The 144,179-nt window shown below is 41.1% G+C and overlaps 4 protein-coding genes, 2 long non-coding RNA genes and 1 pseudogene across 12 annotated transcripts; 4 read left to right on the plus strand and 3 right to left on the minus strand.

The window, feature by feature from the left end:
- Positions 1-41,340: 41,340 nt before the first annotated feature.
- On the minus strand, positions 41,341-69,682 carry CETN3 (centrin 3). 5 transcript variants are annotated; one of them, XR_006281303.1, is made up of 7 exons: positions 69,498-69,675; positions 63,136-63,271; positions 59,376-59,490; positions 55,803-55,994; positions 44,956-45,118; positions 43,178-43,240; positions 41,341-41,762 (listed from the first exon to the last, which is right to left on the minus strand). XR_006281303.1 is itself a non-coding variant. In XM_043514439.1 (6 exons), the coding sequence occupies exons 1-6, from the start codon at positions 69,512-69,514 to the stop codon at positions 41,719-41,721; spliced, it is 567 nt and encodes a 188-aa protein (XP_043370374.1). In that variant the 5' UTR covers positions 69,515-69,679; the 3' UTR covers positions 41,341-41,718. The 5 variants fall into 5 exon arrangements, 3 of the variants coding, with proteins under 3 accessions (XP_043370374.1, XP_038259638.1, XP_043370373.1); XR_006281302.1 differs by lacking the exon at positions 43,178-43,240; XM_043514439.1 differs by lacking the exon at positions 44,956-45,118 and having other exon boundaries at positions 69,498-69,679.
- A 117-nt stretch (positions 69,683-69,799) lies between these two features.
- LOC122460183 lies at positions 69,800-83,713 on the plus strand. The gene is made up of 2 exons (XR_006281304.1): positions 69,800-70,324; positions 79,970-83,713. It is a non-coding gene; the product is annotated as an uncharacterized LOC122460183 (long non-coding RNA).
- A 1,224-nt stretch (positions 83,714-84,937) lies between these two features.
- On the minus strand, positions 84,938-95,388 carry MBLAC2 (metallo-beta-lactamase domain containing 2). Its single transcript, XM_038402395.2, has 2 exons — positions 94,876-95,388; positions 84,938-87,678 (listed from the first exon to the last, which is right to left on the minus strand). The coding sequence occupies exons 1-2, from the start codon at positions 95,336-95,338 to the stop codon at positions 87,293-87,295; spliced, it is 849 nt and encodes a 282-aa protein (XP_038258323.1). The 5' UTR covers positions 95,339-95,388; the 3' UTR covers positions 84,938-87,292.
- A 235-nt stretch (positions 95,389-95,623) lies between these two features.
- On the plus strand, positions 95,624-114,709 carry POLR3G (RNA polymerase III subunit G). Of its 2 annotated transcripts, none has more exons than XM_038402397.2 (7): positions 95,624-96,044; positions 96,940-97,069; positions 102,612-102,674; positions 105,095-105,145; positions 109,256-109,323; positions 111,167-111,298; positions 112,098-114,709. In XM_038402397.2, exons 1-7 carry the CDS (start codon positions 95,925-95,927, stop codon positions 112,182-112,184), a joined length of 651 nt encoding a protein of 216 aa, XP_038258325.1. In that variant the 5' UTR covers positions 95,624-95,924; the 3' UTR covers positions 112,185-114,709. The 2 variants fall into 2 exon arrangements, with proteins under 2 accessions (XP_038258325.1, XP_038258324.1); XM_038402396.2 differs by having other exon boundaries at positions 95,626-96,044; positions 109,253-109,323.
- Positions 114,710-119,552: 4,843 nt separating this feature from the next.
- Positions 119,553-126,926, minus strand: LYSMD3 (LysM domain containing 3). Of its 2 annotated transcripts, XM_043514708.1 has the most exons (3): positions 126,378-126,926; positions 125,846-126,118; positions 119,553-123,300 (listed from the first exon to the last, which is right to left on the minus strand). In XM_043514708.1, exons 2-3 carry the CDS (start codon positions 126,101-126,103, stop codon positions 122,635-122,637), a joined length of 924 nt encoding a protein of 307 aa, XP_043370643.1. In that variant the 5' UTR covers positions 126,104-126,118; positions 126,378-126,926; the 3' UTR covers positions 119,553-122,634. The 2 variants fall into 2 exon arrangements, with proteins under 2 accessions (XP_043370643.1, XP_038258956.1); XM_038403028.2 differs by having other exon boundaries at positions 125,846-126,492.
- LOC119856004 lies at positions 126,535-133,625 on the plus strand. Its single transcript, XR_005293111.2, has 3 exons — positions 126,535-127,119; positions 129,677-129,861; positions 131,977-133,625. It is a non-coding gene; the product is annotated as an uncharacterized LOC119856004 (long non-coding RNA).
- LOC119856449 lies at positions 128,583-128,686 on the plus strand (annotated as a pseudogene).
- Positions 133,626-144,179: the final 10,554 nt, after the last annotated feature.

Genomic DNA, 144,179 nt, shown 5'->3' on the forward strand with positions numbered 1-144,179 from the left:
GCAGTGTGGGGGTGCAGGGATTTGCCCCATTCTGCACACCCAACATTCCAACTGGGAAGTAGGCAAGCTCCCGACGCTGCTCCCCAGCAGGAACGCCGGATGGGTGGAACAGGGTAAGCCCCCATGCCCTGACCCCACTCCCGGGCTGGAACATTGGGCGGGCAGAGCAGAACAAACCCCCTCCGCCCCAACCTGGCTACGCCCCACCTCAACAAACTTCACAATCATCATTGTTGAGCACAGTATTAAATTGTTTGTTTAAAATTATTTAAAACTTATACTGCATATGTACATAATGTCTTTTGTCTGGCAAAAAAAATTTCCCCAGATCCCTAACCCTCCTATTTACATTAATTCTTATGGGGAAATTGGATTCTACATCATTTTCCTCAAAGTAGCATTTTTCAGGAACATAACTACAACGTTAAGTGAGGAGATACTGAACCACAGAAGAAAACAAATGTTAATGCATGCGCATATAATTATTGAAACAATATCCCTCTTTTATTCTTTGTCTTTTTTCTTTTGAATAATTAAATTGTTTTTAACAAAAAATACAGATGGGCCCCAATGTGATATGGTGAAATGTATAGATGGCTAAATACAGTTCTGCCTATTTTATTATTTCTCAAATGGAAAAGGAACCTTTAAGAAAATACTTACTATTTTTACGATCTCTATTAAATGAGATATTAACCAATGCTATTTTAATTTAAAACATATTACAAGCATGCAGAGAAAACAATGGATAAATCAGCTAAAATCATTACATGTGCAATTACATTCGATGGATAAATGCTAATTACAAATGTAAAAACAGTACAAACATGGCACTATTCCACAGCTATGGGCCATGTAAGTGAAGACCTTTTTCTTGCAATTATCTTCACTCTTTGACTAACAAGACAAAGGGGTGTGAAGGGCTGAAATCATGCAGCTATTCTATTCTGTGCAGGTTCTGAGCACCTTCCATTAATGGTTTAAGTGATATGACTAATATCTATCATGTATCTTGCGTTCTCACCTCAACTAGCTCTCAGCAGTAAGAAAATATCTTAAATAATCTGACCACCCATTGGAGTATTTTGTTATGCATCAAACCTAAGAGGACTGAAAATCAGGCAGAACTAGATCTAGGAACTTTGCAGCATAAATTATTATTGTGTGAGGTAGAATTAAAACCTCAAATTCTATACAATGGATCTTAAACTATGGGCCACGGGCCAAGACTTATCGTTTCTAGTGGTCCACAGAATGAAACATTTGAGAAGCAGCTACTGGAGAACTGGAGAGGTTGGTGGGAGAAATGGTCTGTATTTGAATCAAAAGGTTACCATAGTAACTGGTTCTTTGAGAATTGCCCATATGGATGTCATAGTCAGGAGAGGTACACAGCTAGTGTGGGAGTCTAGGAGCTTACTGTAAATAAAGTATATTAGAGCCATTTGCCTCCCCCCATGCCCTGCCCCCAGCATTAAAAAGGAAACTGGCCCTAAATATCCTTCAGCTTCTTCTACAAACTCTAGAATCCTTAACATACCACTCTGAAAACATGGGAAAAGTGGAACTATCTCCTACATGCTGCAGAAAGGGAAACATTTCCATTACCTAATGGATGATATCATAGCTTTCAGAGCTGCAGCCCTGTTAAGGGGAGGAAGGAGGTGGCACAGGAAGTGCAGGGTAGAGCGGCAGTTCACAATGTCATCATGCTTACGGAGGGCAGAGGCAAACAGGAGCAGCTTGGGGTCTTGGGGAGCAAATCCTGGGGCAGCCCTCAGCACCAGCCTCCAACTGCTATTGACTCTACTCCCTGTAATGTCTAATGCTGCAGGCAGTACTCACACTCTGCATTTACACTCAGGGGCTACAAGCAGGATTCTAGCTGTGCAGGTGCACAAGGATCCAATGCACCATCTACCTGCTTTGTGCATCTGTTCCTGAGCAGCCAGGATCCAAACCTTAAGCAATAATGATTAAGGAGAACATCATACCTAACTGGCTGGAGGAGTTAAAGACTGGAGTTAACTGCCAGAAAATGCCTGACCCAGAGGTCTTTATTGCTGTTACTGTACAAATAGCAAAAATATGAAATTGTAGAAAAAAAAGTAATTGCCATTTGATGTGTTAAAAAATAATTTGAACTGAGCCTTGATAGAGATACAGCGTTTTGTTTACAATACTGATCATTGCCACCTGTTAACAACCAGTGTAATGATCGATATGGAAACAACACTTTTCTCTCAACATTCCAGCAGGTTTAGAATTATTGTAGTATTTTATTCCAGAAAACTGTCAAACTAGAATTTAGAGAAAAATATTGCTTTTGTATGTCTTGCCTAAAAGCACTGACCACACAGCTTTGCAGGCTGTTTAATAATTCCATCTTTACATAAGACATTGTTGTGCCTGGATTGATTCCAAGTTACCTTTCACGATGACAGTGATATCTAACTACCCGTTCTATGCATATTTGTCTTGCTCCTGCCTCAATCCTCAATGTGAATTGAAATACGCTGCCCTTAGGAACTATAAAGGTGATTTGCCTGTTTCAATACTGCTGCACATTAGTTGCTTCTCATGGGTGGTTTGTCTAATGGGAGAACAATGAAGCTGGCCCTCATGGCTCTACAACTGGAAAACTGCCATCCTCAGACTTAGACAAACTTGGTCCTACCTCCTACTTGCCTCAGATCACAAGATTGAATCTTTGCCTTCCTATTAGATTGAGTAAAACAAAACTTCTCATAGCTGAAAATGTATTTTGGTGGATACCCATACTATATATTTGTCATCAACACTGTCATTCTGCACGCAACAAATACTCAGTGTTTTTCAAATTTTGACTATCCATTGAAATTTATCTTTGGCTTTTCTACTAAAACCTCAAACAATTTAATCAAATTTCAGCAAATTTGGAAAAAAGTCTTTTTTATTTTTTACAAAAATTCCCTCTGTTTTACTATTTTTTAAACAGTTCTAATTCTCACCCCTAAAGGTGGTCACTTTAGAATATAGTTAATACATTTTGATGGAGAAGCTTTTGCTGTTACTGGCGTGATGTATATGTTCTGGCACCTTTCCCTAATGTTAATTCTTTACAAAAACAGGAAAGTAGAAGGATGGGTGGGAATGTGACTTGGTGAAAGAAGGAAACTTTTCACTGAAATCTGCACTTTGAACACCAGAATTCCCCGTGAAGATAAACGGTAGGTGCTACATGGTGGAAAAGCTTTGCTACAATCTCTGCAAACATCAGTAGAAATGACAACGATGGCTCTTCAGGAGAAGCAGAGGCAAAGTGTATTGCATATCTTTGAGACACGATCCTCTGCTATCATAGAATCATAGACTTTAAGGTCAGAAGGGACCATTATGATCGTCTAGTCTGACCTACTGCACAACACAGGCCACAGAATCTCACCCCCCACCTCCCACTCCTGTAACAAACATCTAACCTATGTCTGAGCTATTGAGGTCCTCGAGGTGCAGAGAATCCTCCAGCAAGTGACCCATGCCCCACGCTGCAGAGGAAGGCGAAAAACCCCCAGGGCCTCTGCCAATCTGCCCTGGAGAAAAATTCCTTCTCGACCCCAAATATAGCAATCAGCTAAACCCTGAACATGTGGGCAATATTTATACAATATTTCAGAGGATAATAGATGGAGAAACAACAGTTCTAAAATGTACCTAAATTAATCTCTTTCAAAATGTTCTATGGCTATAGGAATTGTAAGATGACAACAGTGACTTATCTCAGAAGCAAATTCTTTACTCCTATCCACAAGCCAAATTTAATGCAAAATTGTAGATTCTCCGCTGGACTAATGTTATATGAAAAAGTGTTGTTTTAAGATTCAGTGAAATATTCTGCTTCTCACCAAGTAGCTACATTCAGTTATTTAAAGACAGGAATCATTTCCAGGAGACTTGGGACTAAATTATCAAATGTTGTGTGATCAGTTGCACACACAACTCAGTGCACAAAAACTGTGTCTGCCTGTGCAAAATCAGTAACTGAATGCACAGATATCCATTTGCACAGGCAATTGCCTATTCATTCTTCATGTGCAAATTTGCATTTGTGAAAGCAGTGGATGCAAGCAAAACTTTTACAGGCATTAATTACAGCAACCTTTGAAAAATGTAGTCCTTAAAATGCACCCAGCTTTGTATTGTTTTTGTTACTTAATTGGGTCACACAAACAACCCACTGCTAACAACTAGGCAACTAATGCAAAGCTGTTTTTTTTAATTAATAAAAACACTGAGAGAAGATCATTTATCTTTCAAACTGTATATTTATGAGATTCAGGAAATCAATCTAAATTATTCCTGCATGCACTAGAACAATGCTTTGGATGATCAAATGCACAGCAAAATCAAAATCCAATAGTCCACAGGAAATTGGATGTGGTAGGCAAAAGGTATAGTGGTGAACCAGCTAGCTCATTACTGGGCATTGTTGCCACCCAGTTCAAAATCCAGCTAGTAGAGGGCTCCATAAACTCAAAATAACAGGAAAAAGAGGTAATATCCAGAGATGAGCATGCTCAGGAGGCAGCCAGAAACTGCATATGAGCAGGAACCTAGATGCAGGCACCTGCAAAAAGAGGACTGAATTGCAGGCAGCTGGGAGGTGGAACTGCAAGGCCAAAGAGATAGATTTGAACTGGAGAGCTTGGGAACTGGGACTTTATTCTTTTAAATCCCTGCACTGGACTGCCCTGGGGCTGAGTTAGGAAATGTCATTTTAATCTCTGTTTTGTAACTTAAATGCATTGTGCTTAGGGTAATTGTGACTTTTATTTCTGGCAGGGCTAGTAAAATAATCCTCTTATTTGAAGTCTTTATTTTGGGAAATCCACCAAGGGCTAGAGACTGGAGGGCCTAAGTGCTTGGAGTGCCTACAGTGCTTGCCTATGAGCTTATGGTACACCCGGCATGCTACCAGACATCTAGGGGGATTGCTGTACCACAGCATTCACAGCAATGCTCTGCAGTCAGTTACAGTATTTTGGTTCAGATTACTATCCAAATTTGGGTGCCCATCTAAACCTCTTACATCTGCAAATTGGAATGGAAATTGTATGGGAATAGACACCTTCAATTAGACCTGGATTGAAAATCAAGCTGTATGGAGGGAATCAAACTTTTTTGTTAAAAATGTGTAACTGAAAATTTTCCAACCAGTTTGACTCTCATGAGATTTCTAGCTGTTCCTGCTTAGGGTTGGAAACAACCTTTCTTGGGTTATTTTGTAATCTCCAGTTCCAAATGGAACCACAAAATGTCAAATGATGGGATGGGTGGAGGGATTGTTTGTTTGTGTTTAAAGCTTTCCAGTCTTTCAAACCTCCAAGAGGTTTATTTTGGGTTTTCAATGAAGATACAGGATAATGCTTCTTTTATTGTTGGCAGTATAGTTGTAGCCATATTGGTCCCAGACCTGAAGAAGAGTTCTGTAATAGCTTGAAACCTTGTCTCTTTCACCAACAGACGTTTGTCCAATAAAAGGTATTACCTCATCTACCTGGTCTCTCTAATGCTTCTTTTAGACAGTCCATCCTTAGTCCTGACAGGGGAAGAAGCCCAAAGCACCCATACATACAATTATTGTCTTACCAAAATGGTTATATTTTACATATGAAGAAAACCTAATAGTTTAAACCAGCTGGGGATTCTATAATGTGGGAGAGCTCTCGAGGACATGGAGGCAATATGCCAGGCTATTGTTCCATCTTCTCACCCAGCTATAAGGTGGGCACCACCTCCTCCAGCCGAGACAGGAGACTAATTCATTCTAACAAGAAACAACCTAGGTATTGAAGCTGCCTGGCGCCAGGAGATGGATTCCCAGCTGTGGATCATAAGCACAGTTGGGCACCTCCCGGCAGCCTGCACTTAGGTGCCTATCTCTGTGAGAAGTGTGGGGTTTAGGAGACACCTCTCTGGTCAGCATCTCCCATTGGCTAACTTAGGCAGCTCCCAGCCTATAGTGCTGGCTTTTGTGGAATGCACTGTAAGACATCTCTCTCTCCGCATTCATTGTACAGAGACCCTCAGGGCCCAACTCAAGCTTTGTGGATTGCAGTGTTGTTCCTGTGATTTTCTAGGCACCTAAAAGTTAAGTGTTGTGACAGTCAGCATCATAGCACCTAAGTCCCTTTATGATCTGTGCTTTAGCCTCGCTATGTCTCTGTTCTACATTTGTAGCATGCAGATAATAGTACTGCCCTACCTCAGAGGAATGTTGTGAGGATAAATAATTCATAAATAGTGAGATGCTCAGACACAATGGTAATCACAGAAATGTAAGGCTGGAAGGGACCTTGAGAGGTCATCAAGTCCAGCCCCCTATGCTGAGGCAGGACAAAGGAAACCTAGACCATCCTGACGGGTATTTGTCTAACCTGTTCTTAAAATCTTCCAGTGATGAAGATTCCATAGCTCCTTCCTTGGAAGCCTACTCCAGAGCTTAATTACCCTTATCGTTAGAAAACTTTCCCTAATATCTAACCTAAATCTCCTTTGCTATAGATTAAGTCCACTACTTCTTGTCCTATCTTCAGGGATAAGGAGAACAACTGATAACCATCCTCTTTATAACAGCTCTTAATCTACTTGAAAATGGTTATCAAGTCTCACCTTAGTCACCTTTTCTCAAAACTAAACATGCCTATTTTTTAAGCTTTCCTCATAGGTCAAATTTTCTAAATTTTTTACCATTTTTGATGCTCTCCTCTGGACTATCTCCAATTTGTCCACATTTTCTTAAAGGGTGGTGCCCAGAACAGGGCACAGTACTCCAGCTGTGGCTTCACCAGCACTGAGTAGAGTGAGACAATTAACTGCCTTGCCTTACATACCACCACTCTTGTTAATATACCCCAGAATGATATTAGTGTTTTTTCACAACTGCATTACACTCTTGACTCATATTCAAGTTGTGATCCACTATAACCCACAGATCCTTTTCAGGGGTACTACACATAGCCAGTTATTCCCCATTTTGTAATTGTGGATTTGATTTTTCCTTCCTAAGTGTAGTGTTTTGTTTAATATCATCTTGTTGATTTTAGAACAGTTCTCCAATTTGCCACAGATGTTTTGAATTCTAATCCCACAATCCAAAGCATTTGCATCCCTTCCCTGCTTGGTGTCATCTGCAAATTTTATGAGCATACTCTCCACTCCATTAGCTAAGTCATTCATGAAATTATTAAATAGTAATAGATCCAGGACTGACCCCTACAGGACCCCACAGGATACACCCTCTCAGTTTGACATCAGATAACTATGAGTACGGTCTTTCAACGAGCTGTACACCCACATTATAGTAATTTCATCTAGACCACATTTTCCTAGTTTGCTTATGACTATATCATGTGAGGCTGTATCAAAAGCCTTACTAAAATCAATATATATCACTTCCACTTATTCCCCTTAGCCACACGACCAGTAACCCCATCAAAGAAGGAAATTAGTTTGGTTTAGCATGATTAGTTTTTGACAAATCTATGCTGGCTATTCCTTGTAACCTTATTATTCTCTAAATGGTTAGAAATTCATTGTTTAATCATTTGTTTCAATATCTTTCCAGATATCAAAGTTAGGCTAAATGGTCTATCATTTCCTATGTCCTCTTTGTTCCCCTTTTTAAAGCTAGGTACTATGTTTGCCCTCCTTCAGTCCTATGGAACATGAGTTCTCAAAGATAATTGCTAACAGTTCAGCTAGGACTTAAGTACCTTAAGTATCCTATGATGAATTTCATGAGACCCTGCTGACTTGAATACATCTAATTTATCTAAATGTTCTTTATCCCGTTCTGTCCCTATTTTAGCTTGTGTTCCTTCTCCCCTGGTATTAATATTAATTGTGTTGAGTATGTGGTCACCATGAATCTTTTTAATGAAGACTGATGCAAAATGGACATTAAACACCTCACTCTTATTGATGTAATCAGTTATTAGCTCTCCTTCCCCACTCAGTAAAGGGCCTACACTTTTCTTCATTTTTCTCTTCCTCCTAATATATTTCAAGAACCTCTTCTTATTCCCTTTTACATCGCTTGCTAGGTGTAACTCATTTTGAGCCTTAGCCTTTCAGATTTTTCCTGTACATGCTTGTGTTATTCTTTTATACTTTTCCTTAGCAATTGGTCCATATGACAACTTTTTGTAGGATTTGTTTTTGATTTTCAGGTATTAAAGAGCTCCTCATAGAGCCATAATGGTGTCTTACTATTATTCTCTTTCCTTCCCACCAGAATAGTTTTCAGTTGTGTCTTTCATATTATCTCCTTGAGAAACTACCAGATCTCCTGATCTTCTTTTGTCCCTTTGTTTTTCTCCCCATGGGACCTTACCTACCAGTTCTGAGTCTGATAAAGTCTATTATTTGTTCTGGAAATGCCTCATCCACCTCCTCTCATGATTTGGTGGTCCATATTAGACCCCCTACCATGACGCCAACTCTATTTTTTACCCCTTTTATAGCCAGGGCTGGCCTAGAACATTTTGGCACCTGAGGCAGGGAGCTCAAATGACGCCCCCAGTCCCCTTGCTTGGGCCAAAACTTTGAAACTCTGTGTCCTAGTGGCACCCTCCCACAGTCTGGCACCTGAGGTAGCCGCCTCAGTTCGCCTCATGGTAAGGCCAGCCCTGCCCATAGTTCATTTTGATGTACTGCTGTTTGTATGTCAAAGTGCACTATGGAACTTTTTGTGCACTGTAGCAGGATCCACACAGACACTTAGTGTGTGGCAGACTAATGCACTATAGATTTATACCCCAGCTTGCCATCCACTAAGTCTCCACACAGACAAGCCCTATCTTAGTCTCTGCCTGAAACTGATTTTTTTAAAAGCATGAGTAAAAGTCCTTCAGCTGTTTTTGTCCTCCAGCTGTACCTTCATGGAGATAGGTGGGAAAAGTGTTCTAAAACCCAAACAAACCAAAAAACCAAACACTGAGAATTTGGGTTTAGACAAGGCTGCCCAGAACAAAAAATGCTTATGTCTGAGGCTTAGAATGGAGATAGCCCTGTTGTAAAGTGGTGTTTTTGATCAGATTACCGAAGATTTTTTTAAATATATGTAAGATTTGTAGCAGAGCCTACTAAAGCCACACTCCTTTTGTGACATCACTGCACAGTCTCTCTGAGGCTATGTCTACACTAACCAAATCCAAACCTGCAATTCACAACCTGTAATGCTCTGTTGATGGTAAAAATGGTGGAAGTGTTAGTGTAGAGAGGCCTCCAGAACTTTTACCATTGTGTCACCCAGCCCTGCTTAGAGATGCTATTTTTGATTGATGAGAGAATTTTCATTTGATTTTCATCATGATGGCTGCATCTGCACAGTGGAATATATGGATGTGTCTTTTTAGTAGAAGTTCCAGAAGTCAGTCAAAAGTGCAAAAATTCCAAAATCACAGGCTTAACTATTTCTACGTTCAAGATTCCTGTTCTAGAAATTAGGGCAGGTTGGTTGAGGGTTTTGCAGAATTCTGCTGAATGTGACTCATAGCAACTCCATAGTAACCAGTCCTTCACTCTGCCTGAATACCCTGGTCAGGCCAGTCAGGATTAATCTACATTAGAAAAAAATGGAACAGCAATTGGCCATTGGTACTAGCAATGATAGAAATGCTAACATAGACTGGGCCCAGGTGCTTCAACTATTGGGTTGTCTAACCCTTCTCTGAACATTTTTATTAAAAAATGTTTTTTGTTAATTCTGTTGTGAAGATACAGCCATCCCAATGAAATCTCCAGCCAAACAGAAAAGTAGCAGCAAAGATTGGACATCCCCTTCTTTCGCTCAATTCTCCTCAATGCAGTATGGGAGAACATCAAAGCCTGGCTGCAATGAATTAGTTATTCATATCATTAACTATAGGCCACTTCTTTTTCTTCTGTTTTGGTTTTTTTAAAACCAAGGAAATTAAATTCCAAACATTCTGTTAATTCACTACTAAAGCTGCAACAACACCAAAGCTTTTTAACTTGATGATGTTCCTCCATGCCTCATATTACAACAAATTTAAGATAATGGCAGTAGAGAAGGGTAGTTCTCCTTTCCTCCTTCCTCTTCTCACTACAAACCAGCAGGAATGAGGAGGGGGAGTCTAGCAATGGCAGCCTATGGCCTTGTACCAGCAAGGATCTCTCAGTCAGCAATGCAATTAACGTGGATGTAGTTGGGTTCAATAATCTACAACAACAATCTTTTTTTTTTTCATATAAATCCTCCAAAAGCTGCCTTTGACCAGGAAGCAAAGAATCTTTGGCAAAAACCACCACTCTTTTTTCCAGGGTGGATACTTCAGCCACAGTTCAAAGGATTTTTTTTGAGCAACTTTCTCCAATATGTAGTTTCATGATGATGTAACTTGCATCACTGTAAATTACATAGCACGTGTCAGAATCAAATGCTCTTAAAATACTCTCAAAGAGTGCTAAATATATTTTGTACGTTCTTTTCTAACTCTATGTTACAAAGTAACTGATACACAACCCACAAAACATCTAAAAATACCTTTGCAGCCTAAGAGATGCCTACAATTTCATCTGCTCTGTGTAGCTGTGGACCACAAAAACCAGTTTGAAAATCCAACTATGGTACCATTCAGGAAGTTACAGATAGGAAACCACTTTCCACAACTCAAACATTTGCCTTGTTTTTCACTAGCTACCAACATGTCCAGGCTGCTAAGGGATAGAATCAGCCTAGAATAAATATTTATTTTTCTATGTGTCTTAATGCTATTTTTCTACCTTCATTAAATAAGATGTCATTCAAAAATGTGTATCCAGCTAAGAAAAAAATGAGGGGTTTGCTATTTGTTTGTTGCAGAATGTGGTTTAAACAAAGCCAATTCATCTCAACCTGTATACCATGTATCAAGAAATGTTAACATTTATTTTTTAATTTGTGGTCTTGATTTGGTGCTTTTTTCTTTTTCTTCTCTGTGGTAGTAGAGACCATGTATTCATCTCTCTGAACCTGCCAAGTCTTGAATTTGTAGTGCAATATGGAGCAAAGACCTACAATGAAGGACTGTCATAGGATGGCTGGCCCCTATAAATGAAGCAGGTCCAGAGTACCTGTACTAGGACAGGTGTTCTCAGTTGGCCAGTTAAGAGGGCAGGGCAGCATATGGAAGCTATAAAGGACATGAGAGACTCCTAAGAGAAGGAAAACTAGGTGAGCTGTGGGAATCAGAAGATGGTGTCTGTAAGCTTTTCTTGAAAAGAGACAGGCATTATTGAGCAGCCAGCAAAGGGACTAGCCTGATGACCATCCTGAATCAAAACTAGTGATGGAAGACTAAAATTGGCTGAGGGCTTGGAAACTAGTAGAGAGGCTAGCCTACTGACCTTCCTAAGCCCGAGCTGGAGAGGGCTGAAGAATGAGAGAGGCAGAGGGACATGCCTGCTGGCTCTCTGAATCACAGAGAGCTGGATGCGTGGCATGGTGAGGGTCACTGGGGTTCTACTTCATCTACTGTCTGGACTATGGTTCTGGTGTGGGACTTGTTTTATTATGGTTTGTGTATGGGACTTTCTTGGGTAATTAACCCTGTAAGGGATATATACATTCAGATATATACTATTTAGGTGACTTCTGGGGACTCTAACAGTATGTCTCCACTGGAATAAAAGACCTATGGCATAGCTGAGGCTGGCTAAGGTCACTGACTTGAGCTCATTGGGCTCAGGCTATGGGACTAAAAATAGCTGTGTAGATGTTTGGGCCTAGGCTCCAGCCTGACCCTGAATGTCTACACAGCAATTTTACAGCCCCACAAGACCAAGTCTGAGTCAGCTGACCCTAGCCAGCCATGGCTGTCTAATTTCTCTGTTGATGTACCCTTAAGCAAACTGAAACAGGCACACCTATTTTGCTGTAGTCTGCCACAGGAAAACTCTCTAGGCAGCAGAGGGTACCTTATTACAGGGAAACACAAAATATATTCCTGCAGACTTAAAATTATGTGGGGTTCATTCCTTTAACAGAAGTGGTTCTTTCTATGACCTCAGTTTCATGATCTTTTATTTCTGTTGTGAATGATCTTCTTTTAAAAAAAAAAAATTAAGGTGATACAATCTGTGTGGAAAATGGGTGACTTTGGGATTAAGATGAATGATGTCCCTCAAGACTAGGGACAGTTGACAAATGTGTATTGAGCCAAATTCAGAAAAACAAACTCAACTGATACTCTACATCAGGGGCTCTTAAACTGGGGGTTGGGACCCCTCAAGGGGTTATTACATGGGGGAAGGGGGCATGAGCTGTCAGCCTCCATCCCTGACCCTGCTTTGCCTCCAGCATTTATAATGGAGTTAAATATATTTAAAAATGTTTTTAATTTATTAGGGGGGTCACTCTCAGAGGCTTGCTAAGGGGGCATAAGTACTAAAGTTTGAGAACCACTGCACTACATGGTATATTATTTAGGTAGGGTGAATGTAAGTTACTATCACTTATATACTAAGAAGGCAGATGGATGAGGTTGTAGTAGGAAAAATAACCAACATGAGAAGGTAGAAAGATAGTATTTCTTTATAGTATAATGCAATATTTGTGTAGAGCACCATAGTTATGCCTGATACTTTATGTAACCAGTAAAGATGTAGGCCCAGATCTTCACAGGTAACAACTGATTGAAATCAATGGGAGTCAGGTGCCTAAATAGCTTGGAGGATCTGGGCCATAGTTCCTAGCCCAAAATGTTGACAAATAAGGCCTCCATCTTGCAATTACTTCTTGCAAATAATTCTCTTAACACACATGAACTGTCCCATTGAAGTCTATGTATATAAATTTAGGTACATCATTAGGGTTTGCCAGATCTGGCCCTAAGTATGATATAGGAAAAATCAACATTAGGTAAGGGAGGGGAAAAAATGAAAGCAGAAATAGGTGCAAAAAGTTTTGGAGGTGCTAATGTGATGTGAATTCTAAGGGTGGTCTATCATTTTATTATATCTTGCATGTAAAGTTAAAATTCACTGCATGTGTAGTTTGGGGAGGGGAGAAAGAAGGATTGAGGAAAGATTTGAGAGAAGTAGCATGGCATAAGATAGATAAAGCAGGCCATTACCCCTCCCCCCACTTTATTTTATATCTGGTCACTTGATTCTCCTCCTACAACTCCATCCTTCCGTCCTTTCAGTTTGCAAATAACTCTAACTTACCCTTGTAATTTATGATGCCGCTGAATTTGATTCCCACTACTTAACACTATTTCACTAGTGTGACACCAGGGACAGTCTCACATTTTCTATGTTAAAGGTCACTAGTGACTGTAAATCTGTTGGGAAAACAGATCCCTCTGTGTCACCAACATTTTGAACCTAGAAGTTTGCCCCCTTTTATTATATCTAGCAAATACCAGAAGGGAAAAGTAGATGATACAAACAAGCCTCAAACAGAAACTTAATTTTCAACAACTCCAATAAAACAAATTGGATGAGACCTTAACAACCGAAGCCTTCATTAGCTCTGTATGGCAATAAGGGGCAGATTCTTATTTTTTCAAGAGAAGCCGGAGGTCCATTCACAATTATGTGGGTGTATTTGCAGACCTACATAATTTGTGCAATAGTGTGTGCAAATGGGACACTTGTAGATACAAGTAGGTATATTGACACCTAAATATGCAAGAAAGCAATTGCATAACTGGTAGATGTATAAAAATCCTATTGCACAAATATATAATTTTAGTACATTGTTGTAGGGGCTGGAGTTGCAAACACAGGACTGCAAAAGCACACAACTTTGTGTGCATAATTTGTACCCATTTTTCCCCAGATCTGGCTCTGGAAATTCCATGACATTAAATTTGCCCTAATGTGCTTGCCTGTCCCTGCACTGTTGTAAAGCATGCTTTGCAGCAGTTAGTTGGTTTCCCCCCTCCCTTACCCATTGCATGTTTGTGGTGCAGTGTGAATTCAGTTGTAAAGAGCTTTCAGATCTTTTGGTATGAAAAGAGCACTATAAATGTATTGTTAATAAAAGGTTTAAGGTCTCAAATATGGTAGCAAATTACAAGCTTTACAGTTTTGGTTTAATTCCAAATTCTGCTAACTCTAACAAATAAATGCTACCCAGCATTTCTTCTTTTGCCTGTAGGGCATGCAAAAAGCTGCTTTCACAAGCTGCTGTCTTGCTGTTTGTGACAGATATAGACTGCCTTGGCCTAGTAAATGAAAATCACAAGTCAACTAAATTTGCAATCCAGCCCATATGATTTAAACTTCCACTACCCTGATCTAGGGTAAAATCATAATTATACTACATAAACTTCTTGTTTACTTCTGAAGGGGGCTCATGACTGCTCATGCAAGTCCCTTGTTAAGAGAGCTGGCCTTTGTTCCTTTTAAAAGAGAATATCTGTTTTAATCTTTTTTGAAAAGTCTGTCTTGCCCTTTTCCTTCCAGAGAGAGCCTTCTGAACCTGTGCAAACCAATCACTAAGGTCGAGAGGAATATGCAGTTGGGCTCTTCAGACTAGGGAGGCTTAATGATCCTCTGTGACCCCCCCCCCCACACACACACACACTTTTTATACAGATAAATCAGTTACTTTTGAGGGTTGCACCCAGGAATGACACCCACATGAACTGATCCATGTCTGGGAGGAAGTGAATATTATAATTTACTCTTTTTAAATAAGTAAGGTAGAGGTACATAAGTGAGAATGAAAAATAATAAATGAATGGAGAACAAAATGCAAACATGATGAGGAAAGGAGTAAGAGTCCTATATTCTGAGTCCTGAAACAATATTTAAGGCCATATTAAATTATGGGTATGGAGGATGTTTCATGACAAGTGCCTCTAAACACATTCTGTAAATCAACAGGTGTGACCACTTGTCCAGAAGGGTTTTGTTACACATCTTTTTCTCAACCTTGTTGCTGCCAGGTTCAAATGATGATACAAGCTCACTGTTTGTTTAACGTAGCTAGGAAAAGGCTATAACTTCATTAGCTTATCTCTCAAGGAAATTTATCTAAACTCACTATAGACACCACTCGCCATCAGCTCAACTATCCTCCCCTACCCCTTTATCTTTCAACCAGCCATCCAGTCTGTTCTGGAGATTCAGGTTAAAAGATATAACAGCTGATGTCTGAACAATGGATGGCAGAGTCAGTCACACAAGATAACCTTATGCATAATGATCTGGCTACCATCTTGGATCATATTAAAGAAGTTCTGTATTAAAGTCACAAATGAGTTTGATTCCACATGGTTTGAATTCCAGGGTATTACTAGTTAAGAGGTCTCTTGGTCTTTGGTACTGTTTCTCTCCCTCTGTGTGAAACTTGCAAGCTGCTAATTGTGTTAGTACATTCTAAGACAGAGTCTGTTCTCAAAGCAATTCTTTGTAACAACAACTACCCACATAGAGAGAGACTCAAAGCAATACTCTGTAACAACAGAAACAGCACCCAGAGACTCCCCGCCCTTTTGTTGTATTCATCTCACTTTGTTAACAATTGTGATTAAAATAGAGGTAGAGCGTGTATATGGATGGATGCTTGGTGTGGATAATAACTGAATGATCTGGGAGGTGCCAGCCTAAGAATCCAGTGTCCATCGTCTGAAGAAGGCGTCAAGTGGAAATAACCAGAGGACCCCCGGAGGGCAGACTGGAATCCACCCAACAGACTCAAGAATGGGAGAATCAAAGAACAAGATAACATCTGGCAGCACGAAGCCGACAGGAATGTGCCATCTGCTGATTGATTCAGTAACAGCATGATGAAACAATTCCCATAGACTGGCATAGGAAGAAATTCCTATAAAAATGGACTCTAGAAAGTGAGAACTTTGGGGTCTGATTCTGCAAATCAACTTCCAGGAGCATCAGATGAGCATCTGACAAGGCCCTCCTCATATCCAGGCCACCTGGCCAGTGGCTTGGCATGAGCAACTCTAAGGCTGGTAACTACGATAACAACCTTGCAAAACCTGTGTGTGTGTGTGTGTGTGTGTGTGTGTGTGTGTGTGTGTGTGTGTGTGTGTGTGTGAATAAATATGAGTAAATAAATATGAATGGAATGTTATAGCTATAACTAACTGCTTAGTATGATTCTTTCTGTATTCACAATAAATGTGGTATTTTGCCTTTTCCCCTTTAATAAAATCCTGCTGGTTTTTATTTTATTGGTATAACAACCAAACCTCTCAATTCTCAGTTGACCGCTTTCCTGACCCTATGCCCCATGAGAGGTGATGACACACCTACCCAAATACACCTCAGCAGCAACTCCAACCATCTGGAAAATCTTTCTTGATTTCATTCCAGTTGTATTTCAAATGCTGGCTAAAGAGCAAAGCTGAATGATGATTGCATCTAGCCTAGTGCAGTGGACACTCAGTTCATGTATGAACAGGCCTTGAATCTTGCTATTATGCTTCCCCACACATGTATTCTCAGACTTGCAAACATTATTATCTAAATGTTATAGTGCCAAGAAGTCATTTTCAAATGAGAGCACCTAGCAACCCTAGATGCGTTTAAGGGTGATCAACACAATAATGCTGAGGCTTGAAAAATGTACAGGCCAAAATCTAAGTTCCTAGCCAGGCTGAACAGTACTACCCTGCTCTACAAAGACATTCTGACCACATTTTAAAGAAGTCAAACAGCTGTGTACTGATGTACACAGCATCTAGTGGTAATAAGAAACATTTCCTTGTCAATCATATTCATGTTTATCACATTTTAAAATCTTTAGCTTATTCCACTTTTCTCACTTTTATTATACCACTCTTCCTCTTCCTAACTTCACTCCTCTTTTTCTCTTTTCATCCTATCAGACATCAGAGTGCATCTTTTTCCTTTGTTGCCTTCAGCCTCAATTTCCAATTATCCTTCTCTCCCACTACTTCCAGGCTATCAGACCTGGGGACAAAGCTGATTCTGATAGCAACCCAAATGTGTTAGGCATTGTACAAAGTCATGGGCACTGCCCTGAAGAGCTTACACAGAGATTGCAAATACTGAGAGGATGATGCAACTACATGTGGTCTCATGACACCATATGCATTTAAAATAAAGAATTAAAATGTGATGTAACACAAATAACTGAAGAAATAAAGTAAACTTTTTGATTAAAATTACAATTCTTCCTGCTTTTCAATGTGATTTAAAATGATGTGGTGTAATAGTAACAATAAAAGCCCCGAAGAGCAGTTAGTTCCACAGCATGAAGTACTCTCTATTCAAAATTACAGAGTTAAAAGTATTCTGCTACTCCAGACACCTGATTGGCTGAATGTCCCTAAGTGCTTTATAATCATAAGAGTGCCTGTAAGTGCACATATAAATATATAAGATAAAAATGTTCCAGGTAGACCTTGACACAATAAACCTTAACAGCTCCGTTATGGGGTAATGTGTCAAGAATCCCTGTTTTAATAACTAATTGATTACATACTTACTCAATCTGGTGATCATTATGTGTTTGCTGGTAAGGAATATTGGGTAAATAATTAAAGAATTATTGAAATATTCACTCTAGGTAATTTTTTCAGCAACAACAAAATACTAATTTAAGAATGCAAAGGCCGTTCAGCTACAAAAGGCTACACTTAAACAAAGCTTTAAGTCTCACTTACACAGACAAAGGCCAAAAATGTAAAGCTAAGGCTGAGATATCCAAGCTGACACGTTGGCTGTTCTGCAAAAAAAAAAAGAAACAAACAAGCCACAGAGCGGGGGAAGGCACAACAGAGTGAATTAAGGCTAGAATGTCAGTCCAGATTTTTAACTTTAACTTTGAATTTCCTCACTTTTGTGAATTTAAGTGTGACTCTTATATTTTATAAATGTATTAATTTGTACTTCATACAATAGGTAAACAAAACAGGTGAAAATTTATTCTATTAATCCACAATGGAGAAACAGACTAAATGTTTCAATATGCCACTTATAGTACACATAGAACAAGGCACCGTAATCTGCCTCTATACATACTCTTCCATGGTGGGACTAATATAGTCACTTTACTTCAGTTTTGCACACTGATTCAGTGATAGAATAAAGTACTTCAGAGATTAGCTTAGTTTGCAGCACTTAAAGGTCAGAATTTATTGTAATGTAAATCACAAAGCAATTTTATCTTGACAGAGATTACATACTGTTACAATATTTCTCACTGAATCTAGTGATGCGTTTGCTTTTTCTTTGCAACTGCTGTGCAAATTGGACTTTAGCCCAGAAAAGAAAAAGAGATGGCAGCCTGCTTGGTTTTTCAGCAACAGCTTAATTTCTCTTTGTATTTTTCAAAGCTCCAAAAAAAGTATTAAAAAATCCTTCCATAAATGCAAGCTAACCTTTCACAATATGAAAGTAGTTTATATAGGCATTAGACGGAACTTTCACCAAGTTACTTTGTAGAATTACTGACACCTGACTCCTAGTGATCCAAGCCAAAAGATGCCATTTACACTATGCTGAGGTACCACGATTTCATATTATTAAATATACATTTATTTTAAAAATTCTAATGTTTATATCCAGATCAAAATTGCCAATAGCAAGAAAATTTAAAGTTGAGGCTGCCACTTTATTCTTACTCAACTCCACCTTACTTAAATATTGCCAGGATTTCAGAATAGTGTACCTCTTGCAAATTATTGTGCCACATTTTGCCCCAACATGTTTGGAGGACTCCTACAGGTGCACATATTAACTTGCAACCACATTCTTTTCAGGTTCTCATTTGGTACTCATCACTGTAGTATTTGAGCACTGTCTAGTAGTACATTAAGCAATGTGACTCATATCTGTCATGTTGTTTGTTCTCTTATCCTCTCTCCCAGGGGAGAAGTATGTGCAGAGGAGTGTCTTGTTTTAATAGGATTTTAGGTTTGGTTGGGGGTTCAGTACTCTGATGGGCAACAACCACATAAAAGTTAGTCATGGATGGAGGTGTCTGCACAAAGGCCATTGTCAAGTATGAGAAAGTACAGTCAGAGGGCTGACTCATAAACATGCCTTAAAGGATCCTGTTATGGACAACCTGTAGGATAGTGTCCCTATGGTAGCCAGAATTAGAGTGAGCAATTTCAACCCCTGCATCCCTTCTTTGAGAGACTCTGCACAAACCATATAACAATGTGGTCTAACACATATAATGGGCACATAGGCATGACATCGTGGGCTATCAATAAAGCAGACATCTAATTATTCACCTGTTGAGAAGCAGACTTTGACTAAACATTTCACAAAAAGTTGCAAAATAAAAGGCCAGATTCTTTCCTGGCATAAATCTATTGAAATTATGCTAGCAGAGAATTGGCTCTGTGCTTTCAATTATACTATACCAATTTTTTCCCCATGTTAATCTTTGGGACATGATTTTTGTATATATGTTACATAGGTGGTTAGATGTGTTCTGGTTTTACACCATCAAACCAGGGGTTCAGTTTAATCATAACCCCACCAAAATGTTTTGTAAATGGAAGACAATTAGATTGGACAACAGTTCCACATCCCTAATCAGAAGGCTATTTCCACATAGATAAGTAAGGGTGTAGAGCAGAAGTACCCAGGGAAGATATTTGTTTATATAGTGGGGTACAGGACATATTAGAAGATGCAGTTGTGTAGCCCAATACTATATGTAGGATCATTATTTTTATAGGAGTTATAGTCTCAGTTTCTGGCAAATTACTGTGAAGACTATTACTCTTTCTCAGTATATCATCAGACATCTCTCTTAGAGAGAAAAAAATGTGAGAAATTTTAAAGCTGTCACAGCTCCACTCTGAGATATTGATTTCTATCAAAATCCTTATTTTTTAAAAAATAAACAATTTTAATATTTGAGAAAGGTGTTAAACGAACAACTGGTTCTTCAGAGACCAGATGCCATGCAAGCAGTGGAATATGAGAATACTGAGTAACAATAGGGACATAATTCTTTTTTTGTATACTGCATTGGTTTAAATCACTGTTGGAATACTATGCCCCGTTTTGGTGACTATATTTTAAAAAAGATTATGGAAAATCTGGAGAGGGTTCAGAAAAGAGTTAAAAGAATGTTTTTGGTCTGGAAAGCATAACTTATTATAATAAATTTAAGGAGCTCAACCTTATTTAGAATATTGAAGAGAAAGTTAAGAGGTGACTTGATCACTGTCTATATATACCTCCAGAGAGAGAAGATATCTTATACTAGAGGGCTTTCTTATCTAGCAGGCAAAGGCAAAATAAGATCCAATGGCAGGAGGGAAATTTTAAACTGGAAATAAGATGCAAATGTTTAAGAGTTAGGGTAATTAACCATTGGAATAGATTACCAAAGGACGTGGTACATTCTTCACAACTTGAAGTCTTTTGAAATCAGGGTTGGATGTCTTTCTTAAAGAGGTGGTCTGATTCAATGACAAGTTACTGGACTCAATTCAGGAATCACTGGATGAAATTCTATGGCCTGTATTACGCAGGTCAATCCTCCTCCTTCTTTTAAAATCTGAGTCTTCTCAACTCCATCCCATTTTTTGGCCTAAAACTAATCTCAAGAGACTATCTCTTGGCATGAAATTATAGTTCATTTTCAGTGCCAATTCATTCCTTCACATTTCTACAGAGAATACCAAATAAGGATGCCAATTCTTAAAGTATCAGTCTTCACTTCAGAGCTGGAGCAGAAAAATCATTATAGACCTATAATAGCTCATACAGTCTTCTCTTGTATTTTAATTAGGGATGGAATAACTAGTTTGGCTATGGGAAGAATCAGCCTCTGTTCTGTTCAGCCTCTGTTCCAAACCCTCACCTTTCTAGGGACTAGACTGTAATATTCTTTATCATATTTAATTGTACTTTTCACATTGAGTCCTACTGGAGTGAGATACTACTCTTGAGGAGTAAAGTATTACTCACAGTGAGTAAATATATCACAATCTGGCCTCAAGTTTGTAGAGAACTACTCTTCCTTTTCTGGACTCCTTTGTTATTTTCCACTCTGTCTTTTCAAGGCTAGCAGTGTGAGAGCAGGCCAGGAATTTCAATGAACTCCTCTTTGTGGGAGAATACACAGAGCAAAGAAACAGAAGAGAGAAAAACTGGAAGACAAAATGGTGAGTTGAGAACCTTAGCAGAAGACAGTAGCATTTTCATGGATTTATGTACCACAAATATGGATTTAGGTGGAGATTTGATAAGAAGTTATATTATGCGACCATTTGCATAGTTGTATAATCACAGTAATTTCAGGACTCTAAACATAACTGGACTTTCCGAGCCCCGTTTTTGTGTGGGGGGTTTGCACTTAGAATAAGCAAATGTATCTACCAAACCAGAAGTCAATGTGCTGGTGATATGTGTGTAAATCAGGCCTGTAATTTGGCAGTCATTAAGAAAATGAACAAGATGCTGCATTCACAGATTCACTTTTCAAAGTACAATCGCACTTTACACTATTTTTTTAATTATGTTTCTATTCAAGATGCAGTGCAACACATATGTATACCATTGGTACAACTGCCATACATTCTCCCCCTGGCTCCAGCCAAGAGCGGGTCCAGCCATCCAGCTCTCCGAGGGAGCAGGTGCCAGCTGGGCTCTAGCTGTCCATCTTTCTTCTCAGTTTTACAGCTCCTGCCCTGAAATTGACAAGACAGCTAACAACAACAGATATAAGCCCTAACTACACTGACATAAGCCTTACGCCTCTTGTGGAGGTGAAGTTATTATGTCAGTGTAGTAGAGCACTTGTGCATGTAGTCGGCAGAGTGTGTCCACAGTACCGAGGCAACCGTCAACTTCCGGAATGTTGCCCTGTGGGTAGCTATCCCACAGTTCCCACAGTCTCCGCCGCCCATTTGAATTCTGGGTAGAAATCCCAGTGCCTGATGGGGCTAAAACATTGTCACGGGTGGTTCTGGGTACATATCGTCAGGCCCCCCTTCCCTCTCTCCCTCCATGAAAGCAAGGTCAGACAATCGTTTTGCGCCTTTTTTCTTGAGTTACCTGTGCAGACATCACACCACGGCAAGCATGGAGCCCGCTCAGCTAACAGTCACCGTATGTCTCCTGGGTTCTGGCAGACATGGTACTGCATTCCTACACAGCAACAGATTATTGCCTTTTGGCAGCAGACAGTGCAGTATGACTGGTAGCCGTCATCGACGTAGTCCAGGGTGCTCTTTTTACCGATGTTGATGAGGTCGGGGCGCCTGGGCAAACATGGGAGTGACTCAGCCAGGACATTTCCCTTTTAAGTTTCGTCTCATGGCAATTCAGTCCTACCAGCAGTGCACTGTCTTTTAATCTGCAGCCAGCAGAAGATGATGGCCAGCAGTCATTCTGCACCATCTTCTGCTGAGTACCCAGGAGAGGACGATGGCTAGCGGTCGTATTGCACAGTCTGCTGCCAGCAAGATGTATAAAGATAGATGAAGTGGATCAAAACAAGAAATAGACCAGATTTGTTTTGTATTCATTTTCTCCTCCCTCCCTCCTTGAAATCAATGGCCTGCTAAACCCAGTTTTGAGTTCTATCTTTGAGGTTTTGAGTTCTATCCTTGAGGGGGCCATTCTGTTTCTCGCAAAGCCATCCCCTTTGTTGATTTTAATTCCCTGTAAGCCAACCCTGTAAGCCATGTTGTCAGTTGCCCTTCCCTCTGCCAGAGCAACGGCAAACAATTGTTTCACTCCCTTTTCTCTGGATTGCCTGAGCAAGAGCAGACGCCATAGCACAGCAAGCATGGAGCCTGTTCAGCTCACCACAGCAGTTATAACCATTGTAAACACCTTGCGCATTATCATGCAGTGTATGCAGAGCCAGCACCTGAAAAACCAAGGAGGTGATGGCAGCGCAGTGATGAGGACATGAACACACTTTTCTCTAAAACCGCGTTCCCCTGCAATTTTGAGATCATGGTGTTAACGCCGATTCTGGGCCTGGGAAACAAGCACAGAGTGGTGGGACCGCATAGTGTTGCAGGTCTGGGATGATTCTCAGTGGCTCCAAAACTTTCGCATGCATAAGGGCACTTTCATGGAACTTTGTGACTTGCTTTCCCCTGCCCTGAAGCACAAGAATACCAAGATGAGAGCAACCCTCACAGTTCACAGTTCACAAGTGAGTGACAATAGCCCTGTGGAAGCTTGCAATGCCAGACAGCTACCAATCAGTCGGTAATCAATTTGGAGTGGGCAAATCTACTGTGGGGGTTGCTGTGATGCAAGTAGCCAATGCAATCATTGAGCTGCTGCTATCAAAGATAGTGACTCTTGGAAATGTGCAGGTCATACTAAATGGCTTTGCTGCAGTGGGATCCCCTAACTGTGGTGGGGCTATAGACGGAAAGTATATACCTATCTTGGGACCAAATCACCAGGGCAGCCAGTACATAAACTTCAAGGGTACTTTTCAATGGTGCTGCAAGCACTGGTGGATCACAAGGAATGTTTCACCAATATCAACATGGGATGGCCGGGAAAGGTTCATGATGCTTGTGTCTTCAGGAACTCTGGTCTGTTTAAATGGCTGCAGGAAGGGATTTACTTCCCAGACCAGAAAATAACTGTTGGGGATGTTGAAATGCCTATAGTTATCCTTGGGGACCCAGACTACCCCTTAATGCTCTGGCTCATGAAGCCATACACAGGAACCCTGGACAGTAGTCAGGAGCTGTTCAGGCTGAACAAGTGCAGAATGGTGGTAATGTGTGCATTTGGATGTTTAAAGGGTCGCTGGTGCAGTTTACTGACTCGCTCAGACCTCAGCAAAACCAATATTCCCATTGTTATTGCTGCTTCTTGTGGGCTCCACAATCTCTGTGAGAGTAAGGGGGAGATGTTTATGGCGGGGTGGGAGGTTGATGCAAATCGCCTGGCCGCTGAATACGCGCAGCCAGACACTAGGGCAGTTAGAAGAGCACAGCAGGAAGCGGTGCGCATCAGAGAAGCTTTGAAAACCAGTTTCATGACTGGCCAGGTTACTGTGTGACACTACTGTTTGTTTCTCCTTGATGAAAACCCGCCCCCTTGGTTGACTCTAATTCTCTGTAAGCCACCCGCCCTCCCACCTTCGATCACAGCTTGCTTGCAAAGGAAATAAAGTCACTATAATTTAAAAAACATGTATTCTTTATTAATTGATTATAAAAATAGGGAGAGAATTCACAAGGTATGGTGTGTGGGAGGAGTGTGGGGTGTGGGAGGAGAGTAGGAGGGAAAGAAAAGGCCACTTTAAAACTTGTTGAATGTCAGCCTTCTGTTGCTTGGGCTGTCACCTAGGGTGGAGTGGTTGCGTGCCCAGAGCCTCCCACCCTGTGTTCTTGGGCATCTGGGTGAGGAGGCTATGGAACTTGGGGAGGAGGGAGGGCAGTTAAACAGGGCCTGCAGCGGCAGTCTGTGATCCTGCTGCCATTCATGAACCTCCACCAGATGCCGGAGCATGTCCGTTTGATCCCGCAGTAGCCCCAGCATTTCCTCATGCCTCCTCTGATCTTCCTGCCGCCACCACTCCTCACGTTCATCGGCCACTGTCCTGTACTCTGCTATTGTGTCCCTCCACACAGCTGTCAGTGCCAGACGACTGCATGAGCTCAGAGAACATTTCATCGCTCGTGCGTTTTTTTTGCCACCTTATCTGAGATAGCCTTTGGGACGGAGGAGGGAGGCTTGAAACATTTGCAGCTGCTGGAGGAAAAAAAGGGAGTGAAGTATTTAAAAAGATACATTTTACAGAACAATGGCTATACTCTTTCACGGTGAACAACACTATTCACATTACATAGCACATGTGATTTGGTACAAGGTCGCATTTTGCATCTTATATTGAGTGCCTGAGGCTTTGGTGTTAGAGCTCACACATGAAGGGCCGGGCAAAAGAATTGGGCTTGCAGGCCGAATGGAAAGCCATAGTCTTTCGGCTCCTGCAACCTTCATAACAGCAGCCCCCTCCTTTCCCATACCAAGCAAAGCCCATTGAGTTGGCCATTTAGTGCTGCAGTTTTCCTGTTAATGTGCAGCAGCAGAAACCAAACTAACCCCCTCCCCAAATCCAATTCTCTGGTTTGATTGCTTTTCCCCTCCCCCCACCACTTGGCTGGTATCAGGGAAGATCCCTGCTAGCCAAACGTGAACAGCTCAGCGACAATGGCCACCCCCTCCCACCGCGTGGCTAACTGTGGAGAGGATTTCTTTTCAGCCATAGGCAAACAGCCCAGTAGGAACGGGCACCTCTGAATGTCCCCTTAATCAAATTCCCCTATTTCAACCAGGTTACCATGAACAATATCACTCTCCTGAGGATAACACAGAGAGATAAAGAACGGATGTTGCTTGAATGCCAGCAAACACTGGGACCATATGCTGCCAGGCTTTGTCATGCAATGATACCAGATTACTTGCTACTAGCATGGCGTGGTAAAGTGTCCTACCATGAAGGAAGGAATAAGGCTGTTCCCCCCAGAAGCCTTCTGCAAAGGCTTTTAGAGTACCTCCAGTAGAGCTTCATGGAGATGTCCCTGGAGGATTTCCGTTCCATCCCCAGACACATTAACAGACTTTTCCAGTAGCAGTACTGGCCACGAATGCATTCCAAGTCCTCAGGGCTACTTAATCATTAAAAAATACTTGCTTTTATAACCTGTATTATATTTAAAAAGGTACACTCACCAGCAGTCCCTTCTCTGGCTTCGTTGGGTTGAGAGGGTATTTCAGTCAGGGTGATAAAAAGATCCTGGCTGTCGGGGAAAACAGTGTGTTGTGTGCTCTCCCCAAGCTCCTCCTCCTCCTCCTAATCTTCCCCATCTGCAAAATCCTCAGCCATGGTGGAGAGTCCATGGACAGGGGTAGGGTAGTGATGGCGGCCCCCCCTAGAATTGCAGCTCAGCATAGAAGCAGCATGTCTGGGGCTCTGTCCTGGAGCATCCATTTGATTCTTTGGTTTTCTGGTACGCTTGTCTGAGCTTCTTAAATTTCACACGGCACTGTGTTGCGTCCCTGATGTAGCCTCTGTCCCTCTTGGCCTTGAGATTTTTTGAAATGTTTTGGCATTTCATCTTTTGAAATGTAGTTCTGATAGCACAGATTCCTCTCCCCATACAGTGATCAGATCCAGTACCTCCCATTCGGTCCATGCTGGAGCTCTTTTTCAATTCTGGGATTGCATGGTCACCTTGCTGATGTGCTTGCCTGGCCAAACAGGAAATGAGATTCAAAAGTTCCCAGGGCTTTTCCTGTACACCTGGCCAGTGCATCTGAGATCAGAGTGCTGTCCAGAGCGGTCACAATGGTGCACTTTGGGATAGCTCCTGGAGGCCAATACCTTCGAATTGCATCCACATTAACCCTAATTCAAAATGGTGATGTTGATTTCAGCGCTAATCCCCTCGTTGGGGAGGAGTACAGAAATTGGTTTTAAGAGCCCTTTATGTCAAAAAAATGGCTTCACTGCGTAGACGGGTGCAGGGTTAATTTGGATTTAACACTGCTAAATCTGACATAAACTCATAGTGTAGACCAGGCCTTAGAGCATTTGTGCGGGGACACACACAATCGACTGTATAAAAACGCTTTCTACAAAACCGACTTCTATAAATTCGACCTAATTTTGTAGTGTAGACAAGGCCTTACATTGGCGAGAGGAAGGCTGTAGTGTAGATACTGACATAATTAGGTCGACATAAACTGCTTTATGTCGACCTAACTGTGTAGTGTAGATGAGCCCTGAAATTGCAACTTAGAGTCTGGTGGATTTTGTGGATTCCTTTACTGATTTTCCACCTTTTAAATTAGTTTTTATTTTATGAGATAGATAGGCTTGGAAGGATTAGAGTTTTTTGGATAAATGTTGGTAAATGTCGATTTCACAGTACACACACAAACAGGCAAAAAAAAAAATTCCATTGATGATAATCTAAATTTATAGACAGCGAAATTAAGAAAACTGCTGCTTGAGAATTTATTAGAATTTGATTTGAGGATATTCACTTTCAATGTTTTGACATGCGATGTTGACAAATTTGTGTTTTACCGGTGTAAAGCTTTAATTTATTGAATCTCAATGTTGACTGTCATTAAATAATTATTGTCTGAGCCCATTATTGCCTGAACCTCCCATTATTTACCACCACATAAAAATTTAAATTAATAAAAATAACCATTTATACTATCTACTGAAATTGTTTTTAAAAAAATGGAATTCTGCAAATTGTAAAGAAAAGGTTTTAAAATGCAACTAAAAGAAAGAAGGATATATGTAGAATCCATCAAATACCACTGGACTGAGCCCCAGGTTTGAGAAAGTCACATGTACTCACCACACTGACTTCTAATGAGCATGAAAAGCAAGTGCTAGTGAACAAGCAAAATCCAATATGTACAATTTGTGAAACTTTGTATTGTTTAAAAATGTGGAGGATATTACAATAATTCATAAAGGATTTTTGAACCCCATTAATATACTTTTCAGCAATGAAGTGCTAGTGTAAAATACTGTCAAGCAGCAAGAATATTTTATATATAAAGAAGCAAGAGCACACAATAATTATTTTCTTGTTCTCTCTAGTCTTGTCTTTACATAGTTGCTTGAGCAAACATTAAAGCAGACCTGGCCATGCTTGAATTTAAGACATACTATTTATTTATGACTTTATGTATATTAAAAAAGCAAAAATAAGCAAACAAAAAATACTTCTGCATGAGTTTGCCACCGCTCTTTTTGCATGCTCTCAGTTCTACCCAGAGATAATGTTCGTATTACAGTTGATTTAAAGACGAGTATCCTGTGGTCCTTCTTGAACAAAGATTTCTAATTTATTAGTTTTAACGTCATTGTCCTTGCATGTAAACTCCCACTTTCCAAAGAAAAATAGCACAAAATCAGTAATAATTGTTAAAAGCACTCAAAGCAGGTTAACAATACATTTAAGTAAATTCTATTTATAAATCAGCCAATGCAAATAATAAACTTTTCAATTATTACAGCAGAAATTTGATATAAATGTCAATCAAGATGTACATTTTTAGATGGTCATGTAGAAATCAGGCTTAAATAAGTGGCTGAAATCTTACTACCTTGTGATGAATTAAAATAAGATCGTGTACATTTTTGCAGTTTACACATATATATTTAACTCTTATTGTTTATATCATCTTCATGGAAACTTAAATATGAACTATCCATGTTGTCAATTTCTCCTTTATCATATTTTTGATCCTTTTTTTTAACAGAGTTCAAAATATAACATTTTTGTTTGAATTTTCGTGTGCATTCCAACATCATTGATGATCTCAGTACAGCTGTGTAAAGTTAATTATAAGACTGCTGCTGAAGAAGCAGCAGAGGGAACACAAGACTACAATATTTATAAACAATGGCTATTTCATTTCCTGTTTTAGGGCCTGAGTAGCCTCTCTGCACTTGATCAGATGGATTTCTCTGTGGATACAGATGCAATAGATGGAGATGCAATAGATTATAGAATTCTCCAAATCCCATAGAAGATTGTCGTTTAAACTAAGACAGGTTTAAACCAACATGCACAAAGTTGTACCAGGTGGGACTATATTGGTTAACATCACTCCTTTAGTTAAACCAGTGCAACTTTGTGTGTACACTTGGGCTGTGTATCTGTACAGACCTGATCTTAGTTGAGGCCTCAGTGTACGGGAAAACTGTTACATTACGTATTCTAACTGTATATTGTGTTATGGTATCATTTTAAAAATGTGTTCGCAATTGCCATTTTGAATTCTGTAAAGTTGTTTGGGAGCCATGTTGGTCTCCCTTCTTGTTGGGCTTTTGGCGCCCTTTTTCTGTAAAGTGGGAAAAGATTGGTCACATGATTCTGCAATTCTGCCTGGAAACAAGAGAGTATATAAGCTTCTCTCACAGGCTATCAGATGCTGTCCATCATGGTGGCAGCCCGTCTCCACATCGGTCATCGTGACCAGTCTTTGAGAGGCAACACATCAACTCACTCCTACTTACCTGAGATTGAGGGATTTTGGTCCAGCAGCTGATTTGATCCATGTTCTTCCTGTGTGCATCACCATCACCAGGCACAGTAGAAGGTCCGGGTTGTCCATCACACAACCTGAGCTGAGGCAATCGGTCAGACACGACCTTCCCTCCATGACTGACGTCTCATCTGTAAAGTACAGATTTCTTGACTGTTAATCCATAACATCTGTAAGGGCTAGAGGGACTGGGCTTCACACCCTTGATTCCAAATCACCAAGTGTTCTTTACTTACCTGTACCGAATAAACTGTCTTTTCGTTCACCTTCATTTAATTTTAATTTCGTTTAATCTTGTCTTCCTGTTTCACTGAGACCATAGGTGACAGACCCTAAATCAGGGATAATCCGAACTTCCATCATTAGCAGGGGTCCTTCAATACACCCCCTTTAATTCTGTTTTCCCCTAACATCAAGGGCTACTGAAATGCAAAGAATAATTTAAAAAAGAAAACTTCCATTCTGTCTGCCAAATTTTACATCTTTTTCTATTTTATTTAGAGCAGTCTTTTTTTAACACCAAACTACTTTGAAATGAAAATTCTTATTATTTATTCCATGCAAAAAAATAAAATCTGTTCAGGGAACATGTAGGTGGCATGGTTAAGGAATCAAAATGCCAAAAAGGATCAAAATGCCAAAGTTAAGGTTGCATTTGCCTCATCGTATGGAGCCTTTGTCTCAGTTCATAGGCACCTACAGAACATGCATATGGAGTGTAGCATTTCTAAACGAGTGCTTTGAGCTTACTAAAATAAAAACCAAAGAACCCTCCATATGAAATGTGGTGGATGGGTGCATGCAAAGGCATTAATGGGGCAAAAGGAGACAAGAGAAGAGACATAGATTATGCAGAATTCTGAATACAAGGAATGAGATTTGGTGCTGTGCCTCTAAGGAGGGGCAAAGGCAGTTTTAATCAATCTTCCCGGTCCTGGACTGCGTTCAGTGCTTACTTTGTGCCAGAGCTTGCCAGGACTGAGCCGCTGCACCTCCGTGCTTGGCAGTTCATAGCCCCAGAACCTCTGGGCTTGATGCATCAGTTATGAAAGTGAAAAAACCAGCTTGAGTCCCAGCACCTCTTTCATTACAAATTAAGCACTGGTTGCTCTTGACAATCTAACCCCACCTCAGACTTCACGGACCTCCCTTTCAGGAGGCCCAGCCAACTCTACCCCACTCCTTATCCTCCCTGCTGACAATCCTTAGGTCCATCCCACTTCCCAGTCCCCCAGAGCTGAGAAAAGCCACAGTTTCAGCAGGTTGAGAGCCCCGCTTCCAGAGCAGGACCTGAGTGCTGGCCACGCTCCCAGCCCTTTGACATGTACAGTAGTTACTGGGCAGCCTCGCAAGTGTGCAGCTTACAGGGAACTTTGGTCCCAAGTGAAAAAAAATACAGCATATTAAATCTTTTCACTGGCAGTGCAAACACCAGCTAAGTGGCAAACATAGCTGCATTGCAGCCCCACCATAACTGAGACATCACTGGGGGATTTCTGCCCCCAATGCCTCCTCTATATCTGAGCTGGTAAGGGGGTCCTCAGAAATCAGCCGTATGGCTGGTGAGCCAGGGAGATTCTCTCACAGCCAGAACTTCAGCTTTTAGAGCCCCTCTGTGCATCTCTGACCTCTTACCCAGCGTAAAAGGGCAGAGCTGTGAGGAGAACCTTGCCCAAGGATCTAAATTTGATGTGGAAGGTGGAGTACAAAGGGATCCCACAAATAATCCAGCCTCTAATTAATCCATCTCTTAACTGCTCAAGTTCACATGGCTTGACTTTATTAGATAGGTCTGTAACATAATGATCAGTAAAAAGAAAAGGAGTACTTGTGGCACCATAGAGACTAATAAATTTATTTGAGCATAAGCTTTCGTGAGCTACAGCTCACTTCATCGGATGCATTTGGTGGAAAATAAAGTGGGGAGATTTATATACACACACAGAGAACATGAAACAATGGGTTTTATCATACACACTGTAAGGAGAGTGATCACTTAAGGTAAGCTATTACCAGCAGGAAAGCGGGGGTGGGGGGGATCCTTTTGTAGTGATAATCAAGGAGGGCCATTTCCAGCAGTTGACAAGAACGTCTGAGGAACAGTGGGGAGCGGGGGGGGGGGAGGAATAAATATGGGGAAATAGTTTTACTTTGTGTAATGACCCATCCACTCCAAGTCACTACAAAAGGTTCCCCCCCCCGCCCTCCTGCTGGTAATAGCTCACCTTAAGTGATCACTCTCGTTACAGTGTGCATGGTAACACCCATTGTTTCATGTTCTCTGTGTATATAAATCTCCCCACTGTATTTTCCACTGAATGCATCTGATGAAGTGAGCTGTAGCTCATGAAAGCTTATGCTTAAATAAATTTGTTAGTCTTTAAGGTGCCACAAGTACTCCTTTTCTTTTTGTGAATACAGACTAACACGGCTGCTACTCTGAAACCTGTCATAATGCTCATGCAGCTGATTTCTTGTACAGAAAATGCACCTTTTCCTGGTGACGTTCTTGCATGGGTTACAGTATTCTTGACATTTTGGAACGATTTTGTCTAGCAGTGCATAGTTTTCCTGGCGCTCCCACTGCAATGTATTATAAATCTTCAGTGCTTCTGGGCCAAATACATGCAGCAGTGTGCAGAATTTCATCCTCTCAGATTTCTGTGCTGTACCACTTGCTTCCAGAGAAATGTGAAGTGTTCAAACCACCTCCTCCAGTTCTCTGAAAGGTTCCCTTCCATTATTTAATCAAGAATTTATTACTGTGTTTCATCATTTCATTTCACCAAATTATAAGAACAATCCTGTATTCCTTCCACACCCACATCTGAGATTAATGCGAGATTGGGGCGCACATGAAACATAAAATTGAGCCCTGCCACAAATTCATTCTAGATTGCTGTTTAATTTTGTCATAGTGGAAGTAGATAGAAAGGTTACCTCTTGGCCAAATCATGGCCTTGTAAAAATGACTTCAGTTTCATTTTTTCACCTGTTTAAATACACGTAAATAATAAATACATTTTAAAAAGTGCTTTGAAGGCTGCCATATGAAACATATCCACATTCCAAGCACTAGATGTTGGGATAAAATTTTCAAAAAAAATTCCCAAGTGACTTAGAAGCCTAAATCCCAGGGGTCACTTTTGAAAATTGAGCATAGGCCCCTAGTTTGTACCTCTAAATTTGTACCTCTAATCTCTAAATTCACAAGTGAATTTAAAATTCTAAATTCACAAGTACATTGGAAGAGATCCAGCTAAAAGGAGCTAATATTTGGTTCACTACAGCATTCATATTACATGGTCAGATAATACAATAATTAATATTACATATTTTGGGAGAAAACTCTATTGACATACATGATTTAAACATGAATCTTTCAATTACCTTTTTAAATAATCTTAACTTTTACCCTGCACAGGTTATCCACTGCAAATTTTAAACAGTCCAAGTACATTATTTTAACATATTGAAATGTGTGAAATAAGAGGAATTGATCAAACCAATATTCTTTCTGAGGAAAGGCAAAATGTTCTCAGGGCTTACATATTTGTTGATAGCAATGGGAACAATAGTAAAAAGGATCCACTGTGAGCAAATAAGATTTAACTCATTATTTCTGAATGCTCAAAAGGGAATTAGATACATCACCAAAATAAGCAAAGACACAGCCTGTAAAGACTCTGCAAAGCATGCAATCTAAATGCAACAGGACACAAGTGGGCAGTATAAAAAGACAAAAAGGCAGAAAGAAAGAATGGGAGAGGGAGCAGCAGTGTGACAATAACAGTATAACACGGATATTAAGCAAGCAGAGGCATGTAAACTTTTAATGTTTTTTGCTGTGCTTTTTGGCTAACTTTACCTCCCCCTAACTTTTCATAGTGGAAATAATTTTTTGGATAATTTTGTGGCACCTTAGAGACTAACAAATTTATTTGAGCGTAAGCTTTCGTGAGCTACAGTTCACTTCATCGGATGCATTTGGTGGAAAATACAGTGGGGAGAATACAGACTAACATGGCTGCTACTCTGAAACCAGTTTTTTGGATGGATTTGAATGAATGAGGGATGTACCATGGTAAAGAAGTTGGAGCATGGGGGTGGTATTCCACACATGAGGAGCAGTATGGAAGAAGGCACAGAGATATTTATGAGAGAAGGAGATGAAAGGTATATCGAGATTGGCATAACTGGCAGAGCAGTCAGGTCACGGGGATATATAAAAGGGACTAGGGGTCAGAGAGATGAGCAAACGACTGAGTGTTATAAGGCCTTAAAAAGCAAGAAAAAGACATTTAAATTTAAGGCGCAGCACAATGGCAAGACAGTGAAATGACTGAAACTAGAGGCTGACATAGGCCATAAAGTTGATTTTGGCAGCAGCATCTTGAATAGACTGGTCTCAGGAGGAATTTGCTTACTTGAGACAGGAAATGATCAGGACAGGGGTAAAGCTATTTGGCTGTCGAGACAAAGAAGAAGGGATAGTTGTTTCTCTTTTCTTCCTCCACATCTATGAATCAGTACATATTTTCTAAGGAATTATTATAAATCACAAACAATGAATCTTTGTTTTCCTTTTCTTTTTATTTCTATTTGACAGTAATGCTGCCAAGATGATTCAACATAGAAATGTGAGCTATCCGTGCATTTAGAATGTTTAGATTTTATTGGTGCTGTATAGAAGTCAGATCTTAGTTGGAAACTAACTATTCCATGGTTGGAAGAGGCACATTAGGATTTAAGATGTGTGCAGACTTGGTTAGGGTTAAAAGATTCAGTTATAAAACTTCAGCCAGATATTTGATTTTGTTCTTATAACTTCAGATACCATTTTTTTAGTCATAACAATAGGTCCCCCTAGTGGATAAAGGAGATAGTAAATTTTGTCTTGCTTGAAAATTTCTTCTTGCCACTGCACCAGTCTTGATTATCAAGTCAAAGCCCTCTCTCTCCCACTTGCACAAATGAATGGAGGGAAATGTTTAATTAATACTTGCACAGCTCTTTGAAAGTGTAAAACATTTTGTAAGTGATATGTACGTTTTATTGAATTGGCCTATTAAGCAATCATGTCACCACCCCAGTGCAGTATCTAAGACAGTGATGAAACTACCTAGTAAACACATAACATCAATTACCAAAAAATATTTATCAAAAGATAAAATAATTTTAGTGGTGATTTGGTCCTGATTGGTGTAATAGATATGTAGGAAGGACAACATGTATTATGTTTTTGCAAAAATGAGTCAAGACTTCACAATTTAGTTTTGAATCGCACTTTTCAGTCATGATATTCAACGCACTTCATGTAGTAATGAATTACACACTGGTAATTCAGTGACTGCATTCGGCATATGTGGTGGCCACTATATATAGCTATAATTAATTCACACACATTAGACATTAGAACCTGTTTTATTAGGTGAGGAAATCTTGACCAAGAGATTGGGAGTTATCTTCAGCTTTTCTAAAAGGGGCTACTTGACTTCCACCAGCATAGGTACCAAGAAAGTGATCTCAGTTTAGTGCCTCATCTCATGGACTTCCATTCCTCACCTCGTGCATGGACAGCATTCAATATGAATCCAAGCTCTGGAGTGGAGCCTTATCCCACATCATTGTGGCCTACAGATGTGCCCTGTTTTCTCTGGTTTTTCAAATCTTCTGTAAACCAAATAAGGCTGAACTACATTCACTAGAAGTTTTTAACTAATTTGTGGGAATTTTCAAACCTAGCACCCACACATTTCTTCATTGCCTATATCCAGCAGGTGTTTTGTTCCATACTTTTCCTGTTCATTGATATGGCAGCTTTTTATATGGTTTCAACTTGTTTTGCTCCCTATATGCCTCAATAAACAGTAAAACAGTTTTAGCATTTTATCACCATGTTTCAAATAAAATTGTCACTACTTAGTCTATGATAACAAAGACACTTGGCACATCTACATTTTGGGGGCCTCTTAAATAACCTTCTTTCTCAACTCTGTTTACCTTCCCTAACACAATCATAGAATATCAGGGTTGGAAGGGACCTCAGGAGGTCATCTAGTCCAACCCCTTGCTCAAAGCAGGACCAATCCCCAACTAAATCATCCCAGCCAGGACTTTGTCAAGCCTGACCTTAAAAACTTCTAAGGAAGGAAATTCCACCACCTCCCTAGGTAATGTATTCCAGTGCTTCACCACCCTCCTAGTGAAAAAGTTTTTCCTAATATCCAACCTAAACCTCCCCCACTGCAACTTGAGACCATTAGTCCTCATTCTGTCATCTGCTACCACTGAGAACAGTCTAGAACAGTCAGAACATCCTTGAGCTGTGTGTTGCAGCAACCTTCCTTCCAGCAGAGGGCTAGAAATGACTTCTGTCAAGATCTGACAACACTACACCTAAACCAGAGAAAGCTGCGGAATGCAACATAAAGTGCTTGGAGTCCCTGCCTACCCAAGACTTACTCAAACTCAGATTGCTAAATGGTAATGCAGGCACTTTCTGCTCGTAGAGCTCATTTGGTTTTGTCACACAAACGTATAGAAATCAAGACCCTCTCAAAAACTAATTTTCTAAGTCCAATGCTGATTCGATAACTGAACACTGAAATAATGACCTTTACCCAAATGTCAGAACAAACACTTCTGGAATACAGAACAGTCAATCTTATTTTGAACTGTTTTTCTAGCTGCTAACAGAGAATTCATCACCCGTTAAGAGTAGTCCTTTCCCACTAAACCTATTCTCTAAATATTCCTATAAATAAAGCATGTCTGTGAGGAATAAACAGTGGCAGAACTAAGCTTCTGTCTACCAATAAGGCAGAGACTGCTGTACTGCTAGAATCACAGTAATTCTATGGCTTTCAGGATAATAGTTGTGTTCTACCATCTTGGCTTTGAATTTCTTGCAAACAAGAACATGAGAGTAGAGATGTGTAAGTTAGGAAGTATCTATTTCTAGGCTATGGCCCTTGCACCCCTACAGCAAAAGTGAGGGGAGGAGAGAGAAGTAGAAACAACATGTGGCATTCCAAATGAATGCATGTAAGATGGGTCTCTACTTACTGTTTGATATATGTTCTGAGAATTATCACTTCCTACAGCTGATTAATTGCCAATGTGATCAATTTGCTTTGCAACCTAGTTTCCCCACTGGTGACCTCTGGTGCTTTGGGTAAAAAAGTAAGACACTTTCTTATTCTTTAAGCATTTCTGAGGCTTCTAGTGCCTTCCTATTCGTCTACAATAGTGTAGTGAAATTCCAATGGAATCTGTACAGATTTCCCCTTGATATAACTTGGGGATGCTAGAAGAACTTGAAACATTGACCTCTCTTTTTTCTATGAGGGACCATTTCCCTTTTGTTACTCAATGATGAAAACCTTCTCAACATCCCTGCAGACTTACTTCAATGGCAATTATCTCCCAGCAAGAGTGGTACAGAACACGACCTCTGGAAAAATTTTGCTTGTGACAGCCATTAACTGTTAGAACTCCTGACCTAATGAACAAGTACAAAGGAAAAATGTAGCTCTTGCTTTAGATATGGCTGATTTTGGAGTAAGGGAAGTTGCATTTCCCTGCACAGCGGTCACCATTAAAAGTCTAATGTATGAGGAGATACCATGCTGTAGTACCGAACTACAAGAATTTCCCTATACTAAATAGAAATAAACACGGAAAATTATATAGATTATATTCATACCAGAATACCATTATATTCTGCACTTCACTCTTGCCAACTCTTGCGATTTTATCATGAGTCTCGTGATACTGGACATTTTTCTTGATGCCCCAGAAAACACAAGATGAGGGAAATGCCTGAAATCTGGAATTGTGGGCTTTATGGCAGCCTTACTGTGCCGCAGATTCACCTTTTCCTCTTTGATTTCAGTACACAGAAACAGCATAGGAAAATCTGGAGGCCTCTCTACAGTTAATGAAGGCAGGTGCTTTGACTAGTGTGTTGGGAAACTTTTGGATTTTTCTTCTGCACCCCATACCTAGGGTCTCTTGTACCAAGGTCCTGGATGCTCTGGGGAGCAGACATTTGGCAGAAGCGTTAGCTTTGATAGTGCTAGACACACCAGAGAGTCCCTGCTGGGCTCAACAGGGAGAATTTAGGTCTGTGCCAAAGTGGGCAATGCTGGCATTGATTCCCAGCACTGAAGCCCATTTCCACAAAGGGACTTAAGCACTAAGACACAGATTTTAAAAGATATTTAGGTGTTGTTGCACTCAGCATCATAATCCCTAACTGGTGTGGAGCCACAATCTCATTTTCAAAAGTGATTTAGGCACTTAGGAGTCTGAATTCCATCAATTGATGGGATTTAGACTGTGTACATTCCTTTTGAAAATGAGATTTAGGCTCCTAAACCCATAAGGTGGTGCAACACTGAGTGCAACAACACCTATATACCTTTAAAAATCTGGGCTCTAACGCCCAGATTTAGGTGTTACTGCAATCCACAAAATCCTCATTCAGTGGCCACCTAATCCTGTATGTGCCTAAATTTACACTGTACAAGTTGCCTAGGTGACTAAGATTCTGCCTCTGGGCATGCCCACTGCTGTCCCAGGCTGGTACCTGGATGCTTGTCACACCCCTAAGCCCTGCTCCCAGGCATGAACCTCAAACCAGGTGAAGCTGGGCAGGCCACTTTAGTAGGTGCATTCAGAGCTAACTTAACTGCACATAAAACATCCTGGCGGGGAGGGAAGAAGTTTCCCAACTGTCACAGTGCTAAAGGTTACTCAGCTGGGACGTGGGCAAGTCTAGTTCAATTCCCCGAGCTGATAAGGTGTGTGCCCTAGCCATTGGACTAACAGACCAGGCTCTGTGGTCCAATACAAATTTAATAATTTATGCACAGCTTCAAAAGGAGAGTTTGCAAGAGATCCACTTCAGAATCTCCCAAAGCCTAGAGGTTAGGGCTTATCCTCTACCCCTCAGGCCAGCTTTTGTGGAGTTAGGTGTGCACTGCCACTGTTCCTCCAAGAAATGGCTGGCTTAGGTACCTAAGATGCCTCCCCTCCAAGAGAGGGTTCCAAGCTGTGGATTGCAAGCACTCCCCCCAGCCCTGAGAGGCAGAGTTTAGGACACACCTCTCTTTTTGGCAAGTGGTACTGGCTAGGTGAGGTGGGTCCCCCCCCCATCTAGCTTGCTGGTTTATGTGGATCCCATTCTCATATGCCTCTCTCTCCCCAGGCATTGTATAGGGAACCTAGGTACCTAACTCAGGATTTATGAATTCCACTGGGTGGCTAGGTGCCTAAAAGTCAAGCTTTAGAACTCCAAAGTCCCTTTGTGGATCCAGGCGGGCACGGTTTTTGTTGACTTAGGCTTTTGCTTTGTAGGTTTATAATTTGAAACCTGATTAATGCCATGCTTACAAGAGTTTCTTAGGGTAACTAAAGAAGGGCTTAGAATTGCATCCTATTTCTTAGATGCTAGGTTTTACATTTGCAAGCATAACCGGCATTTCTGCACAATGTAGTAGACTTTCAGGCAGAAGTTACCATGATGCTGATCCATCTTTGATACTGTTCTGCCACACTGACTTGATTTGGACTTGCTAAGAAGTCTTTCTTCCTGTGTTGATATGAGGCAAAGGGGGAAAAAAGAATGCTAGTGTATTGAAACACTAGGCCAACAGACAAGCAAGGACGAAGGTGTCAGACCCCCAAAAAAGAAACAATACAGCAAACGTGGAAGTGCTAAAAACCTTTGGCACCAGTGTCAGCTGAGAGCAATGGTAGTACTAGAGCACCAAGAAAAACCAGCAAAAAATGAACCAGCAAAACTAAGGCACAGAGAAAAGATTTAAAGTGCTGAGAAAGACAGGTAGGGAAGCATTTAAATGATGGCAGGTAACAAACACTTGTGGTGCTGCAATGAAAGCACCAAAACCAGGTCCTGAAATATTAAAACAAAACAGGTACCAAAGTGTCATGATTCCACTGTATCATTTATTTTTTTGCACTCCCCCATCTATCAGCATCTAGCTGTTATCTCTTCTCTTATTCTTAGATTGTAAACTCTTTGGAACAGGGAGCATCTTTTTGTACCTAGCACAATGAGGTCCAGGTCAATGACCAGGGCTCATAGGTGCAACAGTAATAAAAATAATAACTACGGGGTCGTACACTTTGTAGCTTCTGTAGGCCAAGCCCACTACACACACTAGGGGCTCCTTGCATCCCTCCACTTGGCCCTATCACCCTAAGTCCCCTGTGTGTGTCACCCTTCCATCCTCCTCTATTTCAGGCACTCCGTGCAAATTCCCTCACCCCATCCCTCATGCTTGGGATTCTGTGTATCCCCAATTTCCTCCTCTGCCACATGCAAGGGCTCTATGTCCCTTTCCCCCATCTTCCCCCTCCATGCCAGTAGTTCCAGGTGGCTCCCCTTTCCCCCATATCGGGGCTGTGTGTGGGAGTACCCTGATTCTGATATCCCCATACCAGGGTCTCATTCTCTCTCCCAACCCAAAACCTCTGTGTGCCCCCCATTCCAGCATCCACCAATCTTTCCCTCTGCCCCCAATTTGCCCTTCTCCCATATCAGGCTACCCTATCCTCTCCAAAGCCAGGAACTGTGTGTACTCCTATTTCCCCTTACCAGGGTTCCCCAATCCCCCCCCCCCGAAATACCAGGGGCTCTGTTCCCTCTCATTCCTTCCTCCCCTGCTTCCTATGCCAAGAACTCTGTCTCTCACCCTTTTTCCTCACTAATGCCCAGTACCTTTCTTCCTCCCTGCATGGAAGGGACAGCAGACAACTGGTGTCCACCACCAAGGAGCAGATTTTGAGAAGGTTGTGTGGTAGGAGGGAGGAAGGAATGGCTGAAGCCTCCAGCCCTCCTCTCTTCCCTCCCTCTGGCTTCTCGTGCTGGCTAAACATTCCCTGCCACCCCATCTGCTAGGTGGCTACCAGAAGGAAAGCAATTATTTCCCTTCTGTCTGACTGGGAGATTGGCGTTTCTAACTCTGAGGATCTAGTCTGAGTTACAAACAGACCAGTCAATCACACACCTCATTTGGAACCAGAAGTACAGAACAGGCAGCAGCAAAGACAAAAAAAAAAAAAAAAAAAAAAAAAGCAAATACAGTACAGTACTGTGTTAAACAAACTAATAAAAATAAAGGGAAAGTTTAAATTTTTTTTTGACAAAGTAAGGAAACTGTTTCTGTGCTTGTTTCATTTTAATTAAGATGGTTAAAAACAGCATTTTTCTTCTGCAGAGTAAAGTATGAAAGCAAAGTCAATTAGCAGTTGTAAACTTTAAAAAGAACAATCAATGTTTTGTTTGGTGTTACGAACATGTCAGAGTTATGAACAACCTCCATTCCTGTGGTATTCATAACTGAAATTCTATTGTAAATCATTCAGGAGTGTCAGCATGTTAAACTCTATTGGGAGGATGGGCAGTGATGAGCTAGGGGTGTGATTATGCTGAAAGGTGTTCACTGGTGCCATTAACCAGGTGTTTGATTTATAGAAAATTGCAGAGGTGCTTCAAGCCCTGGCTCTGCTAAACATATCAGGGACATCATGTGTCCCCCATTTTTCCCCTTTTGGTTTTCTGATTTTTCCCAAAATCCATAGGGTTCTGCCTAGATCCTAGAATGTTGCCTGAAATTTTGGAATCGACACCAAAACACTGGCCTCTTACTAACTGTATCACCTTACAGTCAGAAGGAATAGAACTGATCACTGAGAATGCCTTACCAAGTGAGCACAAGTCATTTTTTGGTAAGATAGCTGAAACTTTTTCCTCATCTATTGCTGAAAAAGCACTGCACTATGCTGAGGCACTGGAGAACACTTCAATCTACCTAAAATTGGTATCTATACAGAACAAAAAATGAACCAGTTTCCAGAGGCCAAGAATTCCAAAGATTAAACAGGCTTAAAATTCCAGTGGTTATTTTAGCAGGCACTTTGTAGGAAAAAATGTGTGCCTCCTTAAGAGCACTTTAGTTCCTATTAAACAAAAACAGATATTGCAGTCTCACCCATAGAGCAGAAAAAAAAATAAGGGACTTCAGAATTACTCACATTTTCTGATACTGTTTACCATCACACAGAAAACCAGGGTATGTAGGTGATGCAAAACTAGTAGAATTCATCTATGTAACTGTGAAGAATGCTTGCTCATTTAATAAGTCATGACACACAACGGAGGTGCAACTATATATACCCAACAAAAGAATCCACCGTTACTTTTGAAAAATAAAGCATATTTAAGACTAACAATTTAAGTTACAGTACAATTCAGTTTTGGATTCAACACAAAAACACAACAAAACTTTCAAATACCAATAATAAAAGAACATTTTATTAAAAATGGAAATGTTAAAACTTTATATATCAAAACTAAGGCCACAGCTACTGCTAACAAAGTAAACTTCAAAAGATTTTTATAATATGATTTAATTTAGAAATCTCATACAAAGCTATTTTACAAATGAATACTCAAACATTTCAGAAACTTAACACTGCTTACTCTAAAAATTAATGTTACAAATTACTGAGTATCAGTACATAAAACATATGTTTATTTTGGTCCTTTGAGGAAAATAATTTTTTTGCATGGGTCCAACTACAGAAATAAACAGAACCATAAGATGGCAATTGCAATGTTAACAGCCAATAATCCTCCCTTTTTGTTGTTGAGTTCATTTTCTTGTAACTTTAAACATCTCCGGTCATAATAGCAATGAACTCCTCCTGGTTGACTGTGGTAAGAGAGACAAAGGTAATTAGACAAGCACAGTAGAGGTCTATAATTATGACAGGAAAATATTTTATGTACATGTTGCACATTTTATTTTAAAGCTTCCCCTTTTATATTCTTAGACATTGATCCAATGCACATTGAAGTTAATAAACACAGGTCTGGATTTTTTGCTTCCAATTTATAACAAGCTAATACATTTTATTTAATGAAGCGTATTCACAACACTGTTTTCACAATTTTTAAAAATGTAAGCCAAAAGTTCAGTATTTAGGTATTACTAAAGAAGTCACTGAAGCCAGAAGCTCAGGGCACACCAATATCATCTTGCCATAGCAATAGTTCTATTTACCTATTATAAGAAGTAATTTTAAAAGATAAACTATTAAAGAGAGACTGTAGAAGTGCAGTTTGGAATATTGTGCACAGTTCTGATCACTCTTATATAGAAAGAGAGACATTATAAGAAATGTTGAATACATTTAACATTTCCATCACTGGAAAAAAAATCCTTCATGGTGGAGGTGTTAGTGTCTCTCCATGATTATGGCTGAATTTCAGTTTGCATTTAAAACAGGGATTCAACTGTTTTGTTAGTGTATTTTTCATATATATCTTCCCCAAAATTATAGTACTTACAATGAATTTACAAGTACATTTGTTAATTAGTCTGAGTTAAAATTAAACTGGAGTCTTAAGAAATTTAGCTTCTGTTACAGTGTTTCCTTTGCCCCGAATCATTTTAATAATGGAACAACAACTGTGATGGGTTGCCCTCCTAAGGACATCACCTGATGTGCTGAGATACTGCTGAGCCTGCCTGCTATGCCAGCCTGGGCACCCTTTTTTCCCCGTCTTGCTGAGCCAGGCTACTAAGCCTCCTCCAGCACACACACAGGCAGGGCCACACACAATTGCAGAACGAAACAGACACTGAGATCAGTTCTGGGAAGGCTCAGCTTAAGGGACTTGCCCTAGCACTGAGGTATCCACCTCCCTTGGAGTGCAGATGCAAAGTTATATTATGAAATCCACCCCCATTTCTTTATCAGACTATAGCTGCCTCAGTTCCAGGGCTCTCTGATGTGCAGTCCTTTGCTCATCAATTTCCATCTGTTTTAATTCTAACTATCTCTTATGCATTTTTTTGCTTTCTTCTACTTCCAATCTGTAAAGCACCAACATTTTGGTAACTTCACTTTCAGTCATTTTTCTGCCTCTACTTCCCTTCCCGAAAATAACAAACCAGTAACCACTTTGTCTGCTCTCTAGTCACCACATTTAAAACTCACTTAAAATCACCACCAGTATTTCAGGGCAATAAGCTGTGCACACTATCCTGCCTACTAAGCACCACCTGATGTGCTGAGATACCACTGAGCCTGCCTGTTATGCTAGCCTGGGGACCCTTTGTACCTGTCTTGCTAAGCCAAGCTATTAAGCCTCCTCCAATACACACAGAGGCAGGGCCACACCCAACTGCAGAACGAAATAGACATGAATATCAGTTCTGGGAAGGCTCAGTTGAAGGGAGTTGCCCCCAGCAGGTGTCCACTTCCCTTGGAGTTCAGACCCAAAGGTATATTATGAAATCTGCCTCCTCCCTCAATGTGGAGGAAGGTATGCACAGCCTTTTACCACCAACCCCTCCACGCCCATTGTGAATTGTACAAATGGGTTTATATTATAGACAAGAAATAATTTCATTAACCATAAAAAGATAATTTTGAGTGAATATAAGAGAGAACAAAGATTACTGAGCAAATAAAACAAAATACACAAGCTAAGTTCAATGTACTTAAGAAGCAGGTTACAAAATACCCTAAATATTATTTTAGGCAAGTTGCAAAGTTTTTGTGATTTAGAGTTCCAGTTATATTTCTTTTCAGACTGGACTCCTGTCTCAGTCTGGACTCCCTTCCCTCCCCCGCAACCCCCTTGCCTTCCCTTCAGGTGTCTTTAGCAGTCTTTCTTCTTGGGCAGACAGGCCATGGAGAGGAGCAGTCCCGTTTGCCTCCTTCTCCACCCTTAAATAAGACATAAGGTGGGAATCCTTTGTTTCACAAACTTGACTCCCCTTCCCTTTCAGTGGAAAGTTACAAGTCGTCCCAGATAATGTTTAGTATCAGGTGACAAGACCACCTGACCTAGTAGTGTCACAGTTACATCCGGGATGCCTCCCAGGAAGGAGAGAGATTAGTATCTTCATGGTCTTGTTGTTCCTTCCTGATGACCCATCAAATCTGATGGCCTGTCATCTGGTGGGTGTCTTCCCAATACACACCCAGTTGTAATTGTTATAATCTATATTCCTAATTTTAGATACAGAAATGAAACATGCATACAAATGGGATAATCACATTCAGTAAATCATAACCTTTCCAACTACATCTTACAAGACCCATCTTGCATAAAGTATATCTGTTATGTCATATCCACATTAGAAGCATATTTTCATAAAGAATATGGAGTGAAACGTCAAAACAACCATGTTTCAAACTTTCCATATGGTTAAAATTAATTAAAATCTTATACACAAGCTAAATTTGAAGAAATTAAGCTGTAACTAAGTGAAGTTATTACTGATTGTTGTATCCAATCATTATGATTCTATAGGCTACATCAGTTCTCAAACATCAATGCACCGTGACCCCCTCTGACAACAAAAATTACTACACGACCCCAGGAGTGGGGGACCGAAGACTGAGCCCCATTGCCCCGGGCTGGGAGGAAGGGAGGGGCCAAAGCTGAAGTCCAAGGGCTTCTGCCCTGGGCAGGGGGCATGTAACCTTAGCCCTGGGCAGTGGGGCCCAGACTTGAGACTTGTTGGGGCCCAGGGCCAACACCAACCGTGGAGACCCCATTAAAATGGGGTCGTGACCCACAGTTTGAGAATCCCTGTGCTACATAAAGGTTCAGACCTAGAGCTGAAGTAATTCTTGAAGAGCCATTTTGACATCAGAGGTAACTCCACCAATCACTATACTTCCTCCTCTTAAGCTAATCTGCACACAAGTTGTTGAAGGCTGATATTACATATATTCAAATCTAATAAATATTACTTGGAAGCATTCTTTCTGGGTTTCTTGCTTAGTGTTTATGCAAACCTTGTTCTATTTGGAAGTTTTCAAAATCAAGAAAATTCCAAGACCAAAAAGAAAAAAACAACTTAAGGTAAGAGTTCATGTCATTACCTTAAGAGTGAAAGTTATAGGGATGTTGTACTTAATATCCCCAACTAAGCACTGCAAAAGTTAAATTTACATGTAAATTCCAGAGTTAAATTTACATGTAAATGAAAGCCAAACATGTTAAACAGTGGATATTCATATAGTTAAAGCACCCAAAAGTTCTAACCTGTCATGACAAGATAAAGGGAAAAATATCAATAAGTCTTTAACAATCACTTTAATATAATCTGTGAGCAAAACACTGAAATGTCTTGCTCATAATCGCACGCTACAGGACAGAGTTAAGGTTGAATGGATGACCTAACTGTGCATTTCCATAGATCAGTGTGTTTGGATTTCTTTTAAACCCTGTTATTCCCTCCCACCCTTAACTTACTGATATTTACTCTCCACATTAAATCCATTTTAATGTAGTTTTGTCTTAGAATGTAATAGTAAATGATGACTGAACAGAGACTGGTCAAAATTATAACTAGGATTAAGGTTAAAAAAAATGTATATGCTGATAAAGTGTTCAAGTACTAAAAGGATAATCCCACCAATTAGAAACTAGGAATAAATAGGCAACACAGACCAAAACATTTAATATTAAAGACAACAGACGTATGGAATACATTACTGGAGTAGATGTATACAATATATAGGGTATAAATGACTACAAGATAAAGTTTGTTGGTTTCTAGAAAAGGTGGAGGCTGAAGGATATAGGGAAAAGCAAAAAGACAGGTTTAAGAAACCAAAAGAGAGGATGCATGCCAATCCACTTGGTCTCGATTATAATATTAACATATAGTCAGTTACAGTTCAATATTTGGTGTATATCATGTAAAATCAGCTGCTGTGTAATGCACGCAAGCACAGAAGTTTATTTTCTAAGCTATGTAGTAATGTATTACATTTTAAGTAGTAAAACATGGATACACGTTTTTAAAATATGGATATGCTTCACGTTTACTAGTAGACATATGATAAACAAGTATCAATGTGCATCATGGCACACAGTTTTTTGTCCTGCTGAAAATTACAAGCTGACTAAGAAATGTATAAGTTACATTTTTAATATTGGGGGGAGGGGAGAGAGAAAAGGGAGATGCTGCCACAAATTAAAGTAAGTAAACTGCACGAAAAAATTTCTTAGAAACAATATTAATGCCTTTTTCACTTCTCTAGGTAAGCACTGGGATAAGAGAGACATTGTTCCTGCATACATGTTATTGCTTTACATCGGGTGGACAAACTTTTTGGCCCGAGGGCCAAAATGGGGAATAGAAATCGTATGGTGGGCCATGAATGCTCACAAAATTGGAGTTGGGGTAAATGAGGGGGTGCGGTCTCTGGGGATGAGGAATTTGGGGTGTACAAGGGTGCTCTGGGTTGGGACGAAGGGTTCGGAGGACAGGAGGGGGATCAGGGCTGTGGAAAGGGGTGTAGGTTCCAGCTGGGGGTGCAGGCTCTGGGGTGGGGATGAGAGGTTTGGGGTGCTGGAGGGTACTCCAGGCTGGGATCGAGGAGTTTGGAGAGCAGGATGGGGATCGGGGTGTGTGGAGAGGCTCAGGGGATGCAGGCTCCAAGTGGTGCTTACCTCAAGCGGCTCCTGGAAGCAATGGCATGTCCCTTCTCCAGCTCCTAGGCAGAGGCGCAGCCAGGCAGCTCTGAACGCTGCCCATCCGCAGGCATCCCCCTGCGGCTCCCATTGGAGTGCGTAGGAGCCCGAGTGGGGCCATGCTGCGGATTCCGGGAGCCGCATGGTGTGGCCCCCCACCCAGCGCTCCAGCTGGAGTGGGTCAGCCGCCAGCCCAGCTCCCTGGTTGCACCATGTGGCTCGGCTCTGGCACAACATCCTGGCTGGAGGAGGGCCGAGCCGTGTGGTGCGGCCCCCGACCCAGCACCCCGGCCGGAGGAGGGCCGAGCCGTGTGGTGCGGCCCCCGACCCAGCACCCCGGCCCGAGGAGGGCCGAGCCGTGTGGTGCGGCCCCCGACTCAGTGCCCCAGCTGGAGCGGGGCCAAACCGCATGGTGAAGCTCGCGGGCCAGATTCGGCTCGTGGGCTGAAGTTTGCACACCCCTTGTTTACAGAGTTAATTTTCGGATCCACTGAGAGTCCACAGTGGCTTTTTATCAAGCCACATGAAATGTACATTCAGGGATCAGAATTTGACTTTAAATCAATCAATTTTGTTCTCAGAAAAAAAGACAGTGGGTGTAGCCCTACACACCTAGCAAATTACCAAAGTGGCCTGCAAATTCTGCCCACAAATTCCTAAAATATAAACAGAATAATCTGCATGTACTTCAAATGTCTAGCATAAACATTAAGAATTAGAAGATGAAAAGTGGTAATGTCAGAGACAGTAGTATTACTTATTTGTTTTCTGTCTGACCATATTGGTTCCAATCAGGATTGGACCCCATTGTGCTAAGCATTGTACAAACACATAGGGACAGCATCAGTAACTCTGTTCAGAAAGCTTTATTCACCATCTGTCATAGAAATTTAATTGCATCTTCCATCCACTATTGTGAAGGAGAAAGTCAACTTGTGTGCCTTTAACAGTGCCCTCATTTGCAACCAGGTTGAAGGAGCTACAGGCAAGTATACACTACAAAATTAAGTTAACTTAAGTTACAACAATGTACAGCCACCACAGTAATTAAATCGCATTTGCGTTTCCACACTATGCTCCTTGTGTCAGTGGTGCATGTCCTCACTACCAGCGCCTGCATCGATGCAGAGAGCTGTGCACCATAGCTAGCTATCCCACTGTGCAACTTGCTACCTCTGAACACAGGGTGTTTTGGGAAGGGTTAGCAATGTCTCATGGAGGTAACTGAGTTGCACAGGGGCGATGGGAAACATGGTTTCAATGTCTCATGATGCCCTTTTCTCCATCCCATAATTTTATCTGCATCCCATAATGTTCCATGCCTCTTTTCAAAAGTCCCACAAACCCGCACATCCACTGCGTGTGAAAAGCATGAATCCTGCACACCTCTGCACTATTGTGATGAGAGTAGTGAGCACAGGGCATCTGATCCTGCAGTATTTGCAGAGCCATCAGACTTGCAGGGACCGTGACAATTCTTTAGAGCTTAGCTTGCTGTGGGACATAAAAAGAAACAATTCAAGGTTGTTGTTGGCATTCACAGAGCAGCTGCAGATGGTGGGATGCCAGTTCAGGGCCCGAGATACAAGCAACGATGGGTGAGATTGCAGTGTTATGCAGATATAGGATGATGCACAAGGCCACATTCCTGGATTTGTGTGCAGAGCTCGCCCCAGCTCTCCAGCACAGTGACACTAAAATAAGAGCTGCACTGACAGTGCAAAAGTGAGCGGCAATCACTGCATAGAAACTTGCAATGCCAGATTGCTACTGATCAATCGGGAATCAATTTGGAGTTGGGAAATCCACCGTGGGGATTGCTGTGATGCAAGCATGCAGGGCCATTAACTGCGACCTGCTGTGAAGAACTATGACTGAGCAATATGCAGGACATAGTGGATGGTTCTGCAGCAATGGGGTTCCAGAACTACAGTTGGGCAACAGATGGCACGCATATCCCTATTTTGGCACCAGACCACATTGCCACAGAGTACATCAACATAAAGGGCTACTTTCCCATGGTACTGCAAGCGGTGACGTTTTACTGACATCAGTGTGGGATGGTCGGGGAAGGCACATGACACTTGCATCTTTAAGAACACAGGCCTGTTCAGAAAGCTGCAAGCAGGGACTTTTCTTTCCAGACCAGAGAATTACCAAGCTGATCCTTAGAAACCCAGTCTACCCCTTTCTCCCGTAGCCCATGAAGCCATAAACTGACCCCCTCAACAGCAGCAAGGAGCACTTCAATTATAGGCTCAGCTGAATGTGCCTTTGGCCATTTGAAAGGCTGCTGGCACAGTCTACTCACGAGATTAGACCTCAGTGAAAAAAATATCCCAATGGTTATAGCTGCCTGCTGTGTGCTTCAAAATATCTGTAAAGCAAAGAAGGAAAAGTTTCTGCTGGGGTGAAGATTGAAAGGCAGTCAGCTATAAGAAGAGCTCAACAGGGAGCTATATTACACAGGGAGGCTTTGAAAGACCATTTCAATAGTGAGCCTCAGTAATGCGTGTTGCTGTAGTGTGCTCTGGCATTGTTTTTTGTACCCCAATATGAACCTTGTAACAAGTGCTCCGTGTGTGTAGTAATATCCTTGTCCACTCTGTCCGCCAAGGTGATCCTTCAAGACCTGTGCTGAGTATCTGAAACATCAGAGGTTTGCAGGCTCTTTTGGAACATGCCATCCTATGTCCTCTTCCTGCTCCTTATCCGGCTGAGTTGCTCTGCTGGCGTGGATGGAGAGACCCTCAAGGCCACATTTCCAGCAGCAATGTGCAGAGGTTCTATTGTGAATATATTCACAAAATAAATGGAAACTTGGAATAATGAACTCACTACCTTTGATCCACACAAGTTGCAAGCACTACATTCTCACTGGTCCTGGGGATTCACAGAGCACGGGAGAAGTCCCAGCCCTGAGTACAGACCAGGGACGGGATGCGTGTGGAGTTTGGACAATAAGTGGGATGTAGCTCACAGCCATGCAAATAGGGCAGTTGAACAGAATACAGGCACCGTTTTCCACAGGCGGTGGTGATTTCAGCAGAGATCTCTCACTCTGGAGGGTAACAGAGGCTGAAAGGGAACAGTTCTTGCACACTCCCAGCTGCAGACTGGGGCCATATGTTGTTACCCTGTGTGTTGCAACAATGCCTGCTGAAGTAACTGCTGAGTGGCATGGGAGAGTGTCCTACCGCGGCAGAAGAAATAAGGCAGCCCTCTCCAGAAACCTGCAGCAGAGGATTGCAGACTACTTTCAGGAAAGTTTCCTCAAGATCTCTATGGAAGATTCACGGGACATCCCGGTGCACATAAACAAACTGTTCTGCAGGGCTCCCTCTAACTGTACAGGGGAATGAGAAGCAAATAGCAACTCTACCTCTATTGGATATTTAATTCTCTCTTCTAGCATGATTAAAAAAAAAGAGTAAATGAATAGATATGTCACTGTAATATCAAAGCAAACTGCATACTTATCTGTGGTTCCTTCCGATGCATCAGGCTCGCCCATGCTGGACTGCAGGGACTCGCTCGACTGCTTTAGAGTCGAAAAACAGATCCTGGCTCGCTGAACCACTGGATCTCCCGATCGCTTATCTCCCATATTCCTCCTCCTCAGTGTTCACTCCAGGGACCTGTAACTCCAGCTCCTCCAAAGTATCCATGGGGCTCTTGGAGATGGTTGTGGGGTCTGGGGATCGCAGCTCTTTGTAAAAGTGGCACGTGTGCAGCTCTGCACTAAAGTGACTGTTAGACTCCTTTGCCTTCTGGTATGCTTGCCGCAGCTCCTTGTGTTTCACACTGCACTGCTGCGGGCCCCTCTTGTAGCCCTTCCCCCTACAATCCCTGAGCAATCTGTTCATAGATATCGATGTTTCTACAGCTGGATCAGAGCTGTGCCTGCACAGCTTCTTCTCCCCACAGATCCAGGAGTTCCACCACTCCTGTGTATTACAGGCAGGATCATGTCTCCAGCATGGAGCCAGCATAGTCAGCCAGGCAGTTGCTAAGTGAGCTCTCCACCCCAAGCAAACAGGAAATGGTATTTCAAAAATTCACAGGACTTTAGAGGGGACGGGTGTACACCTTTATACCTGGCCACTGGGCAGCAGAGTTCAAAACGATGACCAGAGTGGTCACCATAGAGCATTGTGGGACATCTCCTGGAGGCCACTAAAGTCAACATAAACAACACAGTGTCTACACTGACACTGTGTCGACTCAACTACATTGAACGAAGCGTTATGCTTCTCGTGGTGGTGGAGTTAAGTTGGCATAGAGGGTGAGTTACACTGGCAGGTGCAACATTTTAGTGTAGGTGCTTACTAAGTTAGGTCAACGTAAGCTGCCTTACACTGACCCAACTCTGTTGAATAGATCAGGTCTTCATCTTCATTAAAACAGATTCAAACAGAAAAGGGGCTTATTTAGCTGATTTCTGCTTAGCTTTCTCTCTAATTTTTCAGTACACACAGATATACAATATGCCCACTTGCACACCAGTCCCTATAACTTAATCAAGCTATTCCTCTTACAGGAAGCAAGAAAGATCCATTGTTATTTTTAATTTTAAATAATTGTAGTTGGTGCTCTGATATTATGGCAATGGAAGTCTCATAAATAGAGCAGAGAGATATAGGCTTTAGGATACTATTGCGTCATAACGCTTGCTATGTAGACCACCTGAAATTAGTTGCACAGAACTAGAACATAAAAATGCCAATACATTGATATGTCCCAAAGGAGACAAGATGTCAGAGTATCTAGAACAGGTGTTTGCTTGGGTAAGTCAATATTCCTTCTTACTGCAAAAACCCTGTTTTTCTATTACTTGCTTTTGGATTTTCCCCATCTTTACTAAAAATTAGGCTCTATCTAGCATTAATTGTGACTTTGCAATGAATATTGATAAGACTAGAGACTTGTTTTGAACATAAACATGGAAAATATAAGCCATTTAATACTATACTTAGAAAATGAGTTTCTTTTAATTTACTAACTAAATCTCTTTGAATGTGTCAAAAGCACTTTGCACTGAGTCACCATAGCAAATGTTAAGTTTGTTTTTTAAACATTTATCCAACCCTAAAAGTGTCTACAAAGAAATTAAGACACATTTTCCCCTACATGTTCACAAAACTCCAAAAGAACTCGCGTGATTGAGTTAAACCTTTTCCGAAACAATCATCAGGCTGAGGTTGCCAATCAAGGAGGTCTGGTCTCCCTTCACAGCCCAGCAATATTTATCCTGAATTTGACCAAAAGCTCACTGCAGAATAATGTAAAGTTCTCACACATGGGAAATACACTGCCTCTTCAGGAGCTCTCAACATCTGAGAGCCCAGGTCAAAAGACCAATTGAGTCTCAAATTGTGCTACTAGTGTACTGCATTACTGTTCTAGTGCATTTTTATTATTTTGTAGAAAGAAAAATACCATACCCAGAATATATCTACAGAATCCTTTGGACAACAAGAACTAGCCCATACTGGTACAGCATTATATTTTTTGTGCCATATGCTTACCCCTCAAGCTACAACTCTGCCGACATAGGACATAAGCCACTGAAATGTGTGAAAAGTTACTGAAAAAACATGACTTGTGTTTTGCCGTATGTTACCATGTAATGGCTAGATTACAATTTTAAGTGCATAATCTGTTTTTCAAGAGGTGTTCACACAGTGTGACTCAAATAAGCCAGTTTTCCAGTACATCACTCTTGACTCCCAGCAGAGTCCCAGCCTGGCACCCTTTGTCCTAGACAGGTTGTACATCACAGTCATGATTTTTAGTAGTAGACCCATAGATCAGGGTTCGGGAACTGCATCCAACCCATTACTTAATTTCATCTGGCCTGCGGCAAGTCTCCATGCCGTGGGCTGGAAGCCCCGAGCCTTGGTGCCGCCACATGGGGCTGGAGCCGCAAGTGCTGGCTCACCCTGCTGTGGGGGGAGCTAGGGTTGCCAGGCCATTAAAAGTGTGGTTGGCTTTGCGCAGCTTCCTGGAAGTGGCCGGCATGCCCGGCCCCTAGGTGCAGGAATGATCAGGAAAGCTCCGCATGCTGTCCCAGCCCCCAACTCCGCAGCTCACATTGGCCGGGAACCTCGGCCAATGGGAGCTGGGAGGGAGAGGGGAGCAGGGGAGGCAGTGCAACGCTCAGAGCCGCCTGGCCGCGTCTCCACCAAGGGGGCCAGACGTGGCAGCCGCTTCCTGGAGCGGTGCAGAGCCAGGGAACCTGCCTTAGCACCCCAAACTCCCTGCCCCAGGTTGGAATCCCTCCCGAACCCAAACACCCTCCCAGACTCTGCACCCCGAACCTCCTGCCCCAGGTTGGAACTCCCTCCCAGAGCCCACATCCACTCACGCACCCCAACCCCCATCCCAGCCCAGAGCCCCCTCCTGTACCCCAAACCCCTCATCCCTGGTCCCACCCCAAAGCCCACACCCCCAGCTGGAACCCACACCAGCCCTTAGCCCACTCCAGCACTCCAAACCCCTTGGCCACAGCCCAGAGCCCCCGCCTGAACCCCAAGCTCCTCATCCCACAGCCCACACCTCCAGTGGAGCCCGCATCCCCTCTGATACCCCAACCCCCTGCCCTATCCTGCACCCTGAACCCCTCTTTTCTGGCCCCACCCCAGAGCCTGCACCCACAGGTGGAGCCCTCACTCCTTCCCACACTCCAACCTCCTGCCCCAGCCCAGTGAAAGTGAGTGAGGGTAGGGGAGCAAGCAACTGAGGGAGTGGGGCTGGAGTGAATGCGGGGCGGGGCTTCAGAGAAGGGACCTAACCTCATGGAAGGGGCAGGGCAGGGCAGGGCAGGGGACAGGGTAAGGGTGTTCGGTTTTGTGCAATTAGAAAGTTAGCAACTCTAGGGGAAGCCCTGAGCCTCTGCGCCATCCTGCGGGGCTGGAGCCACGAGTTCTGGCTTGCCACGCCGCAGGGGGAAACCCTGACCCTCTGCACCCCGCTTTCACCCCCTGGGGACTGTGTGTGGCCCACAATTGATTTTTTTCTGTAAGTCAATGGCCTCTGATAGAAAAAAAGGTTCCCCACCTCTGCAGTAGATCATCAAATAGCTAGGACTTAGCCTTCTTTTCAGTCTTACCAGATTCTACCTCATTGCCTGATATCAAAGTGTATCCATGCAGCTCAGCCACTAGGGTAGCGGTTCTCAAACTGTGGGTTGAGACCCCAAAGTGGATTGCAACCCCATTTTAATGGGGTCACCATGGCTGGCTTACACTTGCTGGGGCCCAGGGCCAAAGCCCAAGCCCGAGGGCTTCAGCCCTGAGCAACGGGGCTAAAGTTACAGACCCCTTTCCTGGGGCTGAAGCAGATGCAGAGGCAAACGTATGGAGAATTTTCTCCTTTACTTCTCTGCTGGAGCTTATGCTCAGCACATTGCTATTAAACGTGTTTGTACACTAGAAGCCCCTGAGAGGCTGCAGGAGACTGAATGCTGCTTGAAGCAGTATTAAGTTGTGATTTAGTGTAGTTGGAACTTGTGGGTTTCATATGCTATTCCACTCCTGGTCCCAAAATACCACAGAAACCTGATCTCATGAAGCTCCAGCACAGAAGCTGTTAGAGAGGAGAGGATGATGCCCTGGAGCTGCACTTCAACTGCCATTTCTGCTTTCCAAGGACAGAACCAGTAAATTTGGGTAGCCTCCGCTAATGGACGGGAAAGGGGACAAACTAGCACTGGTTGTAAGTGGACCTTTGTCCTAGCACAAAACAATACCTTTTTTGCATAAGAAGTTATGTAAAAAAGGTATTGTTTTGTGCTAGAACAAGAGGTGTTATTTCTATATTTATAGTGCATTTTAAAAATGATATTAGTTGTCAGTTTTAGATATTTTTTTCAGCAGGGAGAGTTGCAGTAAAGAAGAAAGATTTTGTTATACAGCCCAGATGTTTGGAGCTAAACAATGATTCATAGATTTCTTTTTTTTTTAGAATGAATCTTTAAGTGCAAGAAACAGCATCAGTTTGCTTTAGAGAACTGGAAGAAACATAAAACCTTACAGATAAACAATGTCATAGATAAATATTATGCTGTCAATCTCCCACATATATTCCTGCACTTGAATATCTAATGAGAAGAATGAATGGTTCTGTGGATAATAGGAAATGGAGACTTTCACTGCTTGATCATCGTTTTGAATTCAGAAATGTCAGCAGTGACCCAAAGTAGTTGCAACTCAGTAATCTTTGTGAAATAAATTGGTGGTCTCTATTCAATTCCTACTTACAAGGTGTCCATATAACAAAAAGTTACCATCACAACTGGCACCTTTGTTGGCAATGTCAGCAAAGAGGCCAAGGACTTAATATGCTTGCAGACTGAACTACTCTCTCAACCTTAGAAAACCTCTTTTCAAAAGAGCATTGAGGTCAACTGTGAAGGTGCTGACGGGAGGAAGAAGGAGGCTTGCACCTACAGCTGTGTGTGCTGTACCTATTGAGGATTTCAGCCTACAGCCCTATTAATGTAGCAAATTTTGAATACCAAATTCACTTAAACTTGAAGGACCTCACAGGATTTTTTTAATTACAGTCACCCTGTTTAAAGATGAAGATATTCCCAAAAGAAAGTATCTGATTAGAGTACCAAGCATTCTAACTGATGATGAAAACTACCTACCATTATCATCACTTGTTTCCTAGCAGTGGTAGCCATGTGATATGTTCACATATGGCTTGTTTAGGCAGAGATACTTAACTAACAGTCCTTCACTAACTCCTTAGTTGCTAATAGATATAGCAATTAATCCTATGGATAGCCTCTTCAGGGACATCCTTTGTGGTTTTCCTTCGGGATTTATCAATTTCACCATATTAAATTAAGTATTTCTTGATTTGTGTGGAAATGACTGCAGTGTAGTTCAATTCTAGAAATGGCATAATGAAGTTCCATGTTTGACTCAATTACTTTCAGCTTCAGCTGCACCTTAACTAGACTCTAATATACCTCAGTTGTATTGTAGTTACCGGTAATCATATTAAAACAAGAAAGAACCCAACTTAACTTCCAGGCCCCGAAATGTGTTTGCTGAGTTAGAAATGATTAAATAAATAATAGTAATCAATCTCTTATTTTGTCAATTGAGCAAATTTGTTCTGAAAGTCATTAAAAGGCAAACAAAGAATTTAACACTGACCATTTTACAGTCACTTCTCAAACCAGACAAAAACAACAAGGCAAGATGAGATTTGTTTTGTTCAGTTCAATACTTACTTTCTCCATCTCCATCTTTATCAAATTCTTCAATCATAGCCCGTAGTTCTTCATCTGACATGTTTTCACCCAGTTCTCTAGCAACACGGCGCAGGTTTCTCAAGCTTATTTTACCTGAGTCATCATCATCAAATAATTTGAATGCTTTGAGTATCTCTTCTTGTGGATCTCTGTCCAATATCCAGTCTGTCACTAATATAGGAAAAATAAGATACCATTTATTTCAAATATGGCAATTTCACAGTGTCCCAGCTCTACTTTCTAAGTTCAGTTAGTCCTTTTTTCCTAAGCTTCTGGTTTCTAAAACTATTTCACCTGTTCAAATTTCTCTTAGCTTTCAATCAGGCATTTTTAATTGACTATTAAAGTCTTAAACATTGGTATTTCTAGTTAGTTATAACAGTTTTTGTGCTATTGCACAGTTCCTAAGTTAAGATCTATTGAATACCCCAGACTCATCTTTGTTTCATGTCTTCTACTCAGTTTTAGCGTCAACACTAAATTTAGGATTGGGCTAGAAAGGAAGGCTGTCTTCAAGCACCGTCTCCTGTGAAGACAAGATGTCTGATTTGGATGTTAAATGTTTGCTGTATTACAATCAAAGCACCAGTTGGGGTACTGCATGGCTAGTCCAGCATTATTTCAAAGCAAAAAAAGGATCAGTTTGGAAGAGGAAACTTAGCCAATAGTTTCAGAGGACAGCTAAGCCAAGTCTCTTAAGCATTGTGCACTTCAGATTTGACAGCAACTGACATGATACATTCTTAGAAAGGATGCTTCAGGGAACCACTCTGAATATGCCTCTTTCTACTTTTTCTAGCAAAAGTGGCTTAATCATTGTCACTTCCCAATATCTACATTTTCAGGACATATTTTATAGACTAGAGCAGGGCTTCTCAAACTTCATTGCACCGTGACCCCAATTGCACTTCTGACAATAAAAATTACTACATGACTCCAGGAGCGGGGACTGATGCTGGAGCTGCCCAAGCCCCACTGCCCCAGGTGGTGGTGGGACAAATCCCAAGCCCCACTGCTCCAGGTGGGGTGGCCTCTAACCGGAGCCCCACCGCCAAGGGCTTCAGCCCTGGGTCCCAGCATGTATAAGTCAGCCTTGCCGAACCCATGAGAATGGGGTCCCGACCCACAGTTTGAGAACTTCTGAACTAGAGGAAGCCCCTGACCTGGAAGTATCAACAGTTCAGGAAAAATTCAGCTATTAAGAAGGTGCTCAGACACCAACACAGGGAGCATGGTATAAATACCTAGCTTAGATAGACAAGAATGATTCACAGTGATTTTCTTATTTATATGTTTATAAATATTCAGGGAGTGAAGAAGAGTTGTAAACTCAGGAAGACAATAAAAATAGAAATATAAAAGTTGAAGGTGGAGAGTCATTGGACATATACTTTTTAATAGCATTTTACACTTTCACTCCTGCATTTTTCTAGTTCAGTTCAATATGCTTATGCCTCATTTATTTATTTATAAAATTATTTAATTTATTTATTTATTACTTGTTTATCTTATTTCCTTCTATTTCCCCTGTATCTCTCTCTCTTTGTGGCATGTCCAGCTACAATAGAGGTTGAAAAGCAGTTTACCTTATTTGTGCTTTTGATATGTAGACCTTTCCCATAGCACCAGTCTGTAGGAGGCTAAGTGTACACAGCCATAGTCTCTTTGAAATTGGTGCTCTGGGAAAAGCTCTGATATACAGGATGTATAGATGTGATTGTGTTGCTTCTAAATTTTGTGGACTCCTCTTGATACTGAGAGAGAAGCAGTTGGGCACTAAAAAGCATGGGTATCTAAAAGAGAGGTATGATACAAACTGCAACAAGAATAAAATGGTGAGGGTAATTAACCATTTGAATAAGTTACCACAGGTTAGGGCACTTCCATCACTGGAAATTTTTAAATCAAGATTTGATGTTTTTCTAAAAGATATGCTCTAGTTCAAACAGGAATAAAGTCAGGGAAGTCCTATGGCCTGTGTTATACATGAGGTCGGACCAGATGATCACAATCGTTCCTTATGGCTTTGTAATCTATGAAAAAAGCCCTGACCTCCTAGGGCATTGAGGAGGCTTTTACTATATAAAGCAAGACACTAATCCAGGAAGGCTTAATCAATCTTGATTATTCTCTTTATCACATCCATTTGTCAGTCCTATAGCAGAGAAAAGCAAGACAAAATAATCTGTTGCATCAAAATATTTTGCTAGTAATTGCTTCACCCATTTCTGGAACCAACAGAGAAAATATCTTCACACTCTTTGTACTTGCTAAGTCTTGTATTACAGGACTTGCTATTTACAACTTTCAACAAGCCATTATAAATACTTCCCCCCCTGCTGGGGCTTACAGAACCATTTAGAACTTGCTATTGTTTGTAGATGGAATGAACTGTCTGGTTTAGTGAACTTGACAGGAAAAAATTAGATCTAAGCTCACAAATTTATTGTGGCTCTGCTGCAAAATTTGAGTTTATTGATTTAGCTTTAAAATAATTATGTATGTATAGAGGCATTACATTATTTGAATCATCTTAGTTGTCTTTGACCATACCAAATTTAGATTTACTTATCCAAAGAGCACTCCAAAAAATTAATTGAAAAATATTATCCTAAAAGATGGAAGATACAAAATATATATAAATGTCAGAGGGTTCTTGACTTTATAAACCATAACAAAATATATAATAGTTTATTCATTTTGTTTTTATATGGTTCATTCCTATGTTTTAGCTAATAAACAACTTGCGGTATACTAGTGAAGATGATTAAAGTGCATTTCTTCCCTTCTAATTTATATCAAAGAAAACAAAATGTGGCTCAAGTAATTTTACTGTGCTGTATATTCCTGTACCTCACATTCCTTCAGTCATTCCAGTTGGTTCAGCTAGATGAAGTATCCCATACCAGTAAAGGAGAAAGAGCCAAGTCATTTTCACCAGAGCTGAAACTGACTCAAAGTTTGGAAATGAGTTCAGACAAGAGTATCACCTTCCTACTTTGTATGTGGTTCTGTCCAGCTGAGCTGCCTCATGGCCACTCAAAGCAGGAATAGGGACAGAAGAATAGAAATTGGTTGAACATAAAGGATAAGAGAGGAAAAACAGAAAGCATATACATAAGAAAAAAGAGAAATTCCATCTCACCAGAAGCAGCACCTGTCAATCAGACAAGAAGTACTTCCTCCAGAAAAATCACTTTTCATATGTAGATGCAGTACAAAGAGTACGGAGGCCTGAATCAATTTAGCTAAGTTAAGAAAAATGCAAAAAGTCCCAAAACCATAGCAGAGAGAGAAAGTACGCATGCGCACAATAAAGTGTTTTTTTAACATTTCCTTTTGGTAGATGGGGGAACCTAGGGTCAAAGTCTATTAAACCAAACATCTTCCATTAAGATCTCTTCCCACCCGTCTTAAATCAACTGCAATGATAGTACTGAACACGAGAGTTACAAACTGACTGGTCACCCACACACCTCATTTGGAACCAGAAGTATGCAATCAGGCAGCAGCAGAGGAAAAGAAAACCAACCTTTCAATATGTATACATACCAACTTCATTAAAATCTTCAAAGGTGATTTTGCCTGTTGCATCTCTATCATAATCTTTAAGTATTTTTAGCACATCAGCTTTTTTTACATCAAAACCCAAGGCTCTCATTGCCACCTTTTGGAATAAAACAGAAGTAAAACAATATACCACCTTCAAAATATAGATCAGATAGCTTCTCTTTTTACCTAAGTTAGTACCTTATTATCCAAGATAAAATGTTGGTAATTGGAGAAAGGAACACTTTAATACATACAATCATAAATAAACCATCTTTGGTTACAAAGAGGTATCTCAAAAGTAGTACAGTACTTATAAAAAGGCCACAAAGTGAAGTCAAGACATGTAAAATTTCATGCTTTCCAAGATTTTATAAGATGTGCCGAATACTTCTAGTAGGCAAGCAGATTTTTTCCCTTAATTTACAAAAAACAACTCTTAATCCTCTTAAGAGGGAAATGTTACATAAAGCTATAAATTTTACAGGGGAACTGTGCTCTTTATTTCAACTGTGAACATTTGTAGTTACCCGTCTACAGCTAAATTAAGAACCTTGGCATCACTCTAAAATCACACTTGTCAAATCCATTCCCACTATATACACATCCAAATTCCACTGCAGATAAGGTTATACAGGAAAGGGAGCTACTCTGTCTTATATGGCTCTGTTCTCCAACTGTCTCATCTTCAGGGAAATCTGAAGGGAAAAGCTCAGACTTACAGATGGAAGCAGGGCTGGGGAATTTTGAGGGGAGACTGGGTGAGGAAAGTGGTCAGTGGAAGCATGTGACTAAAAGAACCAGGCAGAGGAAAAGACGGGCTAGTGAAGGAGAAATAGAGCTTAGGAACAGGTTTGCAGAGTTGGCAAGGTAGTTGCTGAAGGTGGAAGGGCAAGGAAACTGCATGATCATGGGAGACTTTAATTTTCCAGATATAGAGTGGAGGACTAGTGCTAGTAATAATAATAGGGCTCAGATTTTCCTAGATGCAATAGCTGATGGATTCCTTCATCAAGTAGTTGCTGAACCGACTAGAGGGGATGCCATTTTAGATTTGGTTTTGGTGAGTACTGAGGACCTCATAGAAGAAATGGTTGTAGGGGATAATCTTGGTTTAAGTGATCATGAGCTAATTCAGTTCAAACGGAACGGAAGGATTAAACAAAAATAAATCTGCAACTAGGGTTTTTGATTTCAAAAGGGCTGACTTTCAAAAATTAAGGAAATTAGTTAGGGAAGTGGATTGGACTGAAGAACTTATGGATCTAAAGGTAGAGGAGGCCTGGGATTACTTTAAATCAAAGCTGCAGAAGTTATCGGAAGCCTGTATCCCAAGAAAGGGGAAAAAATTCATAGGCAGGAGTTGTACATCAAGCTGGATGAGCAAGCATCTTAGAGAGGTGATTAAGAAGAAGCAGAAAGCATACAGGGAGTGGAAGATGGGAGGGATCAGCAAGGAAAGCTACCTAATTGAGGTCAGAACATGTAGGGATCAAGTGAGAGAGGCTAAAAGTCGAGTAGAGTTGGAGCTTGCAAAGGGAATTAAAACCAATAGTAAAAGGTTCTATAGCCATATAAATAAGAAGAAAACTAAGAAGGAAGAAGTGGGGCCGCTAAACACTGAGGATGGAGTGGAGGTTAAAGATAATCTAGGCATGGCCCAATATCTAAACAAATACTTTGCCTCAGTCTTTAATAAGGCTAAAGAGGATCTTAGGAATAATGGTAGCATGACAAATGGGAATGAGGATATGGAGGTAGATATTACCATATCTGAGGTAGTAGCGAAACTCAAACAGCTTAATGGGACTAAATCGGGGGGCCCAGATAATCTTCATCCAAGAATATTAAAAAAATTGGCACCTGAAATTGCAAGCCCATTAGCACGAATTTTTAATGAATCTGTAAACTCAGGAGTTGTACCGAATGATTGGAGAATTGCTAATATAGTTCCTATTTTTAAGAAAGGAAAAAAAAGTGATCCGGGTAACTACAGGCCAGTTTGCATACTACAGATGTCAAGCTAGGTCCTGGAAAAAAACTTTGAAGGAGAAATTAGTTAATGACATTAAAGTCAATGGTAAATGGGACAAAATACAACATGGTTTTACAAAAGGTAGATTGTGCCAAACCAACCTGATCTCCTTCTTTGAGAAAGGAACAGATTTTTTAGACAAAGGAAATGCAGTGGATCTAATTTACCTAGATTTCAGTAAGGCATTTGATACCGTGCCACATGGGGAATTAATAGTTAAATTGGAAAAGATGGGGATCAATATGAACATCAAGAGGTGGATAAGGAATTGGTTAAAGGGGAGACTGCAACGAGTCCTAATGAAAGGCGAACTGTCAGGTTGGAGGGAGGTTACCAGTGGAGTTCCTCAGGGATCGGTTTTGGGACCAATCTTATTTAATCTTTTTGTTACTGACCTTGGCACAAAAAGTGGGAGTGTGCTAATAAATGTTTTGCAGATGATACAAAGCTGGGAGGTATTGCCAATTCAGAGAAGGATCGGGATATTATACAGGAGGATCTGGATGACTTTGTAAACTGGAGTAATAGTAATAGGATGAAATTTAATAGTGAGAAGTGTAAGGTTATGCATTTAGGGATTAATAACAAGAATTTTAGTTATAAGCTGGGGACGCATCAATTAGAAGTAACGGAAGAGGAGAAGGACCTTGGAGTATTGGTTGACCATAGGATGACTATGAGCCGCCAATGTGATATGGCTGTGAAAAAAGCTAATGCGGTTTTGGGATGCATCAGCAGAGGTATTTCCAGTAGGGATAAGGAGGTTTTAACAGCGTTATATAAGGCACTAGTGAGACCTCACCTGAAATACTGTGTGCAGTTCTGGTCTCCCATGTTTAAAAAGGATGAATTCAAACTGGAGCAGTTAAGGACTACTAGGATGATCCGAGGAATGAAAACTTGTCTTATGAAAGGAGACTTAAGGAGTTTGGCTTGTTTAGATATGGTTAGGGAGATATGATTGCTCTCTATAAATATATCAGAGGGATAAATACAGGAGAGGAAGAGGAATTATTTAAGCTCAGCACCAATGTGGACATAAGAACAAATGGGTATAAACTGGCCACCAGGAAGTTTAGACTTGAAATTAGACGAAGGTTTCTAACCATCAGAGGAGTGAAGTTTTGGAATAGCCTTTCAAGGGAAGCAGTGGGGGCAAAAGATCTATCTGGCTTTAAGATTCTACTCGATAAGTTTATGGAGGAGATGGTATGATCGGATAATGGGATTTTGGTAATTAATTGATCTTTAAATATTCAGGGTAAATAGGCCTAATCCCCTGAGATGGGATATTAGATGGATGGGATCTGAGTTACCCATGCTACAGAGGAAGGTTTTTCGCCTTCCTCTGTAGCATGGGGCACAGGTCACTTGTGGGAGGCTTCTCTGCTCGCTCCTTAAAGTCTTTATACCACGATTTGAGGACTTCAATAGCTCAGACATAGGTGAGGTTTTTCATAGGAGTGGGTGGGTGAGATTCTGTGGCCTGCGTTGTGCAGGAGGTCGGACTAGATGATCAGAATAGTCCCTTCTGACCTTAGTATCTATGAATCTATAAAATCCTGCCACTTTTGAAATATAACCACTCCTTCACCAGTGCAGGAGCTCTTGGATGCTGAACACTCCTGAAAATAAGGCCAATTTATTTACGTTTCTAAATGTGGGCTGAGCTCTTTCAGAAATATAGCCGATCAAAAATTAAGTGAAAAAAAACAAAACAAAAGTTACCTTTAATTCGTGATAATCTATTGCTTTATCTTTGTCTGTGTCAAACAACTCAAAAGCATCTTTAATTTCTTGCTTCTGTTCTTCAGTCAGTTCTCTTCTTTTCTTCCTTTTGGTTTTGTCTACTGCAAGATCATTCCTACAAGTTAAAAAAAATAAAGCTCATAATAATAATAATAAATAATAATAATAATAGGATTTATCATCTTCAAAGCACTTTACAAATGTAAACAATACAACAACATATCTGGGAGGTAGGTAGATATTCTACCTATTTTGCACAGAAGAAAAATGAGGAAGAGAGGTTCAAGTGACCAAACCCAAAGAGGGACTCCATGGCACAGCCAGGATTATTTATTTATACAGAGTTGTAATATAGTATATAGGACATACCTCTAGGCACGCTAACTTTAAATTAAATACATATAGTATCAAAATCCACACATTTAATGATTTACCTATACAGCTCCATATAACTTTTCCCACCAACACAATAATAATCATAATCACTCCACATCTGACTACCCCAAATCCCTCATTTTAACTCCTCCCAAATGCCCAAGAGAAATAAATCAGGAAGGTTTTACTAAGTGTCTGGAGTACTGATAAATCTGGCAAACCAAGTGGGACAGTGAACTCCAGATCGGAATACCCCTCATGGAAAATACCTAGTCGGTAGCCCCTCCCATTTAAACCAGGAATGCCTCACGTGATCATAGATGTGTGTTTTCACACAGCTAGAGGGGCAGTTTCTCGGGTAACAAGATCTCAGACCAATTCTTTAAATTTATTTAGATTTATAAAAGATACCTACTCTACATTCTGGGTGCCCTTACAGCTATTAAAATTACAACATCATTAATAAACAAACTGTCATAAAACTTCACTTGCACAATGCTCCAAACAGCAAATAATGCTCCAAAGAAACACAAATTCAGCAATTTACAGGTTAAAAACTTTAAAATCCTAAACTCCGCTAGAAAGGCAACAAGCAGATAGTGAAAATGGAAAAAGAAAAGGAGTACTTGTGGCACCTTAGAGACTAACAAATTTATTAGAGCATAAGCTTTCGTGAGCTACAGCATCCGATGAAGTGAGCTGTAGCTCACGAAAGCTTATGCTCTAATAAATTTGTTAGTCTCTAAGGTGCCACAAGTACTCCTTTTCTTTTTGCGAATACAGACTAACATGGCTGCTACTCTGAAACCAGTGAAAATGGAGCACGTTTCATAAGTGTAAGCTGAAAAACTGTATGCAGTTCAAACCCATTCTGCATTAGCTTCATCTTTGTAATGGTCTCAGTTTGTAGCACTAGTAGAGTGTATTACAGTAGTATAGTCTTGTGGTGACAAAGGCAGCCAACATGGAAAAAAAAAATCACGAGTCACAGTTACTCCCTAAATATCTAGGAGAAGGCCAGGAACTAAGATGCCTGAACTACAAATACATTACCAATGGCAGCCCATTCGCTCAAATAAGGATGCAGACCCCCCCCCCCCCAAATAAATTAGCTCTTTTTAACTCTTCTGGTTGTAACCCCCAACTTTCCAATGTTACTTCAAACTTTCCTGTTTTCAGCCAGTTAGGTCTTGTCAAAGCTTCACCTCAAGAAGAAAATGGGTCATTTGTTCCACTATACTGGCAGGGTCAGAAAGGGCATAAGGATACACAGAAGTGGATCTCATCAGCATAGCCCATCACTATTCACCAATCCTTGTAGTCTCAAAGCCACATGAAAAAAGGGATGACATTCTTATGTGCCCCTACAAGTAATTTCTCAAAACTATCAGCTGAGATGTTTCACAAGAAGAGACTCCATCCCTACTCCCTCCAGCTAGGGTTCACATACTGGTTAATATCTCATGGTCAATGGCATCAAAGGCAGCTGACAGAGTCCTTATGATACAGTACCACTCGGACACCTCAAAACAGAAAGCCAAAATGGCATTAAGCAATAACTGAAAACAAGACAATGCACCAAGAGCTGCTAACAGAGTACTAAGGGACCTCAAGTAAAGTTGCTGAAGGATAACATTTTTAAAGGTACCTTAACTTATGTAAAATCAATCAAAGCATAGAGGCAGCATTTGGTCTAGGTGATAGGGCAGTGGCCTGACGATCAGAAAACCCAGATTCAAATCCTGCCTCTAACTATTAACCTGCTGTGTAAGCTTAACAAGTCACTCTACCTTTGTGTACATTTTTTCCTCCCACCTTTTGTCTATCATTTCCCTCCAAGGCAGGGACGAGTGCTCTCTCTCTCTCTCTCTCTCCACAGTTGTACAGTGCCCAGCACAACGGGACTCCTATCTTCGCTGGAGCATCTAAGACCCTACTGCACTATAAATAATAATGCTAAAAGGATATCTTTAGGCACAGTGCTGAGGTGCCCCACAGCAATAGCTAAGGACATCCTAGAAAAAAAAAAAAATCAAGGCGGCCAAAGTCTCCAAGTAAATTAAGGTAGCTTCTAAGCACGATCAAAAAGGCACCCCTTTTTCTGAACATACAACATTCCCACAAACATCAGGAGAAAGCCACTACATGATGAAAATCACAGAAAGGAAAAAACAGAAATAAAAGGATTCCTGAAACAACACACAGATGAATTGAAGTGGAGAGATGGAGTAATGATGCAGACCATGAGGAAACTGAAATGATGCAGACCATGAGGAAAGCGTTTTTGCTAACTGTGGTCAAAAATGAAGTGATTGGAACATTTTGATGGGCTGCAAATGTAGGTTCAAACAGCATACAACCTCTGGCCACTACAGCTACCCTTAATGGCCAAAAGCCTTGTTTACACTAGAATACTGTTCCTAAATATTTTCCACTGTTGCTATCTTCTGTTCAGTTCCTTAAGAGGTAGCAATGATGGGAGCACAAGTTTAGACAGCAATGCACACAGCTATCAGCGCTTTGCCTACATGACTTCTCCCCAAATCACTACCACATACAGAGCTGAGATATCGGTGCCAGTACCAATGGTGGGAAATTTTAGGAAATATATCCTATTGTAAACAAGGCCTTGCACTAGCAAGCTGAGGTCCAGGGGTGAGAATGCTAGTAGTTAGTATCTATAAATTGAAATTTCTAATAGAGTTAGATAATTAGATTTAGATAATTTAGATAAACAGCATGTACAAAAGATTTATTTAAAAAAAATCCTTTAAAACACACACATTAAGGCTTTTTCTGCTCCCCTGCACATTTTTAAAGAAAATATTTGCAAATATTGTGCAAGCACATCTCTCTTTCTCTTGGCATGTGAGACAAGATGAAGTTCTTGAGAAATATGGATACAGTACATTGTATAGCATGCATGTAGGGAGTGAGAGCTGCGTGGATGTTGTGAACACGATAGTGGCTGGTGGCTATTGCTGAATCATCAATAGCGTGGAACTGGAAGCATGTGCACACACAAGATGTGCATAAAGGGTCAGCTGGTGCATGTGCAAGGAGTGGTTGTTGTATGCTGGGGATGCGTGTGCTAGAACAGTAAGGCTATTTGGATGATAAAGGATTATGGGAGTGTGTAGATAGATTCCCTAGTGATTACCGTATAGTGCGTTCACAAGAATATTTGTTAAAGGGAAAAGGTGTTGATTCAGAATAAGGGGTGCAGGTGCTGTTTAGATATAGAGGATTGTTTGCTAAGGTGAACCGAGTGCAGTTTGAAGATACTGATGGATAACCCCAGGGAAATTTGCTTGGAGGGTAATCTGTTTAGAATGGGAATGTCAGGTTGTGCACAGGGATGTTTGCTTTGGTAGTCTTCAAGCTATGAGGTATTGTTACTCTCTGTATATACACAAACTCACTGGGGTGTTATTGAAGACATGGATGTGCAAGGTGTTTGGTTAGAAAGTGTTTGTTCAGGATAAAGGTGTTAGTTTGCAGTAAGAATGCTGGATTGCAGATGAGGGTATTCACTCAGGTTGTTGCTGCATGTGAGGTGTTTCTTTGCAAGGGGAGTTGGCTGTGAGGACTGCTGGTGTTGGGATGCATGCGTGTGTATGCATTGGTGGTTGCTCAATGAGGGCTACTGACATTATGCTAGAGCAGTGGTTCTCAAACTTTTGTACTGGTGCCCCTTTCACATAGCAAGCCTCTGAGTGTGACCCCCCCGCCACGTTTATAAATTAAAAATACTTATTAATATATTTAACACCATTATAAATGCTGGATGCAAAGTGGGGTTTGGGTGGAGGCTGACAGCTCGTGACTCCCCATGTAATAACCTCACAGCCCCCTAAGGGGTCCTGACCCCCAGTTTGAGAACCCTTGTGCTAGAGGACTGTTACTGAATGAGTAGGTGGGACAGTTGTCTGTGACGGGTGTTTACTGGGTACTTGTTTACTGCATACTCTTACAGAAATTGCTTCTCTTCATCCCCTAGAAAAAGGGCAGAAAATTCTGATGGATGACAGAGTACCCTATCAGAAATTGCTTGCCTTCACCTTTCCTCACCCCAATTACTTTGTCAGTAACACCAGCCTAGACAACTCTTTGCTTCTCACACAAACATTTCCATGCTTTTTTCCATGGTGACCTTCTACTCTCACCGAAATGCTAGATCTCTTCTAATTATATATTACATATACTGCAGTAGTATCTAGGAGCCCATTATGCACCAGCATCCTATTGGGCTTGGCATTGTACAACAGCACAAAAAGTCCCTAGCTCAAAGCATTTATACTTGGGATTCAGTCATCAGCAACCAGCCAATGGTGTAGCTGTACCAGTGCAAACATAAAGCGTATAAAAGAAAAACTAAGGCTTGCACCAGCTGAACCCACCTTGCACTCTTGTTATCCCTAGCTGGTGAAGAGTTTATGTAGGGGACCATTCCAGCCATTGAAATTTTGTGCATTCCAGCCTCTGTAATTTATGAAAGGGCTAAAACAGCCCTCAGTTAGCTACAGAATGGGGACTTGGAAAAGTAGTTTAGATCCACCCTTCATAGAGTCTACTCTAAGACCAAAAGGGACCACTGTGATCATTTAGTCTGGCGTCTTGTATTATCACAAGCCATAGAACTTTCACAAAGTAATTCTTAGATCATCTATTTTATGGAAAAGATCCACACTTGATTTAAAGTTTGTCAGTGATGAAATATCCACCATGAGTCTTGAAAAATTGTTCCATCTTCACCCACTTCTTCAACTGTAGGGATGAAGTTCACATTTTTAAAAAATCTTAAATAAATTAGATACCTTTTAAGCTCTTTGGAGACAGTACTGTCTACCCAAGTGTTTGTTTAATGCTTAGCACAATAGAAATTTGATCCTGAAAAGGGCCTTAGTACAATACTGAAATGCAAATAAAATTACTAGAGCCACCTTCCCCTCCCATTCTGCAGGTGCACTGAGTACATACTCAGTACATCTGAAGATTGGAAACCAGGAGCATCCATGTATTGGTTTATACAGACAGAAAGCAGGATTTGGCCAGATATGTGCTTTATAAAGCTCTAATCACATGTATACCATTATTTACTGTACTGATAGTATGCGACATGCAACAGGAAAGATGATGTCTTAACGCTAGATTCTGAAATCTTATTTATTTTTGATGCTCTAGCTGCTCTCACAAGCAAAACAAACTTATTGAAAGCCACTGCAAAGTTATCATTATTTAAAACTAAAGGTCTGTTTTAATAAATGACATTTCTGAAGCAAAACTGATCCAAAAAAACCCTGAACTTTATGGGTCTCGCACATACACATGGCAACAGCCCTTACTAAAGAACAGTCAGTACAGATTAACCAAAGCGTTAAGGCCCCATCTGTGCAAGGGGTCCGCACTGATCCTGTGGAAGGATCACCCAGAGCCTACACAAGTCCTCCTTTTCTTTTTGCGAATACAGACTAACACGGCTGCTACTCTGAAACCTGTAAATACTTTAGCTAATCCTAATGACTATTGCTCGGTGAGGGCTCCCGTCACAGGCAGACCGGGGGGACGGACACAGTCAGCGTGCAGGAGAGCTGTAGGTCACCGAGGGGCTGCTGCGATGCTCTGTGCCAGACGCTCCCCACGGCCTCACGCCTCCGCTCGGCATCCAGCAGGACACCGGGCCTTTTTGCTTCCTCGAAACCGGCAGGAGTCCTGCTAAGCGCTAAACCCGTGTCCTGCCGGAGGGGAAGGGCCCCGACACAAGGGTAGGTTGCGGCAGGCAGCTACTGGCGGCAAAGCAAAGAGCTGGGATACATGGGCCCCAAGCTGCCTTGCTCCCCGCCCCGGGCCCGCGCCCGCCCATGGGGTAGTAGCCCTTGAAGGGAGCGGCCTCAGCAAGCGCGCTCGGTCCCCGCGGGGTCACAGCCTAGGTTCAGACCCCGGCGCCTCGCTCCATCCATACCGACCTCAAGGCCAAACTCATGGTCGCGTCCCCAACCCCCGGCTAGACCGGGCTGAGCCGCACTGAGCTTCCCCGCCGCCGCCGCCGCCGCTCCAGCTTCCCCTTGGAAACGCGATACAATGCAGGCACCAATAGCCAGGCTTCTCGCTTCCGCCAATCTAAGTGGTTGAGCAACAACCGCCTCCCACCCACCTGCCTGATTTACTCTCTTATTGGCTAAAATGCTTGTCAACCAAAGGGGAGTCCCCGCCTTCTACGTAGTTTGCTTGACGTGGGCGGCTGCTGATTTTACCCAAAATGCCTCAAGGCTCTGGCTTCACATTGGGGAACCGGCAGTTAGACTTCAAAAGCGGTGGGACGGTGGGTGAGACTGTCGGATGCGGCTTTGAGGCTCCTCCCTCCCGTTGGCGGCGGGCCGCCCCTGCCCGGGGTTTGGGGCGGGCCAGCCTGTGACGCTCAGGAGCCGGCCGGGAGAGGCGGAGTCTTCTCAGTCAGGAGGAGGAGGAACGCTGAGGTGGGCGGGGCCCTGTGGAGCCAGGAAGGGAGCTGGGGCACGGCGCTCAGGACCGTGACTGGATGGGAGCCCGTTAGGCTCCGTTTGAACTTCCCCGGCCCTGTTGCTCCGTCACCCGCCCCGAGAGATAGGCCCGGTGGCCGCGGGCAGAGATGGGCGCAGGACACTGCCCCAGCCACCGCTGCCGCTACTAGTAGGGGGTTGCATAGCCCACCGGCTCTCGCTGTCCTTTACTGGCTGGGGCCCGTGGAAGACAACGGCTAGAAAAAGTCTTGGGTTCAAACCCTGCTGAAGATCGATGTGGGACAATGTAGTAGGTGAGCATGTAATTAAAAATAGTGTCATAATGCTTATGTTTTGTACAAGGGGTTAGGCATGAAGGTTGCACAGCTAGCGTTAGTTATGCCATTTGCCAACTTTTGAGCACTTTATTTTTTGTAACCAGTATAGATTTAAAATTACTAAACGTTCTTTGTTTGTTTGTTTGTTTTTTGGATGCACCCACCTTTGGCGATTCATGCCCATATGGGCCCTCCTCTTTCTAAGAAAGAGTACTTTTGCATAGAACAAGAGAATTTTTGTACTTTGTCAACATAATGTATTGCTTATGACAGAAAGCAACATAAATAGCACAGTAGTAGAGTAGGACCACTCCACTATTGAATGAAATTGAACATAAAGAACACATATTGACTCACCTTTGTCTACGGGAGTAGGATGAGCCTATTTGCTAGCACACAATTTCTGGTTCCTTGGTTTGATCTCGGAGATTTTCAGCTGCAGATCAGTGTACAGTAATCAAGTCAAAAAAACCAAACCCCACAAACCACACAGATTAGAGATGTAAGAGTTTAACCAGTTAATGATTAAACTCCACCCAGGGTCCTGGCTGCCAGCCCTGCACCACCCTCCCGGCTGCCACCCAGCATCCTGGTGTGGCCTGGGATCTGTCCCAGCTTCTGACCTGCTGCTACCCGGTGTCCATCCTGGCTGCCTGCCCCAGCGGAGCTCTGCTGCTGCTGCACCTGGGCCTCTACTGCCGCCTGGCATACCAGTGCACCCAGCATCCTGGCTGCTGGCGTCACTCCCAGTTCCCTCCCAACTGCGAGCCCCATTGCCACCCGGGCCCCACACTCTGCTGCCTGCCCTACTGGATCCATTATATGTTATATATTTTGTCAATTCAGATATATTACTTATTGGTGAAGACTATGGGATCCTAATTTGCGGGGATTTTAGAGAAAACCAAGAAGCACAAATGACCAGAGTCTTCATCTTGTAATGGCAGGAAATTGATCTTGTGATCTCTGGTTACTCTTCTTTTAGATGGTGAAAATACTCCAAAGGTCATAGAATCATAGAATATCAGGGTTGGAAGGGACCCCAGAAGGTCATCTAGTCCAACCCCCTGCTCAAAGCAGGACCAAGTCCCAGTTAAATCATCCCAGCCAGGGCTTTGTCAAGCCTGACCTTAAAAACCTCTAAGGAAGGAGATTCTACCACCTCCCTAGGTAACGCATTCCAGTGTTTCACCACCCTCTTAGTGAAAAAGTTTTTCCTAATATCCAATCTAAACCTCCCCCATTGCAACTTGAGACCATTACTCCTCGTTCTGTCATCTGCTACCATTGAGAACAGTCTAGAGCCATCCTCTTTGAAACCCCCTTTCAGGTAGTTGAAAGCAGCTATCAAATCCCCCCTCATTCTTCTCTTCTGCAGACTAAACAATCCCAGCTCCCTCAGCCTCTCCTCATAAGTCATGTGCTCTAGACCCCTAATCATTTTCGTTGCCCTTCGTTGTACTCTTTCCAATTTATCCACATCCTTCCTGTAGTGTGGGGCCCAAAACTGGACACAGTACTCCAGATGAGGCCTCACCAGTGTCGAATAGAGGGGAACGATCACGTCCCTCGATCTGCTCGCTATGCCCCTACTTATACATCCCAAAATGCCATTGGCCTTCTTGGCAACAAGGGCACACTGCTGACTCATATCCAGCTTCTCGTCCACTGTCACCCCTAGGTCCTTTTCCGCAGAACTGCTGCCGAGCCATTCGGTCCCTAGTCTGTAGCGGTGCATTGGATTCTTCCATCCTAAGTGCAGGACCCTGCACTTATCCTTATTGAACCTCATTAGATTTCTTTTGGCCCAATCCTCCAATTTGTCTAGGTCCTTCTGTATCCTATCCCTCCCCTCCAGCGTATCTACCACTCCTCCCAGTTTAGTATCATCCGCAAATTTGCTGAGAGTGCAATCCACACCATCCTCCAGATCATTTATGAAGATATTGAACAAAACGGGCCCCAGGACCGACCCCTGGGGCACTCCACTTGACACCGGCTGCCAACTAGACATGGAGCCATTGATCACTACCCGTTGAGCCCGACAATCTAGCCAGCTTTCTACCCACCTTATAGTGCATTCATCCAGCCCATACTTCCTTAACTTGCTGACAAGAATGCTGTGGGAGACCGTGTCAAAAGCTTTGCTAAAGTCAAGAAACAATACATCCACTGCTTTCCCTTCATCCACAGAACCAGTAATCTCATCATAAAAGGCGATTAGATTAGTCAGGCATGACCTTCCCTTGGTGAATCCATGCTGACTGTTCCTGATCACTTTCCTCTCCTCTAAGTGCTTCAGGATTGATTCTTTGAGGACCTGCTCCATGATTTTTCCAGGGACTGAGGTGAGGCTGACCGGCCTGTAGTTCCCAGGATCCTACCAATATATCTTTGTTTTCCTGCTCCAAATACAGTAAGCAGTCAATACTATGGATGTAAGAATCACTGCAATTAGACATCTAAGTCTGCGCTCCTGGCCCCTGCCCGCTCCCAGCTTGGCCTCAGCCTCCACCCCCATACCCCGTCCATGTCTCCCCTCCCGGAAACATGACTCTGCTTCCAGGGGTGGAGGGTGGGCAGGGATAAAGAGGGAGCTGGCTTTCAGCACCCCCACTGTTAAAAAATGTTCCTGCGCCACTGGTTCACAATGAATCTACCGCACATACATATTATCTTTGTCAAGTGCTTTTATTAACAACAAAAACAGCCAGTCTTATGTGTAAAACTAAAACCCACTTTTTGGTTTAACTTTTTACATAATATCCGTAAGATGTTCAAAAACACAAAAAACGGATTAGAATTTCAACTCTATTTCTCATTTTTTTTGTTAAGAAAAATCATGTTTACATGCTCTGGTTTCAGTCTTGTGCACAGCCGATTAACAGTAAGGCCAGCAATGAAAAACACACATTCTGCAGGCACAGATGTTCCTGGAATGCACAGGTAACTGTTCACCAGTTTTCCAAGCCTTGGAAAACACTGTGCATTAGCCTTCCACCATTCCAATGGACTGCATTCCAATGAAGGACAAGGCTCCCTGAAGTAATTTTCCAGTTCATTTTCTATTGCATTCTCCTTTTTGGTGTAACCTTCACCTAAAAGCATCACTACAGCACTCTTCTGAGTTTCATGCATTTTTTTCGGCCCTGGCTCTGTTGGCTTATCCGGTTCATCAGTTCCCTGTTCAGCCCTAGCACTCGTAGGTTCTTTTATTTCTAACATTGATGCAAGTTGCAGAAGCTTTGATTTAGCAGCTATCTGGACAACAGGTAAAAGAAACCGCATGTGTTCATGTAGTGGATCTAACAAGGAGGCAATAAGTGCAGGTTTGGCAGTTAAGGCAGGATCATTGGCTTTCATGCGATGCTCCAGAGAGTGACGAACAGCAGCCTTGAAATCAGCAACTTTTCCATTTTCAACAGGAGCTTCGCTTCTGAGGTGAGTTTGGAGAAGACTGTTGCAAATTGGATAAATATTTGAAATTGACACTGACTGTTCAGCAGACATGGCAGGTGTAGTGCATTTTAAAGTAGAAAGTACTGGTAAGATATTCTCTATGAATTTCCAGTGCTCATCTTGCAGCTGAAGCGTTCAGGCATCAGATAGCTCTGCAACAAAACAATCTGAAAGCACAGCTGTTATAGTCCACCTTTGCTCACTGAGTCTTGAAAACATGTCATATACCGAATTTCAGCAAGTTTTACACAATTGGATCAGACGGTGTTGCTTAACCTGAAGCTGTGTTTGTTTTCTTTCGAGTGCTTTTGCAGCCACAGTGCTGTGGTGGAAATGTGCAACTAGTCTACTTGCAGCTGCAATAGCCGATCCACACTACCTGAAGAAAACCCATCATTAATGGCTAGCTGCAAAGTATAGGCAAAACAATTGACAGATTCCCATGTAACATACCTCGGTGAGTTGGCGAGCACAATGTTGCTTGCATTATTGTGTATGCACGCCAAGACACGGCCTGCCACATCTTTCCACTGTAATTTAATTTTTCAGCAAGGTTTTCTACTGTATCTGCCATACTTCGGTTTGTAGAACTGCAGATCAAAGCTCCCAATTTTCAATATAATGGCAAGTGACAGTCATGTAGCTTTCTGTAGTTAATGCTGTCTAGCAGTCAATGGTGAAAGCTATTTTAACAGTGTTTTCCAATTTTTCCTGGACAGACTTCAGTCTTCATAGCCGTTCTCTAGTCTTGAGGATATAGTCTGTCTCCCAGACACACGGTATTCAGGTACTAGAAAACTCATCAATGCACGAAAACCTGTACCTTCAATAGTACTTACGGGCAGCGTATCTGTAGTGATCATGGTTAAAGCTCTGTATTTGTCACAGAGTTCACGGGCAGTAGCAGAGCTTCAGGTGTGGCGGCAGCCGGGATGCCAGGTCGCAGCAGAGCCTCAGGCATAGGGTTGGCAGCTGGGATGAACCCCGGCTGCAAGAAGCCCTGCGTAAAACGTGGGGGTGCTGCAACACCTCTGCACCCATTGTTCCCTGGGTAAACGTTTAACCGTGTAACAGATAGTAATCGTGTAACCAATTCAAATTCTGTTTTTTACACGTTATTTCCATCCCTAATAGATATGTTGAGGCAAAGTGAACATGTATTTCAACAATTGTTTGGGACAATTCAGGGAACTCTTTTTTTTTTTTTTTTTCTAACTGAGAACCAGAACTGATCAAGAAGCATACCTTTAAACTTGTCTCTGAAAATGGAATCACCAATAAGGTCAAGCAAATTCTCTTATGCAATGGGTACACTACAGAACTTACAGTGGCACAGCTGCACTGGTGCTGTAGTGCAGACATACTCCGATGGGGGAGAGCTCTTGTATTGACTTAATTACTCCAGCCCCCATGAGCAGTGGTCAGTAGGAGAGTTTCTCCCGCTAGCTGACATAGCGCTGTTCATGCTGGCGCTTAGGTCAGTATAATTTACATTACACAATGGGGTGGCTTATTCACACCCCTGAGCGACATAAATTATACTGCAGTAAGTGGTAGTATGTACATAACCTAAACCTCATGGTAATCTTAGCCTTTGCTACAAAGTCCTCTGAAAAGAGATTTAGAACCCAGACAAATTCTTGCAATTCACTTGCCTCTTTTGGGAAAATATTTGGTGAATTACATGCAAAGCTAAGACAAATGATCCAGAAGGGCACAGTGCAAGGGGTGGAGAGGGTCTTGAAGTCACAGTAGCAAGGCTTGAAGACACCAGGGGCAATAGAGGCTCAAAAAAGCTGGGGTCCATGTGCTACTGTTCTCAGTGTCCTGAGCAGGAGTCTACGAGGGGAACTGCCTCTGGGAGCAATCCTGCAGGTACAGCAGGGAGGAGTTGTTGTTCCCAGTAGCCTGCATTGTCCAGGAGCTGGATAACGTGACTGGGTGTTGGTTTGCAGTACTGCATTGCCTTCTGCCCTAATAGTAACGTGTAGGGCATTTTGGCCTTTTGTATTGCCACCAGGAGTTGCCTCTGCATCTTCCTGTCTTTTCTCATACTGTTTTTGGCCTTGACAGTGCTTTCTCTGGCAACTGTCATGCTGTCCTTTTCCACTGCAATGATTTCCCGGGAAAGCTCTTTGTCAGATTACGTCTCTGTCCTCAGATACTGCCTCCACCTCTGCATTTTTTTTAATTTGTTTTGAGTGGACACTGTGTAATGATGGCTGTGAACATTTCATCATGACTTTTCTGTTTTCTCTCCAGCTACTCAGTCACTGACAAAGTCCCTGACCTCAATGGTCTGGCCAGTACAAGTGCCACAGTGATGGGGTATTAAGAAAAAGACAGTTATTATTCATATTTTGGGGGTGGCTTTGACAGCATATTTTTAAATGCATTTCTGGTTTTATGTCCCTGAGATTCTTCTCAGCCTGCGGGGGAACCTCAGAGATGGTAAGTGGTGTGTGAATTGGGATTTTTGTCCATTCAGTATGTGCTGTTTGGCTTTGTAGATTTGGGGGGAGGGGATATATGTTCCTGGTCTGCCTTTGCAGTTTTCCTGTGCCTTGGAGGTGCTTATACAGCAGGGGTGGGCAAACTTTTTGGCCCGAGGGCCACATCAGGATTGTGAAACTGTATGGAGGGCTGGTTAGGGAAGTCTGTGCCTCTCTGAACAGCCTGGGCCCTGCCCCTATCCACCCCTTCCCACTTCCTGCCCCGACTGCCCCCTCAGAACCCCAAACCCATCCAACCCCCTGCTCCTTGTCCGCTGACTGCCCCTTCCCAGTACCTCCTGTGCCTAACTGCACCAGGACCCCACCCCCTATCCAACCCCCCTGCTCCCCATCCCCTGACTTTCCAGCCCCAAAACTCCACCCCATCCAACTGCTCCCTATCCCCTAACTGCCCCCCCAAGACTTCCTGCCCCTTACCCAACTGCTCCCTGCTCTCCCCACCCCCCTTATCATGCTGCTCAGAGCAGCAGGACTAGCTTATTGCAAAGCCTGGGAGGTGGGCGGGTGCAAGCTGTGCTGCCCGCGCAGTGGCATGGCTGTGGGAGAGGGGGGACAGCAGGGGAGGGTCGGGAGGCTAGCCTTCCCGGCCAGGAGCTCAAGGGCCAGGCAGGACAGTCCCGTGGGCTGGATGTGGCCTGTGGGGTGTAGTTTGCAAACTTCTATTATATATTATCAGAAGAGTGAGTGGGCTGAATCTAGGGGTGAGTTCTATAGTAATCCCTTCAACATTTAGGCTGTCATTACCCTGAGGCAGGTGAGTAGGAGGCAAAGTGTGACCTTTTTAAAAAAGGCAAAGGACAGACCAGTGAGAGATGCTGTGAGGTTATTAACCAAGATGATTCCTCCAGAAGTGCTCAAGGAATGGAAGGAGGCGCTTCTGACTGCAAGCTTTCCCCGGAGAGGGGGGCCATGCAGCTCTTCCTCATAATCTCTGAACAATCTTTCAGCCTTACCTTTTGCTTTATCTCCCCAACAGACATGTTGAATGTGCAGAGAAAAATAGATAGGGTTCTGCAATGAGTGAATGCTTCAGGCAATGTTACCAGTCTGTTAGAATGAGCGTTACAGAGCATTTGTAGGGGGATCAGTACTCTTTGTCGCTTTTACAGGCATGCAATGTCAATATCTACCTTATGTAAAGTGAGAACACTAACCAAACTCTTTTTCTGTAACCACTGCCTCAGTAAACATTACACTTTTTTCACAAAAGAATGTTTTCCTTATTTGAATCCCCTCGGGGAGGGAGGGCATAAAAACTGCAACTGGGGTATGCTGCCAGCCACTATTTTGAGGTGGCAAATGGGGGAGGGAAGATATTTACCAAGCATAGGGAAGGGGAAATAAAAATAGATACATGGGCATGTGCCTTCTCGAGTGTGGTCCTGAAAATGGTCACTAACTGGGCTTCATCATGAGATAGAGGCCAATTACTTGTCCAAAGTATCCACCATTTTGAAAAGGTGTATGGAAGACTAAGGGACAAATAGATAGCATAGACTGATAAAGGGAGCAAGGCAGGGACCTGGGACTCAGAAAACCTTCTAGCTCTCAGCTGCCTAGAGTGGCTGCAGCCATAGGGCACCTCAAACAAAAGCTAATACAACCCTATAACAATACATTTTTATAATTTAACATTTATATTTTAAACACTTACATGCCAAGATTCCCTTCATAGAATCTTGGTCAGGGTCTTAACACAGCTCCAAGAAGCTGCTCAAGGCATATTGAAGGGCATCTGGAATATTTTCATAGCTATTGTGATAAAATGGAATCCAGGAGCAAATAGACAAAATCTGGCTGTGCTCCAACTTATAAACAGGGGAGGGAACATCTGATCAACTTGAACCCAGAACAGGGGAGGGCATGTAGGTAAACAGAAAGGCCAATAATGGTCACCTGAAAAGTAGGGTAGGATAAGAATTGGAAGACTGCCAAAGCAGTTTTCAGCAGCATTGTCTACACATGAACAATAGACTGAATTAACTTGATCTGTAGCAAAGCTAATACACTTCAAAAGAGGACTCCAGAATTTGTGATAAATGCAGGGTCAGTGCACTATAATGAATTGCAGCCTGTGTACACAGGTGTTTTCAAATCAGATTAACTCAATTTAGTCCTGTTTAAACTTCCCATGTAAATCAAGCCTGTCTCTTATTATGTGGCTGAAGAGTGCCTAGTATATGGGGCCTTGATTTTAGTTGGGTCCTCTAGCAAAAGCTCTGACAGTGGGGATCAAAATGGTCTTTGTCACAATAAAGAGACTTAGCAACACTGTAATCACTGTTGTCAACCTCAAAAGTTTAAAAATCATGAACCAGACTCCAAAAATCATGAATATAAAAGACCAGAATCATTTTTTATATTCATGATTTTTGGAGTCTGGTTCATGATTTTTAAACTTTTGAGGTCGGCAACAGTGAGGACCCTTTCTAAGTATTCACTTAAGGGCTCAATGCTTTCAAACACTGCTAATGTATTAGAGCCTTTCTCCTTGAGGTCACCCATCTGAATCGAGCCCAGCTCAGTAGAGAATGAAGTTTGTTTCCAGCTAATGGTAGACTCTATATGGGATATGCTTAGTGGATCTCCGTTCCAGCTCCAACATCACATACTCACCACAGACTGTGTTCCTAGAGCATCTGTTAGTAGTGCATGGGCATGGCCTCCCTTCCCTTTGGTAGGCAAATCCTGCTCCTGTCCCATTTCCATTTTGTGGTCTGTCACATTATTCCCCACTTTGCTTTTCTCTGCTTTGCCCTCAACTGCAGGCTTCCCTCCCTGCAGAGTATGGCCTTTTCTGTGCCCTCTCCTATTTTTTTCCCTCCTTTTCCTTACTCTCTACTACCTTGTTTAATATTTTCCCCCTTACTGATGAACTCTTATACAGAGTATGGAAGCTAACCTCTAAACTACTGGAATAACTCCTGCATGTTGTTGGCAGCCAATGAATAAGAGCAGCTTGAGGAACCATATATTCATTTTTCAGAACAAATGACTGAAAATGCTCTTGGATACCACAGTGATAAGATAGTTTGAAAATAGAGGCATTCTGCAGCTATTTAGCCAAATCTCAATTTTAACTTCACAGGTAGTTTCATTTTCGTGATATTTTGATACATTCTTCAGAGGGATCTGCTTGCTCCCTTTCAGCATCTTTTTAAATGTTATTGTTCTGCTAGTTATCAAAGCGACAACACTGGAAAAAGATTTCCTAAAATAAAGGAGCATGATGGTAGAACTCTAAACTGTACATATGCAGGTAAACCACCAGATGGCATGTATCTGTCACTTATTCAGTCACTTGTTATGAAAACTGGTGAATCTTAATGAGTGAACAAATAGGCTTATAGCTAATGACTAAACACTAAATGACTATTGTGTTTATATAGGAAGATATGCAAGGAATAGCAGTGACAAGATACTATAATTGGGTTGTATTTTCTTTAAAGCTGTATTAACTGATTTACATAAATATGAAAAAAGAAAAGGTGTACTTGTGGCACCTTAGAGACTAACAAATTTATTAGAGCATAAGCTTTCGTGAGCTACAGCTCACTTCATCGGATGCTGTAGCTCACAAAAGCTTACGCTCAAATAAATTTGTTAGTCTCTAAGGTGCCACAAGTACTCTTTCTTTTTGCGAATACAGACTAACACGGCTGCTACTCTGAAACCTGTCATAAAATATGAACCGACCAAACCATCACCATAACTTGAACCAAACATCAGTTGAAGTACAAATAAGGTATAGTTACTGTTTTCTAATTATTTTTCAGTTTTCCATGCTTCTGCACTTCCTGGTTCCATTTGGAAGTGAAATGCTGAAATACCACACAGGTCAATTGTTTTTGCATGATATTCAGTACAATTTTTCAAACAGGAGAGATATTACTAAAATCACTGTAGTACTTAAGTACAATAATTAAGAAACACACAAAACTAGTCCTTAATTTAACTTGGGAAAATTTTGTTTTATTTTCCTTCATCCACAATTCCCTGCCTATACCCTTTCCTTCTCTCCTGCATCTTGATTTTTCATTTCCTTTGATTGCAGCTATTTTTCTGTTCAAAGAGCAGTTGGACTTAAGTTTATTCTGATCTCTAGTAGTACATGTTCAGGACCCAGCACTGCAGATGCCTTGTTTCCTGCTCCTGAAAATTTCATCCTTAGCAATGAGATTTCCTCTGCAAGAGAATTGTGCTGGAAAAATAGGAAGAGATGTTCTCTGATGACAGTGTTTGAGATAAAGAGAAGCTAAGATACCAGAAGTAACTGAAAAGACTACATTTTATTTGCCAATTAAAAAAAAATATATTAGAGACACTCCATGGTCATTGACTGAGGCTTCTGCAACATAAGTTTCTGCTGTGAAATTACAGAACAGGATTTAGTTTGATATAACAATACAATATGAATGTAGAACACTGCTCATACAAGCATCTAAAATTTCTGTACATAAAAATGTACAAACCCAGAAAACAAATAAAACTGATTTTGAAAAATATGGGAAAAAAAATTGTTCCTGTTTTTGAGAGGTACTGTGCACCTGAAGTTGCTAACATTGGACCAAAACACTGACCACTGCTGTGAAGAGCTTTCCTCCTGCTTCACAAAAGAGATGAGATGAATGCACACAGGAAGGAAACTATATAGCAGCTCAGATGACATTACCAACCCTGCCATTTGTGTGTGTTTGCTACACAATGAAGCTGAAGAAATGCTGAGAAATATTTGACACATCACTTGTGAAACAGGTGCAACTCTCTGGGACGAGGAATGGCAATAAAGAAAACTGTTCCTACTCCTAATGGTAATTGTCAATGAAAATCCTACTAAAAATTGTGACAATGTTCATGATTCTCAGAAAGCCAGCTTTTGACTGAGAATCTCCAACGCTTATGCAAAACCATTCAGAAAGTACTGGTAGCCATGTTTCAACTAGGTATGACTTTTGCTGACATCTTGGATGCCCTACAATTCAACTTCAGACTAGGGTATGGCATGGACACAGTCCCAGTAATACTAAGGAATGAAGAGAGGCCAATCTCAAATCTCATAATACCGGACCTCTCCACAACTTTTGACTGTCCACTGTAAGGTATTGCTGACCACTTACAAGACATTGCTGAACCAGACGTCACAGCAATAGCGCTCCAACCTTTTCCAACAGGCTTAGAGAGTAATGATGGGAAACTGTTCATCTTCCAGAAAAGTCTTCACTTGTGGGCTCCCAGAAGGAACTATCCTGTTCCCCCTCCTCTTCAGAATCTAGGAGATCACCTGTAGAGGTGCTGAGACACATTGGTTTCATTGCCAAAAATACACAAGACACCAAGCTTTATTTCTGATTGTTTACAGATTCAACTGATATCCCCACTAACATGACACACTGGCTCCATGACAGACAGCTTGCTCAAACTTGTCTACATGGGGAATTATTCCAGACTAGCTCCATGGGTGGACACACTTATTCCAAAATAAGAATTTCTTATTCCAAATTAGGTTAATTTACTGGATTTATTTAATTTGGAATAAGGCACTCTTATTCTGGGATAAAAACCTCCACACATGGAATTAATCAGGAATAGTTAATCTTCTTTACATTCACACCCTCCTTCATTCTGGATTAATTTTCATATTTAGAGAAGCCCGAAGACTGAAATGTTGGTAGTTGAAAGAGGAAAATGTTTTCAAGACATTATAGGAGATGGAATGAGTTGAATTTTACCTCTAGAAATAAGAAACAATGTGGACATATGCCACTGAGGCTGAAAAAAACCCCTTTATTCTTGGTGGAAGATGGTAAACTTCACATACAATGCTCAGTTGAACCAAGCAACTGCATATATGATGTCTGATGCCCAAACTGAATGGATATCTCCTATTGTATCACTTGGGTTAAACGTCAACACCAGTGTGATGCAACCAACAGAACACAAACTCTGGGCAATTAAACAGAATCAGACATGGAAAATTGTTGAACTTGAGACTTGTATGGGAGAACAGGGAATTGGATACATTTGTCATAACGATGACATTCAACCTATGATATACATTTAAATAAAGACAGAGGAAAATGTCATCACCAGCTAGATCCTTTTGTCCAGGTACAGACATCTTCATCTTTTATATTGACAGAGCAGAAGGACCTCAGATGAGTCAGAGGGATTTTGGTGTGAGAGCGTAACATAATAACAAATAACATAACAAAATATAAATTATTTTCTTTGAGTGTCTGGGTGGGTGTGTTAATAAAGTTTGATGCCTGCTTCTGAATGAGGAGCTCTCCCCTGCCCACTGATCGCTTGGCCAGTGCTCACAGGATGTATGTTAAATATTAAGTGTTAGTATTAAGTAAATGTTTTCTTTTTAAATCTGTGAATATGATGACTGTTTCATATGTGTATATAGAGGCCATGTATACTACATTGCATTAAGTACAGGGTTAGACTAACATTAAGACTAAAAGCCTTTGTATGTGGGATCTTTATATGCATGTTACATTAAAACTACTGTATTCTCTATCAGTGGTTCTCAAAGGTGTTTTTTTTTTTTTTTTTTTGCGGACAACTTGAAAATTGCCGAGGGCGTCAACAGAACACTTATTGATCTTTCCAAATGTTGTTTGTACTGTTAGCTAACTATTGCAAACCGCTTTGGATAAAAGTGCTATATAAAAAAAACCCTTAATTTTTGTTCTACAAATAAAAGCACATAACTTAATCAGTAGTCTTACCTTTCTAATGCGATGGATGTGCTCTCTTCCCTGCTGTGGCAGCCCCCAAGTTGGGGCTGGGAAGGAGGGGGGGTCTCCCCTGCCACAGCAGTCACTAGGTTGAGAAGCCACTGTACTGCCGCAGTAGCCCCTGAGCTGGGGCTGGAAAGGAGGGCCGTCTCTCCCTGGCAGCCACAATCCTGGAGATGGGGAAAGTCACCTCTTTCTCTGGCCACTGCAGCCCTGCATGTCCCAAATTCCCACCACCCCCTCTTCTCACCCCACTGTCCCCTCCCATCTATCCCCTATTCCCCACAAGACTACCACCTCATCTTATATGTGAGTCTTCTCCAGGGTCCAGGCACCTAATTAGTGGAGTCACACCTGCACGGCTCCACTAATTAGGTGGGTGGCCCTTCGTTCTCTTTCGTGCGCCCAGGCATGCACCTTATTATCCGTAGACCACCTGAATGGAGCTCACGGACCACAGTTTGAGAACCTCTGCTCTATAGGTGTTAGATATTTTATGCAGTCTATGTCTTATTTTGCTGCACTGCTTTATTGTGTAATTGTTAAATATAATTATATTCTATTTTATTAAATCCTATGCATCTTTTCTTGTTTTGTTAAACTTTTTTTAAAAAAGTTTCTGTTAAATAAATAATTTAGATTTAAAAGAATTTCTGCTTGTGGCAATCCTTGAGCGGAAGGCTGTATCTGTGTCCTTTCAGGGGTTAGCAAAACTAGTTGCTCTGGGGAGCCCTCTGCAGGTTGGACACAAGCCCCCTGGTAACACGCTGGCAATTCCTTTCAGGCGGGCCACAAGGGCCCTTTTGTTAAATTAGAAGCCCTACTGTAGGCTAATTTAATTGGCACCTAAAATTTAGAGTAACACATCCTCCACATCCTTTTGTTTGTGCAAAATTGTACTTCCTATTTTTTGGGGATGCTTCCTGCCAGAAGTCTTTTTAATAAAACAAGGGAATTATATAATACAATGTTCATCTGTGTGGATTTTGCTGAAATAAATTTAAGATTTTTTTTTTTTTGGGTACAAACACTTTACTAAAGAAAGGACCAAAATCAGGTCTTGCAGCATCTGTGCATCATGAGTAAGTTTACAGTGCAGTTTACATTATTAGGATAGAAATGTGATTACAAAATTTACATTTCTAATATCCTCTTCCATTTAAACAAAGATCTTAATTTTTCTGTTATTAAAGAAAAATATTCCATTTAAAACATATAGAAAAATACATTAAGGCACAGGAGCTAGTTATTCTATTCTACTCTGCACAGGTAAGGCCTCAGCTGGAGTACTGTGTTCTGTTTTAGGTGAGACACTTTAGAAAAGATGTGGATAAACTGGAGAGACTCCAGAGAAGAACAACAAAAATGATAGTCAGTTTAGAAAACATGACTTATGAGAAAAGGTTAAAAATACTGGACATGTTTAGTTTTGAGAAACCTGTGTGTGTGTGTGTGTGTGTGTGTGTGTGTGTGTGTGTGTGTGTGTGTGTGTGTGTGTGTGTGTGTGTGTGTGTGTGTGTGTGTGTGTGTGTGTGTGTGTGTGTGTGTAACAGTCTTCAAACAGATTAAGGGCTGTTGTAAAGACAATGATCCTGTCCACTGAAGGTAGGACAAAAAGTAATTGGCTTAATCTACAGCAAGGGAGATTTAGACAAACACCTTAGATATATACTTGGTCCTGCCACAGTGTGGTGGGCTGGACTGGGTGACTTCTTGCGATCCCTTCCAGCCCTACATTTCTAGGATTCTAAGACATATGAAAATTATAAACTGGACACTTATGATATAACACTTTTATTATCAGTATCCATGGCAAAATAAGATGCAATACAGTTTTTCCTAGAAAACTGAGACAGCCAACATCAATAAAGTTTTGATAGAAGACAGACCAAGTTTAATTTTTCCGTAAAACCTCCACTATATTGAAAACAACAAGCTTAACACAGACAGTGCTTCAGACTTTTTACAAACTATTCTAAACACCCCAAATTTTGCAATACTTAAACTTAACCGATTTTAAATATATTTAATCAAGTAATATGAAAGGGACAGTGTCAAACTCTTAAGATCAAAATCTGACCAAAAAAAAAAAATACAGTCTGAGGGGGAAGGCCTCCAAATATTTTACAGAGAGGACATTACTTGCCTCACAAGTTATTTCTTATAATATAAAAATAGTTGCTATTTTAAGACTCACAACACTAGGATTTTCTGTGTATCTGGAGCAGCAGTATACTATTAAACACCATTCCAGGACTGTGTTTATACTGGGTCAACTACTGATTTAGGCAAAACTTAGTGGAGGAAAAAATCTGACAATTACTGATATTTACTGATATTATTGATAATTACGGCTCTTTGACGCTGGCAAAACACCCAGTGAAGTCAGAATTTAAGGACTCTGTAGTATGAAATAGTTGATGCTGGAACACAAATTCTGTGTTTAAAACAGTACAAAACATCCTTTCTTGGCAATTACTGAATCATGGGGTCCACAACAGCTGCTGCAAGTCATCCAGCCAATTCAATGTAAACCCAACCTTCTTTGGTAGCTACAATATTCTTCTTCAGGCATTCTGAATTTTCTACTTCCCACAACAGTTCTCAAACTGCCAACCTGCCTGCTTTTCAGAATATTATTTAGACTGCAATGAGCATATGCAGATAAGAACAAATGTCAGTCAACTGAAAAGAAGAGAGGCCATGATCTGAAGTTTGTTTTGTGGCCCTTCACTGAGTGACTCTTTTCAGGCCCATTTTTTTGCCTCTTATCTCTGGTATTAAAGAAAATAGCAACTGGGTTAAATAGTTCTTCCTGAACTAACCTCAACAATGAGGCTATCATTCCTTCACATAATCATATAAAGGAATTTAGATTTCTTCCTCAAACAAAAACCAAAACCAGAACATATAATTGCTAACGTGTCCTCTGACTAGCCACAGTCTGGTGGATCTGTCCTGCCCACTTACAGTTTTGCTCCAGCATACATTAAACAGGCACTGTTAAAATCTAAATAAATGTGTCACGCCTTTATTAAACTCTATTTGCAGTGCTGCTTTTGATGAAGAATATATGAAGTAAATAGCCATGAGAGGAGAGATGATTTACATAAGATCTTCACTTCCATAACTTCTGGGCAAGAGTGGTTATTAATTTGTGATTAGTTTCCATGGCAGACCATTCTTTCTCCCAAAATTTATGTTGTTAGGTCAGAAAAGCCATAGATATTTTCTTCTGAATAGAGCCCAAAATATAATTTGGTATGATCACATAAAACCATCTCTTTGTATAAAGTCAATTGCAAACAAAGAAGTAGATTAATTTTTAAACTCTTCTTAAACATAGTGGATAAAAGAAATTTGCTAAACTGGAAAAACAAAATTTGAAAACAAAACACTGTCAAACTTGTTAGGAAGGTAAAATATATATAAAAATAATCAGACAGTGTCCATTTAAAATAGTATCTATATTCTATTTAAATCGTTAAATAATTATGCACATATAAACTAACTTGTTTAACATCATTTAAAACACACGTCAATTTTAATGAAGAAATGATATATCTTAGCAATTTTCATGGATGCGTTTAATCTGTTTTAGGAACAGAGACTCAAATGCAATGCACTTTACTTCTTCAAAAAGCAACAATATGTACTGAAACACTTTATAAACAAATAGTAAACAGTTCAAGTTACATTCACTTTAATAAATTAAATGTACTGGATGTTGAATTCAGTACTTATACAGGACAATGGAATGTTACAGTTATCTTTTCAAATATAGCACTAACAGCTAAATTACATTTCAGCCATTTTTAAAATGCACTTTAAACACTAATTGAGCCTTTAACCTAACACCACATAAAAAAAAAAAGTTAAGTTTCAGGCCTGAATGTCAAACTTTTCATTTGGGCATATCATATGTATCCATCAGAATAATATCAAAAATAAAACAATACATTTCCAACCACAGTCTAATAGCGTTCATAATCCATGTGCAAACATGCCTTGAAAAACAAAGATAGATGGTAGCTTTCGCATAGCTATAGCTTGTGTTAATTTTATAAAATAAAAATAAAGTAAGCAAAAATAAAAATCTTTATGGATCATTCATTATCAGTCTGCCTTTTCTTTAATAACGCACTGCTTTTGTTTGTTTTTTTATCAACACTAGCTCAGAAGCCATTTGGTTTTACAATAGCTGATATTAACAAAATGAACTGACACTAAGAAGTGACTCTAGAATTTGTCACACGAAGAGCTAAACTTGCAATGGACCTCACGGCACAGGTAGAAACTTTGTGACAAACTCCAGCTTTTGAAATGTAGTTGGAAGCTAAACGATACAGCCTTTCAGCTCCAAAGGTGTTAAAGTGCCCTGGAAGTACCTTCTCCACAAGACCTCTGTCCACTAACTCTATAAGACGCTCACAAGTTGTGACGTAATCACTTATCTTGCTGTAGGGAAGCCAGTCAATCATCGATCCATCATAAACAACATCTCCGCTGAACAATATCTTCCGATCTCTGTCGTGTAAGCAAATACTTCCTCTTGAATGACCAGGCATATGCATGACAGTCAGCTGTCGGTCACCAAGGTTGATCACATCCCCTACAGATTTAAATATATTAAGGGATAATATATAAATATGCATTTATTATGCATTGTAAGCCAAAACCAAAGTGTATACAGCGGTCTATGCAGTAAGCAAATTGTATATCCTCTAAACAGACCAAGCATTGTAAATGTGGAATGGGACTTAATTTTTAATCAGGTGATCTCAACTATAAAGAAATTTGGGCAGTAAGAAACACACGTTCTAAAAATCTACTGATTTCCCAACCTCGGTTTTTCCTGCATTTTTAATACCGAGGTTTTTATGGTCTATCAAAATTTATTGTTACTTAGCTATCTCTGTGGACTCCAACACAGTTATTCTGAGATCTGCAGTGACAGAACAATGTAAATGATTACAATGGAAGCAAGATTGGCTCCCAAATATACTACTTTTCAGAAAACCAGTATTGACTGAGATATATGAAATTAAAGAAAAGTTAGAGTAGTCATATTTTAGTAATCATAATCAAAACAGATTTTTAAGAACTGTTTCACTATCACCATAGCTATGAATGTTTTTTTTAGTGAAATAGCCATTGCATTGATAGTTTCAGCAGAAGTGCAGGTTGATGATGTAGAACTGGCTAGACAGTATAGCTAATTAAGCATTTGAACATTTATATTCTATTCTTCTTTAAAAAAATCTCTAATTTAAAAGAAGTGGTTAAAAGTAAGATTTACTACTTCGAAGTCTAGACACTGAGAGGAGGGACAAATATGACTTATTTCAACAAGTACCTCCATACAAACTACTGATTAAAGAGCGATATTAACTAATTCTAAAGGAAATTCAATCATCTTCCACAACCTAATCATGATACAGGACTTTCGTAATGACTGTGGTGAAGCTAATTTGAAATAAGAAGGATTTTCAACATGCCATCATGCACTTGGTCAGAGGTTCTCAACTCTGGTCCACTGCTTGTCCAGGGAAAGCCCCTGGCATGCCGGGCCAGTTTGTTTACCTGCCGTGTCTGCAGGTTCGGCTGATCGCAGCTCCAGGCCAATGGGGGCTGCGGGAAGGGCAGCCAGCACATCCCTCGGCCTGCACTGCTTTCTGCAGCCCGCATTGGTCTGGAGCCACGATCAGCTGAACCTGCGGATGCGACAGGTAAACAAACTGGCCCGCCCCGCCAGGGGCTTTCTCTGAAGAAGCGGTGGACTAGAGTTGAGAACCTCTGCACTAGATAGTCCAAAAATTAAGGAGAAATTACAAAAACATCTAGTCCTAGTCAGGAAAGTGAATGGGAACCGAAGAACCAGTTCTTATCAGTATTTTTACTTGAACTAGAAACAAATCTGAACCATAAATTTGTCCTACCTACTGAACCTGAACTTTAAAATAAATTATTTGGGTTTCTAGTTAAAATAAATGTTTCACCTTTTTTTTAGGCTTACTATTTTAAAAACTACTGTGAGCTTACTTTATAAAACAAGACAACAAAATAGTAAATAAGCATACCAGAAGGTATACTTCCACTGAGACTAAAATTTGATTTGAACTGGCTCAAACCAAAAATTGAACTGTTATTTTTGTTTGGTGGCTTGAACTGGAACCAAACCCAGACACACCGAATGCAAACGAACCCAAACATGAATTGAACCAAAATAAATACTGGTTCTACTCTGGCTCTGATAACCGGCTAGCACAAGAGAAATCTAGTAAGCACTACGGAAGTCATAGGCTTGATTAGAGGCACATAACACCTCTGAAAGTCAGGCCCTAAAATGACAGCATTTTGCACCTGTGTTGTAGTTGTTTGGGTTACACTTATTACTAGGGCTCTACCAAATTCATTGTCCATTTTTGGTAAATTTCAGTCATTACATTTTAAAAAGCATGAATTTCACTGTTTCAGATATTTAAATCTTAAAGTTTATGGTGTAATTATAGTTTTAAATACATATTCATGATTTGTAAACATGTAAAGCCCTTAAATCAGTGTCTCAAACTGGGGGTCTTGACCCTAAAGGTGTCACAAAGCTAGTGTGTGTGGGGGGGGGCATGGCCATTACCACCCTTGCTTCTTCACAGCTGGGCAAACAGAGAGTTGGCCAGGTACCCAGCTCTGATGGCAGCGCAGAAGTGAGGGTGGCATGGTATTGCCACCCTTACTTCTGCGCTGCTGCTGGCAGTGGCGCTGCCTTCAGAGCTGGGCTCCTGGCCAGTAGTTGCCACGCTCTGGCAATTCATCTCTGAAGGCAGCACAGAAGTAAGGGTGGCAATACCGTGACACCTTTACAATAAACAGATTTCCTGGGGGAGACTAGATTTTCATGGCTGTGAATTTGGTAGGGCCCTACTTATCAGTGCTGCTATGCCAGGCCAAAGGTTTGAGATCTCACCAATATCACATTAAAACTTGAAGCAGATTTGACTACCCTGTGCATAGCATAGGGAAATAGTATTATCTCTACCTGAAAATTTGCTGCCAAGTTAGTTAGTTTCAAGTTATTTGGGGGGCTATTGGTGTTATCCTCAAAAGGGAGTTTGACTATGCATGGAAGGCCTAGATAATAGTTTAATAGCATGAACACTGATGATTTTATATAAAAGATACAGAATGTCCAAAGTGGTGAACCAGATGGTAGTGGCGAGGAGGAAGTTGGAGCTGTGAAGTGCTCCAATGGGCTTCCCAGACCCAAAGTAACATCATACTAGAAAAAAAATTGAAAGAAGAGGGTAGAGAAATGGACAGCATGTAACAGCCCAAATTCAAAGAGGGGGAAAGCACTTGAAGAATTAAGGCACAATCATCAGAATGGCTTGAAGAAAATGAAGTACACCAGGAGTGTAGGAACAAAAAATGTAAGGATAAAACAAAGACAATTTAGGCTAAAAATTCAGTGAGATTTTAGACAGGATAAATAAATTAAAGTGGCATTAGTAGTCCGAGAGATTAGATATGACTAATGTAAATGGAAAAACTAACCTCAATTAATTGTTAGGGCTGATAAATTACATTGGTCACAAAATTCAGAGCTGAAGTTTCTAACAATGTTAACTCTGACTTGTTGCATAACTTGTATATAATGGTATACATTTGTTATCCAACATTGCTATTTTACACATACAAACATAGATAAAAATAGTACATACATGTAAAATGGCTAAATTGATGCTGTTTCAGAAAAATCAGAGTTAAGGTTTCCAACTGCTGCAATGTTTTAAGTGTAGACCTGCCCTGAGACTCAACATTTTCAGAGCTGGTAAGACCCTTAATTTGCCTTACTCTACTCTCGTATCTTTATGAAGTGTAATAAATTTTGCAGAGTGCTTCTGATGTTTTTAGTTTTTTTTAAATCTGCAATTCAGCTCTTGCAAACAAACAAAAAACAACTCTTCATAAGGCACAATATCAGTATGGAGGTTATCACAAACAGTTCTAGGGCCAAGGAGTTCAAATAATCCAAATACTGTGGTATTGGTTTCTTAAAGAGAGAATGGTACCTATTAATATTAAAACTAAAATCATTCAAATAGAGGGAAAAGAGAAGCGTTCACACTTTAACAACAAATTCAGACAAGATAAGGAAAAACAGTTGAAACTGAATAACTTGTACTAAGTGGGATTTTAAATAGGTATAGAATAAGAAAAGGCTAGACAGTGTAGTCAACAGGTGATTACACAGCTAAAAGTTGACTTCCCCAACCTTGTACCAATTGCTACTTTCAAGAAATAAAGGTTTTGTATTGCTAGAGTGGAGGGGGCAGCACAACAATCCAACTAAACATAATTATAATTTTAACTCTTCAAAAATTTTAAACTATTACATCCAATATGGAGAAATCAATCCCCAGTTTTAATTATTTTCACATACACACTTGTTTTATAACCAGCTCTCTTATCAATCTATGCAGAGACATTACTCACCCAACATCTCTCCCTCTCTGCTATAAAGTATTCAAAAGGAGGAAAACTAGTAATGTTCTCGAAGGTCAACAGGGATATTTTATCTCTACAAACAAATACATCCTTTGCACCTAAATACACTGTGGGAAGGGGGGTATTTTTGTTTTATTAAATGAAACATAGTGCCCTACTTCACCCAGTGGAAGAATCAAATAATTTTAAAATGTTTTATCGCTACAACTATTCCAGACTGGTCTATATAATCTTCTTTATTTAATATTTTACCCCTGAATAGATATGTGGACAGAGTTGGCAACGGGCTTTGTTGCAAGGATAGGTTCCTGGGTTGGTGGTTCTGTTGTGTGGTTGCTGGTGAGTATTTGCTTCAGATTGGGGGGCTGTCTGTAAGCAAGGACTGGCCTGTCTCCCACCCTAACTCTGTCCACATATCTATTCAGGGGACACCATCATAGTGCCTAATCACATCAGCCACACTATCAAAGGCTCGTTCACCTGCGCATCTACCAATGTGATATATGCCATCATGTGCCAGCAATGCCCCTCTGCCATGTACATTGGTCAAACTGGACAGTCTGTACGTAAAAGAATGAATGGACACAAATCAGACGTCAAGAATTATAACATTTAAAAACCAGTTGGAGAACACTTCAATCTCTCTGGTCACTCGATTACAGACCTAAGAGTGGCTATCCTTCAACAAAAAAGCTTCAAAAACAGACTCCAACGAGAGACTGCTGAATTGGAATTAATTTGCAAACTGGATACAATTAATTTAGGCTTGAATAGAGACTGGGAATGGATGAGTCATTACACAAAGTAAAACTATTTCCCCATGTTATTCCCCCCCCCCCCCCACTGTTCCTCAGATATTCTTGTTAACTGCTGGAAATAGCCTACCTTGCTTGTCACCATGAAAGGTTTTCCTCCCCCCCCCGCTGCTGATGGCTTATCTTAAGTGATCGCTCTCCTTACAGTGTGTATGATAAACCCATTGTTTCATGTTCTCTGTGTGTGTATATCAATCTCCCCTCTGTTTTTTCCACCAAATGCTTCCGATGAAGTGAGCTGTAGCTCACGAAAGCTTATGCTCTAATAAATTTGTTAGTCTCTAAGGTGCCACAAGTACTCCTTTTCTATCTGTGATATAGTTTGTAACAGGTTTGAAACCTTATTTTCCACTGCACATTCTCTACCAGTTTTCTTTGCTGCCGAGGAAGGAATAAAACTAAATTTGCTTCCTTTGCTCTGAAATCAATGGGGGCAAAATATAGGTATACCTATTATTCATTTTGTGAATACGACAGAGGGAGATTTCTCAGTATAAAATAATTAAGGAGGGGGAGTTGAGGCTTTGGAATCTCAGCTCTTCCCCACTCTTATCTGCAAGACATTTCCAATGCCCATCCAACAAAAAAACACAACTCCAAACATAAAAGCTAACACAGATCAAAAGAGATTCTGAAAGAAAATTCACCATGAAATATTCATATTAACAACAGATAATGCTGAATTATTACTTCCATCATGAAACTGTACATCAGGGGTAATCAATTATTTCTTGTCAAGGTCCAAATTTCTTCGTCAAGGTATAGTCAAGGTCCTGAGAAAGTAATGCAAAACCAGTAATGAAAATAAAAAATAAAAAGATTTTGCAATCTGTTCAAAAGCATCTGACAGTCCAGTTTTGTCCCCGGGGCTGCCTATTGACTCCCCCTGCTCTACATGATGGAAGAATGCATCATCACATCTTCTCCAAATTATTGGTAACTGAGACAATTCTCGCCTTAGATCCAGATTCTGTTTACCCTCAGTGAAAAGTCTTCCTGTAACAGAAGAGACAAAACGGAGGGGTGATACCATTCCTGGCAGTGTTATCTGCTCCTGATTTGCCTGCTTCCCATTGGAGAGGAAAATACTTAGTCTGTTTTTATCTAGCTAGATCAAAGATGAGCATTATAATTTTTTTCCTCTGTTCCCCAGAGGTCTTGTAGGAAAGTCAGAATTATAACAGATGTGGAAGAATAATTTTTGCCTTATTTAGTTGATAAAAATTATTTCCATTAGTAATCCACAAACCTGATTCTCCACTACCCTGCACAGTCAGTCATTCACATTAGTGAAAAGTGGGTGTAAAACAATACCAAAATCAGAATTCTCTCATACTTGTATTGCTAGTAGCATTTTGCACCTTCTTTGCACAGGTATAGAAGACTGACAAAGCCAAGGCTGCAAATAATCAAGCCCTTTAGCTGATACCTGAGGTACACTGATGCATAGGCACTATACAGACATGCACCATAAACATATATCCTGATGCATTATGATATGATTCACTTCATATAAATTGACTGATTACTACATCTAGTACAAACATATACGAATACACCACAGATACAGCATACCATATCCACTGATGCCCTTTATATAAAAAAAATGTTTTATATTTCAGTGTCATACAATATACTAACACTATAAACGTGAGGTATATATTTAGATACATAGAAACATGATGCACTGTATATAAACTGATATTTAATCTAGAAGCACTAAACACAGGTGAACTGATGCAAGTATACAACAGATGTGAACACCTGGACGTAAATTAAAGACACAAACGCAGCATATGCACACGTCCCACATACAGTAGTGCATACAGTCTTACACAGATGTACTTTCTTATCCCCCAAAAACATACAGAGTAAGGCACGCACATGCAGATGACCCTCCCCCCAACTCTCCAGGCATACACAAGCATGATCAGTGTAGATGTACTATACAGAAAAGGAGTACTTGTGGCACCTTAGAGACTAACAAATTTATTAGAGCATAAGCTTTCGTGAGCTACAGCTCACTTCATCGGATGCATCTAATAAGTAAATAAATAAAAGCTTATGCTGTAATAAATTTGTTAGTCTCTAAGGTGCCACAAGTCCTCCTTTTCTTTTTGCGAATACAGACTAACACGGCTGCTACTCTGAAACCTATACAGATAGTGCATCACTGTGTGTTGTACCTAAACCCCGTTGCCCTACAGAGATGCACAACTCACCCTCTTTGCCACATTGCACTTACACACAGACACACACGTAGGCGCTGCTGACCTACAGAAGTGCCCAGCTCAATCTCTACGTGTGTGCCAGCAAACGCACGCCTACGTGCCCAACGGAACACACACAACTCCCCCGCCTGACACAAACCCCTGTAAAGACCCCAGCGCAAGCGCCCCATGGAGCTGTCTCTGCTTCCCTCGCCCACACCCACACCCACGCACCCCGCCCCGCGGCACAGCTGGCCGGGCGGCGCGCCGGGCCCTTACCCTCCTGCAGGACGTGGGTGGGCTGCACGGGCTGCACGCGGAACTGCCGGGCGCTCCAGCCGGGGCTGGGCGGCCGCACCACCTCGCTGTCCGACAGCCAGGTGACGGTCTCGTAGTTGTCCCCGCGGAGCAGCGCGCCCGCCTCGGCGCTGTGCACCGCCACCTCGTCGAACTGGTGCAGCCCGCCCGCGTGATCGAAGTGGACGTGGGTGGCCACGGCCAGCAGCGGCCTCCTGTCCCCGCCCTCCGCCTCCCCGGGCCCGGCGGCCGGCCCCAGCAGCCCGGCCGAGTGGAGGTAGTCGGGCAGGCTGCGCAGCCCCAGGCCGGTGTCGATCACCACGTCGCGCTGCGAGCCCCGCACCAGCCAGATGTTGGCTCGGTTGCCGGACTCGTAGAACCGCTCCTGGATCCAGTAGATGCCGCCGCCCAGGGGCTTGTGGGCGAACCACTCCAGCGCCGACATGCCGGGCCGCCGCCGCCGCCGCCCCCCGGGACGAGCCTGCGCAGCGCCCCTACCCGCTGCGGGCTGCGGGCTGCGGCAGCGTAGCCGGGGGCGGGGCTGGCTCACACGTGTTCCCATCTTTTTTAAGTTCTCAGCTTTAAAACGGGTTGCAGAGTAGCAGCCGTGTTAGTCTGTATTCGCAAAAAGAAAAGGAGGACTTGTGGCACCTCAGAGCCTAACACACGTATTAGAGCATAAGCTTTTATTTATTTATTTATTAGATGCATCCGATGAAGTGAGCTGTAGCTCAGGAAAGCTTATGCTCTAATACATGTGCTAGTCTCTAAGGTGCCACAAGTCCTCCTTTTCTTTTTCGTTTTAAAACAGCCTCAGTTTTGGTTAAAAACGAAAAATGGAGTCTTGAGTCCAGTTTGATTTCCAGACAGAAGTAACTTTTTTCCAAGCTGGAGCTCATAAGTGATCTGAGTCTTGCAATTGAAAAGTACCTCTTCTTAGTCTTTGACTTTTTTCCATCTTAATTTTGGCTTTATTTTTTTGTGATACAACTAGAATCTAACGAAGGGTGTAATATTTTCAGTAACTCCAAATGGCTGGGTCAGGGAAAGGAAGAGGACGTGCTGCATTTACTTTCAACATCGAGGCTATTGGCTTTGCCAAAGGTGAAACGCTACCTGAAGTAGCATTCAAGCCCCGTCCACTATTTCCCGTAAGTACTGAAGCATAATTTTAAGAGCATGTTGCATGTCTGTGTAATGTGTTTCATATTCAGGTAATGAGGAGAACTGTTAAACGTGGAAAAATCCTAAACTCTATCAATCAGTTTTGAAAGTAACTAGTCCATGTAACCATGTGCTCCCAGTGATAGAAACCTCAACAACAGGTGTTTTACACTGTTGTCTGATGATAGTATAAACAGTCTGAGTCTTGTCTATACTACAGCCTCACTGTTGCTATCACCAATGGAGCTGCATTGTGAGAGGATTACAGATCCCGCGTTCTCTAATGTAGACAAGGCCACAGTGGGAAGAGACTTTTTTGTTCTTGACAGCAGATTTGTTAAATTGTATTAGACTGTCCATGAGGTAAAAAGCATGATTTAAAAAAAATAAAAATAAAAATCAGTCCCCATTGTTTAGATTAATCATGTTTAGCACAGATCCAACTGTATTTTGGGAAGAGGTATTGCTGAAGTTGTTCTCTGACTTAAGATAGCAGCAAGGGGTTCAGAGCAGGTTAAGTCAGCCTGAGGCACTGTATTTGGAGGGATGATGATTTTCGTCTTGCTTCACTGATCTAAAGTCAGTTGAATTAGAATTTTATGTTTTTTAATAGTCAAGAAAATGTTTTAGATACTTGTTTTCTTTCTTTCCTAATAGAGATTTGCACCGATGGATTCATTAAAAAGAAATACACCCTTTTTACAATTTAACTGAAAAATATGCTTTATAAAGTTCTGAACATATTGTCAAAAATACAATACATTTGCAAACTAGCATAATACATAATCGCACCCCTCTAAGTATCACATTTTTCCTGCAGTTTTTTGTGTTGCTGTATGTGTCGGATAGTAGCATAATAACGCACCTTAATAATTTACACAGCCAACAGATTTTAAGCCAGTGCCTCTGAAAATGGGAGAGGAAGAGGATTATATGTTGGCCTTAAAGCAAGAATTTAGAGCAAGTATGAAAAAAATGCCTTATTTTATGCGAAACGAAGATGAAAATCAAGGTTTGTTCTGCATAAATGTAATTTTTAAAACAGCAAAATGTGTTTTTGTATGAAAAATGTAATAATTAGCACTTTATTTTCAAGCTGTAGTACTGACACTGAATAGTGAAACTTTTGCACCTAGGAGAATTACAAGTAATGCCTATGTTTGCTGTAACTAAAAAGTAGTGCATGTGTTTTGGGAGAAGTCTGTTCTTCTCAATTTGTTTTGTTTGTGTATTTGACAACTCTGTTTAGTCAATCAATTTCTTCCTTGCTGAAAATGCCCTTATAATCAATAACAGTGGAGCACAGAATCCTCTCTCTCTTTTTTTTTTTTTTAAACAGCCCAGGTTCCAATAAGGACCCTTTAAACTGTAGCCAGATTATTTTATTTTTAATTGGTATATAATATTTTAATCAGTTAAAGGTTACTCTATCACAGCCCAAATTAGTCAGTGTTCCATTGTAAACTTCACAACATCCCTGAAAGACAGATAGGTATGATAAGTAATATTACTGATGGGAAAGCTGAGAAGGACAGAGGTGAAAAGATTTACCAATGCTTGAATCAGTGGTGGAGGTGGAATTAGAAATCAGGAATTCCTGACTGCCAGCCTTATGCTTTTTCACCTAGACCATAGTATCTGTCCCCCCTTTTTTTTTTTTTTTTAAAAACTTTATAAAACTGCAATTTAATTTTGAAAATATTTGTTGTCTCTCTGTGTTGGCTGACATATTGTATTTGACTTCCAATACATATGTTTTACCTTTTAAGTAGGTTGTTGATAAGCGTTGTTTAAATCAAAGTTTCCAAGTCCTTTGAAAATTGCATTGGGGAAAACAAAGGACCCAAGTACCTCCCAGCTTCACTGCAGGAGGATCAAAAATCTAGCAATCATAGAAGGCTCTCATTATTCAGAGTGGATTTTTTTCCCTGTTCAACCTTTTTTGTCAATTCCACCATCTTCCTGTGAGCCTAGCCTGACTGCCAGATATGGTAAATGATGTTGGTTGAGGACTTTAAGGGACACAGAAATTACCATTCTCAATCTGACCAAAGGTCAATTTAGTTTAGTATCCTGTGTCTGATGGTGGCCAGCAGCAGATATTACAGACAAAGTGTCAAGGTTCCTTCCCTACTCTGAACTCTAGGGTACAGATGTGGGGACCTGCATGAAAACCTCCTAAGCTTACTTTTACCATCTTAAGTTAGAACTTCCCCAAGGTACAAACTTTTTACCCTTTGCCCTTGGACTTCCACTGCCACCACCAAACATTTGACTGGGTTTACTGGGAAAGCGTTGTTTGGAAAGTCTTTCCCCCCCAAAGCCTCACCAAAACCTTGCACCCCTTTGCCTGGGGAAGGCTTGATAAAAATCCTCACCAATTTGCATAGGGGACCACAGACCCAAACCCTTGGATCTTAAGAACAATGAAAAAAGCATTCAATTTCTTACAAGAAGAATTTTAATACAAGAAAAGGTAAAAAGAATCACCTCTGTAAAATACCTTTTACCATTTACCAGGATGGTAAATGCCTTACAGGGTAATTTGATTCAAAACAGAGAATCCCTTTAGGCAAAACCTTAAGTTACAAAAAGACACAAAGCCAGGAATATTCATTCTATTCAGTACAGTCCATTTTCTCAGCCATTTAAAGAAATCATAATCTAACACATATCTAGCTAGATTACTTACTAGTTCTAAGACTCCATTCCTGTTCTATTCCTAGCAAAAGCATCACACAGACAGACAGACCCTTTGTTTCTCCCTCCCTCCAGCTTTGAAAGAATCTTGTCTCCTCATTGGTCATTGTGGTCAGGTGCCAGCGAGGTTATCCTAGCTTCTTAACCCTTTACAGGTGAAAGGGTTTTTCCTCTGGCCAGGAGGGATTTTAAAGGTGTTTACCCTTCCCTTTATATTTATGACACAAAGCTATAAGAATCCTGCAGTAGCAGAAGATGTAATCTCTGTTTCTCCTTCCAGAAGTTAGACCAATCTGCACACCTGACCCTGATTATCAAATATACAGTCATTAAGTAGTCAACTGGTGAAAGAAGTATTTCACTCCTTTTTTGTTTTCTTGGATTAAAATAACCAAATGCTCTTATGAAATGATTTAAAATGGCAAAGGTGGCAAAAGAAAGATGTGGGAGAAGATATTGCATCTTGGCAATATCACTCGTGGATAATATTTTGTCGTATGATTTTTATTTTTTATAATGTTAATACAAATTTTAGGCTGTGGAATACATGATTTGATCTGCTCGATTCATGAGCTTAATTTTAATTCTTGTTTATTTGGGATATGGTGGGAAATTATGTGTGGGAACTGGGGTAACATCCATCAACTGAACTGAGAAGATATTATTTAAACACAGGTGTATTCTGTTGCCTGCTACTTATCGTTACTATCAGTCATGCTGAAAAATATTGTCCATTCTGCTTTCTCCTGAATTTAGTACATCCATATTAAAATGAATGATAACTTTTGAAACATTTTAATTAGCTTGAAGATAGGTGCCTTTACAAATTCTGAAGGCCTGGTCTATAGCTAAAACTTAGGTCAACCTAACTAGGTCACTCAGGGGTATGAAAAACTGTACTTAAGCCAACACAAACCCCATTGACCTAGCTACTGCCTCTTGTGGGGGTGGATTACTACAATAATGGAAAAAACCCCTTTCATCACTGTAGTAAGTGTCTATGCTACAGTGGCAAAAGAGAAGCTGTTTGAATTTGCCAAGTAGCTATGGTTGATTAAGATCAGTCACTGGTGCACACAGATTTTACTGCATATGTTAGCCAGGGTGGATAAAAATCAATGATTTATTAAAAAAAAAATTGGACTTTTTTGATAAAATGCTTTTTGAGGGAAAAAAACCTATCAAAAGATACATTATAGCTCAAAGATATCTTATCATGGAATAGGGATTACAAATTCTAATTCTGTAGTATGAGACAATATATTCATGCAATGTTTAAGAAAAGTTTTGTAAATGAGTTCCAATAGTTCATGGATGAGGGACCCAATCTTATAGTTCCACAGGTTTCTGTATAGATTATTTAGGTTAATCTTTCTATCTACCCAATGGGACCCAATGCTCAGTCTAGAAGATACCATCAGAGATGCTTAGTTTTGCAGTTCTCAAACTGTGGATTTGTGTCTCCAGAGGTAACATGCTTGTTAACAGCAAAAATGTTTTTAAATAATATAAAGAGGTGAGAAATAATAGACCTCAACTCTGTTGTCCCTCTGCAAATTTGTGTACACAGAGTCAATCCCTTACCTCTCTCTCAAAGTGCAAAGTTTCAAAAAGTTCAATGAATAGAAGATTGTTGCGGGCGGAATAGATCTGGACAAGGAGAAGAAGTCTGGAGATAAATGTGAGAAGCAAGGGACATATTCTTGTTTTGTTAAAATATTATATGTTTGCTGTTGAAGAAAAAAATCCAGAATACTTAATGTTGTTTTAGTTAACTAAAACAATTTAAATATCTGTCTGGTGATGTTCTCCTCCTAATACAGCATGGCAAGAAAATCCTCCAAATATTAATGATAGTTCACCTCCCAGTGACTTCATATATCTGCTTCAGTTACCTTTGGTAAATGAAATAACCAACCAAGCAATCATTCATTTTCTAATATAGCTGTAAAACTAATCTGAAAAGTTTTCAAAATAAATCACTGTTTAAAAATGTTTAGTGTGTACCTTCTAAAAGCGAAACCTACATCTATTTCTGAGTTGTCAAAAATATGTATTAAGGTTATAACAACCAACAAGAATGTTTTATGTAGAATGTAGAAAACCATGATTAAATCGAGTCTTCCTGACTAGTGGTTTAAATCAAATCCTCCCTGATGTTAGCAGTTGCAATAATGTTCTTCCATAATAGGCTTCATCCTGAAATCAAAGCCACTGGTTTTTCCTCTCCTGACATTGACAGTTCATACAAAAAACACCCAACACCAGTTACTTTAGGTGCCCATTGAGGCACCATCGTTTTAAACATAAGCTTTTATTCCACTATATTCTTGGCTCTTGTGCTTACATTTGCCCTGGTAACAGACTGGAAGCCCAAATGATAGGGAGTCATATATGTAATTGATTTAGAGTTGAATGTACTGTTACGTTTCCACCTCCCATCATCCTAATTTGTCCCATTATTTTACTCTGTGTCTTGTGTAAATCTTAGTCTCTGAGCTCTCTGGGGTGGTTTGTTAGTACAGTGCCTAGTATACAGAGACCCTCATCCTTTTGGGGATCGTTAGGCATTACTGCAGTAGAAATTAATAATTTTGTATTGAATGGGTGTTTATTTTTTTTGTTTTGAGGCATTATGGTTTATAGTAATAAAGAAGGACTAACAGTCAAGAATGCCTAAGTTCCAGTCCCAGTGTTTTTTTTACTGAGGGATGGCTTGTCTACATGGGAAGGTTTTTCATTATAATCTAAGGTGTGGATTTAAAATTTTATAACTCTTCATGTAGACACTTTTTTTTTTCCAATATGAGTGCATTTTTTCAGTTAAGTTTATGTTGCTTGGGAAAGGGATTAAGCCATAATGAAAAAAGCCACATACCAGAATAAGACTTTATCTACACTAGACAGGGTTCATAGTATAACTATACCAGCAAACCTTCTTAATAATTTAGGCATAATTTAGATATAGCTTATACCGGTTCCCTAAATAAAATAAGCTATACTGGCAAAAGGACTTTTTTTGCTCGTATAACTGTGTCGACAGTAGAGCTTTTGCCAACCTGTATACTAGATCAGTATAAATGGTAAAACTTTCCCATGAAGGCAAGGTCTAACTGACTAAATCCTCATCTACGCTGGGGCCTGCTCTATACAAGGAAAGTAGGTAAATATTCAAGGATGTGAAAAATCTCTACACTTGAGTGATGCTGTTAAACTGACCTAGCCCCCAGTGTAGACTGCACTAGGTTGACGGGAGAATTCTCTCGTCAACTTAGCTACTGTTTCTCGGGAAGGTGGATTTCCTATGCAAATGGGAGAACCTTCCCATCGGCGTAGGTAGTGTCTTCACTGATGCACTACCATGGTGCAGTTGTGCTGCTCTAGCGGTTTAAGTGTAGACAAGTCTTTATGCATGTTAGTAGTCCCATTGATTTCAAGGGAACTGCTCACCGTAGTACAGTTAAACATGTTCATCATCAGCAAAATGGAAAGTGCATCTGCATAAAAGGAAGAAAGAAAAGGAGTACTTGTGGCACCTTAGAGACTAACAAATTTATTAGAGCATAAGCTTTCGTGAGCTACAGCTCATCGGATGAAGTGAGCTGTAGCTCACGAAAGCTTATGCTCTAATAAATTTGTTAGTCTCTAAGGTGCCACAAGTACTCCTTTTCTTTTTGCGAATACAGACTAACACGGCTGCTACTCTGAAACCTGCATAAAAGGAAGGGGTGTGTGTGTGTGGTGTATGTATATTTGGGTCAAGGGAAGCATATAATACAGTGTTTGGATTGCCTTGGTTAATAGCATATAAATGAAATGGAATTCAATAACTGCAGGTTTTTCTTGTTCTCTAGGAATTGAAAAATATAGTAAAAAGTACCTGCAGATGAAAAAAGAATCCATGGAATGGATCCCAGGTAATAATGTAAATTACAACAGTGAAATTCTGCATGGATCTTGAGTAATCTGCCAGTTTTCTTAAATGCCCAATGTGACCAGAGTCCCAGGGGAGTCAACTGAGATCACTCAATTAGGGTGGACTGCAAAATATGGGGCAGGCAATCCCCAAAGCTGATGGATATTCCACTACTTAGATTTAACAAGCCAGCACAAAACAGCTTCTATAATACCTCACTGGTTACCCAGAAGCCAACAACACAGTTCCCTTGAAGTAATCCAGCCTTAGGCCTCCACCAAGATACGCAAGTCAAATATGACAAGGATTACTGAAAATCTTATTCATCATATAAAAAAGTTCTACCAATCCCAAAGGATCAGACACATTACCTCCCAGGTTAATGAATATTCCAGATCTTACCCAAATACACGCTTACAGCCAATTCTTATTAACTAAACTACAATTTATTTAAAAAGAAAAGAGAGAGGATTGGTTAAGAGATCAGTATACATAAAGACATGAGTCAATCTTGAGATTCAGATTCATAGCGGAGATGGTGAGCTTTGTAGATGCAAAGAGTTCTTTCAGAAATAGTTCATAGGTTATAGTCCAATGTTTATATTCAGTGTGGTCCAGTCAGGACTGGGATCTCAGTTCTTATGGCTCAGGCTTCCCCTGCATGAAACCTCAAGCAGATCTGAGATAAAAAGGATTGGGACCCAAACATCTTTATACAGTTTCAGGCCTTCTTGTGACAGCTTGTAGTTCTTTGGCAAACAATAGACACACATGTGGACATTGAAGTGGACCCATTTCCTAAGCATTACTGGTAATTATTCACACAGATTAACGTACAATTGCCTGTTTTTCCACCATTCACAGATGATTTGCTATACATTTCAAAGAGAGATGAAAACAGCGGTATCCTATGTTTACAGTTCATTTAAATGTTAAGATGTTCTTTTGATCTCTGAATTAACAGAATCCAGCATAGATAGGGACTCTTTGATTATATTGTTGATCTCTACCAATATATATGTAAAAACACAAACATTAACTTCATATATGTTTTTAAAGATTGAATTTGAGTCATTTATCCTGTAGGATGCTTAACGCTTTCTGGTCATGCGTCACACTCCCAACGTGAGATTGATGTGGAAGAGAGCTAATTAGAGCTCCTGGATAAACCTCAAGGATCTCCCAACCTTGACAAGGCATCAGCCACAAGATTCTGTTTCCTTTGATATGAATTATGTCCATATCAAACTCTTGCAAGGCCAAACGCCAACAGAGTAACCTAGAATTGGTTTCTTTTGCTTTGTGTAACCACACTAAGGGAGCATGATCACTGAACATGGTAAACATCTTATTATACAAATAGGGTTTGAGTTGCTTTACTGCTCACACAGTTGCACTGCATAGCATGGTGTTGTTCAGTGGGTGTAAATTTTTTGCTTAGATATGCAGTAGGATGCCTTTTACCTACTTCCCCATTCTGAATCAGCACAGCTCCCAGCCCCCTCTGCAAGCACAATTCTTCAAGGGTTTTTCTGTCAAGATCTTCATATGATCCTGGCTCACTCTTTGTAACTGATTTTTAATCCTTAAACTCTCCAATATCAAAATTAATTTTTGGGAAGTGTGTGGTTCTGATCCAGAAACCCAATTAACCTGTGGTAATGTATATCCAAGCCAGACTATGCCACTGTGACCAAAGTCCCAGGAGAGCTAACTGAGGTCACTCAATTAGGGTGAACTGCAAAGAATGGTCATGCGTCACACCCACTTTCTCCATTTTAAAACAATGCCAGTGAAATGGCATTTGCAACCTTTCTAAATCGTGTATTCCTTGTGGAGGCACAGACACATGTTTTACCACTGCAAACTTGACAAAACTGTGTTTGAGCTGCTTGAAAAAATAAATCTGATTTTTTCCACCTTTACTTGCAACTTAGTGTCTCAGACTTGCATCACATTTTCCCCCAAAAATTCAAGCTTGAGCTGAGGATTAACATGAGAAATTTAATCAATGAAAATTTGTGGTGTCAGTGATCTGAAGATTTGGGGTTTGGAATGGAAAGGCCACCTCAGCTTTATTTATATAGCTTCACTACTGCTAATTATTACATGTAAATTAAAGGTTATTAGGTTCACTGATGTCTGAACTTTAGTTGCTTCTTCGGGAAAGAAACTCTTTTTTGTTATATGGGCCTGATTCTGTAAATCTTTATATTAGGGCTAAATTTCAAGTACACAGGTACTGTGTTTACTTTATTGGAACTAGTTGGATACCAAAAATTTGAGCCTGTTTTCAGTATCAGGGTCTATATTTGTACTGCACCAAGAACAATAGGACCCCAACCCTCCTTGGGTCCTTTGGGCACTAATGTAATACAAATAAATAATAGTTCCTGTTTATTAAAATTATTTCTTTTGCAGATTGGAGAAGACTCCCAAGAGAGATGAAGCCAAGGAAAAAGACCAAAAAAGGTAGCTGAAGTAATTTTAAGGAGCATTCAGTTCCTAGCAATTATATATGAGAGAGACAATTGTTAGAGCTAGTTGAAAATAAAACAGTGGTAATAATTTTTTAAACATTTTGACTAGGATTTTTTTAAAACATTATTTGACTGATCTATTTATTGTTTTATAGGATGTTTTCAGAACTACCAAAAATTAAATTTTGATATTTTTAAGAAAATAATAGTGAACTTATTGGAGCTGGTGTATCTGCATTTCCTGCTTTGCATACCAATATGTCTTTGAACGCTGATGGGGTAGCACTGAGTTATTTAAAATATACTTGTATTCTTTTGCTGTTGCTTTCAGAATTTTGAAAACATCTTTAACCGCTGTTTTCCCGTACTCCATGATTTGCGTTCCTGCTTGTGATTTGGTTGGCTCTTCTGTTTGTTTTAGTTTTTGTATGTGAATTAATGTAACTTCTGTTTTTCCCTATTTTTCCTTTTTTGTTTATTTTCAGCTCTTTTTGACAGAATTGTGAACCAGATCCTTCAACAACAATTAGAGCTGGTATTGGTTGCTCTGAAAGAGAAAGGAGTTTAATTTTCACTACAAAATGTATTTATTTTTCAGTGTTCCCCAGCATGCATGATCATTATTCCGATTTTCTCTAGAGAACTATTGTTTTGTTGACATGAAACAACCCTTTGACTGATACCTAGATGTCTGTTATGTATAATTATTTACTTTCATTACCCCTTGTCCAAGTCTTTAGTGTGTCATCTTTCAGTTCAAGGATAAAATAGAACACAGAAAAGTGAATGTGCAGTAGTCATGGAGACTGGCTTATCTGGAAGCTTTGTTCCTTTTAAGAGCCTCACTGAGAAGCATGGTACTAAAAGTAGAGTGCAAGCATTCTCCTGGAAATTAAATTCTTATTGTCAAGATCGCCAAAGAAGAATAACCAGTATATAGCTGTTGTTCAAAAGTGTAATTAGTGCTGTATTTATACAGACTTTGAGCCAGTAATTGGCTCTCCCAGATCCTAAGAAAATCAGCTGCTGATTTGTTCCTTTGCTTGAGTGACATTAAATGATGACCATAAACATAGGCTCAAAGTCACTGCTTTTAAGAAACGTTTTTATTAATTTGATCTCACACCAAAAGTGACCATTTTTCTCTTTAATATCAACAGAAATCAACTGAACAGTTTAACTTCTGTGAGCGTAAGAAAGATATAGATTCCTTTACAAAAAAAAATATGTATATATATATATATTTTATATATATATATATATATATATATATAAATATATATATATATTTAGAAGCCTTTCAGAAAACACAGTCTGCACAGGTTTGTAGAAAGGTGGCCATTAACACATGAGTACATTACATCATCTTGGCGTACTATGAGAACAGTAATCTAGATCAGTAGTTCTCAGACTTCAGCAGGACCCCCATTTTGATTTAAAATTTTTTGCGGACCCACAAGCCAGTTTCTAATTTTCCCTGGGGGTGCTCAGCCCCTGCTGTGCCCCAGGCCCTTCCCCACTCCACCGCTTTCCCAAGGCCCCACCTCTTCCTGCCCCTCCTCTACCCCGCCTCTTTCCTCCCCCGAGTGCGCCATCCCTGCTCCCGCTCCCAGTCCCTCCTGTACGCCACTGAACAGCTGTTCCGTGGTGTGCAAGAGGCACTAGGAGGGAGGGGGAGGAGTTGATCAGTGAGGGTGGAGGCCCCCCCGGACATGACTCACGGATCCCCTGGAGTAAGGACACCTGTTTGAGAATCACTGATCTAGATAACACATTATAATCAAGTCAAATGTGTGTGTTTTTAGAAGAGGGTGGTAGTTTTGGGTTTTCCCCTCTTAGCGCAAGTCAGTTTTTTTATCTTGGAATCCAACCCAACTTGCTTTGCCCATTCTAACTATATATGTTGCTGAGAGTGACTTTTACTTCTGGATAATGACATTGCCATGATTAAAGGGCTAGTTGCACCTCTGTCCCTTTTCTGGTCTCTGAGTGCATGTTTTAGGATTCATGCCTTTACCTCCCAGGGGTGGAATTCTGCAGTTCTTCTCCTCTGAGACCATGCCCTTCCCTACATCATGATGTATTTCAACCATGCGTACCCAGCAGGTGCAACTGTGTTTGTCATCTTTGGTTCTGCCCTTCGAGAAACTGTGACCAGGTGTATGTAGTGACCAGTCGCCTTAGAACCAATATATTATTTATTTTAACAGAAAAAACAAAGCGTTTAGAGAAAAAGCATTGTAAGATAATAGTTTTACATGCCTAAACCCTGCCATCCTGTGATGGTGACCTAGAAGGCCTAACTGCTTCAGACCCTCACCCCCCCCCCCCCCCAGCAAGTGTCTGTACGTCGACCTGGTTCTTCTGAACAACTCTTCTCCCCCACTCACTTAAAAAAAAAAACCAAAAAAACCCCAACCCTCTCCTGAGAGTCTCTTTTTAAACTGCTATAGCCCTTTAGATCTTCCGGTTCCCAGGCCTTTTCCTTAGTGGCATTGACTTGAACAACCCTCAGATGTTTTTGGAGAAGTGGCTTAAGTGATTCTGTTTCCTTCCTGTTTGCTTTCCTTATAGCTCTCTATAAAACTAAATCAGTATATTCAGAAACAAGCATCCTCACAATCAGGTCAACATACAGTTAATAAATTATTACATAGTAGCTCCACTTGCATCAAAGATGTACTGTGTTGGATTGTTAGAGGTATGCTAAAAATATTTCCTTGTTGCCACAGAATCCCTGTCTAGATAAAATATTCAAGTGAACATCAACACTGTCAACAACAAATGCTTCCTACATAGTAGAAACTATATCTTTCTGTCAGTCTTTAGTCTTTTCTCAAAAGCTAGTCCAGATAAAACACGATCAGATTGTGTTCTAGTGTACTTGAAAAACCACACAGCTTCCAACACTTTCTATAAGTTCCTATCCTCCTTGTTCAATAAGTGAAGAGTAAGTCTTGTAATTCTAGGGAGGTTATGTTGCATTCTTCTTACAAGACGAAGTTGAATCCCAACTAAAAGTGCAAATCTCAGCTCCTTTTCTACTATGGCATTATGACTGCCATCTCTATACTTTTGCAGTTTATAGGTTATCACATAAAGAGGAATTAATGCTATATCCCCATTTGAGAAATCCTTCTCTAGTGGGTAAAGTAGAGGACTTGGGATCTAAAGATCTGAGTTCTATTCTTGGCTTTTCCATTGACAACTTATTACTTTTGGATAGTCAGATGGGACTTGACATTTTTGAAAATTAGGGCCTAAAGTGCTCGGAGTCTACTTTTTCATCCCAAAAATGGAGCTGCCTCTTGGGAGTCATTATTTTACAGTTATACTTAAAGACTCTTAAATAGCTTGGTTTAAAACAAAGTCCACGTACCTACGTAGAATTAAAAGCTCACTCCTTTGGAGGGTTTGGTTTTATTAACAAAGAATGAAATACGTAAAGGTCATCTCAAGCCTTTTCTACAGGCTTGGCATAGGATTTATGTGTCAAGATTGCTTAGCCAACACCCTAGGTTATTTCTCCCTGAAGAGACAGATCTACTTCACTTACATCCATGTAATAAGCAACCTGGAGTCAGCAGAAGCAACTTAACCCTTTCTCAGCTGGATCAACAGCTGTTAAGATGGCAGGATGTTTGAAAGTGAGGACTACCAGCCTGCTACAAACACCTACTATGATCTTGAAGCTACATATGCTGAACAAGAATTAAAATGATATTCAGGGGGTTTCTAATATATTTAAAATGATAGAAAATGACAATAATACATATTTTCTTCTGTACGTTCTTAACCAGCTTTGAATATATGTTTGAAAATTATTTGACTGAAGCTTAATATCACAGTTTGGACAAATGCCTATTCAAAGTTGAGTTTCAAATCTGCCTGAAAAAAGTGCAGCATTTACATAAATTGGGCTATTGCAATTCAGTGCAGGGTAAAGGATTTGCAACTGTAAAGCAAGGATATAGCACAGACATTACATTAATTTGCCATAATAGATGTTAACAGTACTGTAATCTCTAACAGTGAGTAATGTGTATTTTCCATGTAGGAATTAAGCAGGAACATTAAGTAACTTATTATTTTACTTCAGCAGGTGAAAAAACGAAAAAGGCAAAAGTTGCCACTCTCACAAGTCACGTGGATGTGTTGAAAAAAATTGAGGTAAGACCTACTTGATACAAAAGATGCAGTTTCTCTGTATAGCCTCTGTTGTGCAATACATGCTTACTCCCGGGGGAATTCTGCACCAAAAAAGTAAAAATGCTGTGCACAGTATTTTAAAATTCTGCATATTTTATTTGTCAAAATAATGCAATATAAACACTCTGGTTTCAATTATTTAGGAAATTTTATTTAAACTACAATACCATGGATGGAGATTTGGTGTGGGGAGCACTGAAGAAAATCTCCAACCCCCCTTGCCTAATAGTAATGTAGCTAGGTTTGATCCTTTATTTCTAGTTATTAGTCAACAAATATATGCAGTCGTATGCTCAGTGTTACATCATAGGCAACTAAAGAGCAAGTGAAGCTGGGGAATTAAATTCCAGAAAGGTCAGTAATAAACAGTTCATGGAGCACATTTTAATAGGACATTTTTTCAGTCCAGTTTAGACTAGTTATAATCACTAAAGTACCATAAGCATTTATAAGCCATATTGTCCTTTACACCAGTCTGACAATGTAAAGGAGCCTTAAAACTTTTACACTTCTTTTATACTCCTGGGGGAATTCACAGGACAATGGCAACAATTCGCTAAGCAGGCAGGCTGCCACATTCTGCTCTGCCTGAGTAGAGAGAGTCTGCCCCATCCTGCCTCCTCAGAAACACCCCAAAGCCTTGCCCCTCCACCTGAGCATGCCGCAATAGCAAGCAAGAGGGACAGTGTGCCACTCTCACACGCATGACTGGCCAAACCCCACCCTGCTCCCAGAGATGATTTACGTCCCTAGTGGCTGCCCCAGGTGCCTGAACTGACCTGCCTGCACTGCTCTGGAGAGGTGTGGCTTCCCTTTGCTTCCCCATAAGAAGTCATTTTTCTGCAGGGAAGCAAAGAAATCTGCGAGGGACATGAATTATGTGCATGTGCAGTGACACAGAATTCCTCCAGGAGTAAAGCTGCACAAAGAGAATTCAATAGCTGTTACATCTCAATCATCCTACTTTGGGTGGGACATCTCACATTTTAGCCATTTCTCTGGTCAGGCCTGGTCTTGCCTTGTCTTGCCTTGCCTTGCTGACACATGACTGTATGGTGTCTGGAGAGATGGTGTGAGGACCATACTCTGTGATGATTCCCCTCTGTACACTGCTGCTTTTTGGCCCTTTGACAAGATGTCTAGCTGTTCATTCTCACTGGGAGGGGATGTGGCTTAACTGAATAAAAGGGTTCTCTGAAGAGACAACAAGAGAATTTCGTTCAAGTGCCTCCCCCAAAGGGAAGGAGAGATCTATCAGTGCCCTCTCTTACCAGTGTTGCAAATAAACCCATGTGGTGAGTTGAGAAGAGAGGGGGTGAGGAGGGGACATTTGGAGGCAATGGTTAGGCAAATTGGGAGGAAGTTTTGACCATAATTGTCGAAGTATGTGTTGCACACAATGGTATTAAGAGGTTGAAAGGCAGAGTTGCTCTGTGTGTCTTTGTCTGATTTAGTATGTAAGCACATTGGAGCAGATGTTATGTGGTGGTCTTTGTCTTATAAAGCACCATGTGTGCCTGCACAAATAATTACCACTTTATCCTAAGATAACGGGGAAGGGAATTCAGCACTGTAGTACTACACCAAATGTGCTAAAAACATAATGGCTAGTATTTGATCTAATAAGTCCTAGGAAAATCCTGGCATTTTGGTAAGCAACACAATTGCCTGTTATTTCTACACCATTGTTTGGTTACTTGCATTATTATTATTAGTTGCAATACAACAAAACTAAACTCTGCATTTTGATAGCGTGGAGGATATGTTGTTGATAGACTCCTTAACATGTTCTAACTTGTGCCAGGAGTTGGAAAAGAAAGGTGATGAAGAAAAATCTGATGAGGAAAAGGAGAAAGAAAAAGACAAAGAGGGTGAAGAAGAAGAAGAAGCAGCAGCAAATGAACAAGAAGAATATGATGAAGAGGAACACGAAGAGGTACTGGTTCCTTTTCTAGCTCTAACAAAACAGAACCTATTTGTTAGAGGTAAATATGGTCACAGGAATGATGATTAAAACCACGTGTACCAACAAAGTTGTTAGCTGTTTTGCATTAGAGGAAAAGTTGGTATGAGAAAGCCACTATTACGTGGACAAGCTGCACATTACGCTGCTTAGTGCTGTGATTGATTTTAATAGGTTCTGTTAGATATGTTAGTATCACCAAAATATTGCAAAATCTTGTTTCAGCAGTTAGAAGTGAGTCCTGGCACTAAGAGTGGATGTCATTATTTATTTGTATCACTGATAAAGTGCAGCAAATTTATAGTGATACTTTTACAAAGATCTAAGACAGTTTTTCATAACATGCTTTCAAACTATTTGTCTTGGTTCCCCAATATTATGATGGCTGTTGGCATCTGAAAACAACAGAAGATTTAAAAAAAAAAAAATAAAACAAGATCCAGATTATATCTCAGGCTGCATTGGCGTGTGATCCAAATGACTCATTGCCTTAGGTAACTGTAGCTCCTCCAGCAAAGAAAGTATTCGAGGCACCATGAGTTTGTCCATGTATAGACAATCAAACTTTAAACATCCCAAAATGTGGGTCTTTTCCTCTCTCATCAAACTAGGAAAGGAGGATGTACCCCTGTATATTCTTCTTTCAAAATCATACTGTATTCTCCTGACTAGCATTATGAGGCAATGTGCCTCATTTAATAACGGTGCATTTAATTGTCTCATCTACATCAGTAACTTAAAGTATTTTGATCTATAATGTATTTTCATGTAGGAAAACGACTACATTGCTTCATATTTTGAAGATGGCGATGACTTTGGTGCTGGCAGTGATGACAATATGGATGAAGCAACCTATTAGTTATTTATATTCGATTGTGTCCTACCCTGCCTTCTAATACAGCCACTAAACTATCTGTACCCAGTTATTAGTGGCCTGAGCACCCGCAACTCTTGATGCAGCTGCTTGGAGTTGGAGCACTGAGTTCACCCTCAGATAAAAGGGCATTTTTTTCTGATTTGTTTAACTGAGTTGAAAAATGGGAGACCTAGCTGCCATATTAATGTTCTTCCCAAATGCTTTGAAGACAGATATTTATCACTGCAAGGTTCTCTAGAACTCTGTATCTGGGAGTTCTAGAGAACCTTGCAGTGATAAATATCTGTTTTCAAAGCATTTGGGAAGAACACATACGCCTTTCAGAGTAGCAGCCGTGTTAGTCTGTATTCACAAAAAGAAAAGGAGTACTTGTGGCACCTTAGAGACTAACAAATTTATTTGAGCATAAGCTTTCGTGATCTATAGCTCATGAAAGCTTATGCTCAAATAAAGTTGTTAGTCTCTAAGGTGCCACAAGTACTCCTTTTCTTTTTACATATGCCTTTGTATTGCTTCTGCTGCACTGGAAAAGAATATGCATTTTGACTGAATTGTGCCTAAGCATTTGCACTTCTCTATGCATGGGATGGATCAAATCCTGTTCCGGATGTGAAGTCATTTTTCAGAGGATACTGAAGTCAGTAGCAAAACTTGTATTGACTTAAGCGAACCAGGATTTGGTCCTTTCTGAACACAAGCTGTTCTTACTTAGCTGCTGATTTTCTAAAGGAATTTATATAATTTCTGTAATCAGGGGATTGAAATCTAACTGAACACTGAGCACTTTCTTGAACAAAGTAGCCTAAAAGTACTTTGGTACTGTGGACTAAAAAGTAAGGAGATAATTTTGAAAGGCTCTTGCATTCTAATCAACAGACTTTCATAATTCAGCATTTTGACGAATAGGGAGCATCTTTCAAACCAGTGCTTGTTGGGTGTAAGAAGACTTAATAAATGAGATTAAATTAAGTTTTATGAATTACTGTTGGGAAGTGAGGTCTAGAGCTAATTAGTAGTTTCATTTAGAGAGGGTTTGTGGCTGAGGTTTTAGCAAGGGAGTGGGAAACCAGGAAATCCTGATTTCTGTGTTTGGCTCTTCTCTGTGGCCTTGGACAAGTCCCTTAACATCTCTGCATCAGTTTCTCCAGCTGTTAAATGGGGAAAATACTACTTCCTACCTCATAGTACTGTTGTGAGAGTTGATGTTTGTAAAAAATACTAGCTATATAAATGTGAAATATTGTTTTTATTTAATTTACTTCCCAGCACAGCCAAAAAATCAGATTGTAAAATAAAGGTACATATACTAAAAGAGTAATATGCTATGGTAAACTGTGAGGGTGGTGAAAACAATACCATAAATTTATAAATATTCTATTTTGTGGATGAATATGTTGTGACTATAATCTTTCTATTACAGTAATCCTAGGAGTTATTTGTAACTATAGTTGATAGGTACAACATCTTCAAATGTATCTCTAATATTTTTGTGTCTAAGCAACTTAAAATAGGTCTTATTTTTTAAAAAACTGTTTGTTTTGTTTAAATTCACACAAAATGAATCGAAAGTATTGGATCCTAAAATCTCAGCATCATCTGAAACTGTCACTGTTTCAATTATGGCCTTTGATGTCTTTTTAAAGTAGCCACAGGAGCTGTCTCCATAAAAGGAGAAGCATGTGGTTTTATAGAATAGGCTTTAAATTTCCTTTCTGTCAATCTTCAAAGAAACTTAAAGCTTATTCTTCTTATTGTTTTTTGTTTCCTTTATGCTGCTCTTTTTCTCTGAAGTACTCCCAGCTGGACCCATAACTACTCAAAGACAGAGCTGCTGAGGATAAATTTAAAGCAAAATCAATAGAAACCATTTTAGCTGATTTGAGGATTGTGGGGGGCTTCAGATTTTTTAATTTAATTTAAAATTTAATAAAAATGAATGAAAAATTGAAAATAAACTTTTTCCTCTAGAATTATCAAGCTCGGAAATGTCACTAAAAGGCTCTAACCTATGCTTTTGTTGTTCCTCTGCACAAATTGGAACCTGTGTAAATTGATCAGATTGGTCCTTTCTTTTCGCTCTTTAGCTGTTGAGAACTAAAATATGTTCTCATCTAGTGAGAAACTGGTTTTTTGTTTTGGTTTTTTTAAAAAAAATCTTGTAAGCTTGTTTCTTGATGGTTGGGGAACACATTTGGCAAACAATACCTCAGTGCTAACTCTGAAACAATAGAGAGATAAAATCAACAAAAAACTATTTACATATACTAATGATTGTATAACTTAGGGCCTGGCTGTATTTTTTTTCCCCTGTGCTAATTAGAATGCTCTGATAAACAAAATGTGAAGCAATTCCAAAGGATGGGAAAACTAAATACAATACTGGGCACACTTTAAATGTATATTTTAACCATTATTTTTAAATGTTAAATTGCTATGTAGGAAGATATAGCAAAACAATGTAAAACAACTTATTTCTGTATTATTAAATACTATGCTATATTGCAACAGAAATTTACTCTGGTCACTAATTAGGACTTTGTGTTGAAGTTAACTTTTTTATAACTAATAATGAAGAGTTTAGGACTAAAGTTTGTGGGTTTTAAATTTTTGTATAGTATGGTCTGCACCCCAACTGCATTTAGGCAAATAGGCTGCCTCTACATGGCCATGGCATGTCCAGTTATTTCTCTGCCCATCCTTGCATGTGAGCTCCTGCTCCAACTCAGGAAGAGAGAAGCTGAGCAGATGCCATAATAAAGTCACCATTTTTTGAACACTCCAGAGCAACGGGTAGCTGCAGCTGATCCTAATAAACTAGAGAAATCCACCAAATGCATCCGATGAAGTGAGCTGTAGCTCACGAAAGCTTATGCTCTAATAAATTTGTTAGTCTCTAAGGTGCCACAAGTACTCCTTTTCTTTTTACAACCTAGATAGAGCAACTATAAGGTGGTGCGTAATTGGAAAACTTCCTAGAGAATAATCATCAATGGTTCACAGTCAAGCTGGAAGGGCATATTGAGTGGGGTCCCACAGGGATCATTTCTGGGATTGGTTCTGTTCAATATCTTCATCAGTGATTTAGATAATGGCATAGAGAGTACACTTAAAGTTTGCGGATGATACCAACCTGGGAGGGGTTGCAAGTGCAAGAATAGGATTAAAATTCAAAATGATCTTGAGAAATGGTCTGAAGTAAAGAGGATGAAATTCACTAAAGACAAAGGCAAAATGCTCCTATTACCAAGGAACAATCAATTCAAAATGGGAAATGACTGCCTGGGAAGGAGTTCTACACAAAGGGATCTCGGGGTCATAGTGGATCACATCCTGAATGAGAGTGAACAGTGTAACACTTGTAAAAAATGCAAACATCATTTTGGAATATATTAACAGGAGTGTTATAAGCAAGACACAAGAAGTAATTCTTCTGCTCTACTCTGCTGATTAGGCCTCAACTGGAATAGTGTGTCCAATTCTGGATGCCACATTTCAGAAAACTTGTGATCAAACTGGAGAAAGTCCAGAGAAGAGGAACAAAAATGACCTATGAGGGAAGACTGAAAAAATTGGCTTTGTTTAGTCTGGAGAAGAGAAGACTGAGAGGGGACATAACAGTTTTCAAATATATAAAAGGTTGGAGGAAAAAGAGGAAGGAGAAAAATTGTTCTCCTTAACCTTTGAGGATAGGACAAGAAGCAATGGTCTTAAATTGCAGCAAAGGTGGTTAAGGTCGGACATTAGGAAAAATTTCCTGTCAGGGTGGGTAAGCACTGGAATAAATTGCCCAGGGAGGTTGTGGAATCTCCATCATTGGAGTTTTTTTTAAGAACAGGTGAGACAAACACCTGTCAGGGATGGTCTAGATCAGGGATCAGCAACCTTTGGCACTCGACCTGCCAGGGAAATCTGCTGGCGGGCCAGGATGGTTTATTTACCTGCAGAGTCTGCAGGTTTGGCTGATTGCAGCTCCCACTGGTCACAGTTTGCTGTTTCAGTCCAATGGGGGCTGTGGAAGCAGCCTGGGCCGAGGGATGTGCTGGTCTCTGCTTTCCGCAGCCCCCACTGAACTGGAACGGCGAACCACGACCAGTGGGAGCTGCGATCTGCTGAACCTGCGGACGCTGCAGGTAAACAAACTGTCCTGTTCCACCAGCGGATTTCCCTGATGGGACGGTGTGCCAAAGGTTGCCAATCTCTGGTCTAGATAATACTCAGTCCTGCCATGAGTGCAGGGGACTGGACTAGATGACCTCTTAAGATCCCTTCCAGTCCTATGATTCTATAAAGTAGACTTATAGAACCATTGTGCCAGCAACTGCTTCCTTAGGTGAAATGTGAAAAAGTAAGGCAGTATTTTATCAAATGCAGTAAAAGATCACAGAATAAGGAAATAGTAAGATACAATGCAATCAAAAGAAAGAGTATACAAATATAACGGGAGAGACAAACCACCTTATTTCATTGTCCAACATGAGGCAGTAAGATTTAACATGTTCAGAAATGACTTTCCACCAAAAAAATTATGGTTAGTCAAGAGAAAGAACAGGGCATGACTTCAAGAGGCAGTAGCTGAGTTTCTTCAATTGTCTTTTTTGATGTTCAGGACATCAATTCATACTTATCCAGATAATTCTTTCTACAGGTGGTTTCCCCCCCCCCCATCTCCATGGACAATTAAGACCAGAAGGGACCATTATGTTTTAGTCTGATCTCCTCCCTAGGCTGTAGAATCTAATCCACTAATTACCAGATCAAGCCCATAGACTTTAGCTGAACTCAGCTCAGGGCAAGTTGTCTTGTTCTTGGAATTTACAGTACCAGGAGCAGAATAGGAGAAGGGTATTTGGGGGCCTGAATGTACAGGAATGGGTCACCAGTAGAGGTCGCTGAGGACTCTACACCATTGTCTCTCTCACATCACTGTGAAGACTGAAGCTATTTCCTAACAATTCCAGACTGCCAGAAGCCAGAAATCATTCTAGTGTCAACTAACATGAAAACACACAGGAAATAGTACTTTAAACTACATTTATAAGTGTGTCTTCAGAATGTGGAGAAAGATAAGGTGTAATGTTACGGGCAAATATCTCCCAAACACACACACTGCCCAGGTCCCAGTGACTTGTAGAATTTGCTTATATAGTTTACTGAAAAAAAATATGGTTCTGTTGGTCAAGGGTGTTGAGTTAGCCAATATAAGTTTGAGGATACCCTTGTTGCCATTTTTTGTCTGTAGTCAAGCCTTGAACCCAAGGCTGCCTTTCAGTGACAAGGCACCAATAACTTAGTGGTAGCTTTGCCATCTATACATTGTACTACATGTACTCAGATGATTCTGGAGCTATTTATGGCTTTCCCTTTAGACAGACCTCCTTCCATTCCATCCCTGCACAACTGGTGGGGGGAAGATGTTGCATTACCTCCCCCCCCCAGAGAAATGTGGCTGTTACGGCTATAGCAGCTACCATGGCTGGTAGTGAATAAGGATAACCGTGCAGCTAACCACTGCAGGCACGACCCCACCTTAGCACAGCCCTTTAAGAATAAAGCTTGGTAAACTTATATTGTTCACTCTGTTGAACAGGCTCTGATAGAAGAATTGAACGGAGCAGCATGCCTATGAAAGTCTACCTCTTATAGGGAAAGATGAAGATGATAGAGTTGAACTATACTGTTCAGGGTCTGAATGAAACATGGAACTACTTTTAAGATAGCATTCCAAATTGGCACTGTCCCTTTAACTATATAGAATATGATTAATATTCCCCCATGTTAGCAGAGTGAACAAAACATTGTTTACTTGGGTTTAGGAAAACTTCTGACTCTGGATAACAATTTTACAAAGTAAAACGGGGTTCAGCTTCAAATTCCTAGAACTGTGGCAGGTGAACGTAGTATAGTATACCATTGGAAATGTAGTTTTGCCAGCCTGTGAAAACGTTGGCATTTGAAAATTAGCTTCACTAATAATTGGGTTACTTTTCTTGGACTTGTTTTTTAAAACTGCTTCACTCATCTCATGAAGCTAATGTTTTTTTTAGACCATCCAAACTAGGTCAAGGGCAGTCATTTATCTGAAATTGAGAGTCTACTCATACAATAGGGTAGTGATTCTTAAATTTTTGTACTGGTGCCCCCTTTCCAATAGCAAGCCTCTGAGTGCTAACCCCCTTATATTTAAAAAGGATTTTTAATTTATATTTAAACACCATTATAAATGCTGGATGCAAAGGTGGGTTTATGGTGGAGGCTGACAACTCGCAACCCACTATGTAATAACCTGGAGATACTCTGAGGGGTCCTGACCCCCAATTTGAGAACCCCTGCAATAGGGGGGGTGAATAACCATACTGTAATGTCACAATACATATTAGATGTAAATGTTGAGCTCTACACAACATATAAACAGAGATATTGACCAGCCTAAGGAGTTTAGTTTGAGGTTGTACATAGGCTAACAAATATTAGCCTGAGACACAAGTGTGCAACTTCCTCAGGAAAAAGAAAAGGAGTACTTATGCTCAAATACATTTGTTAGTCTCTAAGGTGACACAAGTACTCCTTTTCTTTTTGTGAATACAGACTAACACGGCTGCTACTCTGAAACCTGTTCCTCAGGAAAGTAGATGCAGGGCCAAGAACATACTGTCAAGTTCACGTTTTGCTGCAGACAAAAATATTTTATTAGAATGTTCAGAGCTCTCCCAAAACTATGAAGCAAGTAAAAGGAACAAAAGATTTAATAAGAGACTTACATCTTCAGCACTGCATTATTTCACATCTAATTACATTTTGTCCTGTATAAAATACTTTGTTATACAAAGACCATTTGTGGTAGTGTACTCCAAAATATATCAGATTTAAATAAAGCATTTACATATGTGCCAACAGTGCAATATGCACTTAGATTAAGAATTGACTTCCTGAGCAAACAATGTTTTGTATTTAATCTAAAGCATGATTCTTCACTTCAATTCACCATGTAATACATTTTTTCCACAATTCCAACTTCACTGTTAAAACAGTTTTGACAGGAGTCTGGCTTTACCACTTCACTTCTAACTATTAAGTGTGAATCTGCATCACAAAGAGCAATCAGATAGTTATTAACTGCTACAGTCGATACTGCAGTATCTGCCATAGTAGTTGGAAAACATAGTACAATTGCAACAGAACACCCCCACCCACAGAGAAGCAAACTCAAATTCATGCAGGCAACTCCCTTTAATACTAACAGGAGTCCCATATTCAAGGGAAACGTGTCAAACTCTGATAAAATTAACTTTCTGGTCTTAAAAATGCTGTTATACAAGCCAACTGAACGTTGCTCAAAACAACAGTTTTTTCTTAAGTATTTGTTCAAAACCAACTTTAAAAGGTAAGGTTTATACCTCTGCTGCAGCACACTTTTATTTGTTTTGTTTTTTTTTAAATAAAAAAGGAAGAATTCATTGACAATAAGTCACAAGTCTTCTCAGACCTTAACTCTGATTTGTGGGTTGTTTTATTTTATGTAAGATGGAGATAAACAAAGGCTTAGTATACAATGCCATAGAGCAACATTAAATAGCAATGTTTCTTTAGTTGTATTTTAACAGTATAGAACCCTTTCAGATCTAATTCAAGGTATGACCAAATCTGACCCTTATAATTTATTACCAAAATTTTAATAATTTAGTATTTTCTTTTGGCTGCTCATGTGTGTATGCAATGAGTCACACTTACAGAAAATAACTAGTATGCAATGTATCTTTTGAAAATCCCAAACAAGCTGGTTTCATGTTGTTCAGCTTGTTAATAATTCTCTTGGGCTTTTTATTGTGATCAAAGGACCAATCTCTGACATTATAAAGAATTAACATTTAGTTCCAAAACTAATAATTGACAGTGGACGAGAGGTTAGTTAAGGCAAGCAGAAAGAGCAAGCCTAAGTTTGTTCAGAGCACAGAATTGTATTCTATGCTTAAAAGAGTTCCAGATCCTACATAGATATGATTTCTATTAAGGTACCTTAAAAGTAATGTTGAAATCCTAGATTAAAGCAATCTCAACTGTTTCTAAACTACAACTAGCTGTTTAAATGTTTTGACCATAGAAGCAAAGCTGCTATTATGTTTGTAACAAGAGTTTTTGTAACTATTTCTAAAACAAATGTTAAATAATTCCTACTTGTATAGCTAGTTTGGTCCTCTCTGGAAGAAATTTTGCATGATCAAATTCTTCTGAGAGCTGCCACTTTATCAAACAATTCAAAATAGCCCCAGAATAAAAATTCACTGGATCAAAGTATACTTCCACCTACCATCAAATTTTAGACCACTTGAGCCTTAACATGCAATTTTCTCAAGTTTTACAATTTCTAAATAAAAATAGTCAGTGAACCATGTTTGCCTCATTTAACAAGAGGCTCAATTTGTCCTCCTTAAAATCTCTAAGACATCAGATTTCTCAAACATGAGAAAGTGTTTGTAAGTAGTGCATCTCTTAAAAATGTCCATTTCTCAGAATCACTTATTTATACTGTACACTTGGTCAAGATGCTGTTTAAATACAAAATATAACATTGAAGGGAAGTATTTTCCACTCAAGTCTCTTTTGCTCCCAAAGCCTATCTATTTATTCATATGGTGAAATAATTATGCGTGGAGGGCAACAGCGAGAACCTTGCTTCAGGGAGCAAATATGATGGGATTTAGTGTAAGTTTAGGCACTATCTTAATTCAAATTTTAATAAATCCCCATAAAGGAATACCTCCCCTTTCCTCTTTAAAGAAAAGTTAGTAAGTTCAAAACTCATTTCCCTTTTCTCTAGCTGTAACTTTCTTAGGAAAAATTTAGGTGACTTCTAAATGCAGGAACCAGCCTTCTTCAGGGGAAGAAATTTAAGAGCACAAGAATGGCTGACAAGGATCATGGGGACAGTAAGGCACTGCCAATAGCTGCAATCTCACTGCAGGCCAAATTTCTCTGCTAGATGCCACAGGGTTTCCCTCTGAAGTGTTGTGGGAGTGAGTCAGAAAAGACTGGTGTGTTTGAAGCCCTCCTACAGACTACCATATTCATCCACTCAGACACCTGAAACCACCAGCTGTTTCAACTGAGCAAAGCCAGTTTTTTTGCACTGTAAGACAAACTAGGGGAGTGACATGTCCTTAATAATACAAAAAAAGGTAAGGAGTCATTGAAGGAAATGCCAAACCCCTTAGATTATTTTGCCATACAAGTAGTTGAACAGAAAAAAGGCATGTTATTTAGCCAATTTCTAGTTATTCAGCCAATTTCTAGTTATTCAAATTTAAGCAGCTAATTATTACACAGGACAAAGACTTCTGTCTCAACAACTGGATTGTGTTTAGGCATCAGAGCATAGCCTACTTATACACAAAAAGTGACCTCAAGCAAGCTTCTGAAGTACATTTAAAAAAAAAAAAAAAAAAAAGAGAGTGCTTTGAGTCTATTGACTGGAGTGCAGGCAGAAAATGAGACCCAGCCTGAACACTGGGCCTTACTTCAGTAAAGTAAATTTGCTTATACTCAAAAAGGAGGAATTTAATGAACTGTTTGATTGTGCACTGATGGTGAAAAGCTCAAACTTCTATTAAATGTCTTTGCAATCTCACCACTTGATGTCTATTATGTAAGGCAGTAGTCACAGTGCAAAAAAAAAAAAAGAAACACAGTTCAACATAAGTAGTGCTCTGGCAGTATACGAAGCTTAATTTAGTATATCTTTAGAGTTAGTCAACAGTAGCTCTCACCCCAACATATTCATTTTCCTTTAAGGAAGTCTCACACTGATCTAAGGAAAAAAGTGGTTTGACCTTTATGTATGGAAAAAGGTTTTACACACAGAATTTACACTAGCCATACACTAAATATGTATTCAGTGGTATATATTATGAAGCGGGAAGTAGATCTCTTCAGTTGACAGCGATACACTGGGATATTAAGATAGCCTCTCTAGCATGTACCATTAATTATAAATAAAGCATGAAACCATATTTATTTTTAAATTAAACATGCCGAGGCAGATGCTTTCAGATAGCAAATTATAGTCAATTGTACTCATTTATCTCATGTTTGTCAGAACTGCACCTTAACAGCAATCGTTAATTAAAAACAAAACAAAACCAGGTTATATTTAAATAGAAAAAAAGTGCAAAGCCTTTCAAAAAATACCTGTTTACATACACATTTATACCATAACAATCTCACATTAAACCTGGTAATATAATCTGTCAGTTTAAATGACCTACAGAAGGATTATCTCCTACGTAAATGTGGCAGGTTCCCACAACTATTTAAATAAAGGAAGCAAAGCACCCTTGTACTTTAATACTGCCCCAAAAGAAGGAATGTATACATCAGTAATATCTATTCTTTGCATTCCAGATGCATTTTGCATTCTGTTTCTCTCTTCGTCTGAAAGTTATGTTATAGGTCTATGAACAACAGTCTCCTGGGACTTGCCATTATAATGCTGAAGCTCTTCCTCACTCTCAACATTCATGATGTTTGCTGGATTTATTCCATTTTCAATTTGTTTTTGTTGTGATGGTGCTGTGACTAGTGAATGGGCAGATTCCATTGTAGAATGGTGACTAACATCCACTTTCACTAAAACCTCATAATACAAGAGATAAAAAACTGGAGTTATTATACCAATCACCAACATTATCACCACTGCTGTCCACCATCCTATGCCCCAGTCTGCTCCATAATAGGGATCTTTCCGCTTTTTGGTTTTAGCATCAGGTTCAAAGCATATCTGCTGTGCAGATAAGGCAGAAACAACTTCATTAAGATTCTCTCTTTTTGTATCGTTACACTTTACTATTTGTTCTATATCGCGATCCACTTCTTTCAAGAAGTTGCCAACAGTCTCATTACAGGAAAATGAATCAGAAGTTTGTGATGTTTCTTGGAATTCTGGGGAAAACTGAGTAGAAGATAAGGATCTTGAAACTTGCTTGCCTTTCGGAGAGCAATGAGTTTCAGTCAATACACTGAACTTCTTCACTGGAATTTTGATAGATCTCAGTGCAAAAAAATCCTGGTCAGTGATAAGATTATTAATCCTCTTGATGTCTGCAACCTGAAGAAAAAATAAATAAAGCAATGTAGTTTAAACATGAAAGGTTTATTAAAGCTGAAGAAGAGCTCTAGCCTTCCAGAGTGACAGTCTACACCCCCTAAAAAAGGAAATCCCACATTATAAATGGAACCAAATCAAAAATATTTTGATGCAAGACAGGGAATCAAAGTTCAAAATACAAACAAAATTTTTGAAACAAACAAGAACAGAAGTACAGACTGGAAGGCGGGAACTGTGTTCTAATGCAAATAATCACTGACTCCCTCTGAACTTGGGGGAAAAAAAGTCACTCAGCCTGTCTCATTAACTACTTATAAAAATGGAAATACTCCCGCCCTTTCAAAGAAATGATGACCATTAGTTTAAGAAGTGTTTTGCAAACAGACATACTATTACTATAAAATGTGGTTTGGTTATTCTAGAACATCTAGGTAGATAGAAGTTCTCCTACTTTATAAAATCACCCCAATTCATCTAGTATAGTTCTTTCTTCTCTGCCTCAGTATTGCCAAGTGCAGCAATAGGCATAACTCAGGGCATTAAGTCTTCCTATGCCCCCTCTCTCTTTGAGAAAGGGCAGGGTTTCCTACAGATTTAAGAGCTCCGCTTATTAACTCTCACAAAAAATAGTCCAAGACAGGTTATATCATAAACAGCTACAAAAAGTAAGCTTATGAAGGGTAGGCAGAGGAGGGAGAGGAAAGAAAATGGTTAAAGAAGGGGTAGTTAAAAAAATAGATTTCAGTTAAAACAAGTGTTCAGATACTTAACTTTTTTAAACTTTTCATCTTACAAGATGAAAGTTCCTCAGATTTGGTCTCTGCAGACAGGCTCTCTTCCCTCCCCACCAATCCCACACCCCTGAGAACAGGAGCAAAACATCTGAGAACAAGTAAATAAGACTTCTGTTTCACTCACCAAGTTTTTTTTATAATTCCTTTACAGTCAAAATGGCTAGAGAGTTGAGTGTTTACATTTTGCATGAAAAAAAGCCATATAAGAACACCCCTGAGCATTCCCTAGAAAACTTTTTTTATTGACCAAGTTACAAGCTTTTGAAAGCTGCATGAGCAAATGTAGCTCATATTTTGTGCAAGTTTCTCACTATTCTGGTCAAGAAGGCTATACTACCACACATGTACAGCTAGTTTAACTACAAAGTGACAAATGTACTGAAGGTTTCACCTTAGCTGAGGCAAGAGCTCTGCAGAAGCCCTTGGCTCAATTCTAGTAGATTACACAAGAGTGCCAAGAAGCTAAACGCTACTCATGCAAGTTAAAATCCTAAAACTGGAGATGTTGCAAAGTTGGCAGCACCCTAAGATGCATGTAAGAAGAGTGTTCTCATCCCTCCTAAGGTGCATAGGGAGGGAGGTTAGTGATGTGTGGCCAAATAGCTCCTAGTGAGGTTATTTACATGTGCTAATACCCATTTATGGCTCATCTTCAGAATTTCAGAGTCCTGGAGAGAAAAGTTACTTATTTTTCTTTCTAAAAAATTAAAGTACCCTACAAAAATTTTTAGTGAGTACTGCTGTTATAGCATTGGGCATCCAAATCAAGAAACATCTCCACGCAGGCTGCTCTATTACAAGTCTTCCCACTTGTGGCTATGCACTGTCTTACAGACTTCAGATGCAGCCGCATATTCTCTCTCACACACACACACCACTTTTTTTTTTCTTTTTGCAAAAAACGCATAACATCCGGGAAATGCTTTCAAGAATAAAATCTGTGAAATGTGGTATGAAGATTTGGAATGAAAATGTAACGACAATACACGCCTTACAACATTAAGTCCTTTTGTTGTATTCTTATGGGCTGTTGAAGAGTTGTCATGTATTACCCCAGAGGGAGCTACCGTTCAGATTTCAGAGTAGCAGCCCTGTTAGTCTGTATTTGCAAAAAGAAAAGGAGGACTTGTGGCACCTTAGAGACTAACAAATTTATTTGAGCATAAGCTTTCGTGAGCTACAGCTCACTTGCATCCGATGAAGTGAGCTGTAGCTCACGAAAGCTTATGCTCAAATAAATTTGTTAGTCTAAGGTACCACAAGTACTCCTCTTCTTTCTACAGTTCAGAGATGTGCAATGTCAGCATATTTTACACACAGTAAAGTTTTTAAACATTCTAGGTTCCATTTGGATGAAAGGTGCTACTGTATACACATTCAAGATTACAGCCAAGCCAATAGTTTAAAACATGACAGCCTTTTTCTATATCATAAGACATATACTAATATTTTGTAGCATTTCTTTAGTCATTCACGCCAAGAACCTTTTCCAGGTCCAAAGAGGAGCTCTGCCTGGCTCAAAAACTTGTCTCTCTCACCAACAGAAGTTGTCCAATAAAGATATTACCTCGCCCACCTTGTCAGCCTTAGCCTGGGCAGTTCTTGCTTTCGAGGGGCTTAAATACTCATGCATCTTAGCATTCCTGGTGTGTAGTTTCTGTAGGGAACACGCTACATGGCCCGCTGGGCCTGAGCGGCTCCTGGGCAAAATGACAAAGCGCGTTGGGAACCGCTCAGTACACGAGACTTACCGAGCAACAATACTGCAGCGCTATCGCGTTTAACGTCTCGCCTTCCTGGATGTCCTTCGTTAGTAGCACAATATCATCCAGACGGTCTCGCGAGGTACTTCGTCGCACCTTCTCCCTCCCTCTTGGGCGCAGCTCGGACACCTCGCCGTCCTCCTCCTGCGCCTCGCCGTCCGCCTGGAGGCCGTTTCCGAACGGGTAGGCGCGGCTGCTGCCCGCGGCGGGCAGGGCTCCGGCCGGGGGCTGGCTCCTGGCGGCCATTCTCTCGGGAAGCCTCTAACGAGAGCAGAGAAACACCTGCCGCCCCCCCCCCCCCCGGCGCAAAGCCTTCAAAAGCGCCCCTCGCCCGCCCGCTGCGCTGGGGCCAGGCGCCCAATCAGCCGCCGAGGCCTGCGCACGGCGCTGCACATGTGGCGTTACACTAGGGAGGCTCTGCTGCGGCGGGCTGGTACTTGGGGCCGCCGCCGATGCCAAGGGGCGCGGGGCTCAGGGCGGCCGTGCCGGTCCCTCTCCCCGGGGGGGCAGCAGCCCCTACCTGCCGCTCCCCCAGGAACTCTTCCTGGCAATGGCGGCGGACGGCCGCCGCTCACCGGTTCCTTCCGCACGGGGCGGCCGCCACGTCTGCAAAGCGGTCCCGCCCCCTCCCCCCCCCCGCGCGCGCGAAGCCTGCCGCGCATGCGCATGGAGGAAGGGACGCTATGGAACGGGGCTCGACCTGTTCTCCGGGCTGCGGGAGCTGTTGGCTGCGGCTCGCCCCCCCCGTAGCCACGGTGCCGAGGGCCGTACGCCGAGCGCAGCCGCCCCAGGGGCCAGGCCTGGGGAACAGGCGTGTCCCCGGGGACCGATCCGGCCGAGGGGGCGGGGTGCCTGGATTCCCCTAGCCAAGCGCTGGGGCAGATCACGAGACTGGCCCCAGGTTCTTGGGGGTTTGCAAGGGACACCCGTCGGGGTGACCCGAGATCAAGCTGCAGCGTTATGTCCACACTGTAAAATGCTGCTGGGTGGTGCGGAGTCTCCAGCTTGAACCCGGCCCTAAATAATTCGAATGAGTTAACCCTGGTGCCCCAGGTCTGCCCAGCCGGGAGTTGTACAACGCATCCCAGTGACGCGTGTGGCCCTCACTGCTCTCCGACTTCTTCTGCAGTTCTAGTGCTTCTCCACATCCCCTTCTGGGTCTGAAATGGGGGGCAGATCCTGGGGCTCTTCTCCCCTTTCCCAGACCTAGATTGCAGGGGTGAAGATGGAGCGCATCGAGCCGACCAACCAGTTTATTACAGGTGAGAAAAGGGGAATAAAGCCTCCCTGAGCTGTTGGATATATTTCAAGGTTTCAGCGTCGCAGCTGTGTTAGTCTGTATCTGCAAAAAGAACAGGAGGACTTGTGGCACCTTAGAGAGTAACAAATTTATATGAGCATAAACTTCCGTGAGCTACAGCCCACTTCATCGGATGCATGCACTGGAAAATACAGTAGGGAGATTTATATACACAGAGAACATGAAACAATGGGTGTTACCATACAGACTGTAACAAGAGCGATCAGGTAAAGTGAGCTATTACCAGCGGGGGTGGGGAGGGGACCTTTTGTAGTGATAATCAAGCTGAGCAATTTCCAGCAGTTGACAAGAACGTGTGAGGCACATGATGGCATATATCACATTGGTAGATGTGAACAAGCCTCTGATAGTGTGGCTGATTAGGCCCTATGATGGTGTCCCCTGAATAGATATGTGGACACAATTGGCAATGGGTTTTGTTGCAAGGATAGGTTCCTGGCTTAGTGGTTCTGGTGTGTGGTTGCTCGTGAGTATTTGCTTCAGGTTGAAGGGCTGTCTGTAAGCAAGGACTAGCCTGTCTCCCAAGATCTGTGAGAGTGATGGGTCGTCCTTCAGGATAGGTTGTAGATCCTTGATGATGCGTTGGAGAGGTTTTAGTTGGGGGCCGAAGGTGATGACTAGTGGCGTTCTGTTATTTTCTTTGCTGGGCCTGTCCTGTAGTAAGTAACTTCTGGAGCCACACTATCAGAGACTCGTTCACCTGCACATCTACCAATGTGATATATGCAATCATGTGCCAGCAATGCCCCTCTGCCATGTACATTGGTCAAACTGGACAGTCTCTACGTAAAAGAATAAATGGACACAAATCAGACGTCAAGAATTACAACATTCAAAAACCAGTCGGAGAACACTTCAATCTCTTTGGTCACTTGATTACAGACCAAATCTGTAATTACAGACCAAATCTGGCAATTCTTCAACAAAAAAACTTCAAAAACAGACTCCAACGAGAGACTGCTGAATTGGAATTAATTTGCAAACTGGATACAATTAACTTAGGCTTGAATAGAGACTGGGAGTGGAGGGGTCATTACACAAAGTAAAACTATTTCCCCATGTTTATCCTCCCCCCCCCCCCCCCACTGTTCCTCAGACGTTCTTGTCAACTGCTGGAAATGTCCCACCTTGATTATCGCTACAAAAGCCACCCCCACCCCCCCGCTGGTGTAATAGCTCACCTTTCCTGATCACTCTTGTTACAGTGTGAATGGTAACACCCATCGTTTCATGTTCTCTGTGTATATAAATCTCCCCACTGTATTTTCCACTGAATGCATCCGATGAAGTGAGCTGTAGCTCACAAAAGCTTATGCTCAAATAAATTTGTTAGGAAATATTTCTTCTCCCTCCTCTCTTGTAAAAATGGTGTGCACTGCTCCCTTTGTCCTCTCGCCGACCCAAAAACTCCTCTGCAGTATAAATCTTTTGCCTTTTACTAAAGAATTCCGTGGAGAGAAACAGTTACGAGTTTCTACCCAATTTTTTTAGAGAGAGAAAGCTCTGCCCAGGTCTTGCATTAGCTCTGGTTGGCTTCTTTTGCTTAGAAAGCTGAAAAGTGGGGAAGGCTAGACTGACCACGTTCCAAAATGACACCAAGGTAGGAGCTTCTGGTCTATATCACTGAAGTGCCTTCAGCAGGGGCTAAAATTGTGTTATTCAAATCACAACAGTTGGCAAGATTGGGATTGGGCCAGACAGTGGAGGTACATGTTAAACCAATCTAATGTTGCCAACCACAAGTGTTCAAAAATTCTGAAGAAAGAATCATGAGATTTTAAAAAATAACACATTTTGGATATCAACAAAATAACTTTTGATTTGTCTTCTCATTTTGAGCCTTTAAGCCTAAGGTTCACATTTTCAAGCTTTTCTTTGTGACAAAGTCAGGAGGGCTAGAAATTTCCAAAGAAAGGTGAAATTCTTAAGTAGTGATTTCAGGTGCAGGTTTTTAAGAAAAACATTTGAGTCTCATGATACAATTGCAAGAGTTGGCAACATGTGGTCAGTGTTTTGAGTGTAACATAGGAGGTTATACCCAGCCCAACAAGTGGCTTCATCGGCATTAGTCTGATGATACACAAAACAAAAATATTGTATTTTATTGTATTGTATTGCCTGTTATTATTCTTTCCTTGAACATGTCAACAAATTAGAGTTGCTGCCTTTTTGGAATTTGCCTTGCAGAATAAACTTCAATGCATAATACCATTGTGGCACAACATCATGACTGTTTGCTAGAGTTTTTAGAGAGAGCTGACGGTCCCAGTTATGGGTGGGAAAGGAGATTTTGTAGGTGGCTGTTAGCAGAGTTCCTGTTAAAGTGGTCATTTTCATTATTTTATTAGAACACTAATGATGTATTAGGTCATCAGCCTTGTATAGTGTCTTCATTTAAATATAAATAAAATACATTGCAATGTGGTAACATTGTAAAATAAGGTTGTGATGCAGTGTGATATTTAAATCATAACAATGTAATGATGTTTTGACAACAGATTTTTCCTGGAAGTATTGCTTGAAGGATGTGAAATTGCCTCAGGAAAGTGGAGATGGCTCAGACAAAATTCTGGATACTCTATAGTAATCGTAATCCATTTAGAAACTCTTAAGGGAAATGAAGCCAATAAGAAAATCAGAAGTTGCAAGCATCAAGAGAGATTTTCTATCCAGAGCAATTAAGGTGCAGTACCAAGGAGGAGAGATATTGTGTTTAAGAACATAAACATAATGGGCTCTATTCTCAGGTGCATTGCAGAAGTATATGATAGGAGTTAAGTATGTGTTGGGCCCAAGGAAGGGCACAAGCAGTGCAGGAGTGATTCTGCACCATTTTAAAGCAAGCATAGTGGCATACTGCAGAGCTCATCTGCTAGCAGTGTTAATGGAAAATTGTGCATGTCCAGTACAAAATTGGGAGTGATCAAAATAAGCTAATTTATGGGCATCTTCATCTCAGCATTAGGTGTAACATAGTTCTAGCTACCCAGAGCCATCTTTAAACTACTATAAGCCCTTGTGCAACCAGGGGAATTTCTTAAATTTCTTAGGGAGCCTAACAATGTTATGTTTCCCTATAATTTTTTCTTCCTTGCAAAGTGTATTTGGTAGAATCTTACCAATACTTAGCCAAATCATTAGATTAGTTATTTTAAGAGCTATTTCTTGTTATGGACCAGATCTCTAACTGGTGTAAGCTACATAGCTCCATTGAAGTCCCTCTGTGTATAAGCAGCTTTCATGCACCAGTTTCAATTGCTAGTCAGTTGCCTAAATGAACTTGTATCTGCCCCAATATGCTCCCCTGTAATACAAGCAACAGCAAATGGTGGAAAGATTAAATCCTCCTCCAACTACATTAATAGAGCATGTAGGAAGTCTTATGCAAGCTGACAATATTGGGTTAATTATCTAGAAACCAAGATTTTCTTATGGTATCTCTAGGTGACAGAAAATAGTAGTAACAAGGGAGTGGGAATTTCAGCTATTAAGAAGTGTCACTGGACTCTTGGCAAGGAAAGTCTGAAACACCGACTCGTCTTTAAAAAGGAAGCTTTCGGCAATAGAAATGAAACTGTCATTGTCAATAGCTGGCAATTCAGACTCCATTCATGTTGCTGAAAGACTGTTTTATAAGACTGGTCAGAGTAGTGGGTGGACCTTGAGAGGTCACGCTTCATACTCAATAACACCTACAGCTGAGTTTGATGATTATTCCAACATAAACTACTGATGGCATATTGTGTTGAAAATGGCACATTTTTCTTTAGTCTTTGGGTGGTGGGGTACAAGGAAGGTCAGGGCAGGGAATTCCACCATTTCTTTTATCTAGAGGTGCACCATCAGGGCGAAAGAGAACTGCCGAAGCAGCACTTTCCCTCGGAAAAAAAAAAGTATTGGAGTTTGCTTTGACCCCACTATACCCCTGTCTGTAACCATTTGTAACTAGTGACATTTTCCCATCAATATACAAAAGGATATATTCCCAACTTGATGAGCAGGATGGTAGCTGCACAGCTACTATGAATGCTAATGGGAAAACTGCCTTTCTCCATCCCTCTGTAAGTTACTTTGCATATCCTAATAGCGCATACTCAATGAGCAACAAGGTCAGTGTTAATCACTACATGGCATTCCAAGTGCAACTGCAGCAGGCTCTCCACCCTTTCCTTTGGACGTGTTGTGTCCAAAGTTGCTTGAACGGAGAAGAAGCAAGGAAATACGGTCCCGCTGGGAACAATAGATGTATTTTAAGAAACGATTCAAGAAGGAAAGGAGGTAAGGAACTGAGATGGGGGAAAGCTGATACCTTTTCTGAGTCATCCTCAGTAAATCACATTTTGTCTTTCTGACGATACATACGTTACTTTCCCCTACTACATTGTAAATTACTAGCATTTTATAGTTAAAGACATAGGCCAAGATTTCAACTTTGATGCTTAAAGTTAGGCATCTAAATATGTATTATAATCCCCTGAATGAAAGGGCATGTTAGAATATGGATAATTAAGAGATTCACTCAGATATGTACACCCAGAGGCAATCTTACAGTGGTGCATCTCCCTCTGCTCCACACTTGGGATTACCATTTAAGGGAGTTAGAGGAGGCAGATGCAACAATGTGAAGTCCCTGGTAGGAGAGCTCCAATGGAACCAAGCTGTTCAGCCAATGTCTTCTTACAGGACTTAAAGGGAGGAAGGCTGCAAAAACGTAATACAGTTTGGGTCTGTAATACATTTCTGGGGGAGTCAGTGTGGCATAAGACAAGTCTTTCTTCTGCTTTCCATTTCTTCCCAGGTTTGCTCAGCAGGTGCTCTCCCACCAGATCCCCAGACCTAAAGAGAGCCTTCGGCAGGATCTCAGGGAAGTGGGAAACACTGCCATACAGGGAGCTACCTCACCACTCCCCCTTTTCTTCATGGGAAATGGAGATTTTTATACAGAAGGTAATTATTAGGTCCTAAGATGTTCCAGAGCTACTTGGGCTCCCCCTGCTGGCAGATTGCTGTGAGGGGACTCTACAACCCTGTGGTAGCATCTGTAACAGGACAGCCTGCACAAGCCTACCTGCTTCTGAAGGTCCCTCCCCCAGCCTTGTGGGAGGGACCACTGGACTGGGAACCAACTGAATACGTGGGACAACTAACGAATAACAGGGTTAGGAGTGAAGGTCACAGGTTCTAAGACTGGGGATACCAAGCAGAGAATCTGGAGGGCGCCCACTGCTCCTGAAAGCTATCTAGGGAGCCAGCAGATGTCACCCAGAGGAACTCTACCTGGATGCGTGAGACCAGAGAGGAGAGGAAATAGGTTCCACTGTTGCAGAGCACCTGCCTTATTGGAAATCCAGCCTTGTGAGCAGGACCACTGGACCCGGGAACAACTAAGGAATAACAGAGTCAATAGTGAAGGTCACAGGTTCAAAACTAGGGATCCAGAGGGGGATACCGAGCAGAGAACCCCAGAGAGCGCCCATTGCTCATCAAAGTTGTCTAGAGAGCCAGCGGACGCTGCCCAGAGGAATTCTGTCAATATGCGTGAGACCAGGGAGGAGCGGAAATAGGTCCCACAGTCGCAGAGCACTTGCCCTGTTACAGGACTGGGAGATCTTGGGCTAGTCTGCCCTATTTAATTAGCACTACCTTTGTGATAATTAGCTGCTTCCCAGCCTGAGGGGGGGGATGGCATGAATGGGGTCAAGTGTTAGCCTGATGAACACCTGGACTGCATTAAAAGGACTGAGTCTGAGAGAAGGGAAGAGGAACTACAGTAAGCTGGTTAGGTGCTATGGGAGGCCCCAGAGATAGTGTTTGCAAGAAACAGGGAGGTCCCTGGAGGAAGCTTCTGGAGACTCCTGGGAGGGAAGGCAGTCAGACCTTGCTAATAAAGGGTTGTCAGGGAGAAAGCCCTAGGAGGAAGTGCTCAGCTAGAAAAGCAAAGAAGAAGTATGCAGAGAACTGGAGTAGGGGCAAAGAGCAGGGAACTTCAGTGAGTCGTAGACTGTGAGAGGGGCTCTAGGGAAAGCAGCCTGGAAGTCAGTGCTCTGTATCAGAGCAGGGAAGAAATTAAAGGTAGCCCAGAAGGGGCTGAGAACCAATCCCAGAGGATAAGCTGATGTAGCTCACAAGGGGCAGAATAACTGTTTAGATGTTCTCTTTGGACTTTTGTTACACTGAAAGGGGACTAAATTTGGAAGGTGACCTGACTGGAGGCCTGGGACCTGGAAGCTGCTGTAAAATCAGCATGGCAAATAGCAGTCCTGATTATAAGAACTCCTGCAACACCATGTCCTGGCTTGAGGGGTTCTGTGGTGGTGAGTTCTGCTGTATTCCAGGGTGATGCTCTGTACCTCGGGGAACCCCCTGAACCCTCATGTTCATCCTTATAATATGATTGTGTGGTATGCAATGCAAAGTTTGTCATGTTGGGTATCTTCAGAAGGTTCATGATGCACTGAGCATTGTTGTTATAGTAATGTTATAAGTTGTAATTTCATGTATATAGTTATGAGGTTGAAAATGTGTCCTCATGGCTTAAAACAAGCCCGAGCAAAACTCTCCAGGAGCAAAGGGGCAGTGTACACTTCATCAGGGCATGTATGGGCATGAGGCTGGGCACCTAGCCCAGCCTCATAGGAACAAAGGATACTGGCCTAGGCAGCAATAAAGGATCGGTTGGACTCTCGAGTGAGTCACTCCCCTTCCCTTAGTCAGTTTGGGACTATGATGAGGTAATGCTTACCTGACTCTGAAAGGGGGGAGGCAAAGCCAAGAGGGAAAAAAGAACATGATAAAAAAGAGAGACGCTTGCCATGCGCGCTCTCTCTCTCTCTCTCTTTCACGTCCATCTGCAGACACTACCACCAAGCGGCTGAAGCACTGATCAAAGGGGAGAGCCAGGCTGAAGGGCAACCAGCCAGCCTGTGGTGAGAAGCATCTAAGTTTGTAATGGCACCGAAAGTGTTAAGATCAGCTTAGAATGCGTTTTGCTTTTATTTCATTTGATCAAATCTGACTTCTTGTGCTTTGGCATATAATCACTTAAAATCTGTCTTTTGTGGTTGTTAAATTTGTTTGTTTTTATCCTACCTGAAGCAGTGTGTTTGTTTTGAAGCGTGTCAGAGACTCCTCTTGGGATAACAAGCCTGGTATGTATCAATTTCTTTTTTAAATTGATGAACTCATATAAGCTTGCAGCATCCAGCGGGTATAACTGGACACTGCAAGATGGAGGTTCCTAGGGTTGTGTCTGGGACGAGAGATATTGACTAGTGTCATTCGGTTGCACAATCCAACAGCGGCTGGCCAAAAGTGCTCACTCACGTAGCTGCGAGCAGCTTACATGCTAGAGGCTGTGCGTGGGTTCTCACAGCAGAACAGGATAAGACTGGCTCCCAGAGTCGAGTATTGGAGTGACCTAGCAGATCACCGGTCCAGATAACACCAGGGGAATGTCACACAGGGTCCCTAGGCACACTGTTGGGGGTGCAGATTCTCTAGCATCCCATTGTGAGGGCTTAGACCAGGGATGGGCAATAATTTTAGAAGGGGGGCCACTCCACGAATTTTGGTAAGTTGTCATGGGCCGCGCATTTCTACTGTATTAATGGAGCAGGTGCAGGGTCTGGCAGGGAGTTTGGGTGCAGGAGGGAGCGCCAGGCTGGTGCAGGGTGTTGGAGTGCAGGGGAGGGTGATGGGTGTGGGCTCTGGAAGGGAGTTTGGTGCAGGAGGGGGCTCTGGGCTGGGGCAGAAGATTGGGGTGCAGGGTCTGGGAGGGAGTTTGAATGCGGGGGGGTTCTGACCTGGGGAGGGGGTTGAGGTGCGGGAGGGGGTGCGAGGTGCAGGCTCTGGCTGGGAGGCACTTACCACAGGCATCTACCAGCCGGGGGCGCAGCAAGGCTCAGACAGGTTGCCTGCATGCCATGGCCCCACACCGCTCTTGGAAGCGGCTGTGGCCGGCTGCTGCTGGCATGTCTCTCTGCTCCCCTTGTGGGGAGAGGGGCAGTGGGTCTCCATGCACAGCCCGTGCCTGCAAGCACCACCCGTGCTTCTCCCATTGGCTGGTTTCCAGCCAATGGGAGCTGTGAGGATGGTGCTGGGGGCGGGGGCAGTGCGCGGAGCTGCCGCCCTGCCCCCTCTCCCGGTCAGGGGTACACAGAGACGTGCCAGCAGCAGCTGGATACAGCTGCTTCCAGGAGTGGCGAGGGGCCACGGCAGCCAGGCAGCCTGCCTTAGAACCCCACCCCCCCACCCCCAGCACCATGGGACTCTTAGCAGCCCAGACTTGGACATTGCGAGGGGCCAAAGGAGGCCAGATAGAAATGTTAGATGTGCCAGATCCAGCCCACGGACCATGTTTTGACCACCCCTGGTATGGTTTCCACTGCCACTGTGGTGGCTGGGAGCTGTGGGGTCCCTGCACCCGCCACGTGAGGCTGTTGCCTATTGCTGGAACCCTGCAGTGGGATCCTGAAGAGGCTGTCGCCCGTCGCTGGAACCCTGCCAGTGTCCTACTGGCTGCCAGCTCCGATTCCGAGGCCCCAGGGGCTGAAGCAGAAATGTCACGGAGGTCTCTAGAAGTCATGACTTCCATGCCATAAACATAGCCTTAATTAAACACGCTGATGCTGTACCCTGGGGTGCTCAAACTGGGGGTCATGAGGTTATTACATGGTGGGGATCGTGAGCTGTCACCCTCCACCCCAAACCCTGCTTTGCATCCAGCATTTAGAATGGTGTTAAATATATTTAAAAGGTTTTTTATTTTATAAGGGGGGGTCACACTCAGGGGCTAGCTATGAGAAAGGGGTCACCAGTAAAAAATTCTGAGAACCACAGTGTACACTGAAGTCTAACACATTACTCTTAATCACATAAGAAGTACAGATTTATACAAAAATAAATTCTACATACATTTATACAAGAATAATTTTTACTCTAGAGCATTCTTTGGGCTTGGGTCAGTGATCTTTGGGCCTGTCCCAAGTCCTGCTTTAGCGCTTGGCTTGTGTTTTCCTTAGATCAGTTTGCTTCCTTTGACCTTGGCCTGTCTGACTCCTTCCTTCCTCCTGTCTGAACTTTCTGTGTCTCACCCTGAGCTCCTGTGCATGGTTCTGTGAGTGAGTTTATATATTCCCCCCCCTTGGCTTTGTTCAGTGTTTGGTAATTTTCCACTTTCCAAACTCCAGCACCCTGCAAACTGGGTTTTCTGGGCCAATTTTTATTCCAAACTGTTTCCACCTTATGGGTGGTTGCTGAGTTCTAACAACCCACCATTGTTCCCACACTGGCAGAGACATGATGCAATCTTGCAAGCTCATGGTAGATATGCGCAAACAGATGGGAGCCTTCATGATACAACAGTTTTAATAGTAATGTCCTCATATCAGTCTGAATTCATAAACTTCACAGACAGATACTTTGTGATGATTTGGGGATCTGTTATGCTTAGATAATCCTTGTGTAACATCTCTGGGGTGTGTTGTGTGGAATTACAGAGAGGTTGGACTATAAGGCCACTTTCTCTTTGTGCCTCACTCTCTCACAGTTGAACAATCATTGAGCCAGAGAGAATGAGGATGACTATAATCCAGTAGTTAGAGTATACACCTGGGAAGTAGGAGTCCCTGATTCTGTCACTTTTATTATTTATCCATAGCAAAACAGCTTCAGGAAACACTGAGGCAGCTCACATCAAAATATCCCATATTAAAGTGGTTAGAGCACCTCTCCTGAGAGGTGGGAGATCCTGGTTCAAACCCTTTCTCGTGATAGGAAGAGAGCATAATTGAACCTGGGTCTCCTGTATACCAGGTGAGTGCTCTCGCTACTGGGCTAACCATTATTAGGTGGGCTTGTCTGCCGCTAGTGGCCAGATGTTAAATAGGACCAGGCCTGGGAGGTAATGAAGGAACTTTCATGCTGTAAGCTTGCTCACTGACTGAGTTTAATGGCTGGCCACCAATATCTGCAACTGGAACAAACTGACAATGAAGAAAAGGCCTTTGATTGCATTCCAGGGTGGGTAGAACTGCACCAATACAGGGCCTGATCTTCTTGTGCAGTGCAACTAATTAGAGCCAACAGGAGGGCTCTTCTGCCACTCAATCATCTTGCTACTAGCATAGGAGGGAAAAGAGGGCATAGGCAAAGGAAGAATGACATGCCTAGGATGCCCTTGCATTACATTCATGCCTGACTGCATTTTAAGCCCTTTGTCGTTGGTATCACATAGGGTAAATTACAGCAGCTATTTCATTGTTCTGTAAGAAAGGGGAGGGGAACTAGTCAGCATAGTTCAGCAGCAGGATCAGGGAAGAGCAGAGGTGAATTTTAAGCCACCTTTTCACACACCCTGATTTGCATCCTGTGCAATTTTGCCTCATTCCAGGATTTGGTCCACAGTCTCCTGATAAATCCAAACATCTTAAGTGTTACTGCCTTCACAGCTGCTGAGTTGATGGTACCTTTGGACAAGGCAATGAGGGCACATTCTTACAAGGCAATGAGGGCACATTCACAATTTCTGTTAATTGCAAAAAGCAATAGACTTTTACACTAGCATTTTTCTGTCATGATATTAGTAGTAATCATTTTATTAAATGTCTTGCTTATTCAATTTAATTTGCTTCACAGGGTTTTTTTTTTGGGGGGGGAAGAAGCAAAATTTATAAAAGAAAAAGTCTGTGCTTCAGCCAATTAGAAACTGGAATATTTGCACCGGGTCAGATCTTTTAGGTGTTGGTTACATTTTCTTGCAGAACAAGCTAATTTTATATTTGCATTTATCTTTTGTATCAGTGGCTCTCCATAAATTAATAATTTCATTTAGCATAATTGTACTTTAACAAAGATGTAGCTATACACTCCAAAATCATTTCTCCATTAAAAATGTTTTAAGCATTTTTTAACAAGTTACAAAGTTTCCACTTTATATTTTATATCTAAATAACAGACATGGGATTCCAGTAAACATAATAGCTCCTTTTCATGAATTTTAAAGCAGATTCCTTCTTCCCCCATTCTTATACAACTTTTGTCTTTCTATTCTACTTGGCTTTTATACGGACATCAGAATGCTTCAGAAACCTTTATGTTCTCTTTCACTGAGTATTAGGCATGTTAATTCAAATATATTATGAATAATCACTCCATAAGGAGAAACAGTAATGCATCCCAACTCACATTAGTAAAGTGTCTACAAGGTACTAATATGCCTAGCATGACAAGATAAATTTAATGGGAAGAAACAAGGAATTTATTTTATTAGTTTCCTTCTAACCCTCAAGTAATAAATCTTAGAAGCTTTCAATATTGATTCAATGAAATGAATGGCTGAATCATTCTGGAGGGGCTCTGCCAAGTGGACAAATGCTTCCATGGTTACATTGTGATATGCAGTGTGATTACTGAGCTTTGTTGGTTTCCTCCCTCTGCCATTGAAGTAAAATAACAAACCGCAGGGAAGCACCACACATGGTGGGCATAAACTGGAGGCAGCTCTAAAAGATCAAGCTAGCTGGTTTTACACAGATTTTAAACAGTATATTTTCTCCTGATTTATGCAGTAACTATTCTAAATATGTAAAGGGAAGAATATGGAGGCACATGTCACTTTTTGTTGAAGAGAATATTTTGATCATTTGTGCCAACAATCACACACCCTGATTTGATATGCCACAAATATAAAAGTCTGTAAGGAAACACTTTTTTTGTAATAGAGAAAACTACAAGATTCATCATGTTTTTTCTTGGGAATATTCTTAAATTTATTTTTATATCAGGCAGTTTTCTTGCATCAGGATTTCCTGCAACTCCTCACCAAAAAACACCTTTAATATATATTTCATTAATAACAAAAGATGTTTATAGAGTATCTTTTTACAGAGGTGTTGTAGGCTGTTTTACAGTAAAAGATGACTAAAGGGTTTGGCTTGGCACCCTGTGTAGTCGGTATTGTTCTTACCCTCACCTCACACTTGCGTGAGTTTCAAGAGCTGCATGAGCTGGTGAAGAATCCAGCCCACAGATCTTACACATTTTAAAAACAAGCTGACAAACAGATGTTTCCTTAGTTTATAAAGCTGCACTAGCGCCAGCAGTACAAATAGAGGATGGAATCCTGAACTCCTTAGATGGATTTTACTCAGGCCAGAACTATAACTGAAACCAAAGAGGACAGCGAGGAGGTGAGCGTATCCACATCCTCTTTTTATGCCATCCAGTCCAGGGGAGAGCATACACTTTACTCCCTTAAGAGGTGGAGCAGCAGGAATGTGCCTTCCACAATCTTGAAAGCTCCAGAAAGTGTTATGCTTCCCTGAAGTACAATGCCTTGTAGATCTCTCACTGGGGATGTGTGTCCTCCACCCCGCCCCACATGACCATAACATTGGCTGCTGTCTTAAGGACCCAATTTAAAGCCAAATATGTACACCATGATTTGGCTCATAAATAGGACTTCAGTTTCACGATGTATAGTTACATTTGGAAGATGAAATCCTGACCCCAAAGGCAAAACTCCCATTGACGTAAAGGGGGGAAAAATAAACAAGAAATGAGTAGCAGCTCAGATTTTGGCCTGTAAACTTTAAGGGGAGAAATGAAGAGACTTAAAATATATAATTAACTTGTGTAGAAGATTAGAAACTGCTTAAAACTATTTTTTAGTGCCGCTGAATACTTTTTTTCCCCCTGAAGGCAAACAAAATACTTATGGATGATTGAAGGCAAACTACATAAAAGTTTGTATGAGGCTGATGGAGCTGCTTAACACTTTTCTTAATTGGTCTGAAATACCTTCTGAAAAAACAGAAAGTAAAAGTGATGTATGTGGGAGAGAATATACAAGACTTACACTTATATTATGTAAAGTAAAAAATTATGTTGAAAATAAGATGCTTGGACACAGATTTGAACTGTATAAGAGTTTGTCTTCAGAAGAATACAATTCAGATATAAGTTTTCTGGAAAGCATTCATATTGGATTTGCTACCTAATGTCTGAGTGCTTTGAGTGTCCCACGTCTTACATGAGTGTTTTTCAGTAATTTAGTGGGCGTTTTATAAGAAAGCATTCTGAGTTGCCATCTAATATCTACATTGTCAATGACATACTGCAAATTAAGAGATGGACACACTTGACTGGAAAAAACAAGGCTGCAAGTTTATTGAACAATAACCACGCATGAGGGGAACACAGGGAGTTCTTGCCAAGTTCTCATCTTGCTATTTCTCTGTGTGATCAGGAAAGCCAGTAGGCTCTCACTGTGGTTGGAACAGAGGCCATTAGGCCTCATTATAAGACCAAACCACCTCTGCAGAAATGGTAATATTATGTGCCAATGTAATGATACACTATGCCTCCAACAGCTTCAGCCTGGCAGATGGAACAACTGAATCCAAGTTGTAAACCAAGCTAGTAAAAAAACTGGAAACTAATTTTTGCAAAGAAATAAATACATAGTTGTTTTTATTTCAAAGTATTTGAAACTGATATTTTTTTCAAGTCTTTTTGTGATTTTTTGTGTGTGAAATTTTTGTCAAGTGCATTGTGAGAATTTTTCATTTACCAATCAGCAGAAAATTGTTGATAACCATTTTCATAACATTTCAGTAATGGTTTATGAAGAAACAACATTTCCCCCAAACGAACGAAACATTTTGTCAACGTCAACAACTTTCCATAAGAAATACCATTTTTGATAAAAGGCCATTTCTCTGTTTAACTTGTCACATGAAAAGTTTCAACCAGTTCTAGCTATAGACCATGCTACTGCTAGAATGTGGCAATCAATAGTAATGCTCATCTTCTAGTCTGAGCTGAGGGTCTAGTATGAGCAGACAAGTGAGGACTTATGCAGAGAACTAGAGAATGACCACCTATGTTGAAGTTCTCACTTTATTAAGTTCCTCCTACAAGGTATCCTGGTCCTCTCTGGGACCAGAGGATTCCATGAGTTTAACTTATTACCACAGCAACCAGGTAGATATAAAACTGTACTCTGTAGATATTACTGTTCTCCCTGTGTGCCCTGAAATCCTCTCACATTTTGGAAGGACTACAAAGATAATTAACTCTTTCCTTTGTACTCTCTCACACATATGTTTCTCCATCAGGAAAGCATCCAGCAAGTAAGAATGATGAGATGAAAGAGATGCCTACCGTTCTCTGGTACAAGATTTGGTCATTTTTGCCCTTTCCCATAGCATGACCTTAGTTCCATGAAGAATTCAGCAGTCTTGCCATTCTCTATGCATTTTTCTCACTAGTTCACCACTGTTTCATTTGCAAAGAGTGAAGCTGAATGCAAGTTAAGTTGAACAAGTGGAACTTTATTAAACCCTGTCGGCTACTCTGTCCATGTGGCTGAGTTGCTTCCAGCCTAACTCTACCTGTTTCCTGTTCCCCTGATGACTTGTCCCCTCAATAACAGCCCCAGTTTCAATGATACATCTTCCCTATTTTATGAACGTTTTAATATAAACATTAAAAACAAGATACAACAAACAAAAATAATTGATACCTAAATCCCTTTGGCCAGAGGTTGCTAGCAAATAGCTGAGTTGGAATCTCACCTTTACAACAGACTCAGTGGTTACATAGTCTTTGAGATAGTTTGGCCTCCTCAAAAGGCAACCACTCTGGGAGTGACTTATCTCTGTCTCCGTATAACCTGTCTCTCTGTGGAGTTTCCTTCCTCCCTGTGGTTGGCTTCTGGATGGTTATTTGTCTCTCTGTTCTGTGGTGAGTTTTGTATAACTATAGGCTCTCTCTCTTTGTGTCTGCTGGCTCATATATGCCTCTGGTTCCTTTGGATCACATGTCCCTCTTGCATAGTCACCCCATACGACCTAGATGCCACAACCCTTCATGGCTCCTTTAGTTCATTCCTTTTGGCATCCCTGTAATGACTGGATCTCTATAGGAGTGTGGTAGGTCCTTGGCTGGTAGGTCCTGGCTGACCTGTCATATTCTATTGCTTTTTTTCCTCTGGTTGTTGGCCGTCTTCTCTTGGCAGTGTCCCCATCCTTCTGGCTGTAGCAAGTCCCCTGTCCCTGGTAACAGGGTTTTTGTCCTTCATCCTACATTGGACTGTTTCGGCATCCCTGTGATGGGGTATTCCTGTGTGCCAAAAATGCTAATAAGGATCTCAACCTTAAAAAAGACTTATAAGGGCCTTCTATAATAGTCTCTTAGCTGTTTTCACAGCTGATTGCACCTTACAATTACTCCGGGGTATGCTGAGGAGGAGATGTGATGGTCAAACACCAACTTGCATACAATTTCTTTGAATTCTTCTGAGGCAAATTGGAGTCTGTTGTCAGTGAATACGGTGTTTGGAATACTGTGTTTCATAAAATGGCACTTCAGTTTGCCGATCACCATCTTGATTCTTATATCAGGCATGGCATCCCAAAAATTTGTATAGTAGTGCACTCTAGTCAAGGACTGTTTTTCATTGAAGGTCAGTATGTCTGCTCTCCCCTTTCCCCATGGTCAGGTAGGCAGCTCATCTGGTAAGAAAGCCTCTTTCTGCTGGTGGTAGTTGTATGCTGGGCAGGTGTAATACCCTTCTAACAAGGAGCAGAGTTGTGTATTCGTTCTCAGCCAGTAAACACACACTCAAGCCTAAAACAGCTGTTGATGCCCACGTGTGAGGCATGTATTTTTTGCACGACATTCTTACATAATAAAGTGAGGACAACAGTCCTCAAAATACGCTATCCTGAGCATTTGGCTCATCTTTACCGTGAAAATATGGTCCTGCTCCTACTAGTACTTGGCTTTTGTCTTCTGGCCTCCTTCTTATTGCTCTCTTGACTGCCTGTTGTTGGATGTCCTTTTCTGTTAGACTCTTTGAATCCATTAACATGCTGCACTCTCTCCAAGTTTCAACAGTGAAACTGATCGAAATCGGTTTTCTTCCCCCAACTCATTGAAGCTGGGTAGATATCCCCTGTTCAGGGTGTCAGCTAACACCAGCAGTCATTCTGGACAATATCTGATTTCTGTCTAATAGGGTTTGAGGTGCATCAACATGAGCAGCAATATCTCTGGAGCATTAAAAAGTGGCTTTGCCATGATTGTCCCCAGGGCTCCAGGGACTGCTGTGAGGCTTGAGCCAGTGGTGAGTTTCAGAGAGGTGCAGGCTTTTTGCCATGTTCCGCAATAAGGTAAAATAACAGTTTTACTTTCCTGTTCTTTTTATCTTCCTGCGTGGCCAGATCTGTGTATAGCTTGAACTCCTTATACCTCAGTATTGGACACTGAAATAAAAACACAAGATTTAGAGAGGTGCAGAACACCTGTGGTTCCTATCGACTTTAATTGACTTTGTTGAAGCTCAGCACTTCTGAAAGTCAAGACATCTTTAAAATTAGGCATCCATTTAGGTACCAAAATAAAGTATGCAACAGTGAAAAAAACCCCAGCCTTATTGTTTATATAACTCAGAGATCTGCTTATAAGTAAAACGAAGTGTACAAAAGAGAAAATGTTCCCTTCTGACCCTTTTCTTAGACTTTCTGCATGGTCTTATATCACATCTAGTCACTTTGTCCTATTGCCTTTCTGCTCTGTCTCCCAACTCCGTCTTGTCCTCCCCCTTCTTTCAGATGATGCCAGTAAAGGGAAAAGGCAAGATTTCAAAACAAACAAACTAGAAGCCATTGATGCAGTGGTGGCTGTTGCTTTCAGTACTGGTTGATCTGCAGCTGAGCCATTTTTAAACCTGCTCAATTTAGTACAATCAAAACAAAGAAAATCCAATCAAAGAATTGGGGGATCTACTTAATGTACCTTATTTAGTGCTTTTAATGAACAGAGAAAGTTAAGGCTGATTTGGAGGCATAGTTCTGTGCAATGCCAGATCTGTTGTAGATCCAGTTCCAGACCTGATTGTTTGTTCTTAAAGCTTGTAAGAGTTTGGAGTACTGTGCGGGCAGCATGCTGAGCCCTTAGGAGGGGCACCAAGTCCTTCATATCACACAACAATAACCC

This window comes from Dermochelys coriacea, chromosome 5 (assembly GCF_009764565.3).
Source record: "Dermochelys coriacea isolate rDerCor1 chromosome 5, rDerCor1.pri.v4, whole genome shotgun sequence".
In the NCBI taxonomy this organism is placed as follows: Eukaryota; Metazoa; Chordata; order Testudines; family Dermochelyidae; genus Dermochelys; species Dermochelys coriacea.

Coding starts and splice junctions, on each gene's coding strand:
- MBLAC2 (XM_038402395.2), bottom strand. CDS start 95,338: ATGTCGGCGCTGGAGTGGTTCGCCCACAAGCCCCTGGGCGGCGGCATC. Junction 87,679..94,875: donor CACCCACGTCCTGCAGGAGG/GTAAGGGCCCGG, acceptor TTAAATCTGTAG/GGGATGTGATCAACCTTGGT.
- LYSMD3 (XM_043514708.1), bottom strand. CDS start 126,103: ATGGCCGCCAGGAGCCAGCCCCCGGCCGGAGCCCTGCCCGCCGCGGGC. Junction 123,301..125,845: donor CGCTGCAGTATTGTTGCTCG/GTAAGTCTCGTG, acceptor TTTTTTCTTCAG/GTTGCAGACATCAAGAGGAT.
- CETN3 (XM_043514438.1), bottom strand. Junction 59,491..63,135: donor TAGATTATCACGAATTAAAG/GTAACTTTTGTT, acceptor TTATTCCAAAAG/GTGGCAATGAGAGCCTTGGG. Junction 55,995..59,375: donor TGAAGATTTTAATGAAGTTG/GTATGTATACAT, acceptor TTCCTATATTAG/TGACAGACTGGATATTGGAC.
- POLR3G (XM_038402396.2), top strand. CDS start 95,925: ATGGCTGGGTCAGGGAAAGGAAGAGGACGTGCTGCATTTACTTTCAAC. Junction 105,146..109,252: donor AAGGAAAAAGACCAAAAAAG/GTAGCTGAAGTA, acceptor ATTTTACTTCAG/CAGGTGAAAAAACGAAAAAG. Junction 111,299..112,097: donor ATGAAGAGGAACACGAAGAG/GTACTGGTTCCT, acceptor ATTTTCATGTAG/GAAAACGACTACATTGCTTC.